General features: G+C 44.4%; 12 protein-coding genes and 2 pseudogenes across 28 annotated transcripts; 8 read left to right on the top strand and 6 right to left on the bottom strand.

Moving 5' to 3' along the window:
- Positions 1-612: 612 nt before the first annotated feature.
- LOC133908259 (U-box domain-containing protein 4-like) lies at positions 613-3,031 on the bottom strand (annotated as a pseudogene).
- Positions 3,032-8,107: 5,076 nt separating this feature from the next.
- On the top strand, positions 8,108-9,822 carry LOC133909324 (uncharacterized). Its single transcript, XM_062351704.1, has 2 exons — positions 8,108-9,133; positions 9,578-9,822. Exons 1-2 carry the CDS (start codon positions 8,685-8,687, stop codon positions 9,813-9,815), a joined length of 687 nt encoding a protein of 228 aa, XP_062207688.1. The 5' UTR covers positions 8,108-8,684; the 3' UTR covers positions 9,816-9,822.
- Positions 9,823-9,972: 150 nt separating this feature from the next.
- On the top strand, positions 9,973-12,069 carry LOC133909323 (NAC domain-containing protein 48-like). Its single transcript, XM_062351703.1, has 3 exons — positions 9,973-10,285; positions 10,375-10,649; positions 11,168-12,069. Exons 1-3 carry the CDS (start codon positions 9,988-9,990, stop codon positions 11,624-11,626), a joined length of 1,032 nt encoding a protein of 343 aa, XP_062207687.1. The 5' UTR covers positions 9,973-9,987; the 3' UTR covers positions 11,627-12,069.
- Positions 12,070-17,894: 5,825 nt separating this feature from the next.
- Positions 17,895-23,100, top strand: LOC133909322 (probable methyltransferase PMT26). Its single transcript, XM_062351702.1, has 9 exons — positions 17,895-18,056; positions 18,559-19,683; positions 19,775-19,924; positions 20,245-20,515; positions 20,602-20,712; positions 21,193-21,367; positions 21,454-21,726; positions 22,064-22,258; positions 22,606-23,100. The coding sequence occupies exons 2-9, from the start codon at positions 18,676-18,678 to the stop codon at positions 22,820-22,822; spliced, it is 2,400 nt and encodes a 799-aa protein (XP_062207686.1). The 5' UTR covers positions 17,895-18,056; positions 18,559-18,675; the 3' UTR covers positions 22,823-23,100.
- Positions 23,101-24,706: 1,606 nt separating this feature from the next.
- On the bottom strand, positions 24,707-27,306 carry LOC133909321 (gibberellin 20 oxidase 2-like). The gene is made up of 3 exons (XM_062351701.1): positions 26,646-27,306; positions 26,205-26,526; positions 24,707-25,287 (listed from the first exon to the last, which is right to left on the bottom strand). Exons 1-3 carry the CDS (start codon positions 27,191-27,193, stop codon positions 25,003-25,005), a joined length of 1,155 nt encoding a protein of 384 aa, XP_062207685.1. The 5' UTR covers positions 27,194-27,306; the 3' UTR covers positions 24,707-25,002.
- Positions 27,307-53,476: 26,170 nt separating this feature from the next.
- On the bottom strand, positions 53,477-61,448 carry LOC133909320 (PHD finger protein EHD3-like). Of its 6 annotated transcripts, XM_062351700.1 has the most exons (5): positions 60,390-61,429; positions 60,059-60,237; positions 58,874-58,961; positions 57,917-58,019; positions 53,477-54,364 (listed from the first exon to the last, which is right to left on the bottom strand). In XM_062351700.1, the coding sequence occupies exon 5, from the start codon at positions 54,354-54,356 to the stop codon at positions 53,835-53,837; it is 522 nt and encodes a 173-aa protein (XP_062207684.1). In that variant the 5' UTR covers positions 54,357-54,364; positions 57,917-58,019; positions 58,874-58,961; positions 60,059-60,237; positions 60,390-61,429; the 3' UTR covers positions 53,477-53,834. The 6 variants fall into 6 exon arrangements, 2 of the variants coding, with proteins under 2 accessions (XP_062207684.1, XP_062207683.1); XM_062351699.1 differs by having other exon boundaries at positions 56,462-58,961; positions 60,390-61,428; XR_009908367.1 differs by having other exon boundaries at positions 54,362-56,908; positions 57,917-58,961; positions 60,390-61,448.
- A 2,105-nt stretch (positions 61,449-63,553) lies between these two features.
- On the bottom strand, positions 63,554-71,293 carry LOC133909319 (ubinuclein-1-like). Its single transcript, XM_062351698.1, has 13 exons — positions 70,695-71,293; positions 69,879-69,965; positions 69,712-69,804; positions 68,779-68,855; positions 67,766-68,369; positions 67,530-67,623; positions 67,318-67,430; positions 66,592-66,678; positions 65,940-66,062; positions 65,696-65,830; positions 65,309-65,356; positions 64,491-64,592; positions 63,554-64,336 (listed from the first exon to the last, which is right to left on the bottom strand). Exons 1-13 carry the CDS (start codon positions 71,043-71,045, stop codon positions 63,890-63,892), a joined length of 2,361 nt encoding a protein of 786 aa, XP_062207682.1. The 5' UTR covers positions 71,046-71,293; the 3' UTR covers positions 63,554-63,889.
- A 1,985-nt stretch (positions 71,294-73,278) lies between these two features.
- On the top strand, positions 73,279-76,492 carry LOC133909318 (MADS-box transcription factor 2-like). 2 transcript variants are annotated; one of them, XM_062351697.1, is made up of 7 exons: positions 73,279-73,797; positions 74,413-74,479; positions 74,611-74,672; positions 74,782-74,881; positions 74,987-75,016; positions 75,122-75,166; positions 76,010-76,492. In XM_062351697.1, the coding sequence occupies exons 1-7, from the start codon at positions 73,610-73,612 to the stop codon at positions 76,139-76,141; spliced, it is 624 nt and encodes a 207-aa protein (XP_062207681.1). In that variant the 5' UTR covers positions 73,279-73,609; the 3' UTR covers positions 76,142-76,492. The 2 variants fall into 2 exon arrangements, with proteins under 2 accessions (XP_062207681.1, XP_062207680.1); XM_062351696.1 differs by having other exon boundaries at positions 73,281-73,797; positions 76,004-76,492.
- Positions 76,493-78,526: 2,034 nt separating this feature from the next.
- LOC133909317 (probable receptor-like protein kinase At1g11050) lies at positions 78,527-81,665 on the bottom strand. Its single transcript, XM_062351694.1, has 2 exons — positions 80,833-81,665; positions 78,527-80,706 (listed from the first exon to the last, which is right to left on the bottom strand). Exons 1-2 carry the CDS (start codon positions 80,856-80,858, stop codon positions 78,747-78,749), a joined length of 1,986 nt encoding a protein of 661 aa, XP_062207678.1. The 5' UTR covers positions 80,859-81,665; the 3' UTR covers positions 78,527-78,746.
- Positions 81,666-83,415: 1,750 nt separating this feature from the next.
- Positions 83,416-84,616, top strand: LOC133909316 (NAD(P)H-quinone oxidoreductase subunit N, chloroplastic-like). The gene is made up of 4 exons (XM_062351693.1): positions 83,416-83,805; positions 83,899-84,015; positions 84,132-84,217; positions 84,344-84,616. The coding sequence occupies exons 1-4, from the start codon at positions 83,473-83,475 to the stop codon at positions 84,411-84,413; spliced, it is 606 nt and encodes a 201-aa protein (XP_062207677.1). The 5' UTR covers positions 83,416-83,472; the 3' UTR covers positions 84,414-84,616.
- LOC133909314 (probable magnesium transporter NIPA4) lies at positions 84,416-95,655 on the bottom strand. Of its 10 annotated transcripts, none has more exons than XR_009908362.1 (10): positions 95,150-95,653; positions 94,375-94,431; positions 94,205-94,295; positions 93,932-94,092; positions 93,720-93,847; positions 93,476-93,613; positions 92,401-92,537; positions 92,282-92,321; positions 86,102-86,207; positions 85,998-86,029 (listed from the first exon to the last, which is right to left on the bottom strand). XR_009908362.1 is itself a non-coding variant. In XM_062351687.1 (9 exons), the coding sequence occupies exons 1-9, from the start codon at positions 95,331-95,333 to the stop codon at positions 85,887-85,889; spliced, it is 1,101 nt and encodes a 366-aa protein (XP_062207671.1). In that variant the 5' UTR covers positions 95,334-95,651; the 3' UTR covers positions 85,589-85,886. The 10 variants fall into 10 exon arrangements, 5 of the variants coding, with proteins under 5 accessions (XP_062207672.1, XP_062207671.1, XP_062207675.1 ...); XR_009908358.1 differs by having other exon boundaries at positions 86,006-86,029; positions 92,401-92,493; XM_062351687.1 differs by lacking the exon at positions 92,282-92,321 and having other exon boundaries at positions 85,589-86,029; positions 92,401-92,493; positions 95,150-95,651.
- A 10,128-nt stretch (positions 95,656-105,783) lies between these two features.
- LOC133908255 (3-ketoacyl-CoA synthase 1-like) lies at positions 105,784-106,688 on the top strand (annotated as a pseudogene).
- Positions 106,689-108,799: 2,111 nt separating this feature from the next.
- On the top strand, positions 108,800-113,058 carry LOC133909313 (probable serine/threonine-protein kinase PBL18). 2 transcript variants are annotated; one of them, XR_009908357.1, is made up of 10 exons: positions 108,800-109,420; positions 110,040-110,176; positions 110,321-110,418; positions 110,534-110,895; positions 111,312-111,719; positions 111,812-111,972; positions 112,068-112,141; positions 112,246-112,390; positions 112,491-112,636; positions 112,741-113,058. XR_009908357.1 is itself a non-coding variant. In XM_062351686.1 (10 exons), exons 1-10 carry the CDS (start codon positions 108,991-108,993, stop codon positions 112,816-112,818), a joined length of 2,043 nt encoding a protein of 680 aa, XP_062207670.1. In that variant the 5' UTR covers positions 108,801-108,990; the 3' UTR covers positions 112,819-113,058. The 2 variants fall into 2 exon arrangements, 1 of the variants encoding a protein (XP_062207670.1); XM_062351686.1 differs by having other exon boundaries at positions 108,801-109,420; positions 112,487-112,636.
- Positions 113,059-121,084: 8,026 nt separating this feature from the next.
- Positions 121,085-124,901, top strand: LOC133909312 (F-box protein SKP2A-like). Its single transcript, XM_062351685.1, has 5 exons — positions 121,085-121,239; positions 122,131-122,464; positions 123,275-123,623; positions 123,688-123,829; positions 124,016-124,901. Exons 2-5 carry the CDS (start codon positions 122,199-122,201, stop codon positions 124,393-124,395), a joined length of 1,137 nt encoding a protein of 378 aa, XP_062207669.1. The 5' UTR covers positions 121,085-121,239; positions 122,131-122,198; the 3' UTR covers positions 124,396-124,901.
- Positions 124,902-140,659: the final 15,758 nt, after the last annotated feature.

Genomic DNA, 140,659 nt, shown 5'->3' with positions numbered 1-140,659 from the left:
ATTGACCAGCCGCACATGCATCCATATGATCCTCTCACATGCAAATCCATCTCCATGCATACATATACACCTACCACTTATTAGGATTTTAGCAGAAGTATCATTAGGATCATCAAGCCAAGCACAAGATCAACACATAAGACATGATGTTTTTTAACAAGGTTCGGCCAAATCGCCTACATCCTCTGAGCATGACTACGAACGCTCATCCCCAACTGTTTCAATCTTGCCATTGGTTACAACGGTGATACCTTCTATTTAAAGGCCCGAAATTAGAAGTTTGACTACAACTTTAATCCTAGTCCCACCCAATTACAACTAAGTCTATCTATAATCTACTATGTACATATATTCGACATATATTGTAACATACATCACTGGCCCAAACAGCAAGATTGCGAAGCAGCATGGAAGATACAACATTGTCAAATCGTTGGGTCAATCCAAATGTCTACTGACCTTGCCTTGGCGTTGGTTGCGAAAATAGCTAAGAAGAGCCTTTGCCTGCACATACATAACAAAAAATGGTAAGCTGGGAAGCTGCTAAATTACAATATACTTATACTGACGTTCACTTCTCAAGTAGACTAGTACAGAACCGAAAGTGTCACCTTATGGCAACAACGCCACCAAAGACGGCACGGCGCATTCCTGGAGCACCAGGCTGCAGAACCTGTTGCTGTTTGTGCAGAGCTGCAGCAGGGCGGCGGCAGCGTTCTCCTTCGCCCGTGCTGAGCCTAGCTCGACAACCTCAACCAGCATCGGGACACCACCTGCCTGAGCGATGCCATTCCTTCCTTCTTGTACCGTGGCAAGGTTTGCCAGGACGGCTACGGCTTTGTCAACCATCCCGGCTGCTGGGTCCATCAGCTCCACCAGGTGCTTTACAGCCCCAGCCTGAACGATCCGGGCCTTGTTCTCGTGAAATATCGATAGGTTGAAGAGAGCGGTGGCTGCATCCTTCTTCCCCTGCGCGCTGCCATCTTCTAGCAAGTCGACCAGCGGGTTGATCGCGCCAGAGCGTCCGATTTTAGCCTTGTTCTCTTCAATCACTGAAAGGCTGAAGAGAGTTGCAGCTGAGTTTGCTTTTGCTTCAGGGTTCCCTGTCTGAAGAACATCGATGAGAGGCTCGATGGCCTCCGCGCCTGCGATTGTGATCTTGTTGTTGTCATTCAACGACAAATTCAGGAGCACTGTTACAGCATTTTCCTGTGTGCTGGGATCTGCAGAATGAAGAAGATTCACCAAGAAGGGTATAGCACCATAGTTTGCAATGGAAATTCTATTATACATGCTGTGCCTAGAAAGAACGTGCAGCTCTCCTGTTGCTGCCTTTTGGAGCTCAACAGAGTCATTTTTCAGGTCCTCAATAAGCCTACACACTTTAGTCTCGACACCGGGAAAACCAGTTATTGAATCCACTGGAACAGATCTATCTGATTTTCGCTGCCAGACTAATTGACTTCGAGAACGAACACCACCCAGCTTTGGCAGGTAATTCGGTTCTACCTTCGAGTATGTGGCCATTGGACCATTTCTTGTAGTTTCTGATGTAATGCTGTTACTTGTTGCCTGTTCATCCTTATTCTCCTCACCGACTTCAAGACGGTTGCTGCTGGAAGAAGCACCTGTGCCAATATCACTACTGCTACCATTGCTTGCGAGACGCTACTCAACATCACAAGCTTGGAAACCATCCTTTCTCAATTGCTTGAGGTCTTCAGAACCATTAATTGTCTCATCACATATAGGTTTCTTTGCTTCAGTAGATGCCAATGGTAACTTCAATGAATAAGCTGCAGAATCATCTGTCTTCAAAAGATGACGCCTTGGAGATTTGATCATCTGAGTCAGAATTCTCATGCATCAAATTATGATGATGACTGTCGTCCGATGACATCATGTGTTCTGGTGAGCCAGACTTGTTTGTCCTTGGAGAGTTATCAGGAGATTTATCACTTGTACTACCAATTATAAGGTCGAGGGAAACATGAAAGCTCAAACTCAAGAGTTTCACAGGATCTGGTAGCATTATGCCATGTATCTCACACCAGTTTTCAATCAACTGTTTGACGGTGTAATTAGGAATCAAATTGGTGTGCCCCAATGTTTGACGTGTCCTTGGGCAGACATTGTAGCCCAAGTCAAGCCATTTCCTGATGAAAACCCGTTCGTATGTTTGACCAGATGCCACAATTACTGGATCTGACATTAGTTCAAGGGAAAGGGGACAACAAAAATCAGCAGGAATAGGCACTCCATTAATGCTATGCATCTTCTTTTCTTACACATGTTTATCAAGCATATGGTTGACTAACTCAGAGATGTCATTGATACCATCCAGTTCTGCACTATCCATACCGTTGATTGGCCAAAGCAATAGCCTCCATCAGCAACTCTTGATTTCTGGATAGGCTCAAAGAAAGTTGGATATTTGCCAATGTCTCTGACTTTGGCATGACTTTCCCTGCAAGGTACCTGGAAGCCTCCCCAATGACAACAGTAATTTTCTCACACTGAAATTCCTTGACTTTCTAAAATTGCAACAAGCCCAGTCATTAGAAAATGATATCATATAGAAAGTGCCATTGATATGACGATTACAACCTTTTCATTACCTCCAAATGCACTGAAATACAATTGGTTTCTGGTGGTAACATGAGAGGATCAACAACTTGGAACACTTCAAGCACATTGCATCTTTGTGATAAGGGATTCCACCTGTGTAACCTTCATATTATACATTGGATTAATTACTATATATGCTATGATTGTGTCTGATGTGAATCATAGCAGTAAATGGAATGGATAAAGGAGTTACAAAATAAATTTTGCTCATCATCAAATCCCAGCTTCCAACTAGCTTTATCGCCTCACTGATGGTAGAATCTAGTTCATCCAGCACCTTGCTTGGTTTATCATCTGGAGTGATCTGGGGAAAAAATCTGACTACGACCGCCTTCGGAAGATCCAGGATTTCATCAATCTTCCGGCAATATCTCTCAACTATAGAGCGCGCGCGCAAGCAGGTTCACGCATATGCGCACTGAATCAAGGTCCAATCCCCTCTAATCACACCACTTCAACACTACTTTCACTACCAAATGCAGCACGGAATACACGGCCCGATCCCAAAGCAAACAGCACGATTACACAATACGGGAGTTGAAATACTTGGTCCAGGTGCAGTGAACATTGGGCACTGAATTTCTTAGTGTAAATCCACTTGAAAAAATCATCGGTGACAATGTGCCATCGCGTGTTAGAGTTTTAGCAGAAGTATAGTAAGTATCGATAAGTTAAGCACAAAACCAACCTATCAAGACATGATGTTCTTAATGAGATTTGGTCAACTTACGAGCCATCCTCCCATATTTATCTGTTTCTGTCACGATAATGTCTAATATTTAAAAACCTAAAAATAGAAACTAACTTTAATTATATTATTAGTCCTACTAATTACAGTTTAAATCTATCTATAACTAATCATATACATATATTCAACACATATCATAACATTGTGTGCTCGGTGAATGCACCCGGGTGTGCTATCCATTTTTTGCGGGGCCATTGGATTTCTTAGAGCACGCTGTGGCAGCTGCTATATACGTGCATGCATGCTGCAGTAGTAGCACTGTAGCAATTGGCTCCGACTGTCACGCCTTTGATCAAGCGGTGCAAACGTGCTTAAATCGCACGGTACAATTGTAACTACCCGCTGCCATAATAATGCCGTTAACAAATTTAGTGGTGCAGGTCTAGAGCAGCTGAGCTGAATCCATCCAGCTAAACGGAGACGGGATGTCGAAACCTGTCTGCGTACTAGGATTCATGGTCGTGCTCTGTCCCGTGTCTCGCTGCACACTGATTATCACTAATGGTCCACTAACGCGGCTAGATTAATCCATCTGATGGCCGAGCTCATCAAGGCAAGCATAAACAAACCGTGGAATCATCCAGATCCCCATTTAAACAATGGTATAATCTCAAAGTGAGATAATATAAGAAGTTAGGTTAGCGAGTGCTTTCGTCCCGACTGCAGTGTTACGCTACAATCATGTCTAATTTTTTTTTGTCAAATTGAACCTCTCAAATTCAAATTAAATTCCGATATTCAGATTAGATTCTAAATTGTATTTCACATATCTAAATTTTGTATGCATAATTAAACATTCAAATCCAAATCAAATTTATATATATATATATATATCCGTGTCTAGATAACACTGTCCACTGTCCAGCTGGAATCGAACGCCATTAGACATCAATCAGTTCTTTGTGCCAAGTGGTTGAGGGACAGCCACGACGTATCTATTAAACTATACTATAAATCTGGATGGAAGCAGATAGGTGACCTTTTTACGAGGCGATCACATACGCGATGCCATATTTAAACTAAAGCTATTTGGATATGCATACGTAAACATGCATGTACTAGATCTAGATAAGAACGTAGGTATGACTCATCACGCATGTCACTGTTTTTTTTTCCTCCCTTTCCTGTTTGGTTCTCATCTGAACTAGCTCACAATCTTTAACCAAAGGTGCTACTTTTTTGTTGCCGCACGGTTCATTGCACCGTGACTATATATAAGCCAATTCATTGCTGCGAGGTGAGGATATGCATGCGCTCAATGAAACAGATTAATCCATCTGCTTTAACTAGTGGCTACGAGTGGTTTGCACAATTGCACCAACGTCGCTGCATACATAGTACCGGTACGCAGCATCAGCATCTTGCAGAACATCAGATTCCTGCACGTCAGACTTTCTACTTGCAAAGGGAAGAGCATGATGAAGTAGTGATAAGCATGATGTCTACGTTGCTGATGGAATGTCGATCATTAAAACCTTTCTTCTTTGATCCACGGCACAGATGGAGGCCGCAGCTGTATTATCACTGCTGATGGAATATATATGTATCTATGAGTGTGTGTATATGCTTCAGTATATTTGTCCATAGCCCAACACGCGCACTAACAGAGGAAGTATTATATTTAGAATAAATCGATGATAAATGATCATCCAGACTTATTCAATGGCATGATATAACCACTTATCCCCCTCAAATCATTTAATTAGAGATAAAGAATGAAAATATTATAATAACTATAGTCTTGATTTTCTCGATAGACAAATATTTTGAATCGTAGACAAACCTAGTAAAACAGAAGGAATAACCACGAAATCTAACAACTGTGAAGACTCCTTACCTGAATGATTAGACGTTAGATTCACACATATCTTGAACCGGCAATGCTGCAGCCTGCAGGCCATGGCATCAGCCCATCACCATCCATCCATCTACCCGGCCCCTGGCTAGTGTGCAATTACAGGGGGGGAACGCGCAAAACCAATCGCAGAAGGCCATCGTTTCTTCTTCAGAGCTCACGTGGTCCAACTAGCTAGCTGCACGTACAAAGTGCCACAACAGCAGCAAACTCGTCGATCGGAGAATCTGGAGCAATAGATCTAAGCATATTCCACGTCCGGATAGACACGTAGAAAAGACAGCACGAAGACACGAGACAGAGGTACAGGACACGAGAGTCTCCGGTTTGTTTCTTCCCTGCGTGCGCGATCAAATCTCGGCGGCCCAACGGCGCCTTGACCTGAAAGCAACGGCCGGCGTCCAGCAAGTCGCCGAGTTGGGCGTCCGAACAGGACCGGAAAGAAGGGATGGGAGGGGGGAAAGACGGTGCTGACTGTTGACTAACGCCTCACCTAATCGGAGTCTAATGCAGACTAGTCCAGCTTGGCCACCAGTAAATAGATTAGCGCGTGCGTGCGTGCGTGCGTGCGGCTTTGTTTTGAGCCGGTCTCGTGAAGCATATCCGCATGCGTGCACACATTTTCTGCGTCACGTGCCATATAAGCAGTTCAACGCCCGAGAAACTCTGCGACCGCCCTTATGTGTTCTCTTGTGTGCCGCATCCGAACTTCTAGGATCTTATATTATCTTCAACAATATTTTTTTCATTTCATTCTTTTTTCTTCTTCTTATTTTTTTTATTTTTTCCCATCTCTAACCATTTTTTTAAAAAGTGAAAGGAGGAAGTGTAAATGAGTATGAAGCCCGATGACAATACCTAAGCCTATCGGGGGTTGAACTCTAAGCGTCGTATGTCCGTCTAAATAGACTCCAGTGAAGGTTTCAGGAAGGAGACTTGGTGTAAAAAAAGGGGAAAGAGAGAATCGTGAGGTAGAAAGAATGTGAGAGAGGAGGGGGTTGAGCCGAGTTGGTTCCTAAGCCCCCTCCCACGCCGGCGACCCGGGTTCGAGTCCTGCCGTTGGCACTGGAAGGGGCATATGTTTCCCTTCTATTTAAAAAGAAAGAAAGAATGTGAGAGAATATCTTTGTAAAGAAAAATTATTAAAATGTTGAAGGAACGATAATTTTTTTATAAAAGAATTATAATTAGTAAAGAAAAATCATTAGTGATGATCTTACTTGGTGCACTTGCTGGGCTCCTCCACCCGGCTTCAAGTTTACTACACCGCTCTCTCGGACGAGGAGGACGGGATTAGCACGCTTTGGTAGAGCAACATGCTGCTTTTTTTCTCTATTAGCCAAGTCTCCACTTCCGAACACTCGTTAATGACCTGTAAAACAAAATGGGTCAGCAACTGGCGATAGTATAACCAATTTCTTCTATTTCATTAGCATCGCAACACCTGACTAATTATAAAAAAAAAACAACCACACACTTCAGTGAGATGGGATTGAGCAATTATATCAGGAAAAGCAGGCCACTAACAAATGCTTCTCAAATATATCTAGCGCAGTGCTGTGAAGAAAATATTAATCTATCATGTGAATATGAACAGGATGACAACTCAAACACACTCCGCCCTTATTTAGTGTTAGTGCAATACCTTTTGTTTCTCTGATATGTCGATGTGTTCAAACTTTTTGATCGTTGGACAAAGCAGCCTCTCTGAAGCTGTTGATGCAGTATACCAGTTGGTCGACGGCAGAACCTCTAATCTCCCACTCTTTGAAGCGTACCTCAATAGGATCACCAACCTACATTTGGGGGAAAAAACTTTCGTCATCTAAAACCTAAAACATCCAAAAACATTGTACCAATAAATTAGATGCAGTACAACTAGAGTACTAAAGAAGACATACCTTTTTAAGTTCATGCTAGTGTAAGTTTTGTGCGTACCTTAACACTCCGTTGCAGATTCTGGTTGTTCCAGCATATAGATAGCAATTCGAGATCTTCCAGTGAAATTAGCCAAAAAAACATGAATCTAACAACAACAAAGTCGCTTTTATACTGAGATTGCACTGATCATATTTTCTGTGGCTATTTTTCCCTCTTCTATTCTAACTTGTCTCATTGAAAAATTAAGATGTGCTTAGTGTTTATATTGTGTTGTTGAGTAAGATTGCGGCTGAGTCATGTATTATTGCTGTCAGATTTCAGACCTTATGTGTTGTTATTCAGAATCAGATTTCAAACCTTATGTTCTGCTATATTTGTTGTACGTTTGTATTGCTGACTGAGTATTCACTTGAGTGCAAATGGTTGGTGAGTAAATGGGTATATCTGTGGATGACATGTTTAGTATCCGCTCTTCACCTATGGATTAGTAAAAATTAACAGATACGAATATAAATGAACACTAATTATATCTAATTGTCATCTCTAATCTTGAAGAACCATCTCGTACTCTTCCTCTATAGCCATCTCCAATTCAGAGACTGGAACATTGGTTTTCTTAGCTTTATTTTATGATGGCTCAACCTATAATTGAGAGCATCATTTCAAAAAGTACTAGCCTCACAAAAGGTGACCAAATTCACACTACTCCAACATGCATAAACAGAGCAGGAATATTGCACATCACTTGCGTAAACTCAATGGATTTGATGTACCCAAAACTAGAATAAATTTCTTTTTCAAAGAGATATCGTCTTGAAATATGTGCGGCCAAATTTAGAAACTTTAATCACTAATATAAAAAAAATTATTATATAAAAATAGTATATATAAATTTGTTAAGAAAAATACTTCTAAATAATTCTATTTGAATAATTTCTAAAAAATGCTTACAAAGGAAGCTACGTCCACATCGTGGAGGGGTTCTACCAGCGGCTGCACGAGGAAGCTACGTCGAACGGCCAAGCCGAGGCGTGGTCGTCGCGGACACTGCCTCCTCACACCTCCTCCGTCGCGTCACAGAGCGAATTGTCGCGGTGCAGCGGCTCAGCTCGCCCTAAACCCTACCATCACCGCGCCATGGCCGCCGACGTAGGGATTAGCCGAGGACCGCCGTGCAGGAGACCCGTCACCGCCGTGCAGGATGACGCCACCGCCGTGCAGCCGGGCCAGCGCCCCGCTCGTCACCGAGGTAACCCCTCCGCCGGGCCACTGCTCAGCGCTGCAATGCGACGCAACAGCTACCGGCTCCGCGCTAATTGTGCTAGCGCCGGCCCGCACACCGCCGCCGTCCCACACGTCGCGCGACCCCGCGCGCCGCCGCACGCAGGGACTTAATCTGGCGAGGCTCGAGGGGGCGGCGGTGAGGAGGATGGCGGCACTGGGAGCAGTTGGGAGGCGAAGAGGACGCCGTCTTCGGACGGGCGACGGGGCAAGGCGGGGGCGGCGCTAAGGCTCGGGGCCGGGGACCGCGACGCGGGACGGGAAGCGGGGGCGGAGCGGTACTTTCGGGCGATGCGGGTGAGGGAAAAGGCGATGCCGTGCCGGTCTGCCAGATCCAGAGCGGCGGCAGCCAAGATGGCCGTGACGGCGGCAGCCTTCTTCGCTCGGCGGCCATGTCGCCCCTGCGCCAGACTAGGGCTCGGGGTCGGCGCGCAGTGCAGGACGGGGCGGCGGGGGCTCCGCACAAAACCGTCCGCGGGGGTTTTACGGCAAAATCGACGTAAATTCGGAGTTTTATCTTCTTTGCGTAAAAATAGTTTGGAATGTAGGAGGTTTTATGTAAGAAATTTGAGCGCTATTCACTGTAGCTCCAGGGGTTACTTGGACAGCGTGTTGATTTCAGGAACAAGTAAGGGCTTTCCGCAAAAAGTTATGCACGCGTGTGGGGATCCCAGGCCCAGCGGAGCGACGCGGGTTTCCGCCAGGAAGCCGGAGCTGATCCAACTTACGTGCACTATTAAGTAATGGTTTTGTTAGGTATAATTTATTAACAGCTTCAGTTTTTTAAAATTTATATGTTGTGCTAAATAGGTTGGGCGTATATTAACTTATGAAAAACTAATAAGCTATCTTCTGATAAATAAACTAGATGTAAAAATTAAGATTATAAACTAACAGTTTATCTAAAAACCATAAATAGCTTTTTTTTAAATAGTTTTTTAATAAAAAACTTATACTCCTAAATATGCTAGCTGGCGCCAATATATAACCTGACGACAAGCCTACAATATTTAAATTCCTAAATCTTGCGTAGCTGTACTTTATTGAAAATATCAAACCTCCCGAAATATTCAATACTAATTGCTCCTAAATATGCTAGCTGGCTCTTCGTTCTTTTTTCAACACTTTTTTCTTGTGAATACTGCTAACTCCCAGCTACTCTTGGTACCTAACACATAACTCAGCCTCATCGTCTCGTCGACTCATCCTTATCTATCCACCACCTCACCTCACGTCGCGCCCGCACGAAGCCACCCGTACTTTCTCGGCCGCCCCACCGCTGCCGACTCCCACGTGTCGCGCCGCCACCGGCGCTCCCAGCGCGGCCGTGTGGCCCGCCGTGCGGCCCGGCGCCTTCCCGAAACGGAACGGCCGCCCACGCCCGCGCTAGCGTCCCTCCCCGGCGCCTGGGCCCCACGCTGACGCGCGCGCACGTCCGTCCAAGAAGACTGACGTAAGCAGTGACAGAATTGGCGCCGCATCCTGGCGTCCACGTGTCTGGGTCAACCGGTCAGAGCGAGCGAGCCTCCACGCGTGCGCTATCGCAGTGGGCGGCCGCACGGGCCACACGTGTCGCGGTCGCCCAGCTCTATAAATGCCCGTCTCCTCGCCCGGAACAAGTTTCAAGCCCTCCTCTCCTCTTGCTGCACTAGAAGAAGAGGAGAACAGAGCAGCAGCGACCAAAGAGTACAATTCGCCTGCTTCGATTGATCCGGAGAGGGAAACGATGAGCGGCGGTCAGGACCTGCTGCTGCCGCCGGGGTTCCGGTTCCACCCGACGGACGAGGAGCTGGTGACGCACTACCTCTGCCGCCGCTGCGCCGGCCTGCCCATCGCCGTCCCCATCATCGCCGAGATCGACCTCTACAAGGTCGACCCATGGCAGCTCCCGAGTACGTCATCGTTGCCCTCGATCTTGCACCCGTGCGGACGTGTTTGAGTGATCTGGTGGTGATGATCTTTGCGTGTGATTTGTGTGCAGAGATGGCGCTGTACGGCGAGAAGGAGTGGTACTTCTTCTCCCCGCGGGACCGCAAGTACCCGAATGGGTCGAGGCCCAACCGGGCGGCCGGGTCCGGGTACTGGAAGGCTACTGGCGCCGACAAACCGGTGGGCTCGCCCAAGCCCGTCGCCATTAAGAAGGCGCTCGTCTTCTACGCCGGCAAGGCGCCTAAGGGCGAGAAGACCAACTGGATCATGCACGAGTACCGCCTTGCCGACGTCGACCGCTCGGCACGCAAGAAGAACAGCCTCAGGGTAAGCATCACGCCGGCAGTGTAGCCTTCCTTCCTCTATGAATTTGGGCGTACAAGGACGGTCCAAAATCGTCTCTCCCCCCGAAAGAAAAAAAAAGGAAAAAAAAACTCGATGATATTGTGTTGCTATCGAGATGAATGCGCTGGTAAGCGTGGCCCACGGCTTTGTGCCGCTGAAATTTTTCGGGATGGGCCATGCTAGGGGCTCTCCACCGGTCGCAACTTGTCCAATGATTCGGACGGCACGCGCCGGACGCGTCGCTGCCCTCGGTGTGAAAGCATTCGATGCCATCGCCTGCAGTTCATTTTCACGCTGCGCGCCCTGCGACAAGCGAGGGCCTCGAAACTACGAATGCAACACGCTAGAAAGAAGTGCCGGAGAACAACTGGCGATATCTTATTGTGTTTCGTGGGGTTTGGAACCAGAAATTAGATATCGAAATGGTGCTGTCATATTAATTTAGTTGGTTGGTTGCAGTGGTTACGTGATCATCTGACAGCTTTTTTTTATCGGTGCAGTTGGATGATTGGGTCCTGTGTCGCATCTACAACAAGAAGGGCGGGCTGGAGAAGGCGCCGGCCGTCGGCGCGGCCGCGGCGGACCGTAAGCCGGTGTTCGGCGGGCAGGCGGCCATGGTGCGCTCCCCGCCGGAGCAGAAGCCGTTCGTCGAGGCGCCAGGGGGCTTGCCGCCGGCGTTCGCGAACCTGGCGGCGTACTACGACCGGCCGTCGGACTCGATGCCGCGGCTGCGCGCGGACTCGAGCTGCTCGGATCAGGTGCTGTCGCCGGACCAGTTCGCGTGCGACCGGGAGGTGCAGAGCCAGCCCAAGATCAGCGAGTGGGAGCGCACCTTCGCCTCCGACCCCGTCAACCCCGCTGGCTCCATGCTCGACCCCACCGGCGCCGGCGCTGGCGTCGGCCTCGGCGGCGACCCGCTCCTGCAGGACATCCTCATGTACTGGGGCAAGCCGTTCTAGACCGCTCCGGAAGCAAAAGCAAAGCGATCCCGTCATGAGCTGCGGTTGCCGGCGGCGGTGCTTGCAACCGTGCGGTGTGGGCTTGACTCAGGCGAGCCGCCATAGTTGACTATTACGAGCTTAAGATGGATGGTCAGGATGGATTAGATGAAGATTAACGGACGGACGGACGTGATGACGATGGAGACTTTAGGCGGCAATGAGACTGTGGGGCCCAGCCGGAAGGGATATTGGCGGTCGATCGTGCGTGGTATTTGTGTGTTATTGATTCGGTGCAGGGTTTCTGTTCCTTCATTGGTTACATTATAAGGGCTTATATATATATATACTGGGATAAATAGTCCAGTGTAGCGTAAGACGTTCGTCAAAAATGAAACGATCATATAAACTCCGTATTATTGTAGCTGTTGGCTCTCTGTATTATAGTATTACTATTTTGATCTCGTCTGAAAGTGTTTGTCTTATAAGTATTTTTATATCAACAGCAGATTGGCTGTGCTCCAGCTAGCTATGATGCGTAAGCTTATGTACGAAGAAACGTTTTTGAACCTCGTGTTGGAGTAAAGAAAAACGTGCTGGAAGAACAGCTTGTATTGCCCAACACATTGAGAACCGTGAGATGGATGAGTCTGGCAGGCGGCAGCTGGTCAATTTGCACGTGTAGGCAGCCGCAGTTCGGGTCCTAGAATTCACGGGCGGCACGGCGGCGACGGCGGGCGGTCAGGACTAGATTTCCACGTTCACACGGATCACCTTCGTGGCTATCGCCCTTGCATAGTTGCATGTCCGGCCGGCAAACTGTCAAATCCCGTCTGGTCTCCCGGTCGAACAACTCCCAGCAGTAAAACGAGGCCATCCTCACGTGTTTTGACCGTTGTGCGAAATCGAGCTCATGTGAACCGCATAGACGTAGCCAGACAGGCCAATGTTCCGGCAGATCAGTCGTTCAGAGCCGTCTGCCGCCGCCGCCGCCGCCGCGGAGCGTTGTACAATTTACTGATCGAACCGGCGATCCGGGCGTTGGCTCTGAAACTGTCAGAGGACTGAAGCTTGGTCAGAAATGCAGCCAATTGCCCATTCCTGATTAGTACGCACAGAGCGCGCACCTGTTTTCCCTGGACATCATCCTGCTCCGAGCTCAGCTATTGCTCTCGAACCAACGAGCCGCGGGACAAAACAGCTGGCCGCTCATGCCAGGACAACACCGCTTACTCTAATGGCGAGCCGGATAGCAACAAGCGGTGGCATCACTTTCGCCGAGGTCTCTAGTGACATGCTTGTCCGATCCGGCTAGGAGTTCTCCGAGCACGGTGCCTGTGCTCGCGTCACGATCACGGCGGCTATCTTGATCTGAGCCAGAGCGGTTTGTCGTCTAGGCCGTGGTTCTTTTCGCAGCTTTGTGGACCCTGGAATGCGGCGCCGAAGTGAGAGATGGGGCAAGAGCGGCGCCGAGTGGTTTTGCTTCTTGTTTGCTTTGGATAATATCTTCTGGTTTTGTAGCAAAAGATGAGGTTAGAGTCGTACTGAGTAGTCAACTTAAATAGTGAAGAAAAGCGTTGGGAGATAAGAAAGATGCGGCGCCAATTGATATTAGTATTCCTTTTAGAAAGATCCATTGGTTTATAAGTGCTTGCCAGTTAGAAAAGAAAAAGATTAATAAGGAGGAGAAAAATATCCTATCGGGTAAATCGCCACAAAATTCTTGCCTTCCATTCAGGTACATTAGGCCCATGCCATGGTCCGAGTGAGCAGTTTGAGTTTATGTGGGCCTTTTGCATTTGTTTTGGGCCTAGTTGCGGGCTGGAGAAATAATATAACCTATTACTGTGGTAGAGTCGTTTGTAGTCTTCTTATAGATGGGCACCATTTCTTTCACTTTTGGGCCATAATTACAACCGATGGCTAGATGCATCAGGTTGTGTCATCTGCAAAGCTTAGCTAGTATTAATTAGGGTGTAGTTATAGTTTAGATGTCTAAAAACTTAGCAACTATCCGTCTATGAATGATGGAGCTTCGATCTCTATACGACGATTGTCGTTATTTCTTCTTTCTCGCTATGTATTAATCGTCTTCTTGCTCGGGTTAGCATAATTTGCCCTCGTGTATCATCTGCATCCATCGTATCTGGCGACTCTTCAGTCGTTGGATCTATGCTCACCGACAGCCACTTCGCCAGACCGTCTCCGCTCACCCCCGTTTTTGCACCGCCCACCAATCCAATCATCCTTCACCGTCCATAATCAACAGTATCCTCACCGCTTCACCTCTATACCGGATTCTTCTGTAGGGTCGATCTCCCTCACTAGGACCTCTTATAAGCCCCCTCGCCTCACACACACAAATCACCCCTCTAACCCTCACCGACGGCCGCAATTCTTCGTTGGCTGATCGATCGATTTCGTTTTCAAGTGCATGATCGTTAGGCGGTGTATATTAAGTAGTGCAATTATGACTCGGATAATCTCAGGATTATACCTACTCGGAACCGAAATGGATTTCGTTTCGGGCATATTGCGTAGCTTGCACCACAGCAGTGAACAACTAAGAAGTAATATAGTAAACCTGTTGCAGAGTCCATGATGAAGCGCGTAAATAAGAACGAGATGTTTAGGGGTTTTCCTGTTGTTTATTTCGTCTACGGAGGGAAGTACTCAGTGCGTGTTTGGTTGGACGATAATGTTAGATAGAATATAGTTATTCATATTTTGTTGGATTAGATAATTTAATTTTTTGTTTTTTAGCTGTCGGGTGATAATTCCTAACAATGAATCCGAGATGTACCAGACGGTGGACGCGTTGATCAGTGTTTTTTTTTTGGGGGATCGGATGGACATAAGAGTGTGATGATTTATCCAGATTTAGACCTCTGATGGGATAAAGACAGTAGAGGGAGGTGGTATCAACAGCTTGGAGTGGCAACGCTGGTGTCCGAGAGAGCGTGACGATGGTGCTCGAAGAAGCCAGCAAGGAACCCGAACACTGTGACAAAGACTAAGTGTGCCGACGACTAAGATGATGACGCGCCAAGGGAGGCAACATCTGTCAGTCGGAGTGTCATGGCGTGTGGGGACTGCAATGTAGGGTGACGACAAGAGTCTCCAGTCGCCTGGACCATGCTTGGGAGGGCGTGACGGCGCTACGGAGGCACGGATCAGATGGCAACACTGCAGCTCAAAGGCGACATAGCGTCAACCCCGATACTCAGGCGGAGACACGCGTACTCGTGGAGGATGGGAGTGGGAGGAACTGCACGTGGTCAGCTTATCAGACAGAGGGCACGTGATGTGGTCGTGGCGGAGGCGTCCTGATTGGTGGAGGGGTGTCGACGGGCAAGGCAGACTGGAACATTTCCACGGCACTGTAGCAGCAGTGAACAATTCGCGTCACGGCAGCGATCGCATTACGGTAGCAATCGTGAACGGTACCAATGGAGTCTATGCCGATTTGAGTAGAGGCGTGGAGACGACAAACGAGGTAAATCGATATTGGATCGAAAAAACCAAAGAGAAACACGGATCAACGACCGATGAGAGAGAAAAACCCGATCAATAGATCGGAAAAAAAGATTCTCTAGAACGGCCGATCAACACGATCAGCGATGCGAACCTTAGGTACGGATGGCGTTGCCTCCGGTGAAGATCATGGAGATAGATTTCACTAAGGGTGCACGATGCGGAAGCTAGTGACGGCTAGGATTTATGATCTAAGATCAAAATCTAGACTTATGATACTATAAAAAAAACATGAGAAATAGTTAATATAGTCGATGTATTATATTAAGCTCGATATCCGAATATATAAGTACATATAGCTTATATATTAAATAGTCATAAAAATAAGATAAAAACTAATCATATACTATCATAATAACTAAATCCTTATATATCCTATATCATATACGTTAACAACTTTTATTGGTACCTTGATTTGGCTGGCTGGCGTGGCTCGAGACTTGGAGGTACTACTGCTGTACGCCACCATGCTCCATCTATTCGAGTGTTTTGGTTGGACCTGAGTGGCTTGTCCCGAGCATAGAGGATTCTACGTCAACACCGGCAACTGCTTTGCCAGAGTTGGCGAAAGTGAGTGCGTTGGTCAAGCTGAGCTCCGTGCATCGAAGCTGTGTAGAATACAGGAGCGGTTGTGGGGGTTGGTATATTTCCTCCGGTGGCCGTGGCCGTGGCCAGAATCGGATATACTCGCACTTTCGTGCCGTGGTCCGGCCCTACACGGAAAGTCGGGCTAAGGAGAGCCAAACCAAGCAACTGCCAACCTATGTGATTTGGTGATCGGACTACATGTGAAAGGGAATGCCATCGACGTGCTCGGTTGTGGAGTGCCCAACCTTCACGGTCAGGTACGTTCCAAGCAACTGAAACCTCGCACCTTTCTCTGTAATCTTCTGCACCTACCTAATATTCTCTATCTACCTAGCTCGTTTGTTTGATGCTCGCTGATCGGGACCTCGTGTCGCGCGGGCAAAGTGTTATGCCTTTTAGAATTAACCTGCTGCTCAAAAGAGTAGTCAACCGTCGATGTAGAGTATCAGGCCCGTTTGGTTCACAAGCTAACAATGTCAAAGCTTGACAAATGTTTTTCCAGCTGTCACACTTGTGGCAAATAAAATCAGTGTTATACTTTATGCTGTTTAATAGAATTTTACTATATTTTTCTAAGTCTTTATCATGTGATGCCACGTCAGCAAAGAAATCTTACCATAATCATAACTACAAACTAAACAGTTGGTTAAACTGATCAAACATGTTTAACTTTAAGCATGGCAAAATATGACTGTACATGCCTTTAGTCAACAGTCTCTCCTAAGGGAAACAGTCAACGACAGGATTCTAAAGATGGGTTGGCGAGTAGCAGCAGAGTGGCACACATTTGGAGCAGTTTGGCGCGCCCCAACTCGTTGGCGCGCGGAAGCAGTAGCCATCCACCATGGGGCGTGCACGCGACCGGGTCGGTTGGGCAGGCAGCATTAGCCATCAGTGAGCCAGCCGGGTGCGCTTACCCCCAACCGGCCCCACCGCCACCCACGCCCGGGCCCCAGGCCTCGTGACGCTCCCGTGGTCGGGTGCTCCAGGAGCCGATCGATCAGGCGCGGGCGGCGCGATGCCGGCCGACGCCAATCGGCACCGACACAGGCAAGGCGACGCGGCCGGTTCAGTGCGCCGCGGAGGAGTAGCTGCGCCGTGGGCCGGCACCGTCGGGAGGGGGCGGTGCAGTGGACGAGGCGCGCCGCGCCCGCACTATATCGTCTCAACTCTCAAGGAGTCTCTTTATGGATCAGAATTCAGCTGTAAAAGGATTTACGTTCGTTTTTTAATTATTTTTCTTTACAATCTATCACGAAATGATTTTTAAAGCTATTTTCTTTAGACAGATTTTTTGCATCTTTTCCTTCACGAATCCTTTCGAAATGAAACTGTAAAGATGAGAGAAAATAAAAAAACAAGAAAAAGGTATAATCAGAAAAAAAAACTAAATAGAAAATATAATTAGAGATGATGTTACCCCTACTCGGATAGGGCCTCAAGGGCCTTGGACTAAATATTTGCGTCCCACCCTTGGAACAAAGTTCGTTTTGCACCTTGGCACGTAAACTGTGTTCCCGTTCCTTCACGGAGGGTGTTCACTGCTCGTCAGTTGAAGAACCTATTTTCTAATCTAATCTTGTACCTGCACTAGCTCACAGTTCTCATTGCACCGGTGGGACTCTAATAGGCACAAGAGTGAAAATTCAGCAATTGGTTTGAGTAACATTGACAGAGTACATGAATGCCAGCCACATATGAGCATGGGACCGAAGAAGCAACTTCCGCTGTCCACACCGTAGGTACTCAATGCTATAGCATCCAAAGCCCCAAACTGAGATACTGAGTATGCGTGTATAGTAGTATATTCAGAATAAAAATGATTGAATATCTTATACTAGTTTACTAAGGGTCTAAGCGTTTTAAGTTTTAGCTAAAAAGTGTCATATAACCCATTACAAATGATGGATCACAAAAAATAAAAATTTAAATCGTGTCATGTGCATTCCGTAGTCACTGCATGCATTCGCCCCTGTGCATGTAGGGAAGCATGATTTTTCTGGATTTCGACGGGAATCAAACTATTTCTTAAAAAAAATCCCTACTATGTTATAAATTTTCCGACTAATCACTAAAAACACGAATAGGACATTTTAGTCAAATCTAACCCGTATGTACGGTCAGCGCCTCCCCATCTCCTTCGCTCACACACTACAGCAGCACTCCGGTGCTCCACTGCCCCTTCACTTGCGCTAGCTGTGTGCGCCTTTATAACGCGGGGAGGCCAGTGCAGGGGGCAGAGAGCCCAAGAACGCCTCGGCTCCTCGGCTCCTCGCTCCTCTTCGAGATCCGCGCGGGAGGCCACCTCCGCTGTTCCAATTCAGGCGAGGTACGCATCCACCGCCTCTGCATTCCCGCCGCGTTCTTTGCATCCGCTTGCAGACGCGGATCTAGCAAGCCTGTTGCTTCATTTCCGCCGATTAGCTAGATGATGGATTCGTACTTCTTTTTCTGGAGTCCACCGATGATTAACTCGCGTTTGCACCCATCTCCGAACCAGCTCAATCCACAGATCCAGCAGCGATTTGTGGAAGGGATAGAACTTATCAAATTTCGATGCTTTGATTATGTTTCAATGCACGCGCTTTCGTAGTTACCTTTCCATGTTTGTTCAGACAAGGAGGTTTCTTTCATTGCTCTTTCCACGTTTTCTTTTTCGGAAAGAGTTGCTGTAGTTGGAACGAAGAAGAAGCAAATAGCACAAAGAGCGGACCTTTTTTGCATTGTTTATCGGCGTTTCTTCGGTAGATCTAGTGTTTCCTTCTTTAGATCCAGTGATTGCTTTGAATCCGCAGCGATTTCAGTTCTTGACAAGGTGTGGTTTGCTCCAGGTGCGCGCGGCTGTAGTCTGAAGAAACAGACAAGTTGCGATTTTTGGGGTTCTTGGTCGAGCCGGTAGTTGGTACAGACAAACCGCGGGGGGGTTGGTACATGTGAGAGTGGTTTCGATGGCATTTGGCCGAGGTGCTAAGATGGATGGCCGGCGACCATCGTCGTCGTTGTCGTCGTCATTCTGCACGACCACCACGGTCGTCGTGTTTGTGGCGCTCTGCCTGGTCGGCGCATGGATGATGACATCGTCCACCGTCTTCCCGCTGGAGATATCTTCGAATAAGAAGTCGGAGGTGAGGAAACCGGCCCCAGCAGTTAACTTTGGTGCAGCAGAGGGGGCAGCATCTGGCAATGCTGGTGAAAGTTCTGAGAAATTTGAGGATACCGACAACAACGACAATGCAGTCCAAGAAGAGTCAAATAACAGGGATGCCCCTGAGGAAGAGAAGTATGCTGAGAACACGATGGAGAAGACGGAGGAGAAGACTGAAGAAAAGGAGCCAGAACCACCAAAAAAGGAGGAGACTAAGGACACGTTTGATGATGCAAATGGGAAATTGGAAGGGCGGTCAGATGATGTAAAGAAGGTCGATGATGAGGAGAAGAGCGAGGAAAAGAAAGATGATGAGATCACAAATGAGAAAGGTGATGATAAATCTGATGGTGAGAGGAAAGATGATCAAGAAGAAAAGTCTGAAGGTGATGCTAGTCAGGAGGAGCAGCCTCAAATAGAAGAGAAGGTGGAAGAAAGTGGAGAGAAGGAAGAGAGCTCAAAGTCTGACGAGGTATTTCCTGATGGAGCTCAATCAGAGCTTCTGAAGGAGTCAAATGCCCAAAACGGTTCATTCCCCACACAGGCTGCAGAGTCAAAGAGTGAGAAGGAAGTTCAAGCATCATCAAAGTCTTCAGGTGATGAGACGAGCTATAGCTGGAAACTATGTAATAGCAGTGACTCGACAGATTACATACCTTGCCTTGACAACGAGAAGGCTATCAAGAAGCTTCGAACTACCAAACATTATGAACATCGTGAGAGGCATTGCCCTGAGGAGCCTCCTACCTGCCTTGTTCCACTTCCAGAAGGATATAAACGCCAAATCGAGTGGCCGAAGAGCAGGGACAAGGTGATTCTGTCTATTCTTCATTTTACAACACCGACTAATCTTAACCTGTCCAAGATTTCTTTTGCTTATCACTAGTCGCACTATTTTGCAGGTATGGTACAGCAATGTTCCACACACCAAGCTTGCAGAGTACAAGGGGCACCAAAACTGGGTTAAAGTCTCCGGTGATTATCTATTGTTTCCTGGGGGTGGGACACAGTTCAAGAATGGTGCACTCCACTACATCGATACGATTCAGCAGGTAGGTTTATTGTCATTACCTTATTAGATGTCATCTCTAAGTCAAAACTGATATGCTTCATACTTTCAAGCATCAGCGATTGATTTGTTTTGTACTACTTCACATAAATAATCCTGAGGCAAATGCTTCTTATCAACAACAGACTTTCGTATTTATGCTTGCAAGACACCCCACTTAACAGCCAAAACTTGCCCTTTTTAGTAAACGTTTTATTTGGTTTTTTCAACAGTACCGAGCCATGATAGTGAAAATTTCATGTTGTCATGTTTGTTTACTTTCTTCTATCCATTTACAAATTTTGGTCAAACTGATCTGCACAGGCACTGCCTGATATTGCATGGGGCAAAAGAAGTCGTGTTATTCTAGATGTTGGCTGTGGGGTTGCCAGCTTTGGAGGCTACATGTTTGAAAGAGATGTGCTCACAATGTCTTTTGCTCCAAAAGATGAGCATGAAGCTCAAGTACAATTTGCACTAGAAAGAGGAATTCCTGCAATATCAGCTGTAATGGGCACCAAGAGACTTCCATATCCCAGCGGGGTCTTTGATGTCATTCATTGTGCTCGCTGCAGGGTCCCTTGGCACACTGAAGGTTTGTCTTGTTGGTAGCATGTCTTCCTTTCTTTTTATCAATTTGCTCTATAAGCCAATCTTGTTGTTGACTCTGGTTACTTTCAGGTGGCATGCTTTTGCTGGAATTGAACCGCCTGTTACGCCCTGGTGGTTACTTTGTCTGGTCTGCCACCCCTGTTTACCAAAAGCTTCCAGAAGATGTTGAGATTTGGAATGGTATTGTAGTAACTGCTTCCTCTAATTTCACCCAAACTGAATGAAGTTATGGCATCAATGTCCACATATCGAAAGAGCATATCATTTTGTAAGAACATTATATATCCAGCAGTAGGGTTGCTCGTAACTTGCTTTGTTACGGCAAAACAAAATACCTACAGCCTCCTAGCTCTAATAAGGTGTCCATGCTGAATAGTTATACCTAAGTTTTTTTTCAGAAACTAAAACACATAAAGAAAGGATCACCCTGTCGCTTGTAATGGAAGTTTAGTTACTCTTTATTTCCCTTTCCCTGTAGTGACTATTGGCAGCACAAATTCAGCTGCTGATGAGCGAGAACAGTGAATAATTTCTAAGCATTAGAGGCACCCAACTTCATGGATGGGCCAGACTTGCACTTTTTCGAATTTCGAAATACATGCTACGAGCCAACTGTGAATTTAATTCTCTGTCTAACACCCAATCGCTTACTCTTTTCAGCCATGTCCTCTCTGACAAAGTCCATGTGCTGGAAGATGGTCAGCAGGACAAAGGATAAGTTAAACCAAGTTGGTATGGCCATATATCAGAAGCCAACGGACAACAATTGCTATGAGAAAAGATCAGAAAACAACCCACCATTATGCAAGGAAACTGATGATGCAAATGCTGCTTGGTATGATTTCGGTTATTTGAGTAGACCATATTTTCAATGTGATGAAGTAGTTCTCTGCTTTGCTTACACAACCTTTTGATATGCAGGAATGTACCTTTGGAAGCATGCATGCACAAATTGCCTGTTGGCCCGACAGTTCGAGGATCAAAATGGCCAGAGTCATGGCCACAAAGGCTTGAGAAGACACCTTTTTGGATTGATGGTTCTCAAGTTGGAGTCTATGGAAAACCAGCAAATGAAGACTTCGAGGCAGACTACGCTCACTGGAAACGGGTTGTAAGTAAATCGTACGTGAATGGTATGGGAATCGACTGGTCCAAAGTAAGAAATGTCATGGACATGAGGGCTGTGTATGGAGGGTAAGTAAATGGTTTGCTTCCTTAGTTTCATGTCCAAGCTTTTTCTTTTGGTAATTCAGATTACGCTTTCTTACTATTGATCCAAGCTGGCACAGTGCTAGCAGAAAACATAATGGGCAAGTGGGCAACTTGTCCTTAAGTCCTTAAGCATTTTTTTTCCAATTAAGCTGGGGAAATGTAAATATATATATATATTTTTCTTGGTGATGCATTTGGATTTCAAAACCCACTCATTTTTACCCTGTTTTATTGAAGACTGTTGACAATGACAACAAGAAATGCATTTTGACACCTTATTGTTGTTTCTTATCGAACGCTTTACATTGCTGCATTGCAGTTTTGCTGCAGCTCTGAGGGACCAGAAGGTCTGGGTTATGAACATTGTGCCAATTGATTCACCGGACACTCTGCCCATCATTTATGAGCGTGGTTTGTTTGGTATGTACCATGACTGGTGCGAATCTTTCAGCACTTACCCAAGAACATATAACCTTCTGCACGCGGACCATCTGTTCTCAAAGCTCAAAAAGAGGTTAGTGTTTTGTGCTCTTCATGATTTCAGTTCTACATGCTTGACAATAGCTTAGCTTTATTCAAAGCAACCATTAAAGGATTTATGACCTTGACTGCAGCCCACATTTGTCTAGTTCATTGAATACTTTATTTTCACAGTTTAACTGACTGACCATTACTCTATCCTTCTGTGATATATACAATTGGAAGTTTGAAGTTCAAACTGACCTATGCAATGAGTTCAGCTAAAATTAGTAATCCTTTCATGTGTTTGTTGAGTTCGATGAGTTTGTTTGATATGCAGCTACAGCATGTTTGCATCTATTATACTTGTTACACAAATAACTTTGTGTTCTTTGTTTACAGATGCAAATTGTTGGCAGTTTTTGCCGAGGTTGACCGAGTATTGAGGCCGGAAGGCAAACTGATTGTGAGGGATAACGCAGAGACAATAACCGAATTGGAAAACATGGCGAAGTCCCTGCAGTGGGAGGTGCGCATGACTTACACCAAGGGTAATGAGGGCTTGCTCTGCGTTGAGAAGTCGATATGGCGGCCCAAGGAGGTTGAAGCAAGCATGTGAAATATATGTTGAAGAAAACTGTTACTGGTTAGGGTAAATTAGACGAATTTTAGCTCTAGATATGCTTATGATTCTTATTGGTGCTCAAAAGACAAGCTTTGGGCCTCCTTTATTACAAATTGTGGAGGAAAGAATGGAGGAATTAAATCCAAAGGAAAAATTCCTATAAGTGCCCTTTGGATGATAGGATTGGTGCAAAGGAATTTCATAGGATAAGAAGATTTCCTCCATATTTTGAAGGAATTCTAGCATGAGCTCTAACCACATGTTTCCAGTTCTTTCGAAAGTTCCAATGCATCTTTGCTCTTTCTCTTCCTTCTCTCTATTGCTAATGAACATCTAACTCCCAAATTTCCTGTACTTTTCCTGTGAAACATCCGGACACTATATATCCTGCGGTTTTTTATTCCATAGGAGTGAAGATGCTAGTTAACTTTAATCCTGCGTTTTCCAGACACTTCAATCCTATGTTTTGAGAATCCTGGGTTCCAAAGAGGACTTTGGTGTAATTGTAGAATAATTTGTGTTTTTTCTCGTATTTATTCTTTCTGAACTTGCACAACGTTGCTGCAAGATAGTACTAGAAATCATAGCTAAATGCAGTTCGTATGTGGAGGGCATCTGTTCTTTAACTAAGAAAACCTTCACTTGGTTGGATAGCAGTCCAACAATCCGGAACTCATGCTACATTTGAACTCTTCCATGAGGTCCCGCTCAACGGTGAACAGTGACATCTTGGTTGCTTCGATCGATGTTCTAATGAGGCTACGATGGTTATATTCTGCCCAGCAGTGTGACAGGTTACTGCACTCATGGGCACTGAATTTTAGTGGAGCAGCTGAAGCTACAGGGTTGTGCAAATTATCAACTGCTGCGAGAAAAAACTGAATGGGATCCCAAACTGAATCACTGGGAAAGGTACAAAAATGTTCAGGATGTGGCATGGTTGGAAGCGGTTGAACGCAGGGATCAAATTGCAGTCGGATGTTTTTGTTTCGTCTCTCAGGCATGGATATTTTGTAGGAGATTCTAGCTCACACGATTGCCACGTAGATCATTAATGTTTAATTACAAATTTAACAACTTGCAAGCCACGGTTTTGGGCTGCTCTGCATCCGCCGTCATGAGATAAATCTAGGAAGTAGGAACCGAGCTGTTCTATCTCGAAGGAAAGGGTTAAACTTTTAACTCCATTTCTGCACTTTGAGCTGAACCTCACACATCTCCGAATATAGCAGGTCTAGATAGACGAGAGCTTCAGTACAAGATCAAGTAAATCCAGGACCATAATTTTTTCTCTCTTGCCTTACAGAGAAAAACTGATATTTTTCTATAGAATCCGGATCCCCTTACGTCGACATTCTTCATCACTAATATGTGAGTCTAATCCTATCCTTCATCACTAATATGTGAGTCTAATCCCATACTTCAACGACAGGACGTGACGTCAGTGGATCCTTAGACCATGCCCAAGGGAATCTCTTCACGGGCAGATTCCCGTCGTGAAGGGATTCCCGTTCCCTTCAGCGTTCCCAACGGTTTCCCTTCACGGTTCCCTTCACGACGGGATTCCCAGGATCATTCCCTTCAGGACGGGATTCTCTCTCCGTTCCCTTCGCGATTCCCCTCGAAGGGAAGTTGTTGGAGATGAGAGGAAATAAAGGGAATGAGAACGAGGAAGAGAATCAGAAAAGAAACGAAATGAGGGAATATGGTTGGGGATAGTTTTATCCTCTCCTACGGGCCCACCAAACATTTGCCCCGCGTGCAGCAATCGCTACCAGACAAGGATCGCCCACGTGAGCCACGCGTGATCGCGTCCGTCCAGATTCGGAGATCTCATGAACGTACACGTACGTACAAACACGCAGCCGTCGATCGGAATTCGGAATCAGAGGAAATGCAGAAGGGAACCCACACGCTTGCTTATGTATGTATGATGTATGTATGTATGTATTTAGAAATGTACACTAGGCTGTCGACGCATCAGGCAAGCGCGCCAGCGTCCAAAAATGGGAAGGCGGCGTGGGGCCCGCCGGCCACGAGGCCGCCACCTCCCGCGCGCGCCCGCCGCACCTGGGCGTGGCTGATCCCCAGGCGGGCCCCGGCGAAATTCGCGCTACGAAGGAGATGGCGGCTTTGGCACGGCTCGGGGCTTGGAGTCCGGACGACACGAGGAGCTAGGTGCACGAGGTGGCCGTCTCCTGGGCTGGGCCGTGGGGGCAGCAGAGCCAGCGGCTGAAGGCGTCGAGGGTGCGGGTGTCGGCGCGGTAGTGGCGCTGCGTGAAGCGCATGAGGTCGCCCCAGGTGAAGTCCGGGTACTGCCGCGGGGAGGCGCCGGTGGGCGGCGGGCGCACAACGCGGTCCTCGCGCGGGCACAGGAAGAAGGCCAGCGACCGGCGCTCCTGCCGCCGGTTCACCACCGCGCGGTGCAGGCAGCTCTTGTACCGCCCGTTCGACAGCGCCTGCGCGCACAAGAATCAACCGGTCAGACATGCAGCTGCACAAAAAAAGAAGACTTTTCCTCGTTCGTTGTTGGAAGCAAAGTATTAATCGTTCGTGGCAACTTTAGTCAGGGCAACAAGCAACATGCAATCTAGAGCCATGTACAAAGCTTTCCGAAGCACAGGAACTCGTTTGTTGGGGTGCAATGCATCCGGCGGGCTAGGTATGGAAACCGAATGCATGATAGATGGGGTAGCGCCACCCGCAAAACAAGGGGCCGAGCTGGGGCCCCGGCATGCCGGATCGCGAGCAAAACCGCGACAAACGCAGCGGAAACGGCTAGAAAGCGGAGGACCCGACAGCCAAGTAGAAGCAGCTAGCAACCTGGCTGCCAGTGGTAACCCCGACCCAACCTTGTATTCCAGAGCGGCTGCCCGTGCGGCGCACAGCCACGGCACTGTGCGTCGCAGATAGGTGGAAGACCCGACCGGCTCCACCGCCGCTCCGGCTTCCAATCCCTTCCCGGACTCCCAGAGGTGGCACCAAAACCAGGAAAACGACGAGCGCGCGCACCTGGGCACGCCCCCCCCCCCCCCCCCCCGGAAAGCGCCACCGTCCAGGGGCGGCGTCGTATCGTATCCCACTCCCCTCCCCGCCGCAGCGCAAAGCTATACAAAACACCCTCTCACAACTCGCAAGCCTCCAACGGCAGAAACCAACAGCGAGCGAACCAACCCCGGACCACTCCTCTGTGTGTGTGTGTGTGTGTGTGTGTGTGTGTGGCCGCGGACGCGATCACCGAGATGGAACCAACTCGAATGCATGTCTACATTGCGTTACCACCGACGCAGCATGGCATGCCTACGTGTGCGTGGTGTGATCTGTCCAATAAGTTCTATCAGAAAACAGAGCAGGAAAAGAACAGAGGAGATGATACCATGAAGGTGTCGCCGATGTTGATGACCATGGCGCCAGGGACGGGGCGGACGGGGCGCCAGTCACCGTCGACGAGGACCTCGAGGCCGCCGACGTCATCCTGGAGGAGGATGGTGAGCGCGGTGGGGTCGCAGTGCGGGCCCGTGCCCAGCGTGCGCTCCGGCTCCGGGCACGGCGGGTAGTAGTTGCACCGCATGATGGAGCGGCTGTCCTTGAAGAACTCACGGTAGTAGCCGCGCTCCACGCCCAGGCTCAGTTCCAGCAGCTCCATGATCGTCAGCGACAGTTCCTTCATCTCCTCGCAGTACCTCTGGTACACCCGCCTGCCGTACGTACATACGTACATGGGGGTTAATACGTATTGGACTGGTCGATACGTTGTCGAATGCAATGTCAATATCCATGGACGAATAAGACGGTTAGTGATCATTTGTGTCGTTACCCCATTTGCTCGAAATCGTGGCCGAGGGTGCTGGTGATGTAGTCGACGACGACGGGTGAGGCGGCACCGTCGTGGAATCCGAAGGAGAGGGTCTCCTTCCAGGGGAGCTTGGATGAGAACCGGTCGGCGTGCGCGCTCGTGTACCCGGACACGGCGCCAGGGACACGCCGGGCGCGCTGCTTCTCGGCCAGCGGCAGCCGGAAAAAGTCGCTGGCGCCGTCCAGCGCGGCGCGCGCGAGGGCCGCGTCCACGCCGTGCCCCCACACCTGGAAGAACCCGTGGGTCGCGCACGCCGCGGCCACCTGCGCCGCCGCGGCGCGCAGCCCCGCGCCGTCGCCATTGCGCAGCACGCCCACGTCGACCACCGGCATGCCCAGCTCCGCGGCCAAGGTCGGCCGGGCGTCGGCGGGCGGCCACACGAATGGCGCCGGGATTTTGGGCTCCCGCCGCAGGTCGAACACGGCGGCGGCCTTGTCCTTTGCCGCGGGGAGGTCAATGCTGAGAGTGGGAGCGGAGAGGAGGAGAGGCGGTGCCTGGCTGGCGTCCATGGCCGCGGCTGCGATCTTGGATATGCTGCTCGCGTGAGGAAGATACGGCTCTTGCCGTTCCTGGGACACTGCGAGAGCTGCGAGTGTGCAGGGGAGCTGTCCGGCCCGGTGGGGTATTTGTAACAGGGGAGGGGGAGGGGAGTTCGCGAGCAACGACAAAGGCAAGGGAGGGAGAAAATATTTGGAGGGAAGTGGCCTCGTGTGGGGCGCACAACAGGGGAGCCCATGCCTTGGGGTCTTGTACTCTTGTTGGAGGCTGCGGCCCATATAAGGCCGAAAAGAACACCCTAAGCCATCCATTACCGGTGTTTGATTCGGATTACTTAGTAGTCAATCATTTTGATTTTTTACTTTTTATAATCGGATGATTCGCCTGAGATTTTTTAAAGACTTTTTTCTACTAATTTCCCCCACTGTGTTGGGTCTCGAAATTGACCCTACTATTTCTTGCGTACTAAACTACTATGTCAAAACTATTAAGGTTCTATTTGATAGAACTCTTAGATTAGTTTCTAAGTATAATTTATGGAAGCTTTGTCAAACAATAATTTTAAAAGAAACGTATGGTACGTATTAGCTGAATGTAAGCTGGGCTGTAGCCACATCACTGGGCTGTAGCCAGGGGCGAAGCTAGCGGCAAACTGATCGCAGTGCACCACTTCATTGTGCAACACATACAATTTTAAAATAAATGTATGGTACGTATTAGCTGAATGTAAGCTTCGCCACTGGCTACAGCCCAGTGATGTGATGAGCATGTCATATCACTTAACTATAGCTAGCGGAAGAACCATTTCTCCGACAAGAGGCTTCCATTCTCTCGCAGCATAATGACCTGACCATCAACATGTCCCTAAATTTCCATGGGACCAACATTTGGCATGACTGATTTCTCACCGCGCACAAAAATGGTCTCGTTTCCAAATACTACCTAACCATGTCTATAGGACAAAAATACTAATTATATGAGTATAAATAGGTGTCTCAATAAATTTCTTTCAAAATAAATAGTATTATCCTATTTTTATTACCTAACGCATTTAAAAATAAAGTGCAACACAAAATACAATGAAAACATAGAGATCAACCTAGAAGATCCGTCTGAACAAAACAAAAACTCAAAAAATTCAAAAACCAAACTTAAAGATCCAATAAAAGACGAGTCTCATGGTTAGAATTGAACACAAAGTTTAAAACTTGAGATGAAAGATTTTTTAAAAAAATTAAAGATAAGATCACCGATTGAAGAAATTCTATAAGTTGATAATGTAGAGGCAAGAGAGTTCAAGACTTATGAGTATACACTTGTATGTGATTTTTATACCTCTAGCAACAAGAAAAATAACTTTACAAGTTGCTAAAAATTCAGCCCTAAAACCAAAACAAAATTCACAATGAAACACAAAAAATTGCAAACTCGCAAGAGAACCAATAGAGAAAAACCAGAAGGAGAGGAATTTAAGCATATGCAAAAACATCATTACTCAAAGATATCAACCATATTTTAGACAGATTATAATTTTTTTAACTCAAAACTCTCACATAATACATAGGCTAAACACTCATTCTTCATCTCCTTTAAAACCTTAGCATTAGGTTTTCAAATGAGTGGCACAATATGCTCAAGTGGCTGGTTCCTCCTCTTTCATAGCCCTACATATCTATTTATAGGTTTAAAAAACTTAACCCTAAAGTTTCCTAGTTCTTTCAAAAATATCCCTCTTTGTAGTATATTACTATCTACCACTGAAGGTATTTTAGTCCATTTTTTCTCCATTCATCGAATGGCCACGACACCTTTATGACGTAGTTTTGCCTCGACGTAAGCTTCGTGATGGTGCCACATAATTCTCTAGTCCTCCCACGGTTTTAAGGCCAAACCGTGAAACCCTACCACACTTCTCAAAGCGTAACTAGCCGTCATTTGTTTCCACCTGAAATAAGCGCTCCGATGATGACACGTGTCCTCTGTCTTGCGATCTTGACCGCCAGTAAGTCTTTTCCGCTCCTGATCCCTTAAACCGCCTTGTCACTTGCACCGACATCCCTTTCGCTTGACTTTGTTAACATGTCATCTTCATCCTTAGTTTCATGCTTTGCTTTACTTTCATGTGTATAGTTAGGATCACCTTTGACCCCATCCGGTCCTCCTTGATCGTCCGACACTAAGCATCCGTTTAGCCCCGATCACCCGCCATCGACTATCAAGTTGCATCCGTCACATGCATACCATAAAACAAGCAAACACTTTTTTCCACACTCTAAAACATCTCTAGGTTAGCATAAAATCAAAAACTTCAACTTAAAACACATCCTGCAGAAAACGTGAACACCAGATGTTCTGATGTGTTCTGCTCTGAACATCGGACCATCCGATGAATATAACATTATCTGTTTCAGAAAATCTTTGCTCTCTGAAAGAAAAGATCCGGTGAAAACTTTCGATAATCTCATGTCCAGCATAGGATAATCCCAAACCATTCTTCTACAACCTCTCTGCAAATAAAAAGTCTAATGTATTATTCAGTATTAATAATCTTAACACCGTGCTATCCGGTATATATAATCAATCTTACCGTAAAAAATCTCCTCCCCGTAGTAAATACGGTTGGTCAGTCGATATGCAGGACTGCGTGCGTCGGGCAGGCGACGCTGGACGGCTGGAGTTGGTGTTCGGTGCGATGGCGTTTAGCATGCACGTACATGCATGCACGAGCGTGCAAGGTCTGGAGCACAGCAGCTGGGTATCGTGATTCGTGAACCCGACTCGGATGCGTCAGCGAATAAAGTGCAGATATTCATGCGAGATTTGTACAGTCCGCTCAACTGTGATATTCCTATAAAATCATATATGAAACATGATTTTCGCGTCTCAAATAAGCCCTAGATCGTGTGAGAAATAGTAGAACGAACACTTGTGTTTACGTATCATAATGGCACCTAGCGAAGCGAGTATGGTTAGGAGAGGAGCCATGAGTAAGCACTACTACACAGAGGCACAACTCTGACGGCTCGGAAATCTCATCTCATACTACAAAGATGCATGTCTCGGACCGCTCGCCTAATCTTGCAAGTGACAAATTAAAAGGTGGGGTTGGAGAAGAAGCTTACAGTGGCTACTATATTTTTTTACATATTATACTAGATGCGCACACTTAAAAAATCCGCTCTACCCCTCGCAAATTCCTGGCTCCGTCACTAAAAAATATTAAAAGTATGTGATGTGGGTTCAGTCCACGTTCTTCTGTATTTCGTTCCGTTTGTGTGCTGACACATAACAACACCAACTTACATATAACAGGTTGTATATGTATATGTGCGTTACTTTGTAATCGCAAAAAACACTAGTGCTGTTCTCTTTTGGGTGATAGGGGGATCGAGACTTAATTGAGGCAATACCTTCACATTGGAGAGCACTAGGTAAAAAAAGAAATCAAAAGTGACGAGTGATAATTCTCATTATTAATAGTGTTATATTTGTCACTCTCAATATGTTATTAATGTGAACCCGTCATTAATAACACACATTAGTCATGAATCTAAATCTGATCCATCACTGATGATTATATATATATATGACGTGTCAGATCCAGACTCATCACTAATATGTTTAAAAAATAAAAAAAAACAAAAAATAAAACTTTTTTGAACTCGACGAACGAAGCTCTACATCTCATGTGGTCTTTCTCACTCGAACCGTGCAAATTATGCGCACATGCATTTTCTAGGATTTGAACCGGTAACCTTCCCCTCACGCGAAACTTTATTACCATCTCACCTTATAGTCTTACCTGATGAATATGTTGAAATTTATTCTTTTGATCTTTTTTCCAAATATTTGGATGATTATTTTGGCATCTATATTGTCGGTGAATCAGGAACCAGAGGTCCCCGAATCCCGAGGCCAGGCCAGCAGTCCGCCACGTGGCGCCATCCCGCGGGGTCACCTCCGCGAGGTAAAAAAGACTAAATCCCAGGAGAGGGCGCTCGGGGCCACAGTCAGTGGTCCTCGAGTAACCAGGTTCCCCGATGATCTGTGAAGATTAAGTGACGGGAAGAAAGTGCTCGGGGAGGTAAACGGTGACCCCCGAGCACCCAAGTCCCCCGACGACTAGGAGAACCAAGTACCGGGAGGGGTGTGCCCGGGGCTGCGAGCAGTAGCCCCCCGGGCACCCGAGTACCCCGAGGGCCCACTGAAGGAAGTTCCGGGAGAAAGTGCTCGGGGCTGCGAGTCGCGGCCCCGAGCACTCGGATCCCCGAGGATCCGTATAAATATGCCCGGGAGAGAGTGCTCGGGGAGGTGAACAGTAGCCCCCGAGCACTCGGTTCCCTCAGGACCAAGGAGGGGCGTTCTCGGAAAAGAGTGCTCGGGGAGGCGAACAGTGACCCCCGAGCACTCGTTTCCCCGACAACCCAGGAAGCCCCTCCGTTAGTGGCCCCCACAGGGGTCCAGCGATGAGGTGTCAGCAGGTGAAAGGCCCGAGGCCGCATTTAAGAGCGCGCGTGGACTGTCACCTTCAACTGCTCCCGCCACGCTCGGTGTCAGTTCCTGCCATATTCTGGCAGAAGGGCGTGGGGACATTAAATGCACGGGTCCCATCCCGTGCCGTCCGGCGCGCCTCGGGATAACGTCGCAAGGGCCGAGGCGTTCCGTCTGCCGCGCTGCTGTGGCAGGAGAACAAGACAGGACGGGCACGCCGGGCCGCTCTGCGGCTGCCCGGTGGGCCATCTCCACGGCGCTCGTTGCCAGTGCTATTATGGCGACTGATGACCGGGCGCGGGGCGCGTTTTCAATCCCCGGTCACTTCGCACAGAGGCTATGATGACGTCCTTTCCATTTATGGTGTCTTGAAACTCGTGCCCTCCCATTCGGGGTACGCTACTGCCGGCGGGTATTTAAAGCAGCCGGCAGCATGGACAAAAACAAGTTTGAAAGGTTGAATCTCTCTTACAAGCGCACAAGCTGAAAAAGCCCGACGAGCTCTGCACGGTTGAAGAAGTTAAGGAAGTAGAGAAGATCGAGAAGTCCGAGAGCCCCCAAAGCCAACAGATACACACAGACCGAAGAACAAGGAGCCCCAGGCTCTATGATAGACAGACATTCTTGTAACCAGCAACATCCTTGAGGGATATTCTCAGGACATTTATAGCATCCATACAGGTGTAGGGTGTTACGCCTCCGTGCGGCCCGAACCTGTCTAAACCCCAGTGCATTTACTTCATTCCGCACTAGATCATTCCACCCCACCAGCCATCGCATTCATATCCATTTATTTCTCCGGCAAACATATTCAGAATCATCCCCCCGGCCGAATATCTAAAAAGGGATCCCTCAGGATCCCTGCGACAGGAGTTAACCCTCCGACATATATGATTTTAAATGAAAAACTTATCAACTATAAAGTTATACATCTCATCGAGTTTTACAATTTTACAATGTTCATATAAAGTTTATCTCTATCCAACTTCATATGAAAAAGTTTATGTCAATCCATGTAGTATTTGTTAAAACAGCCAAAACTTTTATATAGAAAGTCCAATTTCGACGTTCTACCTTTACTTTCGAAGTTAATGAGGAGACGTATCAAAAAAATACACGTGTTTACACTTGTACATGACCTTAAAAAAGCTCGAAAGACTCAATATGACCTCTAAGGTTTTTCATCGAAAATTGACCATCTCTAATTTGTCTAAAAATTTTAGAGACATAATGCTACATCTGAAAATTAGTGCTGCATAGATATTTTCTCAATCCGAGTTACCAAACTCATGATAAAAATCTTTGAAAATACAGTTTTCAACTTTATAGCACTATGTATGGCTTTTTCAATTATTCATACTAGTTTTACACTAGATCCAACAATTTATTTTGTGGTCAAGTGTTCTTTGATAGTCTTTACACGTTATTTGTGCATCTATATTGCTTCAAATAAAAAAGTGATCAGCTATAAAGTTGCAAATCTCGTCAAGAACTAAATTTTTTATAGAAAGTTTATCTTCATCTAACCTCGTATGAAAAAGTTATGAATTTCTAAAATGAGCTACATTTAATCATAAATAACGGGTTATATATATATCACCCGTTACTAATGACTTAATCATCAGTGACAGGTATAACTATCAACCATCACTAATGACTATATTCAGACTTTGAGTAGCTTTCTGATACTGATCGGAAGAAACAGGGGTTGGTCAAAAGATGTCCACTGGTCATAATTTTGATTCAACCAATTGATGCCCATTAGTGACGGGTATAACTATTAACTATCATTAATGACTTTATTCAGATTTTGAGTAGCTTTCTGATACTGGTTGGAAGGACCAGGGGTTGGTCGGAAGATGCCCACTAGTCATAATTTGATTCAACCAGCTAAGAGTCATTAGTGACAGGTATAGCTGAGTCATTAGTGAAATGTGTAGCTATCATCCGTCACTAATGACTCAATCATCAGTGACGGGTGTAGTTATCACCCGTTAGTGATGAGTTTGTGACGTGTGTTGTCTTTACCTATTACTGCGGTCTTTAATAACAAGTGATTTTCTCACCCGTCAATAATAACACATTATTAATGACGGATCTTGATCAGATTCTAGCCCGAGGTCATATTAGTGGTGGATCTTTATTGAACTCATCGTTAATATAATATTAAAAATAATTTTAAATAACTGTCACTAATACAACGTCTCCTTATATATTAGTGACGTTTTTAAACCACCGTCACTAATGCTGTATCTCTATATTAACTTATTTAGTGGATTCTCCACTCGCTTTGTTTGTTTGAGATCCGGATTGGAGCTAGAATACGTACGTCGAGAGGGTGCCTGCCCGGTCGGGGCCCTGTTGTCTGCTTTAACTTTACGCAAGTCTCTGCTTGGTGTTGCTACTGTATTTGCCATTGGTTGGTGCATGCCGTGAGGGAAGCCACACCACACCAATGCGTTGTGATGTCCCATTCGGTTTCCTTACCGGGCAAATGATCCCATTTCCGTCGTTCCCATCGGATCTACCCCAATCTCATTCCTCCCTCCTTTGGTTCGTGTCCTTTTCCTACTCTCTTTCTTCCTCACAATCATTTGGGTTTTATTTGCATCAGGACCTCAAATAAGATGCCGTGCGTGTTGCCCGAATCGACATCTTATGTTATCGATTAATATTCGAGAAACCAAAGTACTTCGAAGAGATCGAACAAAACAATTGATTCACAGAGATAATCGGATAAAATGTTAATTTACATGCTCTTAGCGAAAATACAAAGTGTCTCGATCGGGTCGCATATGCATCTCGTATCCACACCATTTGTTGTGCACCATGAGTTGTAGTACTATCTCATTTGGAGTTTAAATTTGAACGAAGACAGTGCAGCACAGATATATCCATGCCCATAGACAATCAATAACGAGAAAAATGTGATCGGAAGCAAGAGATGCCCATTCCGATAATTTTGTAGAAAGGAGTGGAACTTGAGTTGGCTAGCCCACCAACATGGTGCTAGCCAAAGGCTGATTAGCTAGCCTCCTGATTGGTCGATGTGAGTAACACGACCCAACTCTTGTGCTGTGAAATCAGAGAAAAGAACACGCAGACAAAGGAGACCTCTCTATTGGCACTACTTGCAAGTGACCACCTGCAAGGCTGCAAGTGGGTGAGTAGGTAAGACATGGACTACTATAGAATATTCACATTTTTTTCACTGTCAATTTAAAAATAACTAATAGTAATAATATATTAATATCAGTTCAGAAGTTTTAAACGTACATAAAAAAAATCAAGCCAACAAAACCAATAGTTATAATAATTAACACTACCGGTTAATAATACGAACTGATAGTGATCAAATCGATAGTGATGTTCAAATTATCACTACCGGTTTATCGCTAGAACCGATAGTGATATTAGTGTATCAAAAGATGTATCTTTAATGATCAGTAGTGATAATATATATTATTACTATGAGGAACGGTGACGTTCTAAGAGGGGTGAATTTCGACACTTAAAAACTTAAACCAAATTGGTTTCAAAAACTTCACAAGATAAATATATTTTAATTTTTATCTAAATATGTTCTAGGATTGCAATCTACTCTAACAAGGTAAATTGCAAATATGTAAATACGAAAATATACATAGAGTAGAGAGACAAACTCGGCACAAGATATTTTTATCATGTGGTATCGATGGCATGAATGTCATCCCTAATCCACGTTAAAGCTTCACAAAGGATATGCTCCCGGTCGTCAAGTCTCTTCCGGTCACGACTCTTGAGCTACCAAGTCACCAAGACAAGTTTTCAAACATGACGAGCCACCAAGGCAAGGTCTCACTACTAGTCTCTCTTCCGATCACTTACCGCCGTGATCACTTCGGAGCTCGAGACACTAAGGCAAGGATCTCCGCATCCCCATATGCATGTCTTGCCACCTCTCCACACCAAATTGGAGGGTCAACAAGCTTGAGTCACCAAGGCCCAAGATGTCGGTAAGTCACAAAAACTCAAGGCGTCGGCATACCACTCGGTACAAATTAGGATCACTCCTTGATGCCTTCTTCAAGCTGCAACACCTAGCTACAACTCACTCTAGGTCTATAAGCACTAAACACTCTCTAATCTCGTGCTTAATTGCCTTGAATAATCACTTTAAGTACGTTGGTGGCTTGGATGTCTTCTCAAATGTATATGAGCTTTCTCTAGACTTCAGTAGCATGCCACACCTTCAAATGACTGAGTGGAGGGGTATTTATAGTCTCAAACCCACCAACTAGCCATTTTCCCAACGGCTCAAAAAAGTTATTAATATCGGATGTTCCGGTGAGAACAGTAGTACTAACACCGAATCATCCGGTGAGTACAAACTCAAAAACTAGCCGTCGAAACTCCACTCAATGCTGTTGTAAACATAGGACCTTCTGGTGAGTTATCTTGAGCCATCCGAGCCTTTACAGTCTATATGTGTAAAATTTTCCAGTATATTCATCTGGTGTTTATTCCATTCACACCGGACCATTCGGTGAGTTAAACCTTCTTTTCTTTTCTCTGGAAATACTCTGGTGCAACTATCTTTAGCATCACCGGACTATCCGGTGAGTTGTTTTTCATTCTTCAGCACTTGTAGTCGCCTCTACAAAAAGTGCACCGGTGCTATACTCCAGTGTGCACAAACTAAGCGCCGGGCCTTCCAATAGGTTGATCTTTAGTCTTCTACACTTGCATTCTTCTCTATAGAAAATACTCCAGTTTTACCCAGTGCAAATCACCAGACTATCCGGTGAGGTCATCAGCCTTCTCACCAAATACTTCGTTGAGTTCAACACACAGACCACTGGGCCTTCCAGTGAAGTAATCAGCCTCCACTTTACCTCTAGACACAATGCTCCGGTGAGTTCAACCCCTCTACATTGGACCTTCCAGTGGAACAAATCTTCTTGAGACTTTTCCAATTCAAATAAAATTTATCATAGTTGTGGTGGTTTCTTGATGTATTGCATCCATAAGATCTATTAACATATAGTCTTGACAAACATGTCAGTCCTAATGACTATATTATCATTAATAATTAAAATTATAATCATGGTCTAATACGGTTATTTTCGCTACAATCCCTCTCTTTTTGGTGATTGATGACAACACAACCAAAGCAAGTGAAAAATAATAAATGATACCAATCATAAAGAGCACAAAATCTTACCACATTGCTTCGATGCATGTTCTTACCATTTAATCCCTCTGTTGTTGTGGTTTTCTCTTTCTTCATTGCTAGTATCTCCCTTGATCGACCCATGCAAGAGCTTATCCCCTTTATCAACCTCGGTGTCTCATGTTGCTTCTTGTATCTTCTTCTTCTCCTCTTTTATCAACTTCGGTATTTCTAGACATATTGTATCTTGCTTCTTGCTTTGGTCATCAAACTTCTCCTCCTTTATCAACAATCTCAAAAAGGGCTACAAACATATGTTGAACTCAAAAAAGAGCGTTAGAGCACATGGAAGAAAGCTTCGTAAATCATGACCCAAATAAAATGATACCAATTGAAAAGATATACCAATTATAAGGATATGAGATATTGATATCAATTGAAAAAGACAAACAAGGATCATAATTTATGAAACTCACATGATATAATCTAAATTCCCCCTTTATATATGTATACACATAACGAGACTCATTTGTGAATAACACTTGTAGGAGTATAGTAATATATGTATATCTAGATAATAAATAGATGTAGGAAGTTTAAGTCATGTTATACATAAAGGTAGCTTAAATATAGAAATAAATTGATAATGATACCAATTGAAGCATTTAAATATTGCATCTCTCTGAGGACGTGTTGATTTTCTATGATACTACAAAAGATACATCTAGCAATACATGTTAGTCTTAAAATCACAACCTATAGAATATACTCCCACTAAATGTGCGTATATAAGTTTAGAATAATTACGAGACATATGCACTTGTTATTAATAACAATGGTGAGGGTACCCTATAGATTGGTTCATGGCACATAAAGGAACCAGTTGTGAAACTAATGCCATGAAAAGAACCTATAACTAATAAATTATATAGGTTGCTCATAGATTAGAGATAAGCGCAAGCAACCTACCATATAAAAAACATATACTAGGTATAACAATAAGTTGAAATATGTATATGCAATCTTGGACAAGGCAATGGTTCAAAAAGCAAGAACAAAAGTATAGCTACCATTACCTCATTACCTTTAGATAGGGATTTGGTTATATGATGATCATGATTTTTATCAAAGCATCTAATCTTATACATTTGGCTTCTTTGCTTGAACTTTCACTTCATTTTGTGAGCTAAGTCTTCAAATCTTCATATCCAACTAGGGCTCCAAGTCCTCTTTGGAACCCAGACCGATTTGGGCCCCTTCATATTTGTGATGACTTCATTGGGCACCCAAATTGGTTGGTTCTACATCAATTCTTTCTCCCAACCATAGTGCAACAACCTTGCTATTTTTTTTTTCTTGAGCTTATAGTGGTTGCTCTTGGCCTTGATCTTGTAGTTGTGCTTGGTGTAGATATTTATTATTTTCTTCTTCTTCTTGGTCTCCTTCTTGACTTGGTTGCATTGAAAGAACTTGTAGTCTTCTTCAAGACATTTGAAATATGTCACGGTGGACCCCTCCACAAGCTTCCTCACTATAATTTCACGATTATCTTGAGGAGTTTAGACATAGTTCTTGCTCTTTAATCTTGCCAAGTATTTCTTGAGCTTTTCCACTTCTTACTTGAGCTCATCATTTTTTTTACAATGAGTTCATTATATGGTTCTATAAGAATATTCTCAACACATATCATCTACCTTAGGGTTAAATATAAATATAGAGGTATATAGTTCCAAATGGGCTTTTGATTGAGATTTAATACACTCAAATTTTGCATTAATCTCATCATGCTCATTGTTTAGCAAATTAAATTTGCTTAATAATTATTCATAATTAGAAACAAAGACAACATGAATGTCATTAAGCACATTAAATTTTTTAAGCTCTTTTGATTGTTTCTTAAGGGGACTTTGTTGCTCATTGATCAAATGAAGGAGTTCATCATAGGAAGGAGAATTCTCGTCGAATTCATCATCACTTACATCGCTTTCTATACCTTTAGCTATAAGATACTTATGAGATGGCTTGCGTGTTGACTTGTATGATAATAACCTTGAGAAAGAGCTTATCTTGGAGGAGTGGGTGGCGAAGCTCTCATAATTTGAGCTTGAATCTTCATCTTCACTCACCCATCTTCCCATAATTGCAAATACTTTGGCTCTTCTCCTTGTCTCCCTCTTGCTCTCGTTCTTCTTCTCCTTCTTGATGCGATAACTAATTTTGACCAAGTCTTTTGTGGTGATTCATTGACCAATCATGATATTGATCTTCTTGATGTTCTTTTCCACTTGAGAGATGAGATTGGGTACTTCGGGTTTCATTTCTTCATCACTTGATGTGTTTTGCTCATTATCTTTATTGTTCTTCTCATCTTCATCTTCATCTCCATAATCTTCGCCTTCATATGTGGACATGGTGCTTGCTTGCTTGCTTGTGAGAGAAATGTTCTTGACGTTGGATGAGGAAGAGACTTCCACCCCCATATTCATAGTCATCTCATAGACGGTGATCTTACCAATCACTTGACTTGGAATCATCTTCTTGATGCGATTGTCATCTCGTAGATGATGGAGACTAGAACCTTATACTTCGTAACAAGTGTTGAAGTATTTTTCTTACCACTTGATCATCGTCAATTGGCATCAAACCTGGCTTATTGATCTCATTGACAAGAATATTCAAATGTGAGTGCATGTCACTAGCACTTTTATGGGAAAATTATTTGATGCTATTGAGCTTACTAACAAGCATATGATATTTCTCATTGCGAACATCCTTTATGCCTTCATGTATTTTAATGAGACTATTCCAAATATCATGTGCATTGGTGAGAGAATAAATACGATTAGCATCAACATTTAAAGATGATAAAAGGATACTCTTCGCTAATGCATCTAATTGTCTCTCCTTGTTGGTAATGAGAGATCTCATCCCATCCTCGGTGACTCTCCAAACATCTAAACCTTCAATTTGCAAAAAAATAAGACATTAGAATTTTTCAACGGAGGAAATTTGTGTTATCGAAAAGTGAAGAGCTATGGGTATCCATCCTAACTCCAGACATCACAACTCTAGGATGTTAAGCCTATCAAAAGTATGATGCTCTTATACCAATTGTCGGGAACAATAACATCCTAAGAGGGGGTAAATTAGGACATTTAGAAACTTAAACTAAATTGGCTCCCAAAACTTCACAAGATAAACCTATTTCAATTTCAATCTAAATGTGCTCTAGGTTTATCTAGTGTATTTACCCTACCACTCAAGAGGATTGTAACCTACTTTAGCAAGGTAAATTGCTAGTATCTAAATGCGAAAACGTAAATAGGATAGAGATACAAACTTGGCATAAGTGATTTTTATCCTGTGGTATCGATGGCATGAATGTCACCTCTAATTCACATTGGAGCTCCACATAGGATATGTTTCCGGTCATCAAATCTCTTCCGATCATTGCTCTTGAGTTACCAAGTCACCAAGATAAGATCTCAAGCACGATAAGCCACCAATCCACCAAGGTAATATTTCACCACTAGCCTCTTTTTCGATCACTTGCCATCGTGATCACTTCGGAGCTTGAGCCACCCAGGTAAGGGTCTCCGTGTTCCTGTACACGTGTCTTGCCGCTTCTCCACACAAAGTCAGAGGGTCAACAAGCTTGAGCCACCAAGGATCAAGATGTAAACGAGTTACCAAGACTACAAGGCGCCGACATACTATTTTGTATAAGCTAGGATCACTCCTTTATCCTTTCTTCAAGTTGCAGCACCTAGCTACAACTTACTCTAGGCCTATAAGCATTAAACACTCTCTAATCTTGTACTGAATTGCCATAGATAATTACTTTATGCGTTTTAGTGACTTGGATGTCTTCTCAAGTGTATATGAGCTTCTTATAGACTCTAGCAGCATGCCAAACATTCAAAAGATTGAGTGGAGGGATATTTATAGCCTCAAACCCGCCAACTAGTGGTTTTCCCAATGGATCAGAAAAGTTGTTAACACCGTATGATCTCATGAGAAAAGTAGTACTAACACCAGATCACCCAGTGAGTACAAACTTAGAAACTAGTCGTTAAAAATCCAATCAATGCCTTTATAAACACATGACACTTCGGTGTGCCTTTAAATCCATCACCGAACTTTCCAGTGAGTTATCTTGAACCATCCGAGCCTTTGCAGCCTCTCTGTATAAAGTGCTCTGATGTATTAATCCGGCGTTCATTCGATTCACATCGGACCATCCGGTGAGTTAAACATTATCTTTTTTTCCCTGAAAATACTCCGGTGTAACTATCTCTGTGATCGCCAGACTATCCGGTGAGTTGATCTTCATTCTTCAGCACTTGCAATCGCCACTACAAGAAATATTCTGGTGCTATACTCCGGTGTGCACAAACCAAGCACCAGACCTTGTATTGGGTTGATCTTCAGTCTTCTGCACTTGCATTCTTCTCTGCAGAAAATACTACGATGTTACAAAGTACAGATCACCGGACTATCTACTGAGGTCCTCAGCCTTCTCTCCTTTGTTAGAAATACTCAGGTGAGTTCAACACATAGAGCACCATAACTTTTGATGAAGTCATCAGCATCAGCCTTCACTTTGTCTCTGGACACAATACTCTGGTGAGTTCAACACCTCTACACCGGACCTTCCTGTGGGGTAAATATTTTTAGAACTTTTCTAATTCAATTAAATTTATCCTGGTTGTGGTGGCTTCTTGATGTATTGCATCCACGAGACCTATTAACATATATTCTTGACTAACATGTTAGTCCCAATGATTATGTTGTCATTAATTACTAAAATCACAATCATGGCCTAATAGTGTAATTTTCTCTATAATTGTCAGTTGTATTTAAAAACCGATAGTGATATATAAAAATATGTACGTCTTTACGCGCGCTCCAGCTTGGCTTCACGCATGCACCTTCTCGGCTTCTCCCAGCACCATTGAATGTTGCTCTCACACTCGATCAACTCTCTCACTCTTTTGCTTGCTCTCGCTCTCGCTCTCACCCTGTTCCCTTCCATCGCCTTCGCTGCCATCGTATGATGGATCCGCCGTCGCAGACTCCACCGCCATCTTCTTCGGCCACACCTCCCACACCTGCGCTATAATCCGGGGGGAGGAGGAGGCCTTGTCGGCGTGGTCGTCAAACAAGGCGCCGACAACCTCGAATTTCGGTGACTCAGTGGGATCCCCCTCTGAGGACGAGGTGTGGGACTTCTTCGTCGATGAGCCGAAGGCAACGAAGCCCCGACCGAGCTCGTCGAAGGAGGATGCCGACGATTGTAACATCCTGAGTTTAAGCATGCCAATTAATTACAAAATTCACTCCAAATTAAAACTTTTTGGGATTAATTAAGCTAACTAAAATTAAGATAAAAGGTATGTGGATGTATATACTAGTATATATATATACATTCATATTTATGAGTTGTGCTAAGTTGCATTGGTATTTCAAAGTGCACCATAATCAATTTCAAAATAGTCTCTGAAAGTGCCTAGAGGTGGGGGGGGGTGAATAGCCTTTTCTGAAAATTAAAACTAAACATCGGATTAAAAGATGCTGGATACTCCGGTGAAGGTCGGATACTTCGGTCAATCCGGAGTCTCCGGTCTATATAGGATTTTGAGAATAACTAAGTATTAACGCGAACAGCTAGAATCTAAAGGTGATACTAAGTCTACTAGATATCACAAAGCTTAAACAACAAAAAATAATAGCAAGATGATCACTAGGACTAATTATATGGAAAATTCTCAAAGCTACACAATTAAGTAAATTGCACAAATGAGAACACAAGGGATTATCCCGGAGTTCGGTCACCTCACAAAGAAGTGCCTACGTCTCCGTTGAGGAGCTCACAAAGAGCCGAGTCTTTTCCAACCCTATCCTCTTCTAGCGATCGTAAAGATCAAGCTAGAATTTTCTTACTCAATTTAAAGTCGATTACAAACTTCTCGTGACACTCCACAAAGATTGGGTGCTCTACAGGCGACGCCTTGCCGTCTAGAAGCACAAGGCTCCAAGAGAAATGATCACAGCGAATGCTTGATGAAGAACTCAATGCTCAAGTGTTTTAATCTCACTCCAAACCCAAACTCACTAAATTTGCGCAAAACTAAGCACTAGAGATAGTTGGAGGGACTTTGAATGCTCTTGGAATGCTCTAGGAGTGTAGAGTTCAGCAGCAACAGCAAGCATTTAATGCCATGGGGTGTGGAAGTATATATAGCCATCTCTCAAAAACTAGCCGTTACTGTTCTGACAGACCTAACCTGGAGTATCCGGTGAACACTGGAGTACGCGGTCTCAATTCCAAAACAGTGTCAGAATGGTCACAGAACTGTGTTAGAACTAGCCATTACAGTTCTATTAAGTTACCGAAGTCTCCGGTGAACACCGGAGTCTCCGGTCCTGATAGGGCTACCACTCAGGCAAAGTCCGGAGACTTGCTGGACCCTCCGGCTTCTCCAGGTACCGGAGTATCCGGTGAACACCGGAGACTCCAGTCATTTTTAACAAAAGAATAAATATTAACCGAGCCACCCTTGCCGAAGTCTCCCTCGGAGACTCCGGTACAAATATTTTCTCCTACCGGAGTATCCGATGAACACCGGAGACTCCGGTCTTTTCCAACAAAAATAAATGCCTAACCGAGCGACTTCTGGTGGAGTCTCCCTCGGAGACTCCGGCCTGAAAACTCACCAATCACCGGAGTATCCGGTGAACACCGGAGACTCCGGGCAAAAAGAAATTCGGAACCGAGCACCTTCTGTCGGAGTCTGTCTTGGAGACTCCGGTTTAAATACTGAGTACCGGAGTATTCGGTGAACACCGGAGACTCCGAACTCAGTGAACTTCTGTCTAACATCCCGGTGTCCGTGGGTGAGTGTGTCTCTCAACTTATTGATACTAAAGGATATCTTGAGCATTGAGACACTAAATAAGCAATCAAACGCAACCCTCTTAATAGAGTGGCTATCCTAGACTCAATTTCAAAAATAGAAAAATTTAAATCCTATTAAGTACTCCTCGTTTTTTCTCTTTTCTTTTTGAAGGGCGTTAATCATCATATGTCTTCTCAATTTAGACTAAGACCTGTTCATGACTTAGATAAACATATTAGATCCTTAATCGTTTTGTCATCAATAAGCTAAAACCTACTTAGGAGGCCTAGATGCACTTTCAGTCTCCACATTAAGTTGGTTCATATGCATTAGTTTGAGATTTCTACGGCTCTTTGTGTGGAGGTTTGAAACTGAATGTCTCTCAATTTCAAATCTACTCTTAGATTCTATTAAGCTCCAATCCAATTTGAGTTCAAATCCCTTGATTCCAATCATCCTAGAAAGCTCTAGATGCATGTCTAAATCCTAATTTAAATATGTCTCTTTGAATTGATCTCAATAAAAAAATCAAAACCAAATTCTAATTCTCCAAATTGAATTATTCCAAAATCTTTTTTTTCCTTTTCTTCTTCTTCTCCTTTTCCTTTTCTTTTTCCCTTTTCTTCACCCGGGCCGGTTTCCTTATCCCCTTTCTTTTCTCTCGGTCAGCCCAACAGCCGGCCTCATTCCTTCTTCCCTCACGCGTGCCAGCCCATTCACCATGCTGATGGCACGGCCATGCCTACACACGCTCGCTCGCATCTGCGCGCGAGCCCCAGTCGTCCTCGTGTCGCCAACCCCGCGAGCGCCTACGCCTCTCCTCCTTTCTCCTCCCTTCAGCGCGATGCGCCCTTAGCCAGCCGCCATTTCCCTCTCCGGGAAATATCTCGCCGCCCTTATCGGTCTCTGCTTCTTCCGCTCTCTCCCTCCTCTCTCTGCTGCTGCCCATGCTCCACGCCCATACCGTGCGACTTCCGGCCCGCGCCCATGCCCACGCCGATACAGGCAGCCCATGCCCCGGGAAAAAGGGTGGGCGCCAGTCGCCACCACGCCACCAATGTTGCTTGACACCAGTGAGCCGCACCGTCTCTCTCCGTCCCTCTCCCCTCTATAAATAGAGCCCTAGTCTCTCTCCCTCTCCCTCTTTCTCCCTTTCGCCAGGCCACAACACTGTCGTCATCACCATTGTCGCCGCTGTGACTTCGCCATCACCGACCCACCGTCGACGTGTTGCCGAGGAGCACCGGAGAGCCATCATCGTCCCTATGCCGTCGCTTGTCCATCGGAAGCCCGACGGGAGCCATCCATGCACAGAGCCGAGCCAACGCTATCGTCGCTTGTGCTTCTCGCCGCCAGCTACCTTCCCGTTCCTTCGACCCAGACACTAGTGAGCCTTCCAATCCCCCTTCGCATCCATGTAGAAAGCATGTTGTCACGCGTCGCCGTGAGTTTGTCTCCACCGCTATGCTTGCACTCACTGCCGACGTGCTTTTGCTCTGTGATGTGATCCGGCCATCGTGCCGTGATGCCTAGAGGTGCTAGGCCCATTTTCTTTGCAAGTTGGCCCCTTCCCGTGCAGGGAAGGTGATGCCCATTTTTCCTTGCATCGTTGTTGTTTCCCCCTCTTCGGCTGCCGTCGATGAGCTCCCAACTGAGTCCGCCGTATTGCGTAGTGGGCCGGCGTGCTTTCGTCCTTATGAAACCCCGGCCGGAACACTTCTTCGGTGAGCTTCCCAGTGCGCACCACCATCAATTTCTTATCTCCGATCGACTTACCCCTCCCCTCCACCGCTCGCCCCAGCGCCAACGCCCCCGCGTACACTTGAAGCGGCCTCGGGCCATGGCTCGACCTAGCCGATTAGGCCATGGCTCGACCTAGTGGCCGACTGGCCTGCTAGGCTGGCCCGACTACCAAAGGTCGTGTATCTGTGGGGCAGCCCAGCTTCCTTAGCCCGTTAGCCACCAGCCCAAGACTTGAGCGGGCCTGCACTGTGTGGGCCCAGCACTATGCAGCCCAGGCTCATCCAAGCTCAGAACCGGCCCATCTAAGCCCATTCGGCCCAAACTAGTACTATTCACATGGATCCCACCAATTCACTGTTCATGTGGGACCAGGCTACTACTTGGTGGGTCCTACTCGTGGGCCCCACCTCTAAATAGTGATATTTCATATTTTTATTGATTTAATTTTAGATTAAATCTTTCAGGATCCATAACTTCTCCGTTCTGGCTCCGATTTCAGCAATTCTTTCATCGAAATTCATCTAAAATCGTGATCTACTCATCTGTCACATTGTGATATCCATTAGGACTCATTTGGCTTTCTATTTGGTGTTAATTGATTCTTCTCTAGTATAGTCGTTATTGATCGTAGTCGCAATTGCAGAGCAACCGGAGTTCTACGAGTGCTACGTAAGAAGCATCAGGAGCGAGGAGGATCCTAACTGCAACTAAGACTTTGAAGAGAACTTTAGAGAAGGTAAGTCCTATCCTTTTGATCATATTAAACCTATATTTTCAACTAATCTACATGATCAATTAAAATCGGACTTATATCGCATGTGCTATGTAATGCGCTCTTACAAATTACCTGTAGTAGTTAATCCTATTAAACATTTGCCAGGCCATAAATGTTATCATCCAAAATACATATCACCTTAGGATTATTTGTTGTTATCTATATTAATAACAGTCGATGCCTTGATATCTAGCATGCTTAGGATTGAATACGTCTCCCTAGAGACGTCGCTTTTAAAACACCTCTCTTCAGAGATAAGATTATTGTTATCAATGATAACTCATATACCATGAATCTTTGATGGTTGTGAATTTCATGATGGTTGTAAAATCCTTGATATCATATGGGATGTGGAGGGTGATGTGTAAAAATAGGTGAAAACTATTTTGGCGATGGTAGGTGGAGTAGTACTCTGGACGAGGATGCTCCTGGGGGCTTGAGTCACCTCTGTGATGTTCATTGCCCGGAAGATACCTGTCCTGGTCGCTTAAGGACCGAGTCTTGCGCCGTCATGCTTAGTCACCCCCGTGCAATCATGTGTCTTGAATGGGCAGGACTTGACTTTTCTTTCACGAGATTGAGTGGGACATAATACTAGGAGGCTGAGAGCAACGAGAGGCCAAGTGTCCATCTATCCCTATGTCTGAAGGTTTCAAGAACCGGTCTAGGCTTAAAAAGGGAACTGGCCTTCAGTGCATGGCCTCTGAGACTTGGGGTGTCTTGTAGAAAATCTCGGCAGGAAAGGTGTTTGGAGGGTCTTGGTATGATTCGCTCCTCTACTTGCAACGGTTGGAGGCTAAGTATATCGCGTAGGTACAGTGTATAATATTTGCAGAGTGTAAATCTATTCTAATAGTTGTATCTATAGTCATGGACACGTGAAGGTATGGTCACGCTTGAGTAGACTCCGGATGCGTGTGTCTTGACGAGTGAATTTGTGGACTAGATGTCTGTGGGATGAGATTTCTGACTACAGTACTGCTACAGTAACCAGACGGGTTTTCTCAGCAACGCCTAGCTCTGTGAACAGTACTGCTACAGTATGCGGCTAATACAGTAACCCAGCAAATCTGGAGCCCATATTCTCTCTGTAACACTGTAGCACTAGGTACGGACTAACACTGCAGCACTAGGTGCGAGCTAACACTGTAGCAACAGATACAGACACTGTAGCAACAGATGCAGACCCTGTACAGATGATTTTCAGTGCTACAGTCAAAGAGTACTGTAGGACTTTTCTGCAAATTTGAAACTACTGCTAGAGTTGGCCTAAACAAGCTCGACGAATGCAGGTTTTAGGTGGCTATCAATCCATAGGCATCACATCCATTGTTTGTCCAGTACTTGTCCTGATTTCAGGAGGCAGCACACATCGGCAGCTTTTCAAAGAAGAGTCAACCGAGCTGGACTGAGAGGATCTAGCCAGCTGAGATTAACTTGGGATTAGATCTAACCAATCCATGGGAGTGAGTGGATAAATGTGCGGGGCCTCCAATCTTGGTGGGTCAAGGCGGCTAATGTTAGCCACAACCTGCGATGATCGCAATCTGGAATTCCTGGAGGCGCCTGCGTCTCCCATACTGTGCCGATATACACATGCCGCTCTCTATCTGATCCATTCATCGGATTTCGTACATATGAATAATTCATAAAACATTCAGATTCGGTTGTCTTCTTCCTTGCTTTTGTCCACTCCTGAGCGAGCCTGGGGACAAGCTAAGTGCTAGCTTGGGGACGACGAGACGACTAGGATATATTTCTTGAGATCCTGGACGCTTAGGTACAAGATAATTGTTCTTGTTGCCTACCGACACAGGTACACGCTGGATTATACTATTTCTTTGAATGCAGACGAAGAACAGTACAAGACGCATGCAGGGCTGATGGCTATATCCTCGTTTGGCAGCACTGGTACTTTGCAATCATCCGCGGACCCACTTGATGCATGAGTATGCAGTTGTATAACCAATTTTTTTGGAAAAATCAATTATATATACAGTATATATTAAACATACGTGTAGTATGTAGCTAATTGGATCTAAAACTCACAACTTTAGTCTTCTATCGAATATCTATTGTCGGTCCATCCTCACTTCCGCATACTCAATTACCCTTCGCTGAATTCGCTTCGTCACAATCTTGCATTCCCAACTTAGAATTTTTGGATCCACCACTGTTTGCAATGCGCACATCCAAGAAGGACAGAGATCGATTTCAGTGTGCAATAATGCCATGTTCGTGAACATACTTGTCGGATCGACGCGCATATCCTGCTCTGCCCCTGAGGACAAAAGGACAAAGCGATGCGCTGCCCAACAGTACAGGCACGTCGGACGCCGACGCATCGCGGCGGCAGCGTGCGTACGTGCCATGCACAGGCGTCGGCAGGCGATGTGGAGCCATCGAAAAGGCCGAGTTCTTTCCTACAATAACAGACGCTTATCCAATCCCCGTAGTACCTACGGAGACACTGACAAAGGGGGTCACCGAGCCAGGGAGTACTCACTCCAGTCCAGGGGACTGTTTGTCGGTGTCCGGTGCCGTGCGGATGCTAGGGAGCTCATGCTTGAAGCTTTAGCGTTTGGTTCGGTCAAATGTAATGTAATACATTCGAATTACAGTGCTATTCGAAGCCGTTAGTTACCGTTGATTACGATGTCCTGTAATTGGAAGATGCAGTAACTGAAAACAGGATAATACAAAATCGATACAAAAAATTGAACGTATCCTATACTATTATTGCCTATAGCAATTCACCATCTCCTCATCTTCCTTCCGCTCGCGAGTCTCCTCATGCATACCACGCCTACGATGGCCATCGTCTCTTCTTCCTCATTACTGGTCTGCGCTCCCTCTCTAATTCATCTCCTGCACCATCTACTGCTCCCAAGCGGTACTCCAGCACACACATACTTGTCGTCTTTAGGCTTCAGCCACCCCTTCGCTTGAACCCCCTCAATGCTTTCAGGAGAGCGTAGCGAGATCATAACTAATGGGCAGGTGGTGAGCAGATGCACAGACGCAGATCAACCGATGGTGATCTCAGTATTTGGTTGGTTGCTTCTCTGTTTTGCTTCTCCTTTGCATTGATCGATTTGTTTCCAGCTGTTCCAATCTATCAGGAGATAACTTTCGTTTGTTCTTAGGTGCAAACGATATCATTTTTTTATTTCTACTCTGTCAGATCTAATCCTGGTTCTTTTGTGCACATGAGATTTCTTCGGTTTTAGTTGTTAAGATCTAGCGCTGGTTCTGATGACAAAATACCGTAATAGCTTTCCATTCCATTCCCGTGCTGAACCAAACAAATGTTGTATTTACTTATACCATTTCTATTACCAGTGTAATCCGATTTCAATTATGTTTGCATTATAAATCTTGAACCAAACACTATCTCAGTGTATAGTTTGTTGGCATGTGCTAACGCTGTACACGCCAGGAGATGTTAGAGTTGGTGTGAAACGCTCCAACGTCTTGGTTTGCTTTAAAATTCTAAGAGTATCCAAGGGATTTCTTTTGCCGAGAAGAGATTTTTGTTTTTTCTACGTTCTAACGGTTTGCAGTCAGTAGGGCTGCAGGGGCGGGTGTTGTGGAAGTTTTAGAATTTGGTCTTTCTTTAAAAAAAATTCTACGCATGAATTTATAGAGAAATAATATCAAAAATTAGATTATTTTTATGGTGTCATGATATCTGACGCCATGGTTAAATAACATGTCGCTATGATAATTAGTGTTATAGTAGCTATCATATATGATCTTTAAAGTTTAAAATAGAAGATCGGTAGCACGACGTCAAATATCGTGACGCGTGCAAAAATAATTTATTTTGATAAATTATTTTTACAGAGGTCTATTAGTAGAATATATTTAAAAGAAGTTGGAAATGTAAAAATTTCACCGCCGGTGTCTACATTCCTGCCCTTCCAATCAGCGAAAAGTTAACCCTCACCAGCCGATGGAAGAGATGGACGCCGATGGCGGTCCGGCAAACTGCACGATCGATCGAGAACCGACCGACGTGAGATCGGTCAGCTCGGCCGCACTTTTGTCGCGCCGAGCTGGTCGACCTGACATCGAGACGATCGTACGCAGCACTGGTCGGCACCACTGCACTGCACTTATCGACCGCGCAGTGGCTCGACCGAACGATTGATCGGTCTGGTACAGCGTGACGACGGCGTCCAGGTCCACCTGACATGATGCTAGTGTGCGTTGTCTCTTTCCCTTTGTGTGTGAAAGAGATGGGTCGTTGTGACAACTGAGAGCTCCTCTTGCTCGGAGCAGCAAAATCAAGTACCATGGCATGTGTCGCTTCCTCGTAGGCGGCTGCCTCCAGGACCCAACGAGAGAAATTCCCAACTTCGAACAAGAATTGAACTGTTTCGTGCGAAATACAAATTGAGATCTTTTAGGTTGCAATGGGTGGTAATAGAGAATATACGACTTATTTGTTAGAGCTTTTATTGATCTAAATTTTTTACAGAGAGTGATTTTATTTTTAAGGAAGTGATTTTGTAATTGAAAATGATTCTTTAAAATAAAATATATAGGGAAAGTGATTCTATACGGGAAGTGAATTAGGGAAAACTGCTTTTTTCAGATTTCACTTCTAATTAATTTTAAAAAATCGCTCACACGAATTTCACTCAGTAAGCTAAAAGCTGAAATTTACTGTTTGGCAAAACTCTCTCTAATTATAGTCATGAAGCTACTCGAGCTCTACCGAACAGACCATACGTCTACAACTGAATCATCCAACCAATTGTACTCTATTTACTGTAGACACCCTCTCAGATTTTGCTAATTATTTTGTGAAAAAAATATGCGTGACAGTCAGGAAGGCTATCTATAAACTGGTAAAATCATACCTGAAACGGAAAGCACGAAAAAGAGGAAGTAAAGGAATGAAAATTGTCAGGCTGATCACAAAATGGAGACATCATTCACTCTTTCCTCTATATTTGGATAGACCTAATTTTTCGAATTTTTGTTAGGTTGTAGATGAACATCAACCTATCTCCAATAGTTCTTATTATTTTTTAAGTGGGTTTTTAGCCTTTTAACGTGGGATGTACGAGGGATGCACCAAAGGGATAGTGCACGGAATATTCCTCCATATGACTTCACTTTTCATATCCTTTGTTGCGATATATAAATGTCACATTTTTTTCACGTTAGAAGATAATTTCAAGCATTTAGGTTACTTAAGGATGCATCTAACAATTTGATATGTGATTTTTTAAAATAAACAGTAGATAATACTATGCACCGTTGGATCCATCGACCACCTCACCCCTCCGGTTGGATTAAAATGCCACCAACCCTAAATATGGATCCTCCCCTCGCTTCCTACCGCACCCGTCGCCTCCTCCCCAATCCCCGCATCCCCTTCTCTCTCTCGCTAACACAGCCATCCCACAACACCCTCCTCGCTACCACCTCGCCTGCAAATACCATCGCAAAATCCAACTTGATTTTTCCTCATCTTCATTGTTGGACAACTCTACAATCAACCGGCAGCCCCGTCATAGTCCCATCCGTTATCATCTCTTCCCCGGTCCAAGATTTGAGAGGATCACGGTGAAAATTTGGCGACCATATTAATATGATTCAGGTAAATACACTTTACAATATCGCTTATTTAAAACTTACGGATTAGGCGTGACGAGTCCGAGCAGAAACAAAACATACCAACGTAGATCTAAAGTTGAGGCATTAGATCTAGTAGCGGTGACAAAGATGCGGCCATCGATTTTGTGGACGGCTTTTGTAGTATGACTTTCGAGACACCTGTTTTGGATCCAAGATGGGGACATGATTAAGGTAGCTTGGACATCACATCGGTGTCAGTGTGTGCTGCCATTTCAGAGAGAGAGAAAAGAGAGAGGGAGAGAGAGAGAAGCTGACGGCTGCCCCTGAAACCGAGATGAGCAACAGGTAACAGCTGCTTGCCCTGTCTCGCTTGCAACGTGGGTCACGGCGGGCCTGGTCTGTTGCCCAGCCGAGTCCATTCCTATTGTCCTCGGTCTCTCACATGACAACACGCGCCTTCACATGGGCTTAAAGTGAATGGTGGGCTCTGCGAAAGGGAAAGGGGTTAGTAATACTCAGGTATAGATTCTATTTGGAATAGCTAAAATTTATGTGTGTTTTATCGGAAAATGATTTTTGCTGAAAGTTGCTTGTGGTTTTTTTTTAGCTGTTGGTTTTTACGAGAAAATTTTAAGTTCTCAGCATACCAAAAGTCAGAAAAACTATTCTGATACAGTTTATCAGCTTTTAATTTATTTTATCAGAAATCAGCTTTTTAAGTTTTTAAAATCCAACAATAAACCAGTCTGTTTGTTTCAGTTTTTAGCTTCTGAAAAATAGAAATTAGCCATAGGCTAAAATAAATAGGGCCATAGTGCCCATGTCGGACGTTAAACAAGTTGGCAGCAAAACATATCTGCAAGTCGATTTTACGTGCTTACGACTTTGTTATGCTACTTCCAAAGCGATTCATATGCCCTAACACATTAGTCAGATTCAGGGATCATTTTACAATTTTCTTTTCACCGGCAAAAATACTGATATTTGCGAATTTGCCAATATTTCGATCATTTTTCGTCTCACATATTAGTAAAAGAAAAATTTAAAATTAGATATTTCATTCCTCTCTAAAATTTGTGAATTTTTTATACATGTTAGTAAGATGAATGCTGAGAAGAGGACGAAGAAGGGGGTGGCGCATTCGGGGACTCGTTCAAGCAATCACTGGCCAAGCTCCATGTTATGTCTGAGCAGCAGGTACATGGTCCTTTCGTTTTAACTATCAATTCATCACTCCTACTATGATTCTTAGCTCATTGTAATCCCCCTGGCGAAATTGGCTCCATTAGCTCCAACTTCTCATGATCAAATACAATTCATTTTTGTTGGGCATATTACGAATCCAACAACATTGGACAACTCCATTAGCTCATTCAATATCACCTGCATCAGAACTATTCAGAAAGCGGCCTGTACATTGCGTTATAGTATAGCAATGCCCTGTCGTTCAGGCACGAAAAATAAGAAACAAGAAACAAGAAAAAAGGGGGAAAGGGAGAATCTTGTAGGACCATGAGCATAGGATATCTGAGCCTATTTCCGAAGGTGGTGTTTCTCTTTAACTGGAAACGACACACGAATCAAATTGTACCTGCAATGCACGAGCTAAAAAAAACACACCATGTCTCAACGGACACCTTACTCGACCGATATCCACCATTTTTCTTTCAATTCCAGTACCCAGTTCTCAAGTTCCGACGCTGGCAAGTTCTTTAAGTATGACCTCACAGAGGCGAAAGAAACGATGAAAAGAAAAGGAGCGACTCTAATGGATTCAATATTCTCCACCATCAGTTCAGACGGCACATGTTTCTGAGACCCTCAGGCTCTTGTCCTAACTCCTGACCATAAGGTCTTCGGCTGGACAGAGCTAAGGCTCCCAGGACAGAAACCTTGTGTTGCCTGAATCCGAGGCAAAGAACACAAATCCACTCACTGACGAAATGGAACATAATCTACGGTACAGCCACTGTTTATGAAGCTGCGGATCTCCATGCTTCCTACTTCGCCGAAGTCAGCTGCTGCTCATCGGCGTTCAGCTTCTCCGCAGCAGAAAGCAGCAAGTTCACACCATCATACTTCCTACTCTTCACCATAGCACCATCCTTCCTGTGGAGCTTCAGCATCCTTTGCTCGTACTTTCTCGTCTCCCGCTCCTTTGCCATCTCTGCCTTGCAGGAGGGGCAGTACCACTTCCCTTCTGGCACTGAAGTACGTGGAGGCCTGAGGCAGTACAGGTGATGGCCCTCATCACAGCCATCACACAGGATGATCTGATCATCATCCTTGTCATCAAGACAAACCCGGCAGAGGCAAGATGGGCAGTACCAGTGTGGTTTGTTCCTCTGCGCATTGCTCGCGATCTTCTTAGGCTTCAGGCACCGGATGTGGTAGTACTTGTACAGACAAAGAGAGTGACAACAAATCAAGAATTCCTTGCCCTTCTCTTCAGGTTCTCCGCATACCTTGCAACATCCAGCGCGAGCAGTACCTGACAGCTTCACATCCTCGGCTGGTTCCATGCTTGAATCTGTTGAAAGGACACCATCACTTTGTTAAAAATGACTTGAAAATAGTTGCCAAGCATGATAAAATGCCTTTAAATTTTGGTAAAATAGCACTATAAAAGTTTAAAAGAACTACAGCACTTCAAAACTGATGAAATCAAAACGCATCAGAGATTTAAACTACAAGCATTTAACAAAAAACGACTGTTGTTTAATCCAAGATCCAGGTATTCAATTACACTTCTCCAACTTAATAGGTTGGATATGCTAGCTAGTCTAGAGTTCATCCATGTACGAGTTGAATTTAGTATAGTTGTGTGCAGCCACTTTCTGATATATAGACTGTGAAATCTTTTGTCGAAGTATGGCTCCAAATCAATTTACTCTATCTTTTGAATCATCAAGATGTACATTTCTGCACTAGTTCTGAATCTGATCTGACGAACCCAATAATAGCTCATCAAGATGTCTTCTGACAGAAAATTGAGCTTGGCCAAGAAACTTCAGGCTTTTGAATCAGTTCATACATCTCTGGAAATTTCAGGGCTAAAGTAACATCATAGAGCCAGGTATCTTCCTAGAAACGAATTCTGGTACCTGAGCCCGCTTTCCAATACCAACCTGTGTATAGGATGGTCTTCAATTTAACAAAATACTTCAGACTGGTGAATCAGTTGGTTTCCATTTGATCCAAAAAAACGATCTCTGTCTGATATATTTTGCTTCAACTATCTGTTGCCAACTTGCCATAAACCTGTTCCATTCTGACCTTTGAACAGCCATTTAGCTAACAGGCACTAGTTCATGGTGTCCAGATGTTTAGCTCCCAATGCCCCTTGCTTTTTCTGCTTGCAAACAATATCACATTTGACCAAATACCTTGCCACAAGAATCTCCTCCTGAGCGTATCAATTTTCTGTATGATTGTTTTTGGTAGTTGGTACACGGACATAAGTTAGATAGGTATTGTGCTAAGACATGATTCCAGGAAAACAAGTCTCCTTCATGGAGAAACAAAGCCACCTCTTTATCACGAATAGCCAATCCACCAACAAAAATCTTCTGGTTGACACAGAACTCTTAGGTACGTGATTGGCAAGTGACCAATATGAATAGTGAAATAAATCTGCCATCATTTCTGCTCTTTGATTATCCTCTCCCAAAAGCACTACAACACTCTTGAGACAGCTTTTCAGCTCAGTCATTCTTCCATATGCATACAACAAAATTTTCACATTCTGAGCCACAACAATACCATCAGAGCTAGGACAGTGTCATCTGCATATTGAAGCAAGGCTAGTCCTTTTCGGATCAAATGATCAAATGGGGAACTAATCCGCAATTAATCCATTTGGTTGGGCTCTTCTCACCATAGCAGCTAAACCCATCTTCCCAAATTGAAGAGGGAAGGAGACAAGGGATCTCGCCTCAAACCCTGATAACCCTGAAAGTACTGGTCCTTCCTCATCATTCAGCCTAATGCAAATCTGCCCTTGCGCACAAAAGCTTTTATCCATCTGCACCAAAACCTGATTAAAACCCTAAATTACGAGAATCAGATCCAAAAAGGTGCAAAGTACTTTATCATAAACCTTTTTGAATTGTTGATGCTTCTGGAACCTTTGGTGATAATGTGATCACACCAAAATTCAGCCTGTGAATTTCCAGATCTTATTTGTGAAAGTGCTCGGATATTCTCATAAGATTTGTCTTGATATATTCCAGAAGGTTTGATAAAATTCATCAGGGAAACTATCAGGTCCAAATGCCTCATTTGATTCTATGGACTGAATAGCATCAAATACCTCTTGTTCTGTAAGATCTGCATTCTCTTCTTCCAACCACAAATCCGGCTGTAACTGAACGGGACTAGTATCCCCAGGCCCAAAAAACTCTTTGTAGCAAAGCAGCATCGAAAGTAAGATGAAACAAAAACAGATTCCTAAAAATCACCAAACTAAGACACCCAACACGACCAGAAATCCCCTCCTCCCCCTACAGAACCCTCGCCCCCAAAAGATTCACCAAGGAGGTTCAAAATTTTAGGGTAAAACGTGGCCAAAACAGCAAGAAGTAGAGGGGGAAAGGGGGGAATAGGCAAAGATGGTTTTGAAGAGTACCTGTGCCTGGCGGTGCTGTGGAGTTGTATTTCGGGGAATGCAGGAGAAATTCGGAATCCAGGGAAGATGTGCAGAGATGCAGGTGAAATTCGGAATCCAAGGAGAGAAAGAGTTACTTCTTTTTAAGCCCTCAAAATAATTACTTCTGTTCTTCCCTCTATTAAGCACAATTACTGAGATGTTTTTCCTTAGAAAAACTTAGCACTATGACTTTATTTTCAAGCCAAGATGCATTTCAAAAATGTTTGAATGCTGGTACGCATGCATTGCCTCTGTTGTTTGTGTCTGCCCTGGATATCTGTATAGTTGGTCATGGTTCCAGCACTTTTTTTGACTAAAAATTGTGGGGGAGATCCCCACCGAGCAGCCATTTTATATATTTAAAGAAAGGTATTGTTGAATGCATAACTGATAGAACTAAACCAAGAAGAGTCTTGCAATTTGTTCCTGCAAGTTATGAGATACTGATATAAGTTGAATGCATAACTGCATATGAGTTCGTGTGATCTAGGAACAAATTGCAAGACCCTTGTTTGTTTAGTTAAGTTGTGGCCTTTTCCCCTAAAAGCCACTATGTTCTTAAGCAAGTGCATTTTATTGTCATCTTAGGATACTACAGAAAGATGTTTTTAAGTTGTGGCCTTTTCCCATTCTATTTTTCTTTTGGCCATTGATCAAGCTTTTTGGGTACCTCTGCTGCAAGCAAGATATCTGGAAGCCTCACCTTCTAAAGCTCTCTTTCAAAACAAATTGAAGAATAAAACAGAAAATGAAAAGGAAAAAGGTAAAACATATTAAGAAAAACAAAAGGCTAAGCTACTAATATGGCCAAAACGGAAATTATTAATTTGTTGGGTGGATGTGCCAAAATTTCTTGTTAGGGTAACATATGTAGATTAGCAGAAAACAGCCTAGGTGTCAAGTAAACATGGTTCACATGATAATGCCAGTCTGGAAAAAGTTAAGCTGCCTTATCCTCAGTTTCTCCTCATCATATTCAGTTTTTGCCTTTATGGAAAGTTTAAGTTATTAGGTGCATGGTGCAACTTCACACAACTTTTAGGAAGCCATTAAATTTTGCCAGAATTGTGTGATATGACAGAACATACAGGGATACAGCTCAATAGAATGTCACTATTCACAACCAGTACACAGATGTCCTAATACAGCTATATTTTATTTTTCACAATTTTTGGGAGGCAATTTTTCAACTCATCGAACAAGCAATATTCATATCCAAGATATGCCATGCATGGATTCCTTGATTTTACAAGTTTAGTGGAAATGATCTCAATGAAATATTGTAAATATATGTCTCAGTGACATCAAATTTCCCATCCATACAGAATTATAGGCTAGACGATAACACTTTCTTGATGCTGTTTATAGTGTTGCCGCGTCTTATTAAAATATAGTACGATTGATTAGCAGCATTTTGTCAACAAGGTTAGGTACCTGAATGGAAATTTCAGTAAGGCCTAAATTTGATTGCCATCTTTAGAAGTAGAATACAGGTTCAATTCACACTACTAGAGTTAGTAGGGTTGAAGTGAGCAACCTGCACAAAGTGTCACAAATGTATCAGTTCATGAACTCCACTTTCTTCTCCTGAACTAAATAAAACTCCAGGGTTTTTCATAAATTTACAAGTTTTAAAGAAGCAAAACATGTGTTTGTACACTTAGACCTGCAGTGTGAATATGTTAATATTCAAACGCCTGAAGATCAGGTTGCATCATCAGGTCTCCTCAGATTGTAGGCACTTATGCAGTGAAATGAATAGAAGGACAAGAAGAAAATCTCTGAGATGAATCAAATAGATGTAGCCATAAAGATATGCACAGATATAATTCAATGGCAAGGCTTTTGTTTTATTTTGGGCAAAAAAATATGAGCCTTTTCACATAGCCAATTCAGGTAGAGGTGGCAAATACATTGCTAGGGGTGACGAACAGAGAACCAAAAGAAAGCAGTGGGAGTCTTTAGGTAATAAAACTAGTACCAACCTTTAGTTGAAAATCCCTACTATCAATGCAGTAATCATCTCCATCTCATGAAAGCTAGTGCTAACCTTAAGAATAACCTATCCATGCATTCAACCAAAAACATAAATGGTACTGAAAAAGTGCTCCTACCATGTGTTTTCCAAGCAAAATCATCAAGTATTTTTGACAGATTTCAGAGTTGCAGCACCAATATATGGCAGGATAAAATATTGCATTATTCTATTTATCAGTGCAACGGAACCAAAATGAAATACACAGATATCCTTGGCAGAAACAAAGAAAGGCAGTGCATGCATCACCTACACCTGCATTCAAACATTTTTGAAAACATCTTGGATTGGAACCAAATCATGTGCTTCACAGAGGCAAGAATAAAAGCATAACTTGGGGGGAAGTAAACGCTCACCAAGCATCCCCGTGTTACCGCAGGCTCCTTCATCCCTCGCTACTCTGTATCCTTGTCACAACTATCAGCTCACGAACATCGCTCTCCCCTGAAGTAAAGGATATCTCCAAGGTGATATTTATGATAGTTTTGATAAATCTGCAAGCTTTAAGTCACCCTAGTTACCCTTTGGTTTTCATTTTGGCACATTACAGGTCACATTCATGCAATTATAATTCTACTGTTTATTCAGTTTTAGTTTTTTGAAAAGGGCCAAAGTTACTTAGAAATGCCATATCAGTGAAAAGTTCTTTGTGCCAAAAGCAAAATTAGTGGAATTATGATTTCTGCATCGCAATGAAAATTTGCAAGGCAGAAACGTCAGTTAGTCAAGGATATAAATGCAGCATCCCATCTTTAAACGCTAAAGCTTGATTGGGAACTGAAAAGGGGGGGGGGGGGGGGGGCAGGAAAACAAGATGACATGCTAAAGAGAAATGGTGATGTGCCAATTAATATAGATGTAAAACTATGGCCAGCGCCAGCCAAAAGCAAAGGCACCAATGGGCAATAACCAGTTGCAGTGAGGTTGTTCACACAGTAATCAATTATTACATGGAATTGGCAGGCTTAATCACATAACTTTTTCCATTTATGCAGTAAGCACAATATTACAGTAGCAACGATGGGGATCAACTCTTCAAGGAGATATTTTAACAGAAAATCTCCCTTTAGTATTTTAGGATGGACAGTTTGTCCACCATGAGCCGCCATTTTATTATGCAGAACATGTTTTTTATGTTTTTGTCCATTTGCACTTAGTGTACATGGGACAGACTTTATTATTCCCAGTTCATGGTTTACAAACTCAGCTACAAGTATACAGCAGCAGAAAGTACTCATGCAATATGTTAATATGTAGATTTAGTCGCCACAAATAAATCTTGCAGAATCAAGTTAAAGTGATCTTGTACACTAATGCTGCAGTTAACAATATTACACTGCATTTTAGCACAACTAACAGTAATATTGAAACCATGAGTCCTTCTCTCAGTTGTAATGTGATCGAACAAACAAGACATGATGCTGACTTCCAATTCAGAACGCAAGAAGAATTTGCATGGCTCATAGTCAAGATGCTCCCAAGACACCAGCTTCTGTCCAGGGAAAAAAGGAACTCGGAATAGCCTCTAGGATAAAATGTACCGTAGCCGCAGATGGTGCTTCTTCCAATAATCACGAGTGAACGAGTATGTTATTTTCCAACCGTGTTCTTGATACAGCTGTGAACTGTCAGTCTCAGTACAGTGAGCCGGTCACAATATGAACATACCTATGGAATACGAGCGCTTCAAGAATTCCCACTAAGACCCTTATCAGCAAGCCTGCCAAATATATGCAGAAGCATCAGCGCTTGGTGTTACCATACCATCAAATCAAGCAAACATTAGGAGCCGGAGGAGAGGCAGCAGATATGGAGATAAGGGTAATCAATGTCTGCCCAGAATACTGGAATTGAGAAGATACTATAAATTACCATGAAACAGTGTGCAAATCCGCATGCGCTGGAGCTTGTGCGCGAGCTTACACGACATAATTGGACAGGAAATGGATGAACACATGCTGCTAAGTAGGTACTGCAGTATTAGGGCATCAGATACCAATGGATCAGCTAACACTGGCCGCCAATGAGTTGTCAGTGGATCAGCTCTCTGGCTCAAACAATGGCCTGCGTTCGGCAATCCACTAGCTGGTAGCAAATCGATCCGGTGGGGAAGGAAAGGTTGACCGGGGCGCCCATCCCGCGATCTCGGCAATTGGTTCCGTGTCCGCTTGCGGAGCCACGGGCTCGGAGGCAGTGGATCAGAGATTCGGAGCGGAGCGCTAAGCGGCGGTGCGGAGAAGGTGAGAGGCGGTTGGTGCGGGCGGGCGAGCAGGTTTAGTAGGACGAGGAGGGCAAGTTTTTCCGGGGAGGCAGGCAGGGGGTCGCGGCCGCAGCAGGGGCGCGCGGGTGCCGACGGGCGGAGCGCAGGCGCACGGTCGCGGTTGCGGGCGGCGCTGCATGCGTGCCCATGCAGGTTTGCCCGCGGCGCGGCCGGATTTCGAATTGGCTGGTGCTGCTACAGTGAGCGGCGCGGCGCTGGACTGCTGTCTGCTGGTGCTGGAAAAGCACCGCATGGCGTGCCGTGGCCCGTGGGGAGGTGTGTACCAGCCGAGGAAAGCGTCCCTTGAGGCCGTGGTCGCACGGCCGCCGCCTCGCTCTGATTGTGCGCTGCGGCGTACCGCTGCCGGCTCGCTTGTCCGATTAAGGGCAGCTCCAACCATTAGAGCTGCCTTTAGATATAGATCGGTGAGGCGCGGCGGGGCGGAGCGGTTTTCTCGTCCGGTTCGCGCGGCCGTGCAGGCGGGTGAGGTCGACGAGGGGCCGGGGCCGCGGTTCTGTGCCAGCTGACTCGGGCCGTGGGTGCCCGCGGTGGCAGCGGCGTTCTTTGCTGAGCTCCGCATCAGGCATTATCACTTATCAGCGCATGCTTTCTCTCTTCTCATAATCGTCTACTTTACATGTCGGATTTCCTCTAGTTAAATATAACGGTCAACTTTCCTGTCGATTTTTTTAAAAAAGTGCATGCTTCCACCTCAAGTGCTTGCAGATTTTAGGCCCCGTTTGGTACCGATTCAGCCAGCTCTCTCTAGATAGAATCGGGCAAATCAGTATCAAACGGCCACTTTTGCACCGGCTCCTCTGGGTATCCGAGCGAATTGATTCGCTTGTTTACACGGGGTGGGTTGAAATCTCGCTTCCCGGTGAAACCAACTGACCGTTTTCGTCTCTGAACATCTAGTTCACTGATTATTACCCACAGTTACCATAAGTTAAAACTCCTAACCCGTACACCCCTCCTCCTGACTCGCAGCCCTAGACCACGCCCCTCCCCATCGATGTCTCTCGCTCTCCTCTCTAATGGTATTCTAGGGTTGTGCTGGTGGCCACCCCTAACACCGCCTTGAACCGGATCTCCGCCCTCAGCGCCACCCCTGGACCCGAACTCTTTGGATCTTGAAGTCACGGTGCCTCCCTCCGGATCTTGAAGCTAAGTCACCGCCCCTTGTTGTACCGCGTCGTCTCCATGCCGACGGTGAGGCCTGCTGCCCCCTACTCTCTCCATTCTCTTGTGCAATTTGACTTGAACTCGGTGCGCCAAAGGAAGTAGCAAGACAATAGCAGCAATGAGTTGCGTCCTAATCACATGGCCATGGATGCGAATGGAGCTGCCCTGCTTACTAGATGTTTATTATTGCAATATGATTTTAAATTTGATTATGAAAAGAAATTTAAAACAAAACAATAAGTACAATGTATCAACCAACACATGTACAAGTCCGCACAAATAGACATGAGTACAATAGTCAATTCAGAGTACCATACTCTCTTTCAGCAATTAGAATACAGTCAGCTAGCTAAATGATTTCACAATTGAATCTGATTCTTCAAAGAAACATTTTCAACGAGAATCAGGATCTGAATCAAGAGAATTCAAATCCAGAGCCCTACCAAACAAACCCTTAGTTCATCATTAGGATCTACCGAGCGCGCATCCAGTCTGAAATGTAGTATAGCAGTTGGCATCCTCGCCGCCAAGCTTCCAAGTAATCAAGCAACGGGTAACCAAAGCATGCAGAAGAGTGTTGTGGAGGAGGATCTTCAGGATAGCAATTTGGCAGACAAAATTCATCCGAAAGCTACGATCTTCTTTTTTAAGGCTATGCAAGACAAAGTATAATCTGGTGAACAATTGACAGAAAAGAAATATGATGCGATAGTGAAGAGTGGGTGTTATATCGGTCCAGCTTTCGAAGACTCTGAACACATCTCGGTTGCGTGTCCCCCTGGCGGAAACTTCAAGTTGCTCTTCAATCCCCTCATAATCTGAGTTCATTTGGGAGATTGCGGAGAAGGGAAGAACTCGGGACAAACATCTGAAATGGAAACGACTGGCCGCAGTTGGGTGGGTACTGTTGCAAATCCGGAACAAGCTAATTATTTAAGCGAAGTGAAGATTTGAGAAAATAATTGATGATGACCCTCCTCCATTATTATATTTTTCCTATCTTTGAGTTTTCGCATGAGTAGTTTTTTTATAAAAAAAAGTTTTATTAACTCGTATCACTACGTCAAGATGATATAACCGTACAAAAGTTTATCCTCAATCTCTACATATCACAGACATGGCTAAGTAGTTAGAACACTATTTATATGTTGTTAGGGAGAATCTTGTGTGCTGCCCAAGCAAAACTTGTAAACCTCATGTACTATGCTTTCAATAAAAGCGGCGCCATGGTTTTTGTCTAAATGAAGATGCAAAACATGGCGATCGGATCAAACAAGGACTACTACGGATTTCACCCATTTCAGCTGTACGCTATACGGGGCAAGGGCAACAATACGTGTTGCAGCAATCCAATCTTTTTATAGAAGCTCCCCCGTTTGCAACGCGAACATTTCCTGAATCTACAGTAATTGAACTCCCCCCTCTAAAATTCCTACACTTTAAACGGGGCTTGTTTCACTTTCTGGTGCTGGGTGCTTCAACCGCACACAATTTACGTTTCAAACGGGCCTGAATCGCTTCCTGGTCCTAGATGCTTCAACCGCACACATTATACATAATTTTCACGAGATCGAACAAATTTACACGAACGAAAATGAAAAGCAGATCGCTGAATGGGCATTTCGATCGCATACTATGTATGAACAGTACATGTCTCAACGACCAGCAACAGCAACGACCTTTACTAGTTACAACCAATATTTGAGGTGACAACCTGCATCTGATTACATCTAGCAGCACTACACGGTCAATCAGGAGAAAGGAACTATATAATGCTGAAAAATTACAAATGGTCAATCATATCCTGTCCACTCGGATACATGTTAGTTCTGGGAAGGTGCTCAACACATGGAAAGACCATCTTTTGTGACAGCAGCTGAAAAGGGCCTATAAGGAGAATTAAATAACTAATATTACGCCGAAATAATCAGCTAGGTTGTTGGTCACGACCAAGCACGGTTGGGAGGCCAAGCACGGTTGCAGTTGTTGCCGTGGTGGGCAGGCTACCAGCATTTCCCTCATCGGAAGGCTTGAAAGGCTTTTGCTTCTCACTCCCATGCAGAAAGGGAGCCTTCAGTGGGTTAGCTTGTGTATCTACAAGATCAGATTCTGGTTTTCTTTTCTTCTTCTTCATCTCGCCAGCATTTCTGTTGCTGTCATCAGGAATTGCGCTGGAGCTTATTTCGCAAACCCTTTCAAAACTTTTTGATCCCTGGTTCTGTCCATAAGCAGGTGCAGGGTATGTGATGGGGTTTGTTATGGATGGTTGTGCGACTTGTGGGACAGATGCACCCTGCATTACAACAGGGTAGCCATCTTGCAGTTTAGCTGCTGCAGCCAGCCTCTTCCTCTTCATTCTCTCTTCACTGCGAACCTAGTTTAATTGAAAGGGGAAAAAATGTGAGCAACATACTATGAAAGGATACAGTCAACATATGGCATGCTTATGTTGTATCTGCTTCAACTTTTAGTTCAACATATGGCATGCATATTTTTTTTAAAAAAATAGGGAAAAAGACAATGATGACCTTCTGCTGGCTGTACAATAATCTTTTTCGCTCCTTTGATCTATAAATGGCATCTTTGATCCCAACATTATCCATGTAGCCATGAGGCCATAACTCTGCAAGCTGGTGTAAAAACAATGGCATTCTAAGCATGATCACGACAATTGCAGGTGCTGATGAGATGAATGGTATCTACAAAATAACAGTTCTAGTAAAAAAAACCAAAAAGACAATTTTTTGCGGTTGTACTCAACATGATATCCTGTTTGGAGTTAAATGTCGTAGAAAATTCAAACCAAATTTCGAGAAAAAACAAAACTGAAAAAAATTGGACCGATACAAAAACCGGCAGGGCAGCAGGACATTCTGCAAAACCCTTTTTTTTTCAGCCCTGCCTACAACAAAATCTCTGCTTAAAGCATCCCTTCCTTGTTCAAAACAAGAAACTAAATGTCTAGCTAAAATTGACATCCCAAGGCAGTTAGAGAAAACAATGGATAAATCATCCTTCCTCATGAGACAAACAAATACCAGACCCTGATACAAATTGAGAGAGCAAGTACAAGAAGCATACCATTTAGGTTTGCCTTAAGACTATCAACTACAAACAAAAGTGCCTTTCAAAATGAAAATGGGTAAGCTTCCACAATTGGAATTGGAAATTAAGTCAAGTAGTCAAAGGAAACTGATTCAAATAAATCTCACAAACACAGAAAACTAATACTAATGTAGAATAATTTAGATGTTAAATATCATTATGGTACATCATCAAATTCAGATGCCCAAGAATCTTTTAAAAAGAAACCAAAATGAGAAAAAAAAAGCTTCAGGATCAATACCTCTACATATAACTTCCTGCTTTGAGGGCCCTTGTCTTCATCCATACCCTGACAAGGATTCAGATAGATATTTATCAAGTATCAAGTAAGACGACCAAGTTGAAGAGAAATGAACTTAGCATCTCATTAAAGCCAATTTAGTTCTATAGAAACCCGTCTACATGTTTCACTAATAAAAATGATACAGAACAAACAAGAATCAAATATACCCATATGTAATTGTTCATTCACTAACATGCAAATGATAAACCTAATAAAGTCTAAAAATGTAGCCTTGGTGCTAAAGCCTTTTCAGTCTTTCTCCATAAATAGACAAAAAAGGAGGGTCAACAAGATCACAAGTTGACAAAAAATCTAAGAAAAGAAGATATGTTTATAGATTTATACCTCAACATACAGATCGTACAGATCACATATCCTGTCCTCCAATACAGTATCCATTACAGACTTTCCTTTTAAAGCTCTTCTTTCATCATTGGCAACCTGAAAATCATCAGCTGAACCATCCTGTTGTTCGTTGACCTGGTAGCACATGATAACAGAACATCTAACATCAGAAGTAGTTAACAAGAGTTCAGACATCAATAGGCTAGAAGGAGGTCTCACACTTGTTACTCAATTATATCTTTACCTTGGACTTGGCAGCCACTCGTGCTTTGATCATTTCATTGATCTCCATTTTTACACGTTGAAACCTATCAGCCTTCTCTAATTTAGCGGACAGACCTGATTCTACCATTTCTTTCATGTTTCTCTGTTAAAAATAACATTCGTTAGAGATGGAAACAGACATGCACAAAGTTATGATATTTGTCGTGGACATGTAGTTTGAGTGAATGGTTATACCACAGGATCAGGACACCACATATGGTACATAAGCATGACTTAGAAACTAGATAAAGTAATGGTTGAATGGATAATTAGACATTCAGGGCAGCAGCATCTCAGATTTCCTTTTTATTGGACATCAGTGCATCAAAACGTTATCTGTTGCTCAGTTGTTCTTCTTGTTTCACATTATATTATATTGATCTCATGGAGTCAGCAGTGTCTGTGGTATACTGGTATTTGAGTAACATAAATTAAAATGAATATAGGCCAACATTACATATTGAAGATCGTGCCAGTATCCAAAACAACATCTTGAAATGCAGACGTATTTTTTCCAATTTGAAATACACAAAAAGAAAAACAGTTAATCAAACACAAAGAGGCAATCAACCAGTGCCCTGCAATATCAAGAAGTCATGTCCAAGATAAGTTTGTTTACTTCCATTACTAACCTTCAGTGTCCTGCGCTGCACAAGGTGTCCAACTATGCCCATGAGGCGATTCATCAACTCATGTTCTTGGATCTTTCCCTGATTTGCCTGCATCACATCAACAGTATTATGGACAGCTAAAGTTAAGAGTCTAAAACTCGATCAAAGCGAGTAGCCAAAAAGGCTTCTGTATAGCTAAGGAGTTTGATTAAGAAATTGAAAATACTAGCAATTAGTACCCCCTCCGATTGCAAATGTAGGCTTCTTTATACTTGTGCACAAGGATTAAGAAAGTAGATCAAATGACCTTGCTGCCCTTCATGTATACTACATTGGGTCATTGGGAAAGATGGTTCAGTTATTTATGAGAGTGGAAGCATTTATTAAGCAAGGGCAAGGAAGAAAAGAGGAAAAAATGCCTAGAAGTTCTAAGATGACTTACATTTAGAGAATAGTAGAGAAAGCTAAAACAACCTATATTTGCAATCGGATGGAGTACAAATAAAAAGAACTTGCACTAGCTGCATATTGCAACAATTAACAGCAGTTCCACAAGATTCTAGAAAATGGCCACTAGTTCAAGCACCAGTGTAAACTAGAATTTCAGAGAAAGCAAAACTGCATAAGCCAAAGCATAATTGTCTGGTAAGAAACCATAACCTTCGGACAGAAGGTTACAGAAATTCTGGGATACGAGTATTCAGATGCACATGAATCTGAAGTAAAATTGTCTGTGAAGCTACATACCGATAACCTTGCAACCTTGGCAAGCTTTTGTTTTACTTCTTGAGGCAACCGCCTTTTCACTGCTGCTTGGCCATTTGGATCTACCTCATTAATATCAATAGTTGGAGGTCTGTCTGCAAGGAGAATTTCAAGTATCTGAAATTACTTCCAGCACTACTTCGTTGTCCACAGAAAGGCTCCAGCACAGCAGGGGAATACTATATGATACTCACATTCAGCAACAATCTTCTGGAGATCCCGAATAGCTCGCTCAAGCCTGGTGCCTTTAGGTTTAGTACCTGAACCCTCCCTACTGATTATTGGGTGCTGAAGACAACAGAAAGTGTGAGTTAGAATGTATAAATCTTTGGTGATACAGGTCATGCATACAACTATTATCTTCTCTGTGGCAGTGGGTTGAAGATTTTCTCGTGTGGCAACAAACAGAATATGAGAATAGAATTCTTACCGCTGTTTGTGTAGAATAGACAGCATTAGCCATAGCCATTCCAGGATATTCACTTATTCCATGTTTCTCTTTGCGATACATTCTATTTGATGGATCCTGATTTTCCCCACTTGCCTTCCTTTGTTGGAAATCAAGTTGCATTGAAGTGCCTTTATCCCCGTAAGCCGAATAAGTGTAATCATATGTCTCACTGGTTTTTGACTTATGTGCATAGTCAATAGGTTGGAGTGCTGCAGCTTTATGCTTTTCCAAGTCTCTTAGCTCCAAAGGAGCATGTGGGACATCCTTACTAGACATCTTAGTACGCGCAGCAGCATCAGCAACCACAGCAAAATCAGAAGATTTCCTTATAGGGGCTCCTCCAGGGGCACCGGTTTTGTTCTTCACCACTCTGTTGTCTTCATGGTATTGACCATAAGAACCTACACTGCTACTAGCTAATTGCTTCCCCGACGGCACAGCACCTCTTCCAGATGATTTTCCAGGCATGTCGCCTATATTGGAATAATCACCTGGAGCAAGCTGATTATTCTCAAGATAAGTACTTGATGAGTCTTTCCTTCTCCTTTTCTTTGGAGCGACATTTGTTGATGTGCCAGGTTCACTGCAAAAGATGGTCAAAATGACATATATCATGTCCATCGGTGCTTGTCCTGTATATATGTAATGCAGATGTGCAAGTAAGCATGTGTTGATGTTATTCTGATCCATTCCCTTTGATCAAATTGATGTAAATCACCCATCCTAACATATTTATAAGTCATGTGCACAAGTAACCATGTTTGGCTGTTATTCACATTTTTCCTTTGATTATTATGGGCTTGTTCTCACATACCCATGCCATTGTTTATTTTTTATGTCAGCTGGCAGAGAGTATATTGAATAGCTAAAAACATATATCCATTACACTTCCAATAAAGGAATCTAGCAGAAATAGCAGAAGGGTATGGAACATAAATTTCACAATTTGCATCTCTACTGACTCCAAATTAAATTATTTTGAGGAACCTTACATCTGTTCCAACTTCCCTTTGTTCACAAAATACCCATCATGCTTAGTTGTCAAATTATCGACTTCAAAATACTCATCCTGCAAATATGCAAATATGGAGTAGATTAGTAATAAAAAAAATGAAAAAAAAAAATCGTTCACAATTGATATAACGAAGTAACGGCGCACAAAAACATGTTTTAGCATATCTCATGACAGACATAAGTTCTTTTACATATACTGATATACTCCCTCTGGTCACGGATACATGACATTTTGGACAAGACATGGTCTCCAATGCATAGCTTTGACCAATGTTTTCTATTAGAATATGTTTATAAAATCCAATAAATTTTGTGATATTATGAAAGCATTTTTCAAGACAAAACTACACATATGATTTAAATGTTTCCAAACTAAATATTTTGAAAGCTATTGTAGAGTCAAAGTTTTAAAAGTTTGACCGAACCTTATCCAAAATCGTCATGTTTTTATGACCGGAGGGAGTATAAGATATCCAATTCGCACTACAATTTGTGTTCAAACTGAGCCATTGTATACAAAAATTAGACATTAGACTGTTCAATATTTAGAAGCACCTTTTCCAGACATACAGTTCAGGTTTTGTTTAGATATAGAAAAATCTTCCAGTACAGCTCAAGTGGCAATGCTAATAAAGAATAAGATTTCCCCTACTAGTAAGCAAAGAGTTCAGACAGGTAGAATAGAGGAAAAACAATGGGGTGGACATTGATTAAAGAAATGGGTGCATCAAACAATATTATTTGAAGTAGACTACATAATAACTATAGCACGTACACAGGCACATGGTATGAAAAACAAAATCAAGTCAGTTGAGGCGCCAGATTTAACTAGCACAGAGCTAAGATCAGAAAAGATCCAGAAGCAACAAACCAAATTCGTCTACACATAAGCAACAAAACTTTGAACTAACCAATTCGGCATCATCAATGAACGAATCCTCAGTGTCATATTGATCATCATCCGGTACATCGTCAAGATCTTCTTCATCGCTACTATGTTTGCCCTGTCAATACGAATATGGAGTCAAAACATCATGCACGGTGAATATGGGGTCGAATAACATACGGTGTTTCCTACCATGTAAAGGCGCTCAATTTTTTCAATAACTGCATTGAACCGATTTGGCTGCGCTGGATCCTTTGGGTCATTTTCTGCAGGATGTGCCTGATTCAAATGATAAAATAAACTAGATGTTAAATCCAATACTTCTTAAATTTCAATCAACTCAATGGATTCTAAATGCAAACTTCAATAAACTCTTCACACCAAGAACTTTGTGTACACTGTACAGGAATGGCGAGGTTATGGCATGAACATGTACAGTATCAGGATGAGATTCAACTGATTTGCGGCACAGAAAGCTTCTAGCATATTGGCTTTCAAGGTTTTGGCAGATTACAATAGAGAGGAACTAGTAGTTAAATCCCAGGATACCAGAAACAGACATTAGCGACAATACTGTTGAACATCTTCAACACAATTTTGGGTGTCTATTTCTTCTTAAAGCAACTCAAACGAAAAAGATGCATATTTCAAAAGAACGCCAGAACGCAACAACCCAGTGTTCATAAATCAAATCAATAACTGGCTGTAAGCCCGTAATTGAAAATATCATTGTTGTTATCATCGTCATCAAACCGAACAGGTTCCCTAAAGGTATAGCTTTTGTTTCTTTTACCATCTTTAGCTAGAATTTCCCTTACAAGGGCTGGACCTGTTACTGTCTACCCAACACAAAAGGGCCTTCACGTTTCCTCTTCCGGATCTTATCTTCAGGCTCCAGAGAATCTTTCTATTTTCATCTACTCGCAAAGTTAAGCTAAGCAGCGCACAAATTACAGCTGGTTACAAACCAACACTACAACACACAACAATCGCAACAGCACTGCTTACCGCACCAGATGAGCCCGCATGCGCAACCAACGCCGGCTCGGCCGTCACCGCCACCGCCGCCGCCGCCGCCGCCGCGTGCCCGGCCTCCCTCAGGAGCTTCTTCCACGACACGATGGTAGTCTCCCCGAGCCGCAGCTCCACAGAGAATACCTGCCTTCGGCACGCCGCCGCTGCCTCGGGGACCGCCGCAGTCGCAGTCGCGGTCTCCGTCGCGGTGGCAGGCGGCTGCTGCGGAGCGAGAGCGGGCGGCGGCGCGGCGGCGGCAGGGGCCGCGGCCGCCGGAACCCTAGCTGCTGTGGACGCGGCGGCAGGGCCAGGGGCGGAGGAGGCTGCGGCCACGGGGTCTTCCATGGCGAGGCGGGGAGGAATCGGGAATCCGGGAGGTCACTGCATTAGATCGAGGGGTGCTGGGGAGGGGAGGGAGCTAGGGTTTTGAGGGGTGAGCTCGGGAGGGGAGTCTGGAGGAGGAGGACACGCAAAACGCCCTCAGTTTTGGTCGTGGCGGAAGGAGGCGGGCGCGGTCGTGCGCGCCGGATGGGTTGATCTAACCGCCGTGGATTTCTCGTCGCCGTTGGCTTTGCTCCACGCCTTGCCGCCGCTTTCTTTTTTTTTATGCTAAAATTCGTAACTACTCAGCTGAAATCTATTTATTTTGTGTTTCTTGTTGTATAAATAAAAGCTAGATGATGGCATTATCTACACCATTTTTTTATAATTTTTTGATAAATTACGTAATGTTTTGAATTACGGGCAACACGTTAATTTTAAATATGTCATTTGTTAAAAGAATGATAGACACCTGTCAAACTTTTTAACGGACGATGGATGTATATTTGTACTATTTTTTAATGGACATATAAAATTGTTAGATTTGAAAACTTTAAATATAAAAATAAAAAATCTTTTGCTTGTTAGGACAGGCTTAGGCTAGGCCCAATCCAAAAGGCTTAGGCCTTGTTTGGATGGCCCAAACATCTAGCCCACCTTGCTAGGTTAGGCTGGGCTCTGGTTAGGCCGGTTGGTGAGGTCTATCCAGCATATGCAACGTTGCAATTTTAAAAGCCTACCAATCGTTTTGTACAAATCCCCAATCCATATAATTACCATGTTTAGAAATCTTTACCTTCGCCAGCATGTGCCACTTGTTATCTATAGTCCAAGACCAATGTGTACTTCCCTTTTTTTAAAAAAAGAAAGAAATACCAATAGATCTTGTCAACTTTACTTAAGGGCTTGTTTGGTTGAAAGTGACATTTGGATACGTTTGGTTTGCTTGTTTAGCCTTGCCTGGCTAGATTAGAGTAAAAACAAATATATTTGGTTTTTTTACTTGATTTGAATTTAAGTAAGGTGGATTATGATTTTCTTATTTTTGAGAGGGAGTTAAATTGACTCTCCCCTAACAAGGTTTGCCTCGACAAACCTTGCCAAGCAAAACTGGTAGGCAAATAAACCAAACATGCCCAAAAGTGTCAACCCTACCTAGCTATGACAATATGTAATTCAACCTAAGTACATGTTACCAACAAATTCTAGATCATTTGCCACGATGAGCGGGCTACAACTGTGGAAACAAATAAATCAAATGTCAAACATATATTAACTTGGATGAAGAAAAGTACGGGAAACGAACCGGACCGTAAGAATCAAATTAGTTTAATTCAATTAAGGTCTAAAAAACGGACATGAAATTTGAGAATACATACTTTCTCCCTGTGAAAATGTCAACAAAGTTTTTGGATCCCAAACAAAAACACTCAACGACTTATATGATGGATATGCATATAATCTTACTATTACTAATTCCCCCTCCCCTTGTAAATCCCCTCCCCCTAGATGCTTTTTTAAAAGCCTTCACGCTAGAAAAATAAAGAAATCCTATAAATTATAAAAAAAAGCAAAACATCCAATCATCAATTTGGTAGACTCTGATTGTCATTGGCAACAATAGTTATTGGATCTAACATATTTTTAAATTACCCATCTCATTCATTATGAAAAAATTAACCTAAAGTACCTCTAATAGATGCTTCTAAATTATCTACCTCTACCATTATGAAACAAATAACCTAAAGTACCTCTAATACCTGCTTCTAAATTACTCACCTCTATCATTATGAAAAAACTAACCTAAAGCACCATCAATACCTGTATCTAAATTATCCACGTCTACAATTATAACAAAATTAACCAAAAATGTTGCTGTCTTCCAATGTTCCATATGCTTTTCACCTAAACATTAATTTAGATCTCTCAATTATATCATGGAGTCTGAAGAAAAACTTAAAAAGAAGGAAAGGAAATGTTATATTATGGATGGACACATATATATTAATGAATATTACGAATGTGTGGGAAAAAAAAAGAAAGTTAACTTTGTGCAAGACTCTGATTCAATAGAGAAATATAATAAGGAAACATGATCGATACACAAACATCAATCATCTCTATATCTTAATATCTTAAATCATATGTATTTCACAAAATTCTATTATCTATTTATTTTTTAAAAATATTTATAGTCTGCGATTTCATAATTTGATAAAGGTCTAAACCCTACCAAACCTTAAGTCCTCCCTGAACAAAGTAGACAAGACACAACACAAAGTACACAACGCCATTAACCACATCGAGTCCCTTCTCTGCTTTAGGCTTTTGCCATCCACTCCAATCCGCAAGCAAAGCATACAGAGCACTTGCTGTTTCCGGCGCCTCGCTCTGAACAAACCTGAAAGCCCCCTCATCACCATTCCTCTTCCTCCCATGGCGATCTCCTTTACTACTCCTCTCCCACCACCTTCCCTCCCAACCGCACCACACCTGCACCACCAACCGGGCGGCTCCAGGCTTCAGTTCAAGAAGGGGAGAACAGGCGAGCCTTTCTTGGGAGGTTGCTGGAAGAAAGGGGAGGAAGGATGGGGCGCGGCAAGATCGAGATCAAGCGGATCGAGAACTCCACCAACCGCCAGGTGACATTCTCGAAGCGCCGGAACGGGATCCTCAAGAAGGCGCGGGAGATCAGCGTGCTGTGCGACGCAGAGGTCGGCGTCGTCATCTTCTCTAGCGCCGGCAAGCTCTACGACTACTGCTCCCCCAAGGCATCGTGCGTGCCGTAACTGCTCCCCCCCCCCCCCCCCCCCGCGACTTCCCTCTTTTCATGACGCTTTGGTATATTCTGCTTGTTTATAGAATTGTGATGGAGTGGAGAAGGATTCTATTTTTTAATCTGCTACTGTTCTATTTTGTTGGATTTAGTGTTGTACTCTCCACTACTGCAGCAAAAAACGTTCTTTTTTCGGTGTTTTGGTTTGGGTAAGAGACAGGGCAAGTACATGAAAGATAGGATATTTACCGGTTCTGCCTGCTTTTAGTATCGACTTGCCATTTTTTTTTAATAAGGGTTCCTTGACCTGGTCTTCTAGAGGCTAATTTGTGGATGCCAGGGATCGATACCTAGCCGGCTAGCTCCCACCTTGGAGCTTTTACCAACTGCTCGTAGAGCAGCTTCCATAGAACTTGTGTAGGTCTTCAAGATTGTTGCTTGATTAGTTTATTGCCCGTTTAAAGCACGTTTCTGTTTGTGGATAAACGAATCATACTTCTCTTTACTAAAATCGTTGTGAATTTCGGTATATTGATTCGCTTGGTTTCTGTTGAACCAACACGCTTAGCATGATTCATGCCTATATTTGTGTACTGTTTGGTGTGACATATATAGGCTATCAAAAATCTTGGAGAAGTACCAGACCAACTCCGGAAAGATACTGTGGGATGACAAGCACAAGGTGATCTTTGGTTTCCAGACAAAATGAGAACAACCTTTTTTTTTAGAGCTAAAAATAGCACAGTTTTGTTAGCCTTTTAGAATTACTTTATCAGATTGACTGACAATTGATGAGCACATGAAACATTTCAGAGCCTTAGTGCTGAGGTTGATCGTATCAGGAAAGAGAATGATAACATGCAGATTGAGCTCAGGTAAACGTTTAAACTAGAATAAATTATCTTTCCTTTTTTTTGTGGATTTCCCTCTTCATTTTCATGTTAATATTTATGGAGAATGTGATTTTCTGTCGTCATGGTAAAGGCACTTGAAAGGTGAAGATCTAAACTCGCTGCAACCCAAAGAGCTGATCATGATTGCGGAGGCACTTGATAATGGGTTGACGAATCTGCACAAAAAAATGGTAACAGATCTGCTCTATCAGTCGATCCCATTATGATTGATGTTATAGGTATAATCATTCTTGAAATGTTTTTTTCCCTGAAATTGGTTTGTTTTGTTGAGGCAGATGGAACACTGGGAAAGGCGAATGAGAAACGTATGAGCTTAATCTGACTATATGATTGTGCATTATGAATTTTGTTTGAACATAGATCTGTTTCACATTCTTTCCTCGATCAACTATTTTCTTGGTTGACTGCAGAATAAGATGCTGGAAGATGAGAACAAACTGCTGGCCTTTAAACTGGTATAAGTGTCCTTGCAGGATTACATTTCACTTGTTGAATTTTTACTTTTAAAAGCTGAGCCCTCTCTCACTTGAAAATTTAATGAGTTAAATTAAATGCTATCTTGGTGACTTTTTCGATGTTTGAATTTTTCCTAGAAAAGTTGTTTTCATCAAAACTTGTGTATACTGCATACAGTTAATGAACTGTTTCATAATGAACATAATTATTGATTGGGGAACTTTTGAGGTTGAAAGCACACATAATTCATGCAGATAAACTTACAATGAAAATTAGACATCATAATGTAATACTACCTCTGTTCTCATTTACTTGTCGTTTAGAACATCGATACGGTCTCCAATAAACACGTTTAACCATTACTTTTGACAACTACATATTTGTAAAAGTTGATAAAAATTAGATGATGTTAAAGTACTTTTCATGACAAATTCACTACTATCATTTTCATATACCAAATCTTGATAGTTTTATGTATATTAGTGGTCAAAGTTTCTAAAGTTTGACTGCACAAATTCTAAAACGATATTTTTTTGAGAATGGAGGTAGTAACTACCTATTAGGTCGCAATGCGTGTTGGTTTCTTATGGTCCTCTATCTACTGAATTTTGTTTGCCTCCTACTAATCAGAGAGACTGACTGAATAAGTAAATGCCAGCCTTCCTACATCGAGTTGATGGGATGTAATCACAATCACATAATTTTAGCCTTTTGGTTTCAAATGTTATACAAAAACTTTGATACAAGATATATTTGCATAGTAGTTGGTTACAGAGTTTATCCTGAAGTTGAAACTAGAAAGCTTACCTGAGTCACTGTTTTTTTTTTTCTTCTAGCACCAGCAAGATGTCGTGCTGAGCGGCAGCATGAGAGATCTTGAGCTGGGGTACCATCCTGACAGGGACTTTGCAGCCCAGATGCCAATCACCTTCCGCGTGCAGCCCAGTCATCCCAATTTGCAGGATAACAATTAGGCCTGCTGAATCTCCCATTCCACTTGCCGTTTTCATCCGCCACTGGCTTGTATGTCCTCATGCATTGCCAACTGTATCTCTTTCTTCCAGTATGTTTGGATGAGCATATAATGTGTGTCAGTGCATGACATTGCCGATGCCGTCGAGCTGTAGTACATGCTCTCAGCTGGTCTAGCTATCCTCGTTCCAGATGGCGCCAGCAGTGGAGCTGAAAGGTCAGTAACTTGGTACTGTATGTTTGTGTAATCAGTGCATTTGTCAGACAGTTAATAGTTTCTATTCGCAACTAAAACAGTGAGACAAACCATGATGTAATATTTTGTTTGTTAATGACATCTATTTGGCATTTCAGTACAAGATGCATAATCCATATATCTATTATTTAGTATAACAAAGTTAAAATGTGTCATCTCCTTCGCTCTCAATATCTAGAAATTACCACGGTGCAATAAGGGAAAGATTCACACCATTGATTGTCATAGGGCCTGATTATTACGATTAGATCTTTGTCTATTATATTATTATTTGAGTGTTAAAAAGAGACACATGTTCATTCTCAAGCTCACAAAATTACCATATTAATTGAAAAAAAGAAAATGATCTAGACCACTCGTTGTTATGAATATCTAACGGTCTAGATTAAACTAAAGAGTTCATATCAAATATGATTAATAAATAGCTAAATTCGGAATTATAAAATACGGAAAATTAGCCGTTCGATTTTCATACGGTTTAGGAAGTAAAATATCTAAATAAAGAGTCCAAATAAAACAAAATTAATAATAATTGAAATTAGGGTTAGAATAGAAAAAAGGAGGATCCATACCGAATATAGTTTTATAAAAAAACAAATTATTATAAAAATTAAATACCTAAATAAAGAGTCCATGTAAAATACAATTAGTCAATAGCTAAATTCAAAATTCTTACTAAGATAATAAACTAAAAAGCACTGTATAGCTTAAGGTTATTGTATCAAGCAGACAGAAAGCAACACGTAGGAAAAGCAAACCTATTCTGATTTTGTGTTAGGTTGCCTGCAACTGATGCATGATTTTAGCAGTTGATCAAAATATATACGAATCAAACTAATACATATATACAATTTGAGTATAAGTTTAGAGCATAAATAATTTTCTTTTTCACTAACATATTTTTATCTCTTCTTCTAAATTTATGTGTTTTGTAATTAAATGACACTAACCTCATAAAAAAACTAAAGAGTCTAATATTTAATCAAAGGTTATTATGATAAAATTTACAGCGAGGCTAGTTACGGTATTAGTGTAGGCCATTTTGCTAGTTATCTGAGTATAACAAAGTTAAATGAAGTCACTTTCTTCCCTCTCATTACCACGTTGGAAAAATAGAAAGATCCACACCGTTCATTGTCATGAGTCCTTATTATAAGGATTAGATCTTTGCCGAAATATTTAGGGAGTCCACACGCCATACTTGGAATCTAACTTACTAGAGATGGAGTCTATGGTACTATCCCAAAGCTAGACTCAGTAGAATTCGGAACAAATCCGGGCACAAATACAAAGTTATAATCTACAACCCAAAGCAAATCGCACAATCAAATTTTTTCTCTCGTCTGACTCCCAAACCAACCTAGATCGCCATGTTCTCCTCAGCCCAAGAGCTCTTCCATACACCAAAAGAGAATGGATGGTAAAAGTGGGTAAATTATTTGAATTTTAGATAGGAGGAGAGTAGAGGTAGAGGTGACGCGAGAACAAACTCATGTTTTATATAATAGAGATAAGATATAATGATTTATTAAATTTATTATGAAATTCAGAAATCAAATAATAGATTATTTGTTGTATAGCACAAGATCGTGGCATAGAATATGAAATCTTAGAAGATGAATATGAGATCCTACAGGACGAATGTAGGAGACAGACAAGGGGGCAAGGCACAACCCGCAAACCTAGATGATGGAGTTGAAACCTTTGACATCGATAAGGAATACAATGAGCCACGTTTAACTGAATTAATTAGAAAAATCAGAAAAAAAAAGATCAGCTATTACGCTACACGAGATCGTGGTGTTAGATAGGTGACGGGCAAGGGACAACCCATAGGTCGCAAATGGTAAAGAGACAACAAGTGGCACCGACGAAGCCATGGATTCACAGGGCTGGATGCAGCCTTTAAGAGCCGGAATTGAGCTAGAGTATTGCTTGCATCACAAGGACAGACAAGCAAAGAGCATCGTTCCCGTCCTTGTATGAGCAACTAAGAAGCCTAAGTAATTATGTTTGGCTGAATCTAATACAATTATATTTGACTAAAGTCATTATGATAGTTCAAAAATTAGACAATAGATTTACTGATCAATTGTATATATGCGAATTTAGGTTGCAGAGCTTTTCAGAAAGAAAAAAAAACCTTTGTTGGGTAAAAAAGATATTTGTACGGTCCACTTTGCTAGTTTACATCGTGAGATGGTTATACATCACTCTGAACTTCAGTTAACCAGCACTTGCCCAAGTGTAGCATGTGAATACATCTTTATATGTGCGATCCCGACCTGAAACGTCAATCAGCTTGCAACTTGCACGCATCCATGATCCACCAGACCATCAGCCGTCGTGCATCACCTGAGCATATCGCCGAAGTCCACGAATGGACCACTCAGCACGGTTGAGGCGCTGAAATTGCTTTCGCCTCCGTCGAACGCAATCCTCTGGCCGAGCGGCTGCGGCCGGTCCGGCAGGTCGGGCACGTCCATGTCCCCCTCCAGCATCCTCAGCGCCTCCGGCATGGTCGGGCGGCACGCCACCGTGACGTGCTCGCACAGGATCCCGACAAGCACGAACCTCTCCAAGGCCACGACGCTGGTGCTGTGCTCCTCCCGCAGCGCCTTGGCGAGCACCTCCCTCGCCCGGCCGGCCTTGACGAGCGTCCACGCCCAGTCGGTGATCAGCACGACCCCAGACGGGTCCGTCAGGTCGAGCGCGCGGCGGCCGCTCATCACCTCGAGCACCAGCACGCCGAAGCTGTACACGTCGCTCTTCTCGGTGAGCTGACCGTAGAGCGCATACTCCGGCGAGAGGTAGCCGTGCGTGCCGGCCACGCGCGTCGTGAGGTGCGACTGGCCCTCGCGGCTCCGCCTGGCCAGGCCGAAGTCCGCCACGCGCGCCCGCATGTCCGCGTCCAGGAGGATGTTCGTCGCCTTGATGTCACGGTGGTAGATCCCCGGCTTGACGCCGTAGTGCAAGTACTCTAGCCCCCTGGCCACGTCCAATATCACGCTCCGGCGCTGATCCCACGACAACGCCGGTCGCCGCCTGCCTTCGACGTCCTCGAAGATGTACTGATCCAGCGAGCCCTTCGGCATGTAATCGTACACGAGGAACATCTGCTTGCCTTCGTCGGCGTCGTCGTCAGCAATGCAGCATCCGCGCAGCGGCACCAGGTTCCGGTGCCGGAGTTGGCTGATGATCTCCACCTCGTTGGTGAACTCCTCGTCCCCGTCCTCCACGTCCGGATCGAGCATCTTCTTCACGGCGACCACGGTCCCATCCGCGATCACGCCGCGGTACACGACACCAAATCCTCCGCGGCCGATGAGGTTACGCTCGGCGAAACCTCCGGTCGCCTTCGCCAGCTCGCCTATGTCGAACAGCACGGAGCCGGTGTTTGGCCGCGGGCGAGACCGCCGCTCCTCTGAGATATGGATGCTCCTGTTCTTGGTTTCTTCAGTTCTCTTCCTCCAGAGAAGCAGAGCGATTAGAGAGACGAGAAGCACGGAGGCAATCGGGATGGTGATGGCTACTGCGATGTTGCTGTGGTTGGTGGAGCTGGAGGTAGGCGATGAAGTGGGCGAAGGAGTGGAGAGAGCAAGGCCGAAGATGCAACTGGCGGTGGCCGGGTAAGCGGGGCCGGCGAAGTTGGAGACGCCGGCAGCGAAGAGCACGGTGAGGTAGAAGCAATTGAGGGATTTGGAACCGTTGCCGGCGGCGACGGTGAGCCGAGAAGAGGCGTCGATGCCAGCGGTGAGGCATGGGGAGCAGAGAGACATCGAGGTGAGGTCGGAGCCGCAGGAGGCGTTTAGCCCAGCGACGGAGGCGTTACCCACTACAGCAACGTACTGCGCGGCCGTGGTGACCCCGGCGCAGTAGTCCGGGGAGATGGCGAACTGGGACGGGACCGGGAAGCAGTCCGGCACGAGGGAGGCCGGCAGCGAGAGTGGCGGGGCGACGAGCGTGCCGGAGAAGGCGCGGAGGCAGGCGGCCGAGGCCGGGGCGGACGGGAGGCGGAAGCGGCCCGTGGCGCGGAGGCGCGCCGCGAGGCCGACGGCCAGCACGGAGAGGAGCGTCGTGCAGCAGGCGGTCCGGTTGGTCACCGGCGGCGCGCACGGCGCGGTGTCCCACGGGAACGTCGCCACGTAGCCCAGGTCGAGCGGGCACGTCGTCGAGTTCCCGCCGCCCGCCTCGGCCGCCGGCGAGCACAGCATGAGGAAGATGACAAGGACACCGATATGCCTCCACACGGTCTTCATTTTGCCCGGCGGTTGGTGCGAACGGAGCCGGACCACCGCCGCCGCGTCCACTCTGCTACCAGGAAGAGAGCGCGCGCGAGGCACAGCGAAGGTGAATTGTAGCGAGGAGGCGATGCGATGGGGCCCGTGTCTAGAACTGTTTTAAGCTCTGATTGAGTGCATGGCTCGTGGGACTGACCTGTCAGTTCGGTGTAGGGCCGCCATGGCAATGAGTTAGTGGGCTGGGTTGGCGTCGGATTGTGGAGAAGAAGGCTGGGAGAGCAAAACAAGCTCCCTTCAGACTCATATCATCTCATCTCTGATCGGAATTAGGGATTTATAGATCCACCTTATTCCAATTTAATTAACTATCTAATTATTTTGATTAGTGAATCCATAGATATATATTGATGCTTCACGTCCATCCCTAATCGGAATTCTACTTGGTGTAATGACGAGTACAAGTCAATGACGAACGGCGTGCTTCATACGTACTGTTTCAGCGCCGGCTGGCTGCATCAGGACAGGAGATGGCTCCTCTCGGATCCTCACGGTGAGAATCACGAGAAAGTTGGTTCCATGTGGGCAAAAAGATAGGCTTTTTCCCTCTCTCGATCACGAGGCAGCTGGCTAACTTTGCACAAGCAACTTGGCGTTATGATAAACGCTGGGTCGATCAAGCAAACAACCAAACCCGTTGGTATATCGTTTTCGGTTTAATAAGTCTCGCGTCGGTGATAATTAAGCCAATTCTTTGATTACAGGACTACTGAATAGCATGTGAGCATCTTGGATCATCACTCCATCACAAAAAAAGAAGGCTTGGAAAAGAATGGCTCTCCATCACAAAGGCATGTGTTTACGTTCTCGGCCACTGATTTTCTTTTTCCCGTGTTTGCCTCTTAGGTCTAGGATCGGTCAAACAGAATATAAGATACCAAAAGGTCATCACTACCTGATTTAGTTTGCCTCTGAAAAAAAAAACTAACGGATTCCATGAACCACAAAAATCTAATGCAGCAATACCATTAGGGGCGAAGCTAAAATGCAATTGATGGTGGTGCTAAATACGCAATCCAAAATAAATATTGATCATAGAGTTTAATTTATCATAGTACATATATGATCAAAATAAGATATTTATTATTAAAATCTTGATTTATCTTGGTGCACTGTCAACAGGTATCTCACCTTAGCTTCGCCCCTAAATACCATATGTACTACTCCTGCAGTCCATAAGGTTCAATTCAAATTCTCGACTATCCATGGAGAGCCATCGAACACATGCATGATGGGGATCAATCATACAGTGCATTGTTCCTAGCTAGTGGGAGCAGTGACGGACCCAAAATAAAAGTAATCGGATGTTTTATTAGCTAGGCTAGAAATCTGAATGTCTCACTTATTAGACCAAAATTATCATATAGATCTAATACATATGATAGATCACTTAAAATAAAAAATTAACTGATATCATATGCATCCTCCATCTATAAAGTAGATGCGCCCCGAGTGAGAGAAAGGAAATACCGAACCTATTCCTGGAAGCAAAAAGGATGGACGAAAGCTCGAAGTGCCAGTACCGTTGGGTCCTGAGAACCCCAAGCACCTTCCCTGCCGTTCATGCATGATCAATGGAAGCATGAGCAGAGCCTTAATCTCCCTGTATAAATAAACCTAAAACCCAGGCACATCACAAACCACACCAAGGTCATTGATCCCCATCGACTTGCATCATTTATCGTTTCTACCTCCCTCCCTGCGCTCCATTCGTGAGTGTGTTTGCTTGACGGTTGGCTGAAAAAAAAAAATCTTGACGATTTTCGTTATTTTCTTGGCGGTGTTTGAACCTCACGAAAATTATGTTTCCTGGTAGTGTCTTGCTTTGATCCTCTGCAAGAATTGGAGAGAGCCAGACGGGAGGAGTGTTAGGAGAAGAAACTTCTGCAGGAAAAGGTAACGAGCTGACTAAAGCTAAGCTCTAGCTCTGCTGTAGGCATGGCGAGTGGTTTTTGGTCAAGACTATTGCAATCTTATATTCTTATCCTATCTCTGGTTCGAATGCAGCATGCATGCTACGCAGAATCTTATGAGACTTGGTCTTATATATTTAGAATCTGAAATTAATTCAGAGTATAATATATGATAAAAATTATTATAAAATTTATAATAAAGACAAAGAAAATTATGTGATAAAACAAAAAAATTTGACATATACCATACTATACATTAGATTTAAACCTCACATAGATAAGATCAAGTCTTATATGATTATTTTTCCATGCTGCACGGTTGAGGCTTACCTCTGACTTTGCATGCATGCATGAACCAGTGAGCGAGAGTTGATGGTCGAAAGGGCAGTGTGCAATTAGGTACACACTGTTCCCCGGTGACCATGCAGAGTCTTCAAACTTGCGTGCTCATTTCTAGCGTTCCGAAATAATCTTAAAAATCCTATAGAATTTGCTTTTCTTGGACTATTTTCCGACCGGCCTACGAGGGATGAGGCCACGGCTACAGATGCGCGCGGGCGGAAGCGGACTAGAGAAACCCCGTCAGCTCAGTTGGAAATGCGGAATTCGTAGAGACCGGACCAGGGAGAAATGGAGCCCGCGGAGGCTGCCCACGGAACGGCATCGGCCGAGACAACCGCTCGGCTCGGCCTGTGCACAGCACTAACACGGAGGGAGCAGTGGGCACGGGCGGCAGGCTCAGCTGACCAACGGACGGGCTCGGTCGGCTCGAGGCTTATCCGTTACCCCTTGACCATCAGTTATCTTCCCGCCGCAGGCTCAAACAAGCTACTCCCACCCACACACCCCGGCATCTTTGCAGCGGCATGTGGTCAGCAGCAGCGGCGCGCACGTTGTCCCCGCTCCCCGCGCCGTCGCTCAGCGGCCGGCGCGGAGGGCCGCGGGGCAGGGCGACGGTGCCCGTGCGGAGCACGCTGTGGGACTTCGTGGGCGGGGACCTGGTGCGCCCCGACCTGGGGCTGTGGCTGGACGACGTGGAGAAGCACAAGGCGCTGGCCATCTACCCGCCGCACGAGGGCGGCTACGAGGGCCGATACCTCAACCGCCTCCGGAGGCAGGGCTACTACTTCCTCGACCTCTCGGCGCGCGGCCTCGGCGACCCTGAGACCACGCTCACCAAGATCCACCCCGTCTGCCCGGTCAGACCACAGCCACATTAATCGCCGCCATTTCTAAGAAATTTCTGCGTGTTCTTGGGGACTGACTCGGGGTGTTGAAGGGTTGTTGTGCAGCCTAGCCTCGGGAGACAGCCGGTGGCGAGGTGGTACTTCCCGCCGGAGGTGGACTACAGGCTCAGCCTGCTGCACCCGGACGCCAAAGGCCTCATCGTCTGGGTCATGGAAGCCAAGGTGCTTACACACACGGTTACATCTCTATCGATCGGCACCGTCCTGGGCTCTATTCTGCAACGTCTTGTTTTGGCATCTCCCAAGTGTCATTTGTGTGGCCTCCCTTTGATTTGCAGGTTCTGTCCAAGGCAGAGCTGCAGTTCCTGGCCATGCTCCCGGACCTCCGGCCCAAAGTCCGGGTGATTGCGGAATGCGGCAACTGGTACATATATCTCTATCTCCATCTCGACTCTCACGGGAACATTTATGAACAGAGGGGTGTTCACGATTTGTGAGCAGAGGAAACGTGAACGCATTTGTGATTAGCTCTTGGGTCTGTTGGACGCAGGAGAAAATTTGTTTGGAAGCCACTGAAGCAGATCGCAGGCCTTGAGCCGGACCCGGACGCGGAACAATGAGCAAGCAACATTTCAAGGCAGCCACAACTACAAACAAATTGCTTCGCGATCATCTCTCCCAGCTTACATTCTTTCCCGCTCTGTGCTTAAGAGAGGCAATGAAGACTGTACTGTACATACATTCTGGCTCAATTTTCAGAAGAGAACCATGTAAAAGTTTCCACATATATATAAATTCAACAAATCATGGTTGCATGTGTTCATACTTCAAACAATCACATAGATATCGACTTCTCAGAATCGAGGTGCATACATATCCAATACTCCAATGCAGTTTTTAGCGACGTAGGTACACGATATCGGTGCGAAGCAGGAAAGGGTACCCGATTCCTCTCCTCTTGGACGGGAACAGCACGAAGAGGAGGCTCACCAGTCACCACGAACCCGATCACGAGCGGCACGGTGTTGACGACCTTCCTGGGCACCCCGGGGTAGTAGCACAGGACGATGTCGTGGTGCGAGCCGGCAAAGGTCGCGTGGTGTGGAAGAGGTCCGACCACCGCAGCCTGTACTTCTCCGGCTCCCCGGTCCCCTTCCTCCGGTGGCTGCTGCCGCAGAACGTGCGGATGCCAGTGGGCGTGGCGACGCCGTACCGGAGGCGGCCCGAGGCGGAGCGGAAGCTGTCGGTGAGCGTGAAGAAGACGCACGAGGCGGCGCAGAGGACGATGAAGGCCGCGGTTAGGATGCGGTTCGGACGGGCGCACTTGCCGTCGTCGGTGAGAAGAGGGGCGAAGATGGCGAAGGCGAGGATGGTGGCGGTAGGGAGGAGGACGTTGAGGCGGGTCGTGCCTCCGAGGATGAGGTTGAGGACCAAGATGAAGCTCGAGTTATCGTCGTCTTCGTGTGGTGGATCAGCGACGTCCTTGCTTGCTTGCCCAATGAGGACCTTGCATTCTTCTTTCTCAGCCATTGATGCTGTGCGGAAGAGTTGGGATGAGACGAGATCAGACAAGCTCAATTAAAGAGGGCGCTAAACTGAGCAAAAGCTGAAAAGGATCCACCCTTCGGCATACTTGACTTACGGTATGGAAGAAAGCAAGTGTAAAGAGGCAAACCGAGTTTTTCCCCCACACAACATTGACAAGGCAACAGCAGCACTATCTCTCAGATAAACCATAAATGCTTATAGATTCAACAACCAGAAGTGATTGGGAGGCAAACGTTCTTCAAGAAAATTAGCAATGTGCCCTTTTCAGATTATTTTCTTTCTAATTTTTCTGAGCAAAGAATACAACAGTCACTACGATGGTCTCTATTGATCACCGTGATGTACAATCACTAGAAAATTGGATCCTAGCCCATTCTGGGCCCATCTTGACATGTATACCAGAGGTTTCCCCGATTCTCTACAGCGGTGTCTCAAAAATTACAAGGGGAGCGGTGCATTTACCTTTTAAAACCTAGAGTACAATCTACAAAGTGTGTCAAATGAAAAGAATGGCTGAGCATGGGTCGCAAGGATCACCAAGCATATCACGTTTGTCGAAATGATTGTGTTGCCCTTGGTGACCTGAGTGGGATGCCTTCAGCAGCAGATCTAAGAGGAATTCCTTCAGCAGCATAGTCATCTTCGTCCGCATGTTTAGGTATTCGGATAGGTAGAGTAGGTGGGAGACCTATGATGCCAGAGTGTGAAACGTTACTGACAGATTTTGCGCAAACGAAAAGTGGAGAGCATGGGAACATACCATCAGCCATATCTTTTGTCTTGTGAAGAAGAAATGTCCCAGAAAGGATGGTAACAAAACCACACATCTCTGTGACAATTTGAGTAGGATTTTGACGATCCCAGTCCTACATGCAAGTAGATTAGTTGCCCATACTATTGTTGAGGATTTTCACTAAGAACAGCAGCAACTATATGATGGAATGATGAATACAAGGCCTGAAGCCTTGAACTCGATGGCTAAATGATCCATGAAGCATTGTCATGTAGCAGTAGCACAAAACTTTTCTACCAGCAGCCAAACCAAACAGTCTTTTTTTCTCAAACTGGCCGGAGAGCTGCCAGTAATTATATTAAGGAGTAAAGAAATAACCAATGTACATCACCGAACACGACGCACACCCCTCAACACAAAGAAGACAAAAAAAAAAAAGAAGAAACACCACCCAGGAACGGACTTACAGCACACAAACACCACGAACTCCCTTAGGTGAGCAACCTAGAGAGGTTCCTCGCGCCAGCTATGATCCGCACTCCAGAGAGATGCCTCGTCCCAGATGACGCCTACAAACCGTCCCACATCTGGCTGTGATCCTTCGAACACAACTATTTCAGAGTTTCCAGATCACCCAACCAGCGAGTATGATAAGCGAGTTGAGACCCTTACGGCGTTCTTTGGGCGCCAAATCCACAGCTCGCTGCCACCGGGCGCTGAAGCAAACATCCGTAGGCTGAGGGGTAAGCTGAGGGAGAAAATGCCAAACCAAACTTGGTGAGAGAAAATGCAAGACGTAAGAAGGTGCTGCACCATCTCGTCCTCTTGGTCACAAAAGGGGCCATTTGGCTGGACGAGGGAGCCCATGGCGTGCCAACCGATCGGCAGTCCAGCAGCAGTTTTGTATAGCGAGCCACAAGAGCCTACACCGCAGCGGTGCCCAAGTCTTCCATAAGCGTTAGTATGGCTCGAAACCAACACTGCCCAAAAAGAACCTATTGTAGGCCGATCTCACCAAGAACTGACCCTCGGTCAAGTGCACCCAAGTATGGATGTCTGGCACATCAGACTGAAGAACCACCTCCTCCACCATGTCCCAAACCTGTAGGCACTCTGAGATGGCTTGAAGCGAGAGCGCGCCCTTGACATCTCTTAACCAGCAGCGACCAGTTAAGGCCTCCGCCACCGTGCGCTGATTACGTGAACGCCTGCTAACCGCCGACACTAGATTTGGGGCAAGCTCCAACAGCGCCCGACCATGCAGCCACTTGTCCAACCAAAACAAAGTGTTCCGGCAATCCCCAACCGAAGAAATAATAAAGATCGAGAATAAATCTTTGGCATTGTTATGGACCTGCAGGCTGAAGGAACCCCAAGGCTATCCGGCTGTGTTTTCTGGAGCCATAACCATCTCATACGGAGAGTCCAGGATAGCGTGTCAAGGTTGTGAATACCCAAGCCACCTAAATCAAACGGGTGGCACACCTTGCTCCAAGAAACCGAACAACAACCACCGTTAACATTGGCCATGCCCTTCCACAAGAAAGCATGCCTAAGCTTGTCAATAGCTTTGATAGCCCATTTCGGAACTTCCAAGGCAATCAATTGGTATATTGGGATCGCAGTCAGTACTGCCCGCACGAGAATCGGCCGCCCTGCAGTATGCATCAAAGCAGTGTGAGAAAGGCCGAGTTGAGCAGCCCAAGTTTCCTACTATCACCATTGTGGAACGCGAGTGCTGCCATAAGATCCTCCTTGATGATTGGCCAACACCAGCTATAGAAACGCCCGATGAAACCGTCCAGCCCGACCGCTTTATCGGGGGAAGCTCCTTTATCGTCGCTCACACCTCTTCCTCGGAAAATAGCTCCTCAAGGGAAGCTAAATCCTGCGAAGGCAACTGTAGTGCCTAAAGATCCATAGAGCAATCTCGATCCTCGGCAATACCGAGCAGCTGCGAGTAAAAGTCCAGAAATGCCCATTGTTTATCCTCTTGGCCTGTGAAAATATGATCTTCCACCTGTAGCTTACTGATAAATATTTCCTCTTACAGCATCTTGCATGAAGGTGGAAAAAGGAGGTGTTTGCATCCCCCTCCTTAAGCCAACCAATACGTGATCTAAGTCGGGCAACGGTTTGCTCAAGCAAAGCCAAGGCAAGGCATCGCTTTTTGAAATTCTTGCGCAGCCAAGCCTCATCATCAGAGAGCTGCCGCGAGTCTTGAGCGATCTCAAGCCGGTGGATAATCTCCATAGCCATACTAAGAGATGTTGCCAACCTCACGTTCCAAATGAGCATTTACTAAGCTGCTAAGCCATACTAAGGTAGGCATTTACTCAAGCGCTGCAACTTCAAAGCAAACCATTCCAGCGGACAGCAATTCATCACCGGAGCCGATCAAGCCTGTTGAACTGCTTCCTGAAAACCATCCAAATGAGCCCAGTAGCTCTAAAAATGGAAGCGTTGCTTGCCTCTCCGATTATCTTTTATCCCTAAAATAAGAGGGCAGTGATCAGAGATTCCCGAAGCCGAACTTTGGAGAAGACAATCAGCCAATTGGTGGTGCAAAACACCCTATCCAGTTTGACCAAAGTTGGCGAGGTCCACCCATTAGACCACGTAAACCTGCAACCAACGAGCGTTATTTCCTTCAGCTCTAGCCCATTCAACAATCTGCAAAACCTTCCCATCATAGCCCGGTCGATGTTCGCATTGCTCTTGTCTTCAGACTGGTGGATTAGATTAAAGTCTCCCGCAATGGCCCATGGACCGAAACATCGTGTGTGACTGCTCCTGAGCTCATCAAGGAAGAGAACCTTTTTTGAGTACGACTGAGGGTCGTACGCACCGGTGAACCACCAGCAGCGGCCATCCTGCTCGCGGAACTGAACCGAGATGGAGTAAGAATCAGAATGGGTCACCACAGCCTTGTACATCCCTTCCACATGTTAAGCACCCCACATCTCGTACTGGAGGCTGGCAGAAAGTGCCACCCATCAAAATTCGGACCCAACAATGTCGACCTGGACCGATGCAACCATATGACGAACAGAATCACGACGTGCCGCCTTGTCAGGCGGCGAACGTTCCACACGAGAATTTTAGATGACGACATTCGAGAGATAATGAGGAGCGACCAAATGCACTCAAGGGCAATCCACCCGAACTGAGGTAATCTCAGCCTCTCTCGCATGACCATCCTCCAGAGGTGATCACCCAAATATCGCTAATAACGTCGTGATGTTTGCTCGTGATAGCGTGTTGAGGAAAAGTTTGGCATAAGTGTCCTACGCATCCTGATCCACTTGAGCATGTTCTGGTACGAGACCCAACTTGTGGATGACTAGAGAAGAAGGTTGTGTTGATGTGGAAGAAGCCCCACGCTGAGCAACAATCCTAGCACTTCTTCTCAGCGAGGTGTCAGGCAGTAGCGTTTTCTTGCGACACTTCTGAATATGGGGCTATGGCAAAAGCCCAGACGTCGGGATGGCTATCGTAGAGATGAAAACAACATGAGCTGTTGTAGACAACGTGGTGTGATGCGTCTGGCTTTATTGAAGAGCCGGCCCATCGGCAGGAAGCCCTGCTACCTGCAACCCCAGCCTACGACGCGCCAAATCTTCGGTTTGAACCTGCATGGGCTCGACACGCCGAGAAGGGGAGTTCTAGAACACTTCCCGTTGCCAAATAGCTCACGAACCCATCTTGAGCAATCTAGCCCAAAACCAAAGGTGTCCCGACAAAAAGAACCGGCCTACCTGAAGGGGACCCCGAAGAATAGGAAAAATCCAACACCTCAAACAGGACGATATCGATTTTGTAAGCCAAGACCTTCGTAACCAGAGACTCCTCGGCGGCCAGAGGACCATCGGGCTCCCTGACAAGGAGATCCTTACATGGCGGAATAGAGTCAGGTCACTGGTCCAGGCTGTGAGATGGAACACAGAAAGGTGCAAACGATCTACAATAGAGGGATGAAGTTGTTAGATCCAATAGCAGGAGGACAAGAGTTGCTCCGCCAATGCCCGCTACCAGGCATGAGCCGGGATTTGGTGAAGAGACAGCTAAACCTTGAAAGGAAGAGTCCTCCCGTTTGCGTGCGCCAGACGCGTCCAAGGTTTCACCAGCATATTGAACCGCAGCAAGCGCATAGGCCGACTGCCATTGCAAACTAACTTTGCTGTGTTCACGTCCGGCAGCAATAGAAGGAAGTCTTTAGGCTAAGAACGGTGAATGGAAAGGGAGCCAGCCTCAAGATTAAACCTGACAACAATGGCAGAAGCCACCTCTAGCGATGTAATTGGTCTTGTACCAATGATCGTCACAAAAACAGCTCGTCGCAAGTCCTCTTTTGCCTGAACTAGGCGCTCATAGCGGTCCAAGAAACACAATTCTGTCCGGGGACCCACCGTCGTGGTCGCTGATGAAGAAGCTAGGGTCTAGAACTCCGAACAATCTCCGATGGCCCAGTCTCCGATCAAGGCTAGACCCGGGGGAAGAAGGAATTGCAGGTCCACGAATAGCCAACGCGAAAGAACGACAACATGGGGGGGGGGGGGTGGCGTCAACAATGACCAAACCGAACGCCATGATCCTTCGCCGTAGCAGCAAAGACTGAGGCCAACGGTGCACAAAGAACCTCACCAGGGCCAACAGACAGCCCCTGCTAGGGAGAGATACAATGTCAATCGAAACAACTCAACATCGTGGCCGAAAGGAGAGCACCATCCACCACCAGAGAGGCCAATGAAGGGGCGTGCGGTCAGGTACACTTGAAAGCCATGTGGCCCAGGGAAAGGCAACGAAGGCATCGAGTAATACGCCAGCACATTGCCAGGCAATTGAAGCATTTCCCCCGAAGAAGCTCCAAAACAGGCTTGAGCGGCTGCCCCGAGGGGGGGGGGGGCAGAAGGCAACTGGACCTCAAGCGTCTGGAGACCACCTCATGCCATCAAACGGCGTCCGAACCCGGCACCTTGGTAGGGACGTGGCGGATCACCAAGCGAATGAACGGACAGGGTACAGGCAGCGGAGCTCGACACACCGCTGTCACAGGTCCAATGGGCTGAAGGAGATCGGAGCAGGAGAGCCCTACTCCAATAGGAGGCCGCCAGACTTGGGAGCAGGGGGGCTACAGTCAATCCATCGAAGACCCTTTGGGGCGACCGACTGGTGCAGGTGCAAACAGCGAGGCGAGCGGCGAGAGGGAGGGAGCCAACTCATGCGGGGAAGAAGTGGGGGTGGCTGACAAGGGAGAAATCAAAGTCAGGGAGGTGGGCGCCGATCTCGAGTGAGGCGCTGGTGTGAGGCTGAAGGTGTGGAGGGTGCTGAGGGGGAGCGAGGCAGAGCGTCCATTGCAAAGGTAAATGTTAGGATCATACTAGAATACTTTCTGGTGAAGGAGCTACCAACCAAAACAATTGCCATATGAACACTAGCATTGTGCATAAAATATACCTAGGTGCAAGATTAGGTCAAGTGAAGATTGTCTAGTAATTTGGATAGACTAGGAGGCTAAGAAAAATGTAATTCTGACATGGATCATGTTAGGTGCTTTCAGTTCAATTCCCACAGTTTAAGAAATCAAATTTATCCAACAGAAAACATTTGATGAGTATGAAGTGAGAATGAGCACCATTTCTGTACTCTTCTAGAATGAAAATTACACTGATCTTAAGCATATTGATGATCAGAAATCTGGCCCTCAATTCCCACCTACCTGCTTCAAAACTAGAGCTCTTGCCTTTTGGGGAGAGCACAAAAGCTCTTCCCACCAAATAATCCGATTACAATTTTTAGCAGCAGAAAGTGTTTCAGCATGGTCTGCAGTATTACAGGTAAAACAAATGGAATGACACTGGGATCCAAGGCCCAGTATGGAATAGTGGTCCAAGAGTTGATTGTCCAACACCATATGGTCAAACTATTGAATAATAGAGCAGTTAATAGGAAACAGTGAAGTTTAAAGTTCAATTTCTAATTTCTACCTGTCCCAAGAGGGCTCAGGTATCTCCTTACTTGTACTAATTACTATCTGTTACACAGATCCCAACCCAAAAAAATTCAGGCATAAAATTATGCAAGTGAATATAGAGTTTGAAAAGAATAATCTAACAACTAACACTAATTCAAGAAGCCAACTTATTCAAAGAGAACACATTCATTTCAGAGTGAAGGTATTATCTAATAAAATCAACTTCCGTTTACCTTTTTAGTCTTAACAAGCAGTACTTCATTCCATGTCAAACTTGCAGTTTAAACAAGCAGGCTAATAAATGTCCCACATTGAATACTATAGAATGAATATTCAAGCACAAAGATATTACCTTGAACATTATCACGCTAGCCAAAATGGTTAGGGATGTAAACATCGTGTAGTATATTGGTGAAACAACTGCTGTATTGAAAGTGTCAAGAGCCTGCCAAACTAAACTGAATAAGTCCATTGCATTCAGGACGTTATCTGAAATAGTAACAGAGTGAAGTATAAAAATACCAAGTCATAGTGTTATGGGAGAAGAATCACCTTTTGAGACTAATACTAACAGCATGCTAGTGTCCATCATCGCATATTACAGGCACTAGTAACTGGTAAGTGTTCTAGACATCACAACGCTAGGTATTGCATTAATGCACCATAATATCAAATAAGCACAATACACAACAAAAAATATCATCTCAACAATATTGCTACATTTGTAGTATCTAAGAAAATTCAAGGGAGAAAGGAAACAATTAGATCAGCAGGAAATAAGTGAGGAGCCAAACCCGTCCATTTTGGTATCCACTCAGGAAGAATGCACACTAACACAAGGGGAAAAAATAATCGGCACTTAACATCCAGGTATGAATTGTCAAAATATTGAATCACATAAAGAAGGTATCCATTGGTTTCAGATCATGAATCTATTGTAGTTTATGCAAAAATATAAGATAGGCACTAGGACATTAGATCTCAATTCTAAGTGGAGCACTCTAGAAAATATAGGATAAACAAGAAGGTCCTGAGCTGGGCTGAAAACAAGAGTGTGAAGCAATTGAGATGATGGTTGGAGCATTGGTGCATCCAGAAACACAAGTTAGGTGGCCCAGGAATAGGCACGGACTGCACAGACCACTGGAGGTGAACTCCATAATTTTTGGCCATTTAATTGGTACCAATGGCAAATGAAGGTATGTATCACCCTTATGTAACAAACAAACAGTTGAGGCTATTTAACGGAGTGATTCTGCGGAACAAAACAAGATAAGGTATATCATAATTCATCGTGCTAGTACAGTATCACTTCCTTCAATGTTGCGCATGAAAAAAATGCAGTTCCATAGTAACTTATCATATACTGAATAATGCACACTACACAAGCAATTGAACTCTCAGTCTACAAAGAAAATCATTATTACCTTGTTCAAATAGTTCACCTGTGTTACTATACATGCAACAACAACAATAGTGAACACCCATGTTTGCGGATAAATAAGCTGGTTCATTCCAGAAAAGGTCAGTTTCAAGGCTATTCCAAGAGCTTTCACACTCATGACCTGCCAAAACCAGTACATTGAAAAGGGGAAGAGGATTAGAGCATAAAAACTCAACAGAATCAAGTAAATACATATTGAGAGAACTACTCCCAAGCGAAGCACATACCGATAGAGATCCTACAAGTGAACAAACACCAATATACACCATGATGTGTGTCTGACCATATTTTGGGATAAAGTGGTATATGAGCACAAAGGTTGCAGCAAGAATGATGGCGGCATAAAATAGGAAGGCTGCAAGACCAAAACCAAAACCTTAGTTCTTACTGAGATGACTTAATGCTTGACAACTGCTAATCAGGTAAGAAAGAACGGTACCTGGTTCGGTAGCAAGATCCCACACTTCTGCTACAGACTCAATTTCACGCTCCTGAGGGGCATGAAGTACAATAGTTGTTGAACCCACGACACAAAGAACACATCCAAGTATACCAAATATATGTAGCTTCTCCTTCAACATAATGTCTGCAAGAGCAGCACTATAAGAGAAGTAAGTTAGAATGAAGAATGTATACACCGATTCTAAAATCATAAGTAGCAGGTCAAGAACTCAAGATAAGCATTGAGGGCCATATGAATTCAAGTTCTTACCTAATGATGATGCTAAGTGCACCAAGTGGCGTGACCAGGATAGCAGGAGCAAAAGCATACGCTGCAAAGTTAGCCACTTCTCCAACAATCACTGGAAAACAGCACTGAATATCGTCAATATCAAATTACACCACAACAAGAAGGCCTATTTGCATGAGAGGTAGACCTACTTGTAATCATTCCTGCCCACCATAATGGTTCATACAAGTAGGAGTAACCACCAACACCTGCAATTAACCACCAATGTCAACATGGTCAACTTGCGAGAACAAACTGCTTTCTGCTTCTAAAAATTATCTAGTTGAACGGAACTAAAAGGGAGAGACCAAAATCTTCAGAACCACTGTCCAGCAAAAGTAGGAACCACCATAGGCTACAGTAGGTCATTTGTCCACACATTTGCAGTCAACAATCGCCTCTCAAAAGTCGAAACAACTGATGATCCTTATTTTACTTTGTTAAGAAACCACATCTCCCTCCTACAGTCCACCCTACATGAACCGGAGTGCATCTAGAATTTATGTACTCAAGTGGCCGAACAACAGTTACGAACAAAACTGTAAGCAACAGCATAACATAAAGCAGAATAGGCAAAATCAATGGATCATTATGACGCCATGAACTATGACATCCAATAGGAACATAGAACCGCATGAGCTACTTGAGCATGAAAAAAAAAGTCAGGTCAACTCCCCAGCCATCTCAATCCATTGCAATAACCGAGCTAATCTCCAATGCCCCCTCCTAATCCTAACTCTGATACAGATCCGGAGCACGCACACCGCAATCAACGGGAACAGAGATACCTTTCACAATCGATACCACAGCCTCCGCCCCACTCAAACAGCGGCAAGAAAGACCAAAGCCCACGAGCAGCAACAGAAAGCTCGGCCACTACGGACAATGTCTCGGTTAATGGGAAGGGAAGGGAGGCAATCAGCTCACCTGCACGGACGCCGGACGCGGCGGCCTTCTTGAGCCCCTTCTTCTTGACGATGAAGCTGGCGCCTATGAAGAAGCTGGAGGAAAGCGCAAGCACCAGCCCCTTGATGTTGTCCGCAGACATCCCCTCCACCCAGCTCCCGCGCCCCGCGCCCGCCGCCGCAGAGGTGGACGCATCCGCAGCCATATCCTCCCCGCCCCCCAGAAGCCTTACCCTCCGGCGGGGTAGCACGCCCGCCGCTAGATCGCGGGGCGGCCGTGGCGGCGCATGCGAGATCCGGACGCGGCGCTGTGTGTTCGGCCGCCGCCGCTCGCTTAACCCGGCCGGGCTAAGAGAGGCGAGGGCTTCGCATTCGCGGTGCTACGGGACAGAGCGCAGGAGACGGGGGCGGACGGCGGCGGCGTCGGCGAGACGGAGGGGATGAAGAGGAGAGGAGAAGTGGAATGGAAAATGGGGCGCGAGTCCACGCTGCGCCGATGTTTCGGCGTGGGGTTTGGGTGTTGGCTCGCGACTCGAGGCTTGCTTGGCATCGAGGCAACGCGCGTCGGTCAATTCGGCTGGTAAACGGCAGCGAAAAATTCCACGTGCGCCGCGAGTGCGAGGTACTGTTAGCATCGCTACCGAGGGTACAACAGCTACGCACGGGGAGCTCAGCGGGAGGCGAAGCAAGAGAGCTCGTAAGATCAACACTAAGGTGTCTGGGCCGGAGTGGCTTTGTAACGTATGTGTGGGTCTGGCCCGTGTTGAGGAGTAGCGTGTGGATCTGGCTTGTCCTGTCGCGAGCGGGACAATAGAACCGGGGGGCGCCAGAGTACAGGCATGGCTGTAAGACAGAACTAACTGCCTCCTTCCTCTATCCAATTCGGCGCCTCGCCGATGAACTACCACCCACCTAATTCGTCTAGTTCTTCTATCTCCTTCTTGCTACCCTTCCTGAATTCCAATTCTTATAGCCTGTGCTAACAATCTGGTATCAGGTTCGTCGATCCTGCGCCCACGCTGGAGTCACACGACCATTTTACTCGTCGTCAGAAGCTTTTGGGAGTAATGGATCCAAGCACAAAACTCATCCTCGAGAAGATGGAGTCCTTCAAGGCTGATCTCGAGCAGCAACTGCGCGACTCCGATCTGAAGCATGATGCGCGCTTCAAGGTGCTGGAGCCCGTGATCGAATCACTGGGCACTTGGAAGCCGAAGATGGAGGCGGAGGTGGATAATCTCAAATCTGCTGTATCTCGGCTCACCAAGGAGGTAGATCGGGTGGTGTTCGAGCAAGCACCTTCCACGCCAGGACTGCTTGCGAAGCCCGGGACAGCAGCGGCTGCTTCATCTGCCGGTGATCCTGCTGTCGGCCCTCATGGGCACCGCGTCGACCATCATCACCGGGAGACTGGCTATGGGTCGGTCACGACCTTCACCACTCTCCCAGTCAAGGGTACGAGCGATTCCCCTCCTCCACACCCGCTTGGTCCCGCGTTTTACTCTGATCTGCAATTGCATCGCTCTTCATTTCACAATCAGTCTATATTCTCATGGGTTTCACACCAAATTGCCGAAGTTGAATTTTCCATACTTTGATGGGGAAAACCCAAAACTATGGCAGTCGCGTAGTGAAGATTACTTTGAGATGTTTCACGTTGCCCCGGAAATGTGGATCAAAGTCGCATCCATGCACTTCACTGGTGCAGCGGCTCGTTGGCTTCAATCTGTAGATCGACGAGTTCGTCAGAGTAGTTGGTCTCAATTTTGCCACCTCCTTCAGGATCGTTTTGGCAAAGATGAACATGATTTACTTATTAGACAATTGTTCCAAATTAAACAGTCAGGGTCTGTAACTGAATACATTACCCAGTTTTGTGAACTGGTGGATCAGTTAACTGCATATGAGTCCATACCTGATCCTCGATACTATACCATGAAGTTCATTGATGGCTTACGTGATGATATTAAATCCATTATTTTGATTCAACGCCCAAAGGATCTCGATACTGCTTGTGTTCTCGCTGCTTTACAGGAAGAGGTGGTGGATTCTTCTCGCCGGACGTCTTACCGCCGACCTGATGTTAATCTTCAGAAGCCTTTTATCGCTCGTGGTCCACACCCCTTACCTGCGCCTCCGAGCATTCTGAAACCGTCGGCCTCAGTTGATGATAGAAGAATCTCTGAACCTGCTCGAGTTTCTTCAGTGGAAGACAAATTGGCCCAACTTCGTGCTTTTCGCAAGGCCAAAGGTTTATGCCATAAATGTAATGAGAAATGGAGTAAAGACCACAAGTGTGCATCTACTGTACAGTTGAATGCTCTGCAAGAAGTTTGGGAGCTATTTCACGTGGATGATCTGACCCAATCTGAAGAGCACCTAGCCCAGCAGGAAGACCAACTGTTCCTGACACTCTCTGTTGCAGCCATCTCAGGCCACCAAGCCCCTCGCACTTTGACTTTGCAAGAGCATATTCAAGATTCAGAAATTTTGATATTAATTGACTCCGGCAACTCTCACACTTTCCTCAGTGACAAAGTAGCTTCTCAGTTACAGGGTGTGTCCAAAATGCTGAACCCAATATCAGTCCATGTGGCAAATGGTGGTTTGCTTTCATGCTCTTCTGAATTACCACATTCGGATTGGTATATTCAAGGTCATAAATTTCATTCTTCCTTAAAATTTTTGCCTCTACATCATTATGATATGATTGTTGGAATGGACTGGCTTGAAGCTTACTCTCCTATGAAAGTACACTGGGCTCATAAGTGGATGTCTATACCATATGAGGGTACTTCTATTGTGTTGCAAGGCCTATCACCTCATTCTTCTGATTGCACTCTATTAGAAGTATTCCATATTATTGATGAGTGTGAGGAACCGTCCAAATAGTATTCTAATTAATCATCAGGAGGATCATTATTCATAATCACAACCTCGACGATTAACCAGAATACCATTCCGGTAGTCCCGGCACGTGTTTTGTGCCCAGGATCGGAACACATGCCTTCCAACTCAAATATCACAACACAGTTTAATAGAGAGCAGGTAATTAAACTGGATTACAATTATTAAACATGCAACTGCTTCCACAATTTACAACAAAAGAAGAACAGCAACAACTAAGCAGCGGAAGAAAAACCTATACAACAAAAGAGTATGGAGCCGTATGCCCTTAGGCTCCATACCAAAAGCGTCGGAGTTCGGAGTAGAATGTGCTACTTCTGCCCGCCACCCGGATCGGCAGGCAAAAAGTAGCCGAAAACTGCCTCTTCCTCGCCGACCTGTGAACCTGAAAACAACTTAAGGGCAGCACCCCTTAGTACGAAGGTACTAGCAAGTCTTACACAGTATGAGTATGTATATTCTCGACTCCAAAGATCATGCATTTAAAGCTGTAGCAAGGATTAAGACATGTTTAAGTTCATTAAGCGGTAAGCAACCTAGACTCTAGGTGTAAGCAACTGACTTAACCAACCACCGACTCAAACTCTGCCAACCAACTGACCACAACAGATATGTAAACAACAAGTGTATAAAAGTAAACCATTACCACCAAACCACCGACCACATACCGACCAAACCACCCCAATCCAACCATGCCACAACCCATATCGCAACTCTACGACCAAAATATGGTCGCTCGGTGGAGATAAGCGATAGCGATGCTCATAACCGAGAGCGCGGCAGTTCGAACTGATTATACACCCTGCAGGGGGATACTCCTGGACCCACACGACACAGGGATCATACGGCTTGTGCCACCCGCTAAGATGCACACAAGGGGGTACCCGTGACAACCTTTCCCAACCAAGCCCAACCATGTGGATCAACCATAGCTCGGCACAACGGTATTAGAACTACTCCCTGAGCAAACTAATACCGCTAAAAGCCCGGACTCAAACCGGACTCACACCGTCTATGACGAGGCCCACATGACCACGTCTGCGAAGGTAATCGGCTCGCCTACCATTATATCAGCATGTGGTGAGTAAGATAAGTGCTAAAGCCGACTACACCGATGATCGGTGCTTAACCGGTACAAGCGGTCTACGATGTCCGGGTTCCCTCCCCGAACTGCCTGAGGACTTCTCGTGAGCAGATGACACCCCTAACACCGCCCACACCTTGTCTCAACTCACCACTCACCAAACCGACTCATCCTCAACACAACCACAAGTGTGAACAAGTAATAAGCCCTAGGCTCGCGACAACGGTGGACGCCGTCGTCGACTTCTACCGGAAAGCCTAAGTACCACTAAGCATAGCGAACTATCATTAGACCTCGACGACACCACTAGGCTCCAAGGAATAACACATGACACGTGACCGAAATGGGAGAATACATAGGCATAGGTTCTACCCAACTCGGTACCCAACACATGCAATGTATACATAAGCGTAGATAACATATTAGATTTTCAAGTAGACACGGTGCAATATGATAGATGCTTGCCTTGCTGCCCTAGCTGCTGCTCACAGCTACCCGAGTCACGATCACCACTGCGGGAACCTCCGGGGACAGCCTCGTTCGCCTCGCTCGCCGAGTCGAAGTTCCCTAAAAGAATCACGCATGCAATGTAATGAATATGAATGACATGCAACGAAAGATGCTTCACTATAAGACAACAGTGGAGATGCAATGCACTTATGCCATGAGTTAAAAGCCTTAAGGATTTCCTAATCTGAATTATTATTCAGCATTTAACAACTTCCTAATTTGATTAAGCTTAACTCTCAGTTTAAATCTAAAAAGAAAACTAACTATACTTAACATGAGGGTGACCCTTTTAAGGAAATAGGGAACCCACTAATATAATTTACACAACTCTATTTATAGACCAACAAAACATGAAATGTTGAAAGATTGAAACCATTTTGACAACTCACCAATCCTCAGTAAGCATTTCATAAACCCTAGCACTTTTACTGAACATGGCATAATTTAACAAGATTAACAAAGGTGGACTTACAAATTTTGGACTCATCAAAAATTGTTTATGAATTATTGAAGATTAAACACATTTCATTAATTGAACAAATTTAACTATACATTTCACAACACCTAGTATTTTTCATGTGCAGAGTATGATGATACAAGGCCAACAAAATTAGATTCATCAATTTTGGAAATACCAAACTTTAATTATAAATTATCAAAGCTTAGACATATTTTTATTAATTCAATAATTCACAGCACACATTTCATGGCCACTGGTATTTTTAATGAACAGATCATGATACAGCAAAACCAACAAAATTGGTTTTAGGAAATTTGGAGCTCTACACAATTTCCTCTGCACTTTTCAAGTTTTCAGCCGATTTATCAACTAAATAAATATTCATTTCGCAATTTTTGATTTTTTTTGAATACTTAAATACCCTAAACCTTTTTCCACTCGGGTTCGGCTAGCCGCTGCGACTGACAGTGGGGCCGGCGTATTTTGACCTGAGTCAAAATCGACTCGCGCCCAGGACACTGCGCAGCGCGGCCGGCCGGGGCTCGGTTCGTGCCCGCCGGCGGCGAGCGGCGCAGGTCAGGCGGCCGGGAGGGACAGTTGCGGCACCAGCATGAGCGCACGGATCCATTTGAGGCCTACGCGGTCGCTGGCGACGGCCGGAGGATGGTCAGCGGCGGCGGACAGCGGGACTTCACGGCGGCGGCACGGCTTTGCCTCGCCGTCGGCGAACGGCGGTGCAATAATCCTAACCGAGCACCCTACGCGTTCTACGCAAGCACGTGGACCTAACGGCGCGTTTGCCAGCCGACGAGCTCGATGACGGCACGGCTGGCGGCACGCGCGGGGAGGCGGCGGCGGCTCGGTCATCGCGGACACACGCGCCGGTGACGGGACGGGAGGAAAACAGCGCGCGCATAAGGTGTACAGGAACACGGGGAAACTCACCGTGCAGCAGGTTGGGCCGGAGAAGCGAGGGCACGGCGGTTCGACGAAGGGCGGCGGAGTTCGGCTGCCGCCGTTGGGGAGGAAGGCGTGGATGGCTCCAATCCTTGCGGGAAACGGCCGGGGAAGGAGGGGAAATGGCGGAGGAGCTCGGGACGCTCTTCCCTGCGGCTCCACTGGGCTCGGGCTCGAGGGAGCTTGCCGGTGGCGCGTCGGACTTGGCCAGCGGCGCGGCGCAATGCATCTCGGCGCTGTGGTGTGCTGGGCGACAGGAAGAGCAAGCGAGGGGGAGAGAGATATAAAGCAGAGGCGAAGGAGGAGATAAGGCCTGGGCCGATCTTTTGGCCGGCGACGTGGAGATGGCCACCGAAGTCAAGGATTGCGGCACCGCCTTGCTCTGTGAGAGCGGGAGAAGGGGGAGCAGAGGCTGTCTGAGCGAAGGGGATGACAGGTGGGGCCGACGAACAGTGACCGCCAGGCAAAAATATCTTCACTACTTTGGTTATCAAGGTGGAGGTCTTACTGTGGTCTAAAAATTGTGGAACAAATTTTGTTGGCTTCTATAAATCATGAACAATCCATTTTACCTTGTTTGACCCAAAAAGCTTGCACCAAATTCAAATGAAAATTCTCTAAAGAGGCAAGCTTTTCTAACTTGTTTTGATTTTTATGCCTTTAAAACAATTCCCAAAAATTTGGGGAAAATCATTTATATTCTCCTCCTGACATCTATTAATTTCTAAAATTGTTTCCAGCCCAATGTTGTATAGCAATATGGTGAGTTGCTTGACAACGCATCAACTAATATTGATTTTTACAATTTGTTTAATTGAAAATTGAAATGCCTAAAATTGCTCAAAACCAAACAAATGATGCTAAGGACACCCATTAGCACTTAACTACATGTTTTAGAAACTCTGGGCCGTGACAATGAGGTCCAGCAGCACCAGCAATCTGATATCCCTGAGGTGATTCAAGCTGTATTGTTGGACTATGTTTCAATATTTGCAGAGCCTTCGGAACTTCCTCCTCACAGGGAGTGTGATCATAAAATTCCTTTGATTCCTGGTGCAAGACCTGTTCAGATTCGCCCATATAGGTATGCTCCTGTTCTGAAAGATGAAATAGAGCGACAAGTTGCTGAAATGTTGAAATCAGGTATTATACAGCCAAGTACCAGTTCATTTTCTTCTCCAGTATTGCTTGTGAAAAAGAAAGATGGCACATGGCGATTTTGTGTTGATTATAGACACTTAAATGCTCTTACTTTGCGAGGAAAGTTTCCCCTTCCTGTCATTGATGAACTTATGGATGAATTGGCGCTAGCTAGTTGGTTTACTAAACTTGATTTACGAGCTGGCTACCATCAGATTTGCTTAGCACCTGGAGAAGAATATAAAACTGCCTTTCAAACTCACTCAGGGCATTTCGAGTTTAGGGTAATGGCCTTTGGTCTCTCAGGTGCTCCTAACACCTTTCAGGGGGCAATGAATGCCACTCTAGCTCCTCTTCTGCGCAAATGTGTACTTGTGTTCTTTGATGATATTCTTATTTACAGCAAGTCCCTAGAGGACCATGTTTAGCATGTCAGGCAAGTGTTCCAACTTCTGGCCAGGGACCATTGGCAAGTGAAATTCTCTAAGTGTTCCTTTGCCCAAAGGAAAGTAGCATATTTAGGTCATGTCATTTCAGAACAAGGAGTTACCACTGATGAAACCAAGATTTCAGCTATACAAAATTGGCCTATTCCAGCATCTGTCAAACAGTTAAGGAGCTTCCTGGGTTTAGCTGGTTACTATAGGAAGTTTGTGAGACATTTTGGCATTCTAACCAAACCCCTTACTGCCCTTCTAAGGAAACACACAGTCTTTCAATGGACTCCAGAACATGAGTTGGCCTTTGCCACTATCAAACAAGCCTTACTTGATGCTCCAGTTCTAGCTCTACCAAATTTCACCAAGCAATTTCAAATAGAAACAGACGCCAGTGACAGTGGCGTTGGTGCAGTTTTGTTACAAGAAGGTCATCCTTTAGCCTTTATTAGCAAAGCCTTGGGCCCAAAAACTAGTGGATTGTCTACTTATGAAAAGGAGTATTTGGCAATATTGGTGGCAATAGAACAGTGGAGATCTTACCTTCAGTTGGCTGAATTTATTATCTTCACTGATCAAAAAAGCTTGACTCATTTGTCTGACCAAAGACTGCATACTCATTGGCAACGTAAGGTGTTTACCAAACTGATTGGTCTTCAATACAAAATTGTGTACAAAAAAGGCTTCGAAAACAGAGTGACTGATGCTCTTTCCAGGCACCCTAAACCTTCTGCTCAGCTGATGTCTGTCTCCACTGCTCGGCCAATGTGGCTTGATTCTGTCATGGCTGGGTATCAGCAAGATCCCAAAACCCAACAATTGCTGGCCACTCTCACAATTGATCCTACGTCTGTACCTCAATTCTCCCTAAAAGATGGACTTATTAGGTACAAACAGAGAATATGGATTGGGCATAATCCTTCCTTGCAAACTCAGCTTCTGTCAGCTCTTCATAGCTCTGCAGTTGGTGGTCATTCCGGGTTCCCAGTGACTTACCGCCGCTTGAAACAATTGTTTGCATGGAAGGGCATGAAGACTGCTACTCATGAGTTTGTCAAGTCTTGCCTGGTATGTCAACAAGCCAAACCTGACCGAGCTCGCTATCCTGGGTTGCTAGAGCCCTTGCCTGTACCTGCTGGAGCTTGGCAAGTTATTTCGCTGGATTTTATCGAAGGGCTTCCCAAATCAGGTACTGCCAATTGTATACTTGTTGTGGTGGACAAGTTTTCAAGATATGCACATTTTGTTCCACTTTTGCACCCTTTTACTGCCTTGTCAGTGGCTTGGGCTTTTGTGAATAACATTTATAAATTACATGGCATGCCTGAGTCCATCATTTCAGACAGAGATCCTATTTTCACTAGCAAATTCTGGAAAGAGTTGTTCAAATTTGCTGGTGTGCAGCTCAAAATGAGTTCAGCTTATCACCCTCAGTCGGATGGGCAAACTGAGCGTGTAAACCAATGCCTAGAGACATTCTTGAGATGTTTTGTCCACACTTGTCCTCAGCAATGGAGTAAATGGTTGGCCTTGGCTGAATATTGGTATAAAACCAGTTATCATTCAGCTTTGCAGCACACACCTTTTGAAGTTTTATATGGCCACCAGCCATGGCATTTTGGCTTGCATCCGGATTCTGTTTCTTCAGTTCCTGACCTGGAGTCTTGGCTGAAGGAAAGAACTCTCATGATAAGAGTCATCAGACAACATTTAATTCGAGCTCAACTTTGCATGAAACAGCAAGCAGATAAGAAAAGAACAGAACGCAGTTTTGAAATTAATGACTTGGTCTTTCTCAAGCTTCAACCATATATCCAATCTTCCATATCTAACAGAGCCAACCACAAGCTTTCTTTCAAGTTTTATGGGCCTTTTCGTGTGTTGGAACGGATTGGGAAGGTTGCTTATCGATTGAAGCTTCCACTGGGTAGTCGAATTCATCCAGTTTTTCACGTGTCTCAGCTCAAGCCAGCGATTAGCCCCACGGTGAAGGTACTGCCTACTTTACCTGACGAAACTGACATATTTCAGGTTCCTGAAGTGGTCTTGCAGACTCGTGTGATTCGCCGCGGCGCCAATGAGGTTGCTCAAGCTTTAATCAAGTGGTCGACACAATCGGAAGAATGCGCCACTTGGGAAGACGTCGACGACCTACGCCGCCGCTTTTCGTCAGCTCCTGCTTGGGGACAAGCAGGATTCCATCGGGAGGGGGATGTTAGCATCGCTACTGAGGATACAACAGCTATGCACGGGGAGCTCGGCGGGAGGCGAAGCAAGAGGGCTCGTAAGATCAACACTAAGGTGTCTGGGCCGGAGTGGCTTTGTAACGTATGTGTGGGCCTGGCCCGTGTCGAGGAGTAGCGTGTGTATCTGGCTTGCCCTGTCGCGAGCGGGACGATAGAGCCGGGGGGGCACCAGAGTACAGGCATGGCTGTAAGACAGAACTAACTGCCTCCTTCCTCTATCCAATTCGGCGCCTCGCCGATGAACTACCACCCACCTAATTCGTCTAGTTCTTCTATCTCCTTCTTGCTACCCTTCCTGAATTCCAATTCCTATAGCCTGTGCTAACAGGTACCGTACCTCAGTTATTCAGGATTGGGCCTGCGTATTTCTTGGGACAGGCCGGGTGCTGAACCTCAGTCCACTGTTTTGGAGTACGGATTTTGATACACTAAAATTTGGTACATATCTAATTGCAATGGCCTGTTTTGCAGAGTCGCAGTTCTATAAGAATTTTTGAAGATACTCATCTCTAGTTTAAAAAAAATTAAAGTAGAAATTATGTATAGATTGGGAGTTCTTGTTGGGACATCTTATTTTTATTTTAAATTGAAAATAAATAATAACTACTTTATTTTATTAACAAACTTCAAATCCTACGTAAATCTCGAAACTAGAGCGCTGTATAAAGGGGTTTAACTTTTGGTACCTTTCAAAGATAGCAAAGAGCGCTGCTACACATACGACCATGACTCACAACCCGCGCTTACAACCAAGTCACAGCCCACTACTCAATGCAGACTTGTCCAAATGGGTATGACGGGCTAGCCTAGCTAGGCACAGTCCAGTTAAGTTAATAGGTCGTGTTGTATCGATCCGCATGTTGGAGACGTGACCCACGGTATGACCCGTGTGCAATCGTGTCGAGTCGGATCGGCATGGGCACGATTATGTCCCAACGGCACGGTGACCTGGCTGTGAAAAAATCGTCCGACTTGGAGGTGTGCGAGTACTTCGACCTTCGGTGCCGCCCCTACTCCGACGACACCGCCGACTTCCTACGCCTCATCTACCGCAAGTCCGGCATGGGCTAGGAGACCCTTGCGCCGCCCTTCATCTTCTCTCGCAGGTTCGAGAAGACGCTGGCGTTCGTTGTCTAGGAGGTTGAGGAGGGCCTCTTCGCCGTTGTGGCGCAGCTCCTCCCCAAGTCCAACTTCAAGCCGAGCGACATCAGCGTCCTCGTTGTCACGTGCTCCATGCTCTCCGATGCCGTCGCTGGCGTCCATGATCGTGCGCGGGTTCAAGATGCTCCACGACGTCAAGTTGTACAGCGTCGCCGGGATAGGGTGCAGCGCGGGCACAACAGGCATCGACACGACGGCGCGGTCGCTGCGCGCGGGGCGGAGGCCGGGGTACGTGCTAGTGGTGGTGACAGAGAACATGAGCCTCAACTGGTACTTCGGCGAGAACAAGCAAATGCTGGTTACCAACTGCATCTTCACGCGTCTGCAGCGTTACGGCATTGGTGACCGATGTCCCCGCGTGCCATGCCGACACCAAGTACGAGCTGTCGCACATGCTATGGACGCACCATGGCGTTGCCGCCGCCATGCAGATGGAGGACAAGGAGGGCAACGTGGGCGTCACGCTCACCAAGGACCTGGTCCGCATCACCGGCGATGTGCTTCGACAACACATCGCCATGCTGTGCCCCTACGTGCTGCCCGTCTCCAAGGTGCTCCGGTACACGTACCGTGTGGCGCGCGCGTACCAGCCGAGGAACCTTAAGGTGGCGGTGGCAGAGGTGCCGGACTTCCAGCACGCGCTCCAAAGCCATGCCTAGTGTTCTGGGCCGGCCGTGCCTAGCCTAGCCGTTCTCGTGCCGGTACGTCGCAGTAATACTGAGTCGTGCCAGCACGACGTGCCGTGGGCCCGTGACGTTGTCGGTCTGGCATAGCGTGCCAACTCGGCCCATCTAGCTTCAGGTCATATCATGTTTGAACCGTGTCTATCATGATAGGTCTTGTGACAGTTGACCAGCTTTAGCTAAGTGCATAATAATAACGCCAGTGCTGGTCGTAGGCGTGGGTCGTAGTATGCACAGCATTTCCCATGGTAAAAAGGTTCACCAGAGCCACGTCGGCGTACGGTGGATGGAATAGTACGCTTGCGCGTTCTTAATTACCTGGTGACATTTACGTGCGTACAGTGCAACCGTCACTTGGGGGCATGTAGACATGTAGTTACATACTTACATGTCTTCTTGATGCTACCCAGCTCACCTCAGGATGAAGAAGAACAACAGCAGACGGAGGAGAATGAAGATTGACTGAAGCTGGTTGATCCTTCATCAGTCGTCTGTCGAGCTTCTTTTGGCTAACATCTGTCTGCCTGATGTGTTGATGATCTTGCTTGGAACCTTGTTCATCTACTCCCGTTATGTCTGCTAAGTCTATGTCCGGTGATGTTCTAATAGTACTTTTTAGACTATGGGTGTTCTAGTCTCTAAGGCTTTTGCTAGTAAATCTCTCCTATCTGTTTCTTACTCTTCTGTTATCAGACTTGCGATCTATACATTGGATGTAAGACTCAACTATTCTGTTATCAAAAGTAATGGAAATGAGGTTCTCGTTGTCCAAAAAAGTTACATGTCTTCTTATTTAGCCCATACTTGTCTGCACCAATGCGCGCATGCGAACTGCCTGCACTGCGCTCGTGGCACACAACACGACAAGTAGTGCTCGTAGTCCGCAGCCATGCATGCCCTGCACGGTGCTCCTGATAGTGATAGATCGATCACAGTTTGCTGGAGGCGGCGAGATACTTGGTGTGCCTGCCGTGCGCGATCACCTCGCCGGTGCCCTTCCTCCTGACCTCCACGGTCACGCACCCCGTCGACCCGCCGATGCCCAGAACCCTCGCCTCGACCTCTCGATCTCCTCCTGCACGCACGCGCGCTCGTGATTAATTAAAATACATTAACTGATGAATATGTTATCCAACTAGATAGTCTGATCGATGAAGATCGAACTCACGCACGTTTGCACTGGCAGCTTCGAGGTAGGAGATGGTGATCTCCAGGGACAAACCCGTCGGCCGGCGAGCCGCCAGCGAAGTACATGGCCGATCCCACCAGGTCTGCCAGAGATGCCAACGCTCCTCCATGCATGCTTGTTTGCGTCCTTCGGATTTGACGTTGCCAAGCTACTTCTTGCTCTTGAAATGGTTCATCTATAGTTCCGTCTGGTAATATTAAGTGGCCGCGAAAACTTCGTCTGCAGAAGTTTCAGTTGTGCTCTGCTTCTTTGAATAAACAATGCTCCTTCTTACATTGTGTTGTTGCTGCTTTATTGACGGATATATCTCTACATGTACATCTGAATACATGTTGTTGCGTTAGTTTCCTTGTGGCTTAATTGGTTATTTAAAATGCCTATAAGAACGATTGAAAGAATACTGCAAGTCTACAACCGTGTTTCGCCTGGCATGTGCATGGTCACCTTGCAAAAAAGGTTATTTTTTTTTCTAAACAGGAGCACAAACTAGCTTGAAAAGATTATGAAGACTAAAAAGACGATCGCACCTTGTCAATTCTGCACTGCTGGAATATTTTCGGACCAAAATTCAAATGAGATAGACAACAAATTATTTAAAATGCTTATGTAGGTTTCTGCACTGATAGAATGTTTTCTATCTGATTTTAACTTCGGTTACTAACATTTAGTCTTTCTAATCTTGTAACATTGTTTTTTTTCTTTTCTAAATCTAAATCTCTGACATTAACATCACGATAATTTCATCACTAACATGTACACTCAGTCCTATACGTCAGTGAGCGACATCAGATCCTCCTCCGTTGTTCTAGGCCAGAGCCTTTGGTTAGGAGGCGTATGGATCCAATATCATATTTATAATTAACATTTCAGAACGAGTCCAACCGTCTGCTGCCCAACGCTCTCGGCTTTCTCGCTGATTCCGCCGGCGCAACCGTCCACCCCGCGCCGCGACAGCCGCAAGCTTCCGCGGTTCGCCGCCGCGCCGCGGCCTCGATTCTGCCATCGGGTCGCCGTCAATGCCGATGGGAGCGCGGGATATATTCTCTGCCGGCGCCCTCGAGGTGCCCCCCGCGCCTGCCGCAGGATCGAATGTACGCTGTAATCTCCAGAATATACTCAGCCCGCAGACGTCTCGAGGCCTTAATAACCGCGTTCCCGGGCGGCCACGATGGCGGCAGCAGGAGGGGTTCGCGGCGGCGGCGGAGCAGCGCCACCAGCACCCCGCTCAGCTCGCCCATGTCCATGTGCTCCATCATCGGCGCGGGGGACGACCATGCCACCCCCGCGTCGTCGTCGGCGGCATACACCACTCCCCAGGGCGGGATGGCGACACCCAATGTCCTGTCGCCGCTGCTGCTGCCGCCGCCGCAGATGGTAGTGGTGGCGCTGGACGCGACGCGGGACCACCGGGATGACGAGATCAGAACGGCGATCAAGGGGTTGGTCCATCGCGGGGACATACTGCGCGGCGGCGATTCCCTACTCGTGCTTGGCGTGCTCCACGTCGTCACCCATCCGAGTGAGGATCATCTCTTACCCCTTGACTTGATCCCCTTTCCCTATTGACTATTGCTACTGCTTGCAACTCCCTACTGTTACTACACAACTCTGATTCCTGAAGGAAAAAAAAAGAAGGAGAAACTTACCTACAACTTAAAAAAAAAGAGGAAAAAAACTTGAGATGCTTCCAATTCAAGTGAAGTACAAAATACTGCTTTCTATTTGCACAGTCTAGTCTTCGTCACATCACATGTAGGTTATAAAATTGATGTGTGCTTCACAAATGGCGTAATAACAACACAGCAATGAAGGGCAGCAATGCAAGATCTAAATAAAAGAAAATAGCAGAAAAGGAGGTGTTTTCTGTTCAGAAAACTCTGAAATTAACTATGCATTTCAGAATGTATAATTTCATATGGGCACAATTAGAACACAATTTCCTGTCTCAATCATAGAATCCTATTCCAGTGGAAGTACGCAAGTATGATGGTCTTTCTAGCATTTGTGTGATCTGACATGGAATTCTAATGATAGCATGTCTGTCAAAGACATTTTGATACTGTAGATACACTCAAATTAATATCTTAATTTACTGGAAACTGATATTTTCTTTTCTTTTCTTTTTTGTGTGTGTTCAGTGGGCTACCAAACCAAAGTATGTACCGATTCTTTTGCCGGGATGAGTGAAAGATACCTACGTGATCAGGTTGACAAAATAGCTGAATTATACCAAAATAAGCTCCGCCAAGATGCAGAGGAGCTCCGCAAAGTCGGGGTAAAAATTCCTACATATCTCTATTCCATACACAAATAGAAGCATATCTACCCATTTTTCTTTCTTGATAACAAGGTGGTTTACTATTTAGATGACCAACACTCAAATAATGGTTGCATTCTGACGCTCAAAAACTTGATTCAGATTGATATGACTCTCAAGGTATCCCCTGGATCACCTGCGAAGGTTGTCATTATTGAAGAAGTGAATTCCAGCAAAGCTGCTTGGGTTGTCCTGGATAGGTTTGTGCATCATCTCTTGTCCAAACGTTATTGACAGACTAACCCTGCCAGGAAGTTTTGATATCTATGTTGGTCTGGGTGCTTGAGGTAGTATTGATTTATAGTGATTTTATAGGCACTTCAGGAGAGATTCCAGGCACCTAGAAAAGCACATAGCTTGCAAGGTTGCAGTATTTGAGGATAACTTATCATCGGTGATACACTTGAAGTCAATAAGAACGAATCCATCGAGCAAAAGTACAGGAGAAGTGAAGGCCTTGCAACATTTAGCAGTGACACGTGATATGAGTTCCAAGGCACTAGATGCTGACACTCACAGATTGTCGATCAAGTCATCCCCTGTAAGTTACTTTGCTTCTCTAAGCAACCACAAGATCCATGAGGGCTCCAGCGTGGCTGTCAGCAGCATGCCATACTTGATGCAATCAATGAGCGGCATATCTCTCACAATTGACGATACTGAATCCTTGGCTAATGGTATGATATGTTGCTTCGCTAAAGAGAAATGAAAAAAAATACTAGTAGCCTGTTTACATTGCTCAAATGTTGAAATAAGACATTGTAACTCATTAAAAAACCAGTGCACAAAATAGAAGATAGAAAACTACTTAAGACCTGTTTGGAAGAGTGGGGTCTCCGGCAATTATTTTCAGGATTTAGTTATTTGTGCTAAGTCCTATGGATTTGGATCCAATAACCTCCTTTCTAAACAGGCCTTTATGTCACATAGTACTTAAAAGAAATAAAGAATATTTGTGGAAACTAGTCCTTGTGGAACTCAGGAACAACATTTCCTGAAAGTTACAAAGAATAACTGCAACTTTGCTGGAGCCTACCGATAATTGCTATTTCACACCCCATTTACCATATCTGTACTCTTGTGATTATTACAGGAAAATCCTTTGAAGCAAACATGAGCTCCCCATATGATCCATCAGAAAGACCAATTCTGTGCACTGGTTGCGGGCTAAAATCAGTTCTTTACATCAAGGAGTCCATGAAATTCCCCTTCTCAGAGATTCAAGCGGCAACATCTGACTTCTCAAAGGAGCAATTGCTGGGTGAGGGTGGATTTGGGCATGTGTACAAGGGCCAGCTCAAGGATGGCCAGGTCATTGCAGCCAAGTTGCGCAAAGAAGCTAGCTCACAGGGATATACTGAGTTCTTCTCTGAAGTGCACGTTCTCAGTTTTGCCCGGCATCAAAATATTGTCATGCTGCTTGGGTACTGCTGCAAAGAAAGCTACAACATCTTGGTTTATGAGTATATATGCAATAATTCCCTCGAGTGGCATTTATTTGGTACGTGTTCAGTTTATATTTATGAAATGAATTCATACCTGTGAAGATGGTGACAGACTAATTATTATTGCTCTTGTTACTCTGTGAAACAGATAAAACATCAAACTTACTAGAGTGGCACAATAGGCATGCTATTGCCCTTGGTATAGCAAAAGGGTTGCGTTTTCTACACGAGGAGTGCCGTGCCGGCCCAATCATTCACCGGGATTTGCGCCCAAGCAATGTACTGTTGACACATGACTTTGTTCCTATGGTAATATGGAGAGTACCAGACCTCACTACTCACCAGTACATGTGAAGATGCAAACGTCTTTTGCATTCTGATTGTATTAGTTCTATCTTTCACAGCTTGGGGACTTTGGTCTTGCAAAATGGAAGGCTGGCAATGATTCCATCATGACAAGGATTCTGGGGCAATCAGGGTCTGCACATTCTCTAATTCTTGCAATGTTGTCATCTCATCCTTCCGTTTTGTGCTATCATGTATGTTCTAACAGTGCCAGCAATTTCTTGTCATGTCCATCAGATACTTGGCGCCTGAGTATGCTGAATATGGCATAGTTTCTGTCAGAACAGATGTTTATGCTTTTGGGATTGTTCTTTTCCAGTTGATATCGGGTCGCAAGGTACTTGATGAATTTGGAGGACACTGCACACATATATTGCAATGGGTATTCATGCTTCCTAGTAAATTCTGCTTAATGCTTTGTCAATCTGCTTAAATACACCTGCTCAAGTTAATTTGCAACACCTCAAATTTTTTTCAGGCAGAGCCGTTGGTTGAGAGTCTTGCACTTCACGAACTAATTGATGATCGCATTAAAGATACATACGATACATATGGGTTGTATCATCTAGCCAGAGCTGCATATCTTTGTGTCAGGACAAACCCAGAGCAGCGGCCTTCTATGGGAGAGGTTGGTTTGGAAAAACATCTATTTTTGTGTTGTTATTGATAAAATCATGAGTGATATTGGCTTAATGTGTTATAACCACAAGTTCTTTCTCTCTGGGTAAGCAGGTTGTCCGTCTTATAGAGTCAGAAAATGAGCATATCAGGGATTTGTCCCGACAATTCATCCCACATTTTACAAAGTGATGTAGTAGTCAAAGGAAAATCCTGTCTTGAGAGCAAACTATTGAAGTTCTTATCCTGCGTTGCCGCCCGTACGAATTAAACTCAGAGCACATGTGAAATTGTAGCACTTGTTACTCTCTTTTTCCTCCCTTTCCTTTCGCCCCCTTCTTTGGTTTGCTTCTTCTACCCATATAACGGTGTGTACTTGGGGAATTACTACGTCTCCCCTTATTGCATTTTTGCTTCTCTTTGTAAATGAAATGCCATCTTCTCAGGGTGTTGTCCGTTGGTGCTTCCTGGCCTTTCAGTTATGCTCGCGTGTACTGTCACTGTGTAGCTGACTAGCTGTTGAAGATTTTGGACTTCAGGATGTAAAGCTGAGTGAGCTGGGTTGTGTGGTGACCTTTTCATTGAGCTGCCTTGCCAACCATGCTGATAGAATACACTAATTTAAGACACTGTTCAGCTCTTCACCATGTACATCTGCCAAAAATGAAGAACGTCCAAATTAGGCAGCTCTTTAACCTCTTTTCGTTTAGTTTCTCCATCAAGTTACCTTTTGGGGCGAAAATGATAGGAAGGGTGGTGTAAAGAACCGAGACTAGCTTAGTGTCAGGAACAAGCTTCCGGTGCTACCATTGGGCTGACCAGTGGGCCATAAAGGAGGTGGGCTGGACCTGCCTTGGGCCAAGGAAGATTGCAGCGTAGTTCATAAAGAGCAGCAGCAGCAATGATACGGCTTACTCTAAAAAAAAAAGCAATGATACGGCTTCATCGAAGAATAGAACTCTTGAGCTGGCTATATATGCATTCGGTTGGATTGATCTGGGTGATTTGAGTACTCCTGTGTGATATTTGTGTGCTTGGATCAACTGGGATCGTGACACTTAGTCGGTTGGATGTGTGAGTCTACACCCCCTGCCAGCTAGGTTCAAGCCCTCTTCGACTTGAAGTCAGGTGCCTTCTTCTTAATGAAAGAAAATTACTTAGATCATCGTAGGTAGTCTCTCTCCGGTACCCTGGCCAAGCAACGATCGGCAGATCGACCCGGAATCAAGAGCCTTGATTTTCGCAGCGTGTTAGATACAGAGTTTGTGCGCAGAACATCTTCCTGATCATGATAAGATGTTTGGATTCTCTTCTCGTTTTTCTTTCCTCATCTGAGTTGATCCAGTTTTTGTCGATAATGAGCTGACGAGAGTCGGACCATCTCTAACACCTAATTAAAAATCCAACCACTATACAACTATTAAAGTATTCCCTAATATTATTATAATATCTTTTATTTTTTCTATCTCCAACAGCTACCCTATTTTCTACCTTACATTACTCTCCTCCTCCCTCCGGATCCACACGCATACCCATGAACAGTGATACGGGCTTCCGTATCCATCTCTAAAATTGCCGATGGAAGCCGCTTCCCTGTAGCACCAGTAAAATCGATTTTGCAGACTCTGTTGGAGCCCTTCGCCGGCGTATACATCGGCAAAAGGACATACAGTGATGCGGCAGCTGAATTTGGGGCACTCGTTGGAGGTACCCTCATGGCTCCAATCATGCTTAAAAGCAATGAATAGGCCTGGGAGTTGCTATCTGTCGTCCCTTTCCAGCCCCTACAATCGTAATGCCGTCCTTTTCTGCTGAGAGGAAAGTGTTGAGTATTCTGAACCGTCATTAGCCGGCCAAACTGTTCCGATGATTTGGATTAGGAAGGAGCTAGATGCCTTCTGACTAGAAAAGAGAGCAGATTTTGCATGTACCGTCATGGAAGGAACTTACAAAGAGTAGCGGTTTATGTTCAAGAAAAGCAGATGGGAGCTTTTTATTGCAAAACTGAAGGTGTGTATACTAGAGAAAATGTGTTTTTCCACTACTACAACTTTGAAAACAAGTCTGAAGGTATTTCCTACAATTAGACGGTATTGGCAAGTGATGTGGAATTTTGATGTTTGTGTGGAGCTGAAGCTGAGCTTAGTTAAACAATTCTTTAGCTGGGGAATCTGAAGAACATAGCAGAGCAAGGCTCATTCTTGCGGCAGCTTTGAATCTTTGATGCTTACAAGCAGGGGTGCAAGCGGGGCAGGTATTTCTCGAAGTCCACCAGCCCGCCCCACAAAAATACCCACGAAATGGTTTGGGCTGGGGAAGAACGAAGCCCACAAAAACCCTCAAAGACCTGCGGTGCCGTTTGGATGAATGATGGGATAGGGACAGGAAAATGAGAAGGGTTATGAAGCTGTGGGTTTGGAAGAAGGATACTAAATTCTAATATTATTTCTATATTTAGGTACGTTGGGTTTGAGTTTAAGATTGAAACTTGAAAGGACCAAAATACCCTTGCATCTCTGCTGAACAAATCAAAAACGCAAAACTCGATCACTTCTATAGAATTGAGCAACATTGCTATGGGCCCCGACCCCGTCATGTAGCTTCCGTTGGGCTTTTACCATGACACGGGATAAGAATTACAGACAAGATAAACTACAAGTAAAAAAAGAGAGCAAATCTAGGCACATGCAGCATGCTGCGCAGCAGCGGGGTTGATGGCTGACCACACCCTCGATAACACACACCAAGCCCTTTCGTCGACACCCACAAAGCTCCACGCTAACATCTCAGATGTGCCTCCCTAGCCGTATTACCTGTGATGGGGATCGAAACAAGGTCTCATCCCAGCATACTAAATGCTTGGATGAGCGACTGGACAAGACTTCGCTGCTGTTGTGGGAAGGTGAGCCCTGTCATCCTCCACACAGCGCACGCTTGCCCATCACTTTCCGCATCGGACAACGACAAATTCGGTGATGAATGTGGCGAGGGCTCAAAAAAGATGAGGAACAGAATTAATTTGGTTCACCGCTTATTTCCTGTCCATAACTCATATCTTCCGCTGAGATAAAATGGGTGAAATAAGAGATCTCCATATCCCACTCTCAAACCTTCTTCTTTTTCCATACTTAAACCAAATATTAGATTAAACTCATCCCACCCGCTATTTCCCATTCCCACCCGTCATCTCCCATAATCCAAACGGCACCTGTAGGTACTGAACGATCTCGTCGACTCGCTTTGGCAAAATAACAACGTCGCTGCCTTTTCCTCTCCGCCGTCACAGCTCGTACTCCTCTGGTCCCTCTCCGCTGCCGCAGCTCATCCTTCTGCTCCTCAGTCAGTCCACCGTCTCCTACTTCGTCATTCGCCCCCAAACTCTGGGTGTGGCTGCCGTATTCCGCCGCCGCTGCCTCCTCTTCTACTCTCATTAGTTAATCAGTTCTTGTGATCTGCCCTGTTTTGTGGCACTAATTGGACTCAAGTCGCGAATTGAATCCTATAGAGAGTAAAATTATTAGCAGACGAACTTGCATATAAAGTCTCTCTGTTTCATTCTGTTCCTTGTTATTCTGAATCTAAATGTTTTGCAATCAGAGTTCTCTACCCTAAATTAAGGTAATTTTGTCCATTTTTATGCATGTAGTGGACTTGGTGCAGGCCTTCCAGAAATGGGCCTGAGATCATGTAGCTATAGATTTGCTTTTAACTGATATAGTAGTAAGGTACACTTTGTTTACCGGTTTAGCAATAATTTTTACGCATGTTTAGACTTCGCATTGCAGACTGACTTGCAGTTCTGATAAAAAAAAAATTGTTTTTGAACTTTGCAGATTTGAAGAAAGAAGGTGCTTGGAGGAAGAAGATGCTTTGTTAGTGTCAAAAGATTTCTGATTCTAAACTTTTATCAAGATTATTCCAGTGCCATACTAGGGATTTTATCGTATTCAGAAACCCCTGTAAGATATCGAGTTGTCCTGCTGAACAAAGCTAATAGTTCTTGTTCATCTCGATGATGATAATATATCCAATAATGTTTGATTAATTTATTGACGATAGAATGATAACTATTCTGAATGTTCATGCCTTTTCTGATCTGTTGTTTTTCCAAAAAAAAAAATTATTTTTTAGCAGCAATACTCAATATAATTAGTACATAGTTCTATTTGGCAAACAAGTGAAGCAGCAGCGGGCAAGCAAGCCCGCTGCTTGTGGTCATGCGGGTTTATGTGGTTCTGCCGCCAAGGCCGCGAAATGCATGCAAGCGGAGTGGTTTATTTAGTGGCCAGCTACAAACCAGTTAAATTAGTTTGCGGCGAGCTTGGTGGATTTGGGGCTGGCCACAACCCGGAAAATAATCCTAGTAGACATGATCTAATATGTTTAAGGGCTAGATATAATTTATGGTATAACACGTGACATTTTATTTCTTTCTTTGTTTTTCCACCTATAATTTTCTTTGACTTATTCATATATTTTATGGCAATAAGCCCCACCTGCAAGGTTACTTACAAGGAACCATTCTTTCATTTCCTTAATAAAACAATCACAAAGAATCCTATTGATATTAAACACTAAAAGGTATAAACCGCGGGAACGTATGTCTCATCACTTCAAATTGAATGGATTATTAGGACAACTTCAAATTGAAGGGACTATTGGGACAAATTCTCAAATTGTTTTTTTAATGAAATAGGTACAACTTTTAATCTCTATAATAATATAATGTCAAGACGCTAAGAATATATATAACTGTTTTTATAAATATGAGAGTCTGTACTGACTACTGAGCCTGTGACTCGAACTTGCATGTACAAGTTCTACTATAAGGACTCTAACCAACTTGGAGAGAGTATCGGGCCAAATTCCCAAACTGTTTAACCAAATATTTTTACCACCATTCCACAGCCTAGTGCGATGGGTCTCAATCGCATCTAGCTAGGAGCAAACTTGTCTTCAGGGGCCAAACAAAAATTGGTGACGACGCAAGTCTCTGTTCACGCTGTTCTTGTTAGTAGTTGATATATTGTCCTCGGATAAAATAGATGCTCTCTTGTGCTGATGTCATGTATTGTAATGAGTAACTTGCTGACATTTTCAGGAATGCCGTCGGTAGCCTGAGAGTTTCTGATCCGCACGCATTGATCGTTCTTGTCCAAGCATTCCCATCTTGTAAGCTACCGATCAACCTATAGCTGGAGAAACAAGCAATTCGGATTGTAACTATGCATCCGCAGATAGGATGGGCCGATGGGAGTCCCCTATACGTCAGAGTCTGGCTTTGGTAACTGGGATTTATCTCTAGCTTGTCACATTTGCATGACCTAGCACAATCTACAACTTGCATGGTGGACGTGGAATTGGCAAGTCTCTGTCATACTGGATAAGATGCCGGCATCTGTTTTCTAGCCACGAGAAACTAGATGGATTGTATTAACAAGAAAACAAGCACCTAAATTCGAGCCGATGAGTGCTCAACCAAGGGTTACTGAAGAGGTCTAATCGCCGCATCGATGGCATTGGCAGATAACCAGAGGTCAAATCGCCAGATCGATGACATGGGCAGATAACCATTACTGCTGGCTACAACTACAAAATAAGAGCAAAGAACCATGCTTGTGGCTACTTTGCTCGACGGATCATCCGATGTTTGCCTTGAGCAATGGATAGAAGCTAGTATACCGTAAATTGAGCCCACAGGGCATGCGATTTTGGTTCACTAATACGTAATCTTCCGCGATGCTGGTGATCTTAACACCACGTTGCCTGTCGAGCGAGCCTTTAGGAGCTCCGGGGGAATGCCAAGTAATTTGGGCTAGATTCGTGGTTAGGTTCATGGCCAGAGCAGGAGACAACTGATCTCATTTAGGCTATGTTTCGTAGCCAAGTATTAGTGGAGTGTAGATTGTCAGTGAGTTTATTTTCTTTTAACAAACATAAGGAAGACGTGTTATATACAAATGTGTCTTCTTTTTTTAGTACAACACACATTACACTACACAGTTACCGATAAAACTGAGTGGTTAGTAACAATATGAAAAATTCAGAAAATACGCTTGATAAATCGTGAAACCGTTTAGTAACCAGTGCAAAACGAGTGGTTATTGTTCGGTCGATTCGATCTGAATTCTCGTCGAATTTCAAATTTGATCGAATAAATTTTGACGAATTTTCGCTGAATTTCAAACGGTTATCACGATAACCATTATTTTTCTATTACCGCCGCATCTTGATTTTGTGCTCCAAAAAGTTTGGTAAAACTTGATGATTAGTGAGTGATGAGTGACACTGGCCACTAGGGAGCAAGTAGAACTTCCGGTATCGTTTGGCTCTAGCGATCAATCAATCAATCAAACGAGGCATGATTCGTCTCATGCAGCCTGGTCTAAGTTCATTGAATTTGGACTGCCCCTCGGATGGCCTTAGCTTTGAGGTCATGTGAACCTTTTTCTGGCTGTACGATTACAGTGCGTGTTTGGAAGAATTACGGAACGGTGAGGCTGATCTATATAAGAGGCAGGGTCAAAACATCAAATGGGACGTTTCGGAGAGAAGCTTTGGAGGATTGGGCTGTAAAATGAGGTATACAATGTATACGTGTCGAAGTTCTAAACTTTTGGAAGTAGTGTTAACCATGATACTGATTTTGATCGAGATAGACAGGGTGAAACTTCAAATAAGTCATTTGACGTTTAGCCTATGATGCAGTGATGACTACATACCGCGGAGCCTGGTTGAGGTAAACATGGTGAATATCGACTGAAAAGTTTTAAAGAGGAGCCTTATGTTGGCCTACAAAGATGAGGTACACTGTAAATGTGTCGACGTTTTACAGGCCTAACTTATGAAATAGCAAGCCTCGAGATTGGTATAGTGAAATGTCTCAGAGGTTGAAGAATTGAGGAGCCTTGTGGCCTATAAAAATGGATCATACAATGTATTTGTGTTGAGGTTTTCAATACTAACTTATGAAACAATGATAATGATAATACTAAGTTTGATTGAGATAAGCAACAAGGTGAAATGCTGGAAGAAACATTTTGTATAGTATCCTTATTCTCACGTGGCTTGTGATATGCTTGCTGAGTTTTTGCAACCCGTACTAGTTGTATGTTATTATTCGTTAAATGCCATAAAATATTAAATCCATACTTATCGTAAGCAGGAAGCTAGAACAAAACAGTGTTACATATCCAAATTCATGTTGTATGATCAGAGATGTTGAAAAGTTAGGTCCTCGAACAAGGGAGAAGTCCATATGAAATCTGAAGTTTGATGGTGCGACTACATAACCTTAAAACAAAATGCCTATCCAACACCTCAATATTGCAAAACTGGGTTAATACACCCCATATGATGCTTTTGAAGTTGGTTTCTCTACTGTGGTTACCACATGGTGATGAAAAAATATTTTAAACAATGGGAAGTTTGTTTTGTTTTTAAGCTACCATTTTCTTCTTATATTCCATTTTCCACTTCCTTTTTATAATACATGCTGGTAGCCTGCCACATGGTGATGACGTGGTTGCCACTTTGCATTTCTTTTTAAATAGTGGGAGTTATTTATGTTACTAAGGGGAAAATAGAAAGGAGAAGAAAAAAGTAACAAAAAATCTACTTACTATTTAAAACATTTTTGAACAATAATCGTTACATTGCATCCACTTGCTAGGGTGTCGAAACCATCTTCAAAATCGTCATATGAGGTTGATTGACCTAGTTTTGCAAGTTGAGTGGTTAAATAGAGCCTTTTTTTTCCTTTATGAAGTCTTCAACAATTCATATAAGCTAGTTATAAGAAAGGCAATGTCCGATTTTCCTCTATGTAAATGAGAGAACAAACTAAGAAAGAGAAAATAATCTACTTATCAGTAGATAGTCTACTCATTAACTACAATGATATTATAGTATATTGTATGTGGACCCATATTAATTTTTATAAATAATACTATAATTATACTATTAAAGAAATTAATTATTATACTATCTATTAATGACATATATAACTTTACAGATAACATCTGTCTTTACTATTGGAGATACTCCAAGTGGTACTTTTTCCCTCAAACAAAGTAACAAACTGCTGCACTGCTACATAGTCGTTTGAGTCTAACCGGTGGGTATATTTCCGCGGAGAAATCAGCCAGCCCAAGCCCGGCCCAGCATTTAGAGCCTAGAGCCCAAGCCCGGCCCGCCAATCAGAGTCGAGAGCCCAAGCCCGGCGCAGTGAAAAGGCTCAACTCTAGTCTGCAGAGGATCCGACGCGTTCCAGACGTTTCGGTTGCGGCTGCGGGTCCGGACGGCGCACTCATCCCGTTTTCCCGTCCCCGCATCCGGAGAACAGAAAACAAGGGGATAAAAATCCCGGGGGCCCTAGCCGTCGCCCTCCTGACGCCACCGCAGATGTGCCCGGCCCCGTCTCCGCCCGCCACGTGCCCATCCCGCCACCTCGAGCCTCTCCCCCCCAATCCCCCTCTATTTAGAACCCCGCCGTGCTCCGTCCCCAGGCAGTCGCTAGTCCACAACTGCGACTAAAATTATCATTTGCGATCCTTCTGTTCGCGATTAGGGGGTTCTAGGCAGGCAGTAGCGCTTCTTCGCTTCTTGGACTAGGTGAGCAGAAAGTTCGCATCCTTCTGTTTTCTCTCCTGCGAATTGGTGTCTCTCGGTTTTGTTTTGGGATGTCTAGCCTGCTCGAGGGTGAGATTGCCTCCAAAGGCTGAGTTTTTCGTGGTTTTCTGGGGTTTCCCTATGAATCATTGAGCCTTTTCTCCGTAACATTTCTTTTCGTGGTCTTTTCTGTGGCTGTCTGTGCGCGAAAGCTACTGCAACGCTGGGGGTTTTGGAGTTGTTTTCTTGGAGATACCTATCACTCCGATACTGGCACAGTGGCACCATGCTCCTCTCTGCTTGGAGGTTGGATTTGTCACCATTTAGCTCCCAGAGATTTGGGTTTTTTTTTCCATCGCAGCCGCGGATCCCCCCCCCCCCCCGGGACATTATTCCGAAGGGGTTTGGCTTTAGAAAATTCCGTCTTAGACGTGGTTACAGTAAGTTTGTAGATCAAAAGTAGTTAATCGTTTCGAACAGACTCTTTGTGCGCTCCGTGCGGTTGTTTAGGAGGTTCCCTGCTACAAGATTGCCATTTTGACGCAGAACTCTATCAAGACTGCTCCTTGTAGCTTTGCAGTTTTTTGGTAGCTAGTTTTTTTTTTCTCTTCTGCTGAAGATCTTTGGTGCTGCAGGCCTGCATCTCTGTGTTGGTATTCCCTTTTGGTTTAGCTTGATTTGTTTAGATATAAATGCCACCTTGATCAATAAAGTGCTGTTCCACAGTGAGGACTTCAGACTTGGGTGTTTGTGTTACACTATTGTTTCTGGTGCATACCGCATCTTGTTGCAGTTCTTATGAAAGGATCTAAGACTGCATCTTTGCTAAGTACAGCTGCAAATGACTTCAGTGTAGGACTGCAGGTCTTTTGACGACTATCGTGATTGTTGCAGGTTAATTTGCCTTTTGATTCTCGGAAAAGGATTGGCTCTGTAACTTCTATCTTGGGACTACGGATATCATGAAAATGGATAGTGCGCAGCCAGTGAGCGCGGAATTGAACAATTCGTTCAATGACCTTATGGATTATAGTTGCGGGGTGAGTGGGCAGGCTCAGAATGCTGGCACTGGAACCACCTTGACAGGTTGGAAGGACCTTCCCATGGAGCTGCTCCTGCGGATTATGTCAATAGTTGGAGATGACAAGATGGTCATCGTAGCCTCTGGTGTATGCACAGGGTGGCGTGATGCGTTAGGATGGGGAGTCTCAAATCTTTCACTCTCATGGTTAGAATTTTGCCTTTCAGATATGTCCTCTTTATTTTGATATGTGTTATGTTCTGAAGACGAGTTCATCAAATATTAAGATAAGAACTGACACATTTCAATACTAGAGATTGGGGATGCAGTAGTAGATCAGTTATTCTGCTGTCTTCAGTTTCTGAGATCTGTTGATATCTTAATATGATGATCATAATGTTTATTGCAGCATTGCTATTTGCTATTTCTGTAATCTGTAAGCATTCTGATAACGTGAGTTGTTAGCTATAAATGTTCAACATAGTTCTACAGCTTGTTTGAATGATTCCCGATTGCCCATTTCCATGGTATGGGCGTATGGCAACCAAAATTCAGTACATGTAGTCTCCATGGGCCGTACTTTTCACTTGAAGGTCTAATTTTAGTGCAGTGTAATGCCTTTTGATTCATGGAATGGAATAGTTATGTAGTTTTTTCGCCATCGAGAAGAACTGGTGCGCAAATGGTCTTCTGACATAATGGAATATCATACAATGTTCTATTTTTATGACATGACAGAATATCATACAATGTTCTACTTTTATAACTTCCACATCCTACTTACGAACTATGAATTTTGAATGAGATATGGTGCTTTGTTTCTTTCATATTCCGCGCTACAATTTCTTTTTTTGCTACACAAAAGTAAACTCTGAAGTAATAAAATTGGATAATACTGTACCAATGATGATTAGTTTATACTACATAGTTCATAGATAACCTTGTGGTCTTTTTGAACATATTTTGACCACTTCTTGAAAAGAAAGTGTCATTGACCATACAAAGTGTCATTTTCAGGTGCCAGGACCACATGAATGACTTAGTGATATTGCTGTCTCGCAAATTTACGAAGCTGCAAGTTCTATCTCTACGGCAAATCAAACCGCAGCTTGAAGACAGTGGAGTGGAGGCTGTGGCAAACTACTGCCATGATTTATGCGAGTTGGATCTTAGCAGAAGCTTTAGGCTTAGTGACCGGTCCTTGTATGCTCTGGCACATGGGTGCCCTCATCTTACAAGACTCAACATCAGCGGGTGTTCAAATTTCAGTGACGCAGCTTTAGTCTACCTCACTAGTCAGTGCAAGAACCTCAAATGCTTGAATCTGTGCGGGTGCGTGAGGGCAGCTTCCGACAGAGCACTGCAGGTACTTAAGCTGATATAGCATTGTTTTGCATGAGCTTCCATTAATCTCTACAATTTTGATGCAGGCTATCGCCTGTAACTGTAGTCATCTGCAATCGTTAAACCTGGGTTGGTGTGATAGTATCACTGACAAGGGAGTGATCAGCTTGGCATCGGGATGCCCCGAACTAAGGGCTGTGGACTTGTGTGGTTGTGTTCTTATAACAGGTAATTTTCGTTGAAGTGTTTGGTGTTAGGTGGTTTATGCTGTCTTGGACTCTTAGGTGCATATTTCCTAGTTTAACTCTCTGTTGATTGTTAGGTCGATTTTATATGTTTTGCAATGTAATCTCTCTGGCCACTGTCAGGCATCTGAAACTTGACTCTTTGGCCTTTCTCTTGCCTGATCTCCAGATGAGAGCGTGGTCGCTCTGGCAAACGGGTGCCCTCACCTGCGTTCCCTGGGCCTGTACTACTGCCAGAACATCACCGACCGCGCCATGTACTCCCTGGCGGCGAACAGCCGCGTGAGGAGCAAAGCCCGGAGCAGCTGGGGCGCGGTGAAGAGCGGCAGGGACAGGGACGGGCTGGCGAGCCTGAACATCAGCCAGTGCACGGCGCTGACGCCCCCAGCGGTGCAGGCCGTGTGCGACTCGTTCCCGGCGCTGCACACGTGCCCGGAGCGGCACTCGCTCATCATCAGCGGGTGCCTCAGCCTCACCTCCGTCCACTGCGCCTGCGCGCTCCACCCGCACCGCGCCAGGAGGGCCATCCTCTCCAACCACGCGTACTGAAGGCCGGGAGGGACGCGTCGGACGTGGTCCGGTGCGGTGTTGTGAGAGAGCTTCGAGGAGGAAGCTGTGTACATAGGCAGCGCCTGAACTAGGCTTGGTGTGGTGCCCTCCGCCGGATCGAGTCATGGAGTGCTTGTATCGTGTGTGCGAAGTGCGAAATAGGGAGTGGTGTGGGAGTCTTGAATGCGCCTGTTCGTTGTCGAGTAGCAGCCACAGCTTGGGCTGGAGACGCAACGAAGTGAATCCTGCTTTGTGGCAAGCATGGACTGTGTGGTCTTTGTGTCTGCGGTTTAGATTTTCGCTGTAGTATATAGGATCATCTTCATTAGTTTAGTTGAATGATCGCTGCACGCTGTAGCATTGGATTTCGGACAAATTTAGCTGCTGAGGCGTGCACTGGCCACTGGATCGCGCGGGCAGCATTTCCTGTAAGCTTTGATCGTTGTATCTGTTGAGCGTGTGGTGCCTGAACGTTTTGGAGCAATGATATGAGAAATGCAATTTTGTATATTCTTACGCAAGTATGACATATTCTTCTTATACTATATTTATGTATGAATCTATACTAATTTCTTATACTATATTTATATATTCGCTCACTTTATGTTTTTTTTACTTATTTCTTTAATATGAATCTAAAGAAGTATGCTCTAATGAAATTTTCGTGTTCATATGATCTGCTGTGCTCTTGCTTGGGTTGATGAGACATGGTGACGAACTGAGAGCTTTGGTGCTGCTGGTGACATGAAATTAGACTGCTAGTTAGTAGATGAATTAACGTGATAATTAAGGTGATATGCGTATCGTTTCCAAAAGGTGATATGCGTAGGCGCATGTTGACAGGCAAAGCACAGGCGACGAATGGCAACAACTTCGGTCGCCTGCGTTCTATGGGCAGCGTACATCTATGTATCATGCACAAATATCAGAGGCGATGAAATCGGAGAGGACAAAAACAATCGGTGGTGAAGTTCATCAGCGTCTTCACTTGTAGCTGTAGGTAGACAGGGGGTCTTTTGCAAATATTCCGGGCCGGCGACCTCCGCTAGCCATGCATCCCGCGTCAGCATCCATCAAATCCACGCGCACCTCCCACTTTAGAGACGCTCCCGCCCGTGGCGGCGGCGGTGCGTCGAGAGCGCGGTGGCCAGAGGCGGCGAGGGACCGTGGCGCCTGTAGCTCGGCGAGGCGTCGCCAGCGCGCGTACGCCTGTGGCAGCAACTTCTCAGTTCCCTCTTCACAAGCTGCTAAAAGCTCGGGGCTGCTCGCTCGGCTCGGCTTCACCTGTTTGCTTCACAGGAATCAGTCCCTTCCTCTGCCAACTCCACTATGCATTACGATGCCATGTCCATGTCCCCGCTGTTTTGCTCTCCTGTCTCGTTAGCTGGCATCTCCGGTTTGTAAGTGTGCTGGCCGGCGGCCGGTGACTGTGAGTGGCGCCGGCGGCGGTGTTGGATGCTGGATTGCTGGCTCCACGCCGCGATCCCGTGGGACGGCAACTCGGCTGCTGCTCGGTCTTTTGCGCGCCGCGGGACGGACCGGCAGATGAGCCCATAGCGACGTCGGAAACCCCGCGGCCCCGCCCGGACGAGACTCGCCGGCCTGCCTTGCTCTGCTCTCCTCGGCCCGTGGAAATCGTAAATTGGCGGGGCCGGCAGGGCAGGTTTTGTTGCTACGTACTCGTATCGTTCCCCGAAGTTGGGCCGGCCGGGTTAGCACGACCCAGCTGCACCTGAGCACCATTTCTGTAGTCTGTAGTGGCATTGTGGGCAATCTCTTCTATTTCTGTGGCCGTAGTAGCAATTTCTCTTAGTCTTGAGAACCGATCATCGGCATGTATGGTTATACCTTTGCTTATTAGGGATTAAATTCTAGATTTTTACTGGTGTGTCTTATGAAGATGGATTTTTTTTATTGGTAGACGATGTAACTATTGACAGCGAGGCACATATAGTGATTTTTGTAATCTTTAAACTTCGTATCTCTGATCTTAATAGGTGTTACACGAGTGCGTACGTGTGATATGAGTGTGAACGTGTATCCACGAGTTGTAACAGTGTTTAAAAAAATCTCTTAGGGTGAGTTTGGTTGCTGGGATGAGGTTGGATGTAAGATGATCATCCATATTTTTGAGGCGTTTGGTTGAAGAGCGGGTGAATGTGATCATCCGACTTTTAGAATTTTTCTTAAATATGTTGGATGGAGTGTCCATTTATTTTGGCCGGATGATAACATCCACCTTGGCTAGTCACTATTATTAGTAAAATAGTTAGTAATAATTAGCCTGTTGTATTGCTAATTAGTATTTATTACTATGAGATTATGGTCGTAAATTGATAATGTGTTTATTAGTGCACTATTGGTGTGTCGATTAAAGTGTGATTAGTGATAATTAGTATATTTTATTTTTAATTAGTAATTACCACGATAAGATTAGCATTGATAAGTATTAGTGCGTGTTAATTAGTGTATGATTAACTATTATTATTTAAAATTAAAAGATATAATTTAGTTAATTACTCTTATCTCATCCACCATCATCCCTTCAATCAAACAGAAATTTGATTTATCCTATTCAGCTAGCTAAACAGACAATTTGAATAAATATATTAAAAAATAAGAACAATCATATCCTATCCATTCTTACTCTTCAACTAAACGCAACCTTATAATCTCCATTAAAAAAGTCTCTTTTAGTCTCACGCTCGCCGAATTCCATTTGGTCTATCCATGAGTTCACCCATGAGTGTCCGATGACGACATGTTACTGACACAACCACCAGATCACCGAGTTGCAGCCAAGTTGTATCCTAATTTATTGGGATGACCTCTGTCATTGCATTAGCACTAAGGTAAATTAAAAATTTAATAATAATTGTTTTATTTTTACTATATATGTACTAGAGTAAATTAAGCTTTTGAATTAATATTATAAATTATGTATTTGATACCACCATCATTTAAGTAGAGTTCCCCCAGAATACTATAATTCTTATGGACTGTGGCGTCCCCGTGAGAGCGCGACGGCTTCCAGCAGCGACGGGGAGAAAACGTTATCGCTGGCGTGCTCTCAGCTGGAAAAAGGATTTCTGAATCCTTCAACAACTGAAGATAAAGATGGATGGATGGCCACTTGTATTATCATTGTCGTCCGTGCCCTGCTGCCTGAGATGCTGTCGTCGACAGCGCCATCACGAGCTGCTGTTTGCTGCTGCTTGAGATGCATGCAGTGCTCCAGTCCTGTACGAAAGCTAGATTCTCTGTGATGCAACATGCCGCTACGTGCCATGCAGTGCCACAAGACACAGTATTTAACTCTTGCAGTACATGCAACATAACTGACATGGTCACAACTCACAAAAACCAAATATACCTGACCACCAACAAGTTGCACACCTTCATTGCGTGCTGGTATATTGTACTAGACGCTGAAAGAATCTATTTGTCAGAACTGACGTCATTGGTGCCGCATGCATATCCGCATACGCACGCATTTGACCGATAGGGTCACAAGGTAGCATCATGCAGTGGCCGGTGGACGTGTAAAGAAATGTGGGAAACTAGTCGAAAAGACGCTACGCGAAAGGACATTCGATCCGGGCGTGCCTGCCTAATCCGACAAGGGAGCACTAGTGGCAGCACATATTTTAGCGCCCAACGTTTTGCTCGAAAGCACACGGGATGGCAGGGAACGGTTTTGACGGTAGCTTACCGGAATCCCCAGGACATACCGCCGTTCACACTTGGGAGAGTGAAAGGAGATCAGTTTTCTCACACTGAGAGTGAAAGGTGATTAGTTTTAGTAAAATTGGAGTTTCACAATTCAATTTGAGTTCGTCTCTATTTTTTTAAGATTTGATTATATTTTTAAAGGGTTTTAACGTTATATATATGGAGCAGAACCACTCATTGTAAATATAGATGAATAAAAAATAGACAATATTTTCCTTACATTGTGTCTCCTTTTGCAATTGTTTTCTCGAGAAATCGCTGGACTACACTCGGTACCAGTGGTTTCTTAATACGTTATCGGCACGAAGCTTTACCGGAGACCAAACTAGCGGAACAAATCTACACTGCATCAACTTCGTTGTCAAGTGGGCAGGTCATAGCCTAGCCTATATGTCCTACGCGGCATAAATTTACCACGACATGAACAAGCTATGGTATGTGTATGATGAACAAATAGATCGTTTTGAGAAATAGATATGTTCGCTAGATCGCGACTTGTATGTAAGTAACGCCCATAAAGAAGGGATCAAGCCTCTGCGCTGGCCATATCGAGCTGATTCTGCAGTTTGGGCACTAACCGTACGTGAATGTCCTCAGACGGAGGAATAGAACCGGTTTGAGGCCTTATTGTCGCTGCCCATGGCGCTGAATGGAGATCGGCATGCAACCTGCAGTTGTGTGCCCCTTCCCGCTGCATCGAGCCCCTAAGGCTGCCGCCCTGCTACCTTCTCTACATCAGGCAGGGAGCCCTGCAGGCTGACAGCCAAGTGCATGGCATCTTCCAAGAAGAAAGATGACAAAAGGAGGGTTCTACAAAGCACCATGAGTTACTGCCCTACTAGCCACTGATGTTGTCCAATGGAAGACAGGAACTCCGGAAGAGATGCGATCTAGCTGATGTGGATGGATCAGTACGATGCTGACAACCTGCTACCTACCCTTTGCCCTTGTTGGTCGTGCGCTCCTCCCGAAGAACGACATGGAGCCATTGCGCGTCGTGCCCGCTTCATACCATCTACCATGAAGGATGGTAGAGGCCCTGCAGGCCAGCACCCCTGTGCACCCACCAAGGCAGAAGAGGAACATTGCCAGGCTTTGCTGTGTTGCACCCTAGACGCCACCCTCTGTGCTGCCGCATCGGGTATCTGTTGTTCCCGCCAGGACTGTTGTCCTATGGTGTGTTGCACGCTCCTGCTGGACGGCTACCTTGGTGCCTGCCAGGCCTGCTTCTACTGCCGCACCGAGGAGAAGATCAGCCGGAGCCCTGCCTACCGTGCCCCTGCAATGCCGTCGTATCGGCCTCCCGCCTCCACGCTGGCCCTGCACACGCCGCTGCCCGACCAGCACGCCATCTCATCGTACCAAGCGCGGCGACCCACCGCACCAGCACGCGTACGAATGGCAGCTGCGGCTAGGGTTAGTAAACCCTGATGCGTTGTTGGACTGGGACACACGACTGTATGGGCCAAGGAGAGTTGGGCCAAGCCGGCCCAATAAGAAATCGACCAGAATAACAAAAGAAAAAGAAAAAGGAGAAGCTACATAGATCGGCTAGAAAGAATATGAAAGGGCTGAAATAGAAAAGAAAAATGGCATGCAGAAATTTCGCAAAGACCATGTGGTTTCTGGAAATTACGCAAATCCTGAAGTTTTACGTATAAATCCTCAGACTTTGCAGAAAATCCTGAAAGTACATTTTCTTCCAAAAAAGTACCTCTAGAATTTGAATTTTGCATCTGCTTTTAGCAATTATGCAGTATTTATTTCTATGTTATTGTTACTATTTAAATTTCTTGTTGTGAATTTAAATTCAGTAATATTCATATAATAGCATAAAAATATCAGAAAATTTACAGCAATCCTATAGCAACACGATGCAACTTTACTAGTAGTAATACTTGCATCATTTGAATATAAAGATGGCTGGCATCACGAACAAGGAGTTCACTGAGCTGAGTGCAGATGACCATAACTATCTCACTTGGACACTGGATGTCTGGATTGTACTTGGAGCGAAAAGCTCCGCATTGTTATTGGCCTAGGAACAAGTAAATGGCAATGACACTTCATTTTCTCCGCACTGCTGAGCAATGGTTTCCACAGAGGATGAGAATGATCAAGCACTTCATTTTCTTCGTCATCATCTCTCTTCATTTTGAAGGACGAGTATATGGCAATGACCAGCACTAAGGCTCCATGGGACGCACTGCAGGAGTATTTTGAGCACCTTAAGTGCACCACCAAGCCTCTTGCAGAGCAAGAATGAGCCTAGCTTCATTTTATGTGACTACAAGCATGTTAGAGAGTACAAATCTGTGTTGCACTGTATTTGCACACTCCTGTGTCTATGTGGGAAAGAGATCATAGAAGAGGAGAAAATTGAGAAGACTCTCTCCACTTTCCACCCGAATACGGCAGAATTCGTATGCAATCACCGTCAATCAAAATACAAGAAGTATTATGAACTGATTGACGTGTTGCAGCTTCATGAAGTTCATGACGAAGTCATAAAAAAGAACTCCTTATCCCAGCTGTAAGGAAAGATCAGTGGCCTAGAAGTCAATCACAGCTCTTTCATAGCACGCAAGAACGGCAATAAGAAATGGGGGAAGGGAAGAAGGAAAGTGGTGGCAGACAAGGTAAAGCATAGTGACGATAATGGTAAGAAAAAGAAAGAAGTCAAACCATATAGTGAGTAGAACTAGAATCTACAAAACAGCGAAGCATGTTGTGGAAGCATACCAAAATAATAAGAAGGAACAACCAGAAGCACACCTCACTATTGCAGTGGGGATGGAAGTGGACAAAACACCGCAAGTGAAAGGGAAGCATCTCACTTAAAAGTTGATGATGCTCCCACACTAGCAGTAAAAGACCTCCCAATGAAGGATGCAGAGGCCTCTATTTTGCCCTCCTCCACTGACATAGAAGATTCCATGAAGTATGAAGCGGAAAAAAAAAGGCATTGAAGAAGAAGTGATTGAATATTTCGCATAGTCTATCTAAAATCAGAGTAATTAGCCATTTATCTAGTTGCTGAATTTAGAAGGATTGAATGAATGAACGAAAGCTCTAGAAGAGCAAGCTTAGCTGCAAATAATTTTTCGATATTTAACAGAATAAGTGTGGCGTCCGTATGGAGAAAATATGTATTGTGGATAGTGGAACCACAAATACCATCTTAAGAGAAAAAGTGTATTTTTCAGTATATCGGAAATAGCTCTAGAAAAGTGATGACTGTCACTAGTAGTGATAATTGCATATTAGGTTGTGGAAGAGCTATAGTCATACTACATATGGGAACTAGTTTGCACATCAAAGAAGCATTGCTGTATACTGAATCTATAAGGAATCACTTAAGATATTTGCGCTAATAGTTTTCATGTAGAAACTTGTGAAGAAGATGGTAGTGAGCACCACTCATCACTAAGCGTGATAGTGAAGTGAGAATATTAGAAAAACTTCCCTCCATGAGTAGTGGCTTATACTATACTCGCATTAAAGTACCTAAAGTGTTCACTCATAGTGCAGAATATTTCTCCATATGGCATGATAGAATAGGTCACCCTGGTCTTAGAATGATAAGAAACTGTTGGGGAAACAAGCACGCTATGGTAGCCTAAAACAAAAATTTTCTACCACATTCACCCCGGAAATCATGCTAGTAGGAGATCATAGATGGTTACCGCTCGACGCGTAGTGCAGCAAAAGAAGAGTTGGAGTAGACCGATCCAACATCGTGCGTGTCAAACTCCTCGATCAGCTTCTCGATCAGATCCGCGATCAGCCCCATGCAGGTGTTCACGCTCCTCGATCAACTCCGAGCAAGTGGTCGTGCTCCTCGACTAACTCCGAGCAGGTGGTCGTGCTCCTCAACCAACTCTGAGCAGATGGTCGTGCTCCTTAGCAAACTCCGAGTAGGTGGTTGTGCTCCTCAACCAACTCCGAGCAAATGGTCATGCTCATCGACCAACTCCGAGCAAATGGTCGTGCTCCTCGACCAACTCACATTCGACTCGTCAAGAAGATCAGTGCTGTAATAGTAGCAGTGTCTCTATGGTATTCACACATACTAGGCAAAAATGTAGAGCGCTGATGTGCTAGCATCGCACGCACGGCTAGGATTTTGAGAGATCGTGTGGAAGGTTGCGGCTAGGGTTTTGGAGTGGCTCAACCTTGGCATGCCCTACCAACGCCTCTCCTTATATAGAGCTGGCCAATGGGCTCTCACGTGGGAAGCCCTTTAAGACTCTAACTTCTCATGTATCACAATCCAATCAAAACCCATATACGAATCCAATTCGCATGTTTTGTTCCAACCCATTAAGTATGTAACCCATTAGGTTCATGTATAAACGGCTACGACTCGGAAACCCTTTCCAAACCGAAATCAATAGCAGTCCCTAGTAGGACATGTTGACTCTTGAGTATACATAAAAGATAATATCGGCTGAACCTTGATATACACATACACCGATCCCTTTACCTCACAATACCAGTCAAGCTCAAGGCGAGATACGTGCCACCCTTGTGATAGTCTGACCATTCACTCAATCAAATAGTGAATTTATCATGATTAACTCTTTAATCATATTGGTATGGCCATGCACTTTCTCAATCCAACTACCTCGAGGGGTCCAGAGATATCTCTCATGTTATCATGGAGGGGCAAATTCCATCTTGATCGCTCATACCCCACGAAATGTTTCATGATAAATCCAAAAACTACCTTTATGAATACCCAGTTACGAAATAGCATTCGACAGCCCCAAAGTATGCCACTACATATTCTGAGAATCAATGACAATCTCAGGTCTGAGGATCCTGTAGGTACACCATTTGAGATAAAACTGATGGCGCATCATAAATAACAATCCCAGCAGTATCTCAAGGTGAGTCTATCCAACATTTTGTTCTCTAACATAAATGTCCACATCATTGACCTGATATCTCTATATCTATGATCCATTAAACGTGGTCATCAATCAATACATGTGTTGGTCTTATGTATCATCACAATGATATGTGATGAAGGATCGACTAAGAATAACATCATGAAATAAACAAAGAGTTTCATGAATAAGTCACATACTTACCAATCAATGTAAACGATATTCATTCTTGGAATAACACATTATTCGGTAGTACATAAATATAGATGTGTGATACAATCATCCCTATGATTGTCTATAATGCATATCACCTTTAGAAACAATGTCATGGCATAAATGTAAAAAAAAAAAAAATCGAATCAGGAAGATTTTGTATGCCCTGCATGTGCTATCGAGAAATCAATAACAAGACTGTCTACCTTGAAGGTACAAGATGAAATCCCTACATTCCTGAACTGAATCCAGGGGATATTTATGGTCCTTCCAGTCACTCTCTGGCCTGTTTTGGTACTTCATGGTATTAATAGATGTATCCTCGAAGTGACCATATGCATGTCTATTACCTACCCGCAACCACGCATTTGCAAAGTTGATCTCGCAGATCATACAGATTAGGAATATTTTTCCTGACAATCGAGTGAAATCCATTAAAATAGATAACGCTGGAAAATTTATTTCTAAAGCGTTTGATGATTATTGCATTTGTATAGGAATTAAAGTTGAATATTATGTACCGCATGTCTACACTCAGAATGGACTAGCCGAAGCGCTGATAGAAGTAATAAAATTCATTGCTAGACCTTTGTTGCAGCCCTATAATTTGCCTACTACATATTAGGGACATGCAGTCTTACGTGCGTCAGCTCTCATTTATTATAGACTATCCTCATATAACATATATTCAACTATACAACTAGTGCAAGGGGTAATTCCGAAAATTTACCATTTATACAAACTTGTATGTATGGTTTATGTGCCGATATCACCGCCACAGCGAACCGCTATGGGACCTTGCATACGGTCCGCTTCGCTGATTGCATATTTGATGAAAATAATTTTCCATCATTAGGATGATGAATATATCCTTGGATGAAGAATGTCGGGAAATTATTTGGCAGGCTGAAGGAATTGCGGCACATGATCCTCACACTAGTGAAGCAAATAAAGAAGTATAGAAAATTATTTGGCAGGCTGAAGGAATTGCGGCACATCAAACTAATAGGATACAAGTGAGTTTTTGTTTATAAGAAGAGTGGAAAGAATGAAATTGTAAGGTACAAAACACGACTAGTGGCACGAGATTTCACTCAACGACCAGGCGTTGATTATGAAGAAATCTATTCTCCGGTGATGGGTGGTATTACCTTTAGATATTTAATCTCAATGACAGTCAACCTGAAATTAAAAATAAAATTGATGGATGTTGTGACCGCATATATTTATGGGAGCCTAGATTCGGACATTTATATGAAGGTATCTGAAGTAGTACTATTATCGAATCAGGATAGAATAAATAGACATCTTTATAGCGTACAATTGAAGAAGTCGTTATATGGTTTGAAACAGTCAGATCATAGAATGGATTTTTGCATATGTATATGATCTGAATATTATCGTTACATAAGAAGTAATAGAAGAAGGAAGCTTGTACTTGAAGTATGAATTTGAAATGAAAAAAATTAGTCCTATAGCTAGAGCATGTGATAGATGGAAATTTATTACATCAGTCAAACTACACTTAGAAGGTGTTAAAGTGGTTTGGTTTTGAAAATTATTTCCCGCTAAAACCCCCATGGTTGGAAGGTCATTGCAAGAAGATCAAGATCCCTATAAACCTAGAGAAGATGGGGAGGAAGTATTGGGACCAGAATTTCTAATACAGTGTAAAGCCCATTAGAAGGCATTGGAAGGACATGAATGATATTCTGCATTACTTGCAAAATAGTAAAGATATGGGTCTGTTCTACGGAAAGAATCAAGACCTAAGTCTGGTTGGATACGCAGATGCTGGGTATCTATCAGACCCACATACAGCAAAATCATAGACTGACTATATTTTCCTATGTGATGGAACTGCAATTTTCTGGAACTATGTGATGGAACTACAATTTTTTGGAAATCGTCAAAGCAAAGTATTGTATCTATTTCGATGAACCACTCGGAAATAATAACTTTATATGAAGCCGCACGGGAATGCACATGGATTAGAAGAGTGATCAATCATATCTAACAGTCATGTGGTTTGAACACCACTAACACCCCCACTATTATCCATGAAGATAATATTGCATGTATTGCACAAGTGCAATCGGGATATGTGAAAAGGTTATGTGAAAATCTTACAGTTTTTTATGCTCATGAATTGCATAAAATGAATGAAATAAAGGTTATGTGAAAATCTTACAAATTTATTCACTAAGTCTCTCTCTGCATCTCGTTTTGAAAGATGTATTCGTGGTATTAGAATGATGAGGCTTAGAGAGTTGCACATTTTATGGGGAGAACTTTCACATAATACCAATATAAAGAATTAAATCTTAGTCAAGAAGATTAAGTACCCAAAGTTAATCATGAAGATTATATGAAGCATTTTGAGTGAATTGTACTTTTTTTCCTTAAATGAGTTTCCTGAAGTTTCTCATGTTAAGGTTTTTAACGAGGTAATTCGTGTGAGCATGTTGCGAGCTATGTAATCTTTCTCCCAATTTTTCCCACTGGGTTTTTGGAGAGTTTTTAATGGGACATATGCATTTTGCGAGAAGTGTCCAATAGGGAGTGTTAGGAAACTTAGAGTTTCACAACCAAATGTGGTCCCGTCTCGATCTCTTAAAAGATTTGATTCTATCTCTTAGGGGGTTTTGGCACTATATATATGAGGCAAAACCTCTCATTGTAAACATAGATGAATAAAGAATAGACAATCTTTTCCCTATATTGTATCTTCTTTTACAATTATTCTCTCGAGGGATCGCTGGACTATACTTGATAGTAGTGGTTTCTCAATAATTAGTAGATTGATTTGAGGTGATTGACCCTGTATGTTTGGTTTACATGTAGATTTTCTGAGATAAAGCCAAATATTGTGATGTCTGGCCGGTCTGGTCGGATCGTCATATAAACATATTTATATGTGTAGTACCGAGAAAGATGGTTAGAGGAAGTGAATACACGCCTCATCAATATCTTTCAAAATAGATGAATTTCTCCTATTTTTATCATCTAACGCACCTCAAGAAACAAGAGCGAACGCAAAAACAGGAGACAAAGAAAACATAGCTCCCATGGATCTTAGAGAACCCTAGGTTCAATTGAGACTCATTCCATGGATCATCGTAACAATAAGATAGCAACTTGAGGGAAAAACACTTAGATCCAAAGAAATGCGCATTGGATGAAGAAACTCTGCAAGTTAATTATCTAGAGACAAGGGAATTTAAGACCAATTTTGAATATGAATTTTATGCATCTAGCAACAAGAATAATAATTTCTCAATGTGAGAAAAATTTAGCTCAATAAACCAAAACGAAAAATGCAACTAAAAAAGAAAAAACTCGCAACAAAGCAAGGGAGCCAAAAGAAGAAAACTAGAAGAAGATGACCACTAGCATGGGAGAAAACATGCACTTCATTTCTTGCAAAGGTCATCACTCTTTTCGGCAGATTACAAGATGATTTTCTCACCAAAAAAAACTCTTACGTATTACAAAGGCTAAGCTCTCCTTTCTCATTTCCTCTAAAAACCTAGCATACAAACTAAAATGATTGGCTCAAACTCTACCAACAGCCCTACCCCTCTATTTATATGCCTTGGAGCTTCCTTGGATGTCAAGTTTTCCAGTTCCTAAAATATCTCTCTCTTATAGTACACTCCTACCTACCACCGAGGGTATTTTGATCTATTTTTTCCTCCATCCATCGGACGACTGTGTTGCCTTCACGACTTAGTTTTGCCTCGACGCAAGCTTCGCGATGATGCCATGTGCACTCCATCCTTTCATGGTTTTGTGGCCAAACCGCGAAACCGTATCACACGCTTCTCAAAGTGTGACTCATTACCACTTGCTTTCACCTCAAGCAAGCATCCCGATGTCGACACGTGTACTCCGTCTTGAGATTTTGACCGTCGGTAAGTCTCTTCTGCTCCCGATCTATCGGGCTGCCTTACCACTTGTATCAATATCTCTTTCGTTTGGCTTTATCGACACATAGTCTTCATCCATCTTCATGCTTTTATTGACCTCCATGTATACAGTTAGGATCACCATTGACTCCATCTGGCGTCCTTGATCGTCCGACACCAAGCACCCCGCTTGGTCCTGATCATCCTGCCATCGACCGTCAAATCGCATCCATCACATGCACAACATGAGACAAGGAAACATATATCTCCAACTTCATTATAATATTAGTCACAATCAAAATCCTTAGTCGAAAGCATATCTTAGAGAAAACATGAACGCCGGATGTTCCGGTGTGTTCAACTCACCAGACCACCCATTTTGCAACCTCTCTGTAAATAATAGTCTGACATCCATTTCACCCCATCGTCGGACCATCCGGCGAGTGCAAGTCCACCAGAACTGATCTGTAACCTCTCTGGAACAAATGCTCTGGCGTGCACTGCTTCCCAACACCGGACCTTCCAGCGTGTACTTCAACCTTTTCTTCTGAGTTGAAATGCTCCGACGTGAAATCCTTCTGAACGTCGAGCCATCTAGCATGTTCAATTTCCCAAGCATCGGATCATCCGGTGTGTACAATTTTTCTAGCACGGAGACAAAACACTCCAACTCTATTTCTCTCTGTAACTTTGGTTAATCATGACCATAATTACAATACATAACCATGTTCATGCAATCCAACAAATTATCAAGTCAAAATAACAATCTTATCAATCATTCATCATACATACACTAAGACATATTTTAACTTGGTTTCTCAATATATACAATGCAAACATTATATATGACTGCTTAACAGTACTGAATTACTTTGTCCTGATCGAGTAACCAATATATGCATGAACAGGAAGCATTGTTTTATCGTTCAGATCTACTTGCTCCTTTCGCCTTTTTTTATTCTCTTTGCTTATACTAGCTAACTGGTAATTGCTTGAAGTATTAATATGTGGCAATGTCGTTAACATGTCCCATTATTTCAATGACGGAGCTAGGAAAGGATCGTTAGTACCTAATATCAGCTAGTCGATATATTCACTAAGCCACTAGATGCTACAAGATTTGTCTATTTGAGAGGAGAGTTTGGTGTGAGACATCCCTATGGTATTTTGTGAGAGAGAGTTGCCCTTTGTACATACTCTATCTTATTTTTGTTATATTTACATTATATTTTATTGTATAAGATAATCATAGTAGTTGAGCTTTGACTTATATATCTTTAACAATTCCATTGCTAGACTTGAATTTGGACTAAGTTGAGTAGTTAGGTGGAGCAATCTTTTAATCTTAGGCCCTTCTTGATGCTTTGATATGATACATTTCAAGCAAACTTGTTTTTCTTAAGATAAAATTTGGTAATTTTATGAATCATATAGGCTATAAAATGCTATATTCTTGGCCACTATATTCATAATTGCTTAGCCTTAGTCAATGCTTGTTTTAAGGCTAGTTTGATGAATATCTTTCTCTAGGTCTTCTTGGTTCAAGACAGTAGATTGGAGAATATTGCACTATATTTTATATCTTTGTTAAATGTTTAGCTCATGATAGAATCTTGGAGGAACATGCGTTCCTTGTGTCGCAAAGGAACTACTTAACTTGATCTTGTGATCATTTTGATAACTTATGCAAATCAAATAATCATGAAAAATCAAGTCTCTTATGCTAAAATGTGATCCAATACGATTATGTTGAAGCCTCAAGGTGTTTGTCGTACTCGGTCACACGACATTTCGCTTGGATAAGAGGCAACTTGAGCCTAATTGTTTAATTCTTTTTAATCACTTGATCAATCTAAGTTTTGGTTTCATATGTAAGCGTTTGCAAAGCCTACTGTTATGAATACTTGTTTGTCTAGTTTGAGGTTGAAATTGGCTAGTTCTTAATACTTGTATTGTCTTGACACGAGTGGATTCTTATATGGTGGTCACTTTAAAAACGATTCGACTATGTGAAATTAAATACGCCAACTAATTTTTTGTATTTAGTTTGTCAAGCTTCATGTTTTTGTGTCACTGTCTCTTTTTGAGCCGCTGTGCGATTGTGAGCTCTACGTTCTATCCTCCAGAGTCCTTTGATATTTTTAGCTCTCGCAAAATGCTTTGTGTTATATTTATAAAAGCTCATTTAATATTGCGTATTCATAATATGTTATCCTTGATGTTTGCATTGCTAAAGGTGAAGAGCAGATGCACACAAATGAGAATGTGCATAAATTTGCTTCAAAGGAAGAGAAATGAGAATGTTTGCAACAAACCTCAAAGAAAAATGAAAAATATGCATTCATCAAGAGAGAGCATTTGTTTTTGAGTTTTTGAGTTTTTCTTGCTCTTTTAAGGTTTTGGCTGGTCTTTTGCCTCTCTTCGGCCTTTTGTAATCTTTCTTATGCCAAGTGACATGGTTCTTGCTCTTTCTCGAGTTTTGGTCACTTGGACGTGATTCAATTCTTTAAATCCAAATATTGTATTTTGAGGGTTGTCAATGTACTCATCAAGGGGGAGATTGAGAAATCAAGTTGAAATATGCCTTGGTTTGTATGTGATGAGTTATTGATAACGTTGGATTTGAAATAATTTTGGTTGGCATGAGCTTGTGTGTGAGATCTTATTTATGGCTAAATAATGTTTGAATTGAAACAGACTGTTTCAAAGCCTAGGAAATTATGCCTCATCTGAACATCCGATGTGTGTTTTTTTGACCACACCGGATAGTTCGGTATTATGGTGAAGTGAGCACCGTAGAATTTTCAATGCTGCAGCAGAAATGAAAGCAAACACCGGATGGTCTGGTGATGGACTTTGATAGCACCGGAGTATTTTCTGCAGAGAGGAGATTTTTAGCGCCAAGTTTGACTATGTACGTTGGATAGTCTGTTGCTGAGATCGTGCAGAAAATATGAACACCGGAGAATGCACTAGACCTTTTGTTGCAGAGAGGTTGTAGAAGGATGGTTCGGTGGATTGGTACACACCAGTTTCTCCGGTGATGGATATGAGATCACCGGAAGCTTTCACCAGACTTTTTCTTGCAAAGAGCAAAAAATTTCTGGAATAGATAGTGATACACTTACCGGATGGTCTGGTATTTAGGAGCAAAATATACCGGAATATCTGGTGTTCATATTTTCTGCAGGATGTGCTCTAAGTTGAAGTTTTTGATTTTGTGCTAACCTGGAGATGTTTTGTAGCGTGGAGAAATATATTTACTTGTTTCAAGGTGAGCAGGTGACGGATACAACTTGGCGGTCAACGGCGGGTGATTAGGACTAAACGGGTGATTGGTGCCGGACAATCAAAGAGGGGCGGCAGAGTCAAGGGTGATCCTAGCTATACACATGAAGGTTAAGCAAAGCACGAAACGGAGAATGAAGATGATGTATTGACAAAGTCAAACAAAGATGATGTCGGTGCAAGTGATAAGGCGGCCCGATGGATTGGGAGGAGGAGAGACTTGCCGACGGT

Source organism: Phragmites australis, chromosome 2 (genome assembly GCF_958298935.1).
Source record: "Phragmites australis chromosome 2, lpPhrAust1.1, whole genome shotgun sequence".
Lineage (NCBI taxonomy): Eukaryota > Viridiplantae > Streptophyta > Magnoliopsida > Poales > Poaceae > Phragmites > Phragmites australis.
Note: the sequence above shows the minus strand (reverse complement) of the source record. Positions and strands in the feature narration are given on the sequence as shown.

Excerpts from the sequence above, each read along its gene's own strand:
- LOC133909324 (XM_062351704.1), top strand. The coding sequence starts at position 8,685 with ATGCGGGTGAGGGAAAAGGCGATGCCGTGCCGGTCTGCCAGATCCAGA. Across the intron at positions 9,134-9,577 it reads CAACTTACGTGCACTATTAA|CCTCATCGTCTCGTCGACTC; the intron begins GTAATGGTTTTG and ends CACATAACTCAG.
- LOC133909323 (XM_062351703.1), top strand. The coding sequence starts at position 9,988 with ATGCCCGTCTCCTCGCCCGGAACAAGTTTCAAGCCCTCCTCTCCTCTT. Across the intron at positions 10,286-10,374 it reads CGACCCATGGCAGCTCCCGA|AGATGGCGCTGTACGGCGAG; the intron begins GTACGTCATCGT and ends ATTTGTGTGCAG. Across the intron at positions 10,650-11,167 it reads GCAAGAAGAACAGCCTCAGG|TTGGATGATTGGGTCCTGTG; the intron begins GTAAGCATCACG and ends TTATCGGTGCAG.
- LOC133909322 (XM_062351702.1), top strand. The coding sequence starts at position 18,676 with ATGGCATTTGGCCGAGGTGCTAAGATGGATGGCCGGCGACCATCGTCG. Across the intron at positions 20,713-21,192 it reads AGATGTTGAGATTTGGAATG|CCATGTCCTCTCTGACAAAG; the intron begins GTATTGTAGTAA and ends TACTCTTTTCAG. Across the intron at positions 21,368-21,453 it reads GATGATGCAAATGCTGCTTG|GAATGTACCTTTGGAAGCAT; the intron begins GTATGATTTCGG and ends TTTGATATGCAG.
- LOC133909321 (XM_062351701.1), bottom strand. The coding sequence starts at position 27,193 with ATGGACGCCAGCCAGGCACCGCCTCTCCTCCTCTCCGCTCCCACTCTC. Across the intron at positions 26,527-26,645 it reads CACGATTTCGAGCAAATGGG|GCGGGTGTACCAGAGGTACT; the intron begins GTAACGACACAA and ends TACGTACGGCAG. Across the intron at positions 25,288-26,204 it reads ACATCGGCGACACCTTCATG|GCGCTGTCGAACGGGCGGTA; the intron begins GTATCATCTCCT and ends TTGTGCGCGCAG.
- LOC133909320 (XM_062351700.1), bottom strand. The coding sequence starts at position 54,356 with ATGGAACCAGCCGAGGATGTGAAGCTGTCAGGTACTGCTCGCGCTGGA.
- LOC133909319 (XM_062351698.1), bottom strand. The coding sequence starts at position 71,045 with ATGGAAGACCCCGTGGCCGCAGCCTCCTCCGCCCCTGGCCCTGCCGCC. Across the intron at positions 68,856-69,711 it reads TCATTGATGATGCCGAATTG|GATGAGTATTTTGAAGTCGA; the intron begins GTTAGTTCAAAG and ends GCATATTTGCAG. Across the intron at positions 66,679-67,317 it reads CCAAGGTTGCAAGGTTATCG|GCAAATCAGGGAAAGATCCA; the intron begins GTATGTAGCTTC and ends GATGTGATGCAG.
- LOC133909318 (XM_062351696.1), top strand. The coding sequence starts at position 73,610 with ATGGGGCGCGGCAAGATCGAGATCAAGCGGATCGAGAACTCCACCAAC. Across the intron at positions 74,480-74,610 it reads TGTGGGATGACAAGCACAAG|AGCCTTAGTGCTGAGGTTGA; the intron begins GTGATCTTTGGT and ends GAAACATTTCAG. Across the intron at positions 75,017-75,121 it reads GGGAAAGGCGAATGAGAAAC|AATAAGATGCTGGAAGATGA; the intron begins GTATGAGCTTAA and ends GGTTGACTGCAG.
- LOC133909317 (XM_062351694.1), bottom strand. The coding sequence starts at position 80,858 with ATGGCGGCCCTACACCGAACTGACAG. Across the intron at positions 80,707-80,832 it reads GCCCTACACCGAACTGACAG|AGTGGACGCGGCGGCGGTGG; the intron begins GTCAGTCCCACG and ends TCCTGGTAGCAG.
- LOC133909316 (XM_062351693.1), top strand. The coding sequence starts at position 83,473 with ATGTGGTCAGCAGCAGCGGCGCGCACGTTGTCCCCGCTCCCCGCGCCG. Across the intron at positions 83,806-83,898 it reads AGATCCACCCCGTCTGCCCG|CCTAGCCTCGGGAGACAGCC; the intron begins GTCAGACCACAG and ends GTTGTTGTGCAG. Across the intron at positions 84,218-84,343 it reads ATTGCGGAATGCGGCAACTG|GAGAAAATTTGTTTGGAAGC; the intron begins GTACATATATCT and ends TGTTGGACGCAG.
- LOC133909314 (XM_062351687.1), bottom strand. The coding sequence starts at position 95,333 with ATGGCTGCGGATGCGTCCACCTCTGCGGCGGCGGGCGCGGGGCGCGGG. Across the intron at positions 94,432-95,149 it reads CGCGTCCGGCGTCCGTGCAG|GTGTTGGTGGTTACTCCTAC; the intron begins GTGAGCTGATTG and ends GGTTAATTGCAG. Across the intron at positions 93,848-93,931 it reads GGATCTTGCTACCGAACCAG|CCTTCCTATTTTATGCCGCC; the intron begins GTACCGTTCTTT and ends TTGGTCTTGCAG.
- LOC133909313 (XM_062351686.1), top strand. The coding sequence starts at position 108,991 with ATGTACGCTGTAATCTCCAGAATATACTCAGCCCGCAGACGTCTCGAG. Across the intron at positions 110,177-110,320 it reads AGGAGCTCCGCAAAGTCGGG|ATTGATATGACTCTCAAGGT; the intron begins GTAAAAATTCCT and ends AACTTGATTCAG. Across the intron at positions 112,637-112,740 it reads AGCGGCCTTCTATGGGAGAG|GTTGTCCGTCTTATAGAGTC; the intron begins GTTGGTTTGGAA and ends CTGGGTAAGCAG.
- LOC133909312 (XM_062351685.1), top strand. The coding sequence starts at position 122,199 with ATGAAAATGGATAGTGCGCAGCCAGTGAGCGCGGAATTGAACAATTCG. Across the intron at positions 123,624-123,687 it reads CTTCCGACAGAGCACTGCAG|GCTATCGCCTGTAACTGTAG; the intron begins GTACTTAAGCTG and ends ATTTTGATGCAG. Across the intron at positions 123,830-124,015 it reads TGGTTGTGTTCTTATAACAG|ATGAGAGCGTGGTCGCTCTG; the intron begins GTAATTTTCGTT and ends CCTGATCTCCAG.